The 111,133-nt window shown below is 40.4% G+C and overlaps 14 protein-coding genes, 4 long non-coding RNA genes and 2 other non-coding genes across 25 annotated transcripts; 12 read left to right on the top strand and 8 right to left on the bottom strand.

Annotated features, from left to right (window-relative positions):
- Positions 1-1,852: 1,852 nt before the first annotated feature.
- Positions 1,853-3,280, bottom strand: LOC124320365. Its single transcript, XM_046783232.1, has 3 exons — positions 2,463-3,280; positions 2,228-2,334; positions 1,853-2,138 (listed from the first exon to the last, which is right to left on the bottom strand). The coding sequence occupies exons 1-3, from the start codon at positions 3,024-3,026 to the stop codon at positions 1,946-1,948; spliced, it is 864 nt and encodes a 287-aa protein (XP_046639188.1). The 5' UTR covers positions 3,027-3,280; the 3' UTR covers positions 1,853-1,945.
- Positions 3,281-4,693: 1,413 nt separating this feature from the next.
- On the top strand, positions 4,694-5,489 carry LOC124320399 (peroxisomal membrane protein 13-like). The gene is made up of 2 exons (XM_046783282.1): positions 4,694-4,751; positions 4,843-5,489. Exons 1-2 carry the CDS (start codon positions 4,722-4,724, stop codon positions 5,467-5,469), a joined length of 657 nt encoding a protein of 218 aa, XP_046639238.1. The 5' UTR covers positions 4,694-4,721; the 3' UTR covers positions 5,470-5,489.
- A 2,330-nt stretch (positions 5,490-7,819) lies between these two features.
- LOC124320485 lies at positions 7,820-8,188 on the bottom strand. The gene is made up of 3 exons (XR_006913919.1): positions 8,164-8,188; positions 7,957-8,092; positions 7,820-7,878 (listed from the first exon to the last, which is right to left on the bottom strand). It is a non-coding gene; the product is annotated as an uncharacterized LOC124320485 (long non-coding RNA).
- A 1,080-nt stretch (positions 8,189-9,268) lies between these two features.
- Positions 9,269-10,540, bottom strand: LOC124321001. Of its 3 annotated transcripts, none has more exons than XR_006914100.1 (4): positions 10,076-10,537; positions 9,915-10,013; positions 9,597-9,858; positions 9,269-9,532 (listed from the first exon to the last, which is right to left on the bottom strand). It is a non-coding gene; the product is annotated as an uncharacterized LOC124321001 (long non-coding RNA). The 3 variants fall into 3 exon arrangements; XR_006914101.1 differs by having other exon boundaries at positions 9,597-9,836; positions 10,076-10,536; XR_006914099.1 differs by having other exon boundaries at positions 9,597-10,013; positions 10,076-10,540.
- Positions 10,541-13,157: 2,617 nt separating this feature from the next.
- On the top strand, positions 13,158-15,271 carry LOC124321110 (chymotrypsin-like elastase family member 2A). Its single transcript, XM_046784019.1, has 8 exons — positions 13,158-13,193; positions 13,366-13,508; positions 13,616-14,035; positions 14,139-14,236; positions 14,317-14,446; positions 14,529-14,655; positions 15,068-15,132; positions 15,248-15,271. Exons 3-8 carry the CDS (start codon positions 13,757-13,759, stop codon positions 15,269-15,271), a joined length of 723 nt encoding a protein of 240 aa, XP_046639975.1. The 5' UTR covers positions 13,158-13,193; positions 13,366-13,508; positions 13,616-13,756.
- Positions 15,272-15,808: 537 nt separating this feature from the next.
- Trnal-cag lies at positions 15,809-15,892 on the bottom strand. Its single transcript has one exon. It is a non-coding gene; the product is annotated as a tRNA-Leu (tRNA).
- Positions 15,893-21,794: 5,902 nt separating this feature from the next.
- On the top strand, positions 21,795-22,625 carry LOC124320969 (40S ribosomal protein S6-like). The gene has a single exon (XM_046783882.1). It carries the CDS (start codon positions 21,822-21,824, stop codon positions 22,608-22,610), a length of 789 nt encoding a protein of 262 aa, XP_046639838.1. The 5' UTR covers positions 21,795-21,821; the 3' UTR covers positions 22,611-22,625.
- Positions 22,626-35,798: 13,173 nt separating this feature from the next.
- LOC124321118 lies at positions 35,799-37,250 on the bottom strand. The gene has a single exon (XM_046784026.1). The coding sequence runs from the start codon at positions 37,248-37,250 to the stop codon at positions 35,799-35,801; it is 1,452 nt and encodes a 483-aa protein (XP_046639982.1).
- A 2,478-nt stretch (positions 37,251-39,728) lies between these two features.
- On the bottom strand, positions 39,729-58,654 carry LOC124313038. The gene is made up of 4 exons (XR_006910667.1): positions 58,644-58,654; positions 46,121-46,126; positions 41,264-41,269; positions 39,729-39,832 (listed from the first exon to the last, which is right to left on the bottom strand). It is a non-coding gene; the product is annotated as an uncharacterized LOC124313038 (long non-coding RNA).
- Positions 41,471-45,166, top strand: LOC124312956. Its single transcript, XM_046777567.1, has 4 exons — positions 41,471-41,718; positions 41,782-42,052; positions 42,129-43,532; positions 43,602-45,166. The coding sequence occupies exons 1-4, from the start codon at positions 41,500-41,502 to the stop codon at positions 44,897-44,899; spliced, it is 3,192 nt and encodes a 1,063-aa protein (XP_046633523.1). The 5' UTR covers positions 41,471-41,499; the 3' UTR covers positions 44,900-45,166.
- Trnak-cuu lies at positions 46,113-46,185 on the bottom strand. Its single transcript has one exon. It is a non-coding gene; the product is annotated as a tRNA-Lys (tRNA).
- On the top strand, positions 47,676-48,357 carry LOC124313024 (glycine-rich cell wall structural protein-like). Its single transcript, XM_046777692.1, has 4 exons — positions 47,676-47,786; positions 47,869-47,989; positions 48,095-48,170; positions 48,264-48,357. Exons 1-4 carry the CDS (start codon positions 47,769-47,771, stop codon positions 48,295-48,297), a joined length of 249 nt encoding a protein of 82 aa, XP_046633648.1. The 5' UTR covers positions 47,676-47,768; the 3' UTR covers positions 48,298-48,357.
- LOC124313000 (CUB and sushi domain-containing protein 1-like) lies at positions 48,390-51,016 on the bottom strand. 3 transcript variants are annotated; one of them, XM_046777669.1, is made up of 5 exons: positions 50,549-51,016; positions 49,480-50,465; positions 49,138-49,386; positions 48,896-49,074; positions 48,390-48,839 (listed from the first exon to the last, which is right to left on the bottom strand). In XM_046777669.1, the coding sequence occupies exons 3-5, from the start codon at positions 49,373-49,375 to the stop codon at positions 48,642-48,644; spliced, it is 615 nt and encodes a 204-aa protein (XP_046633625.1). In that variant the 5' UTR covers positions 49,376-49,386; positions 49,480-50,465; positions 50,549-51,016; the 3' UTR covers positions 48,390-48,641. The 3 variants fall into 3 exon arrangements, with proteins under 3 accessions (XP_046633625.1, XP_046633608.1, XP_046633616.1); XM_046777652.1 differs by having other exon boundaries at positions 49,138-49,390; XM_046777660.1 differs by lacking the exon at positions 50,549-51,016 and having other exon boundaries at positions 49,138-49,390; positions 49,480-50,469.
- Positions 51,056-51,817, top strand: LOC124313016 (luciferin sulfotransferase-like). The gene is made up of 4 exons (XM_046777682.1): positions 51,056-51,175; positions 51,235-51,329; positions 51,433-51,613; positions 51,686-51,817. Exons 1-4 carry the CDS (start codon positions 51,163-51,165, stop codon positions 51,793-51,795), a joined length of 399 nt encoding a protein of 132 aa, XP_046633638.1. The 5' UTR covers positions 51,056-51,162; the 3' UTR covers positions 51,796-51,817.
- On the top strand, positions 52,826-54,972 carry LOC124312984 (sulfotransferase 1E1-like). The gene is made up of 7 exons (XM_046777619.1): positions 52,826-53,247; positions 53,328-53,427; positions 53,518-53,671; positions 53,819-53,945; positions 54,126-54,220; positions 54,349-54,529; positions 54,619-54,972. The coding sequence occupies exons 1-7, from the start codon at positions 52,989-52,991 to the stop codon at positions 54,741-54,743; spliced, it is 1,041 nt and encodes a 346-aa protein (XP_046633575.1). The 5' UTR covers positions 52,826-52,988; the 3' UTR covers positions 54,744-54,972.
- LOC124312970 lies at positions 55,402-57,616 on the top strand. Its single transcript, XM_046777593.1, has 7 exons — positions 55,402-55,573; positions 55,664-55,717; positions 55,796-56,130; positions 56,195-56,410; positions 56,563-56,841; positions 56,933-57,112; positions 57,197-57,616. The coding sequence occupies exons 1-7, from the start codon at positions 55,513-55,515 to the stop codon at positions 57,470-57,472; spliced, it is 1,401 nt and encodes a 466-aa protein (XP_046633549.1). The 5' UTR covers positions 55,402-55,512; the 3' UTR covers positions 57,473-57,616.
- An 11,959-nt stretch (positions 58,655-70,613) lies between the features above and the next one.
- LOC124313033 lies at positions 70,614-71,588 on the top strand. The gene is made up of 2 exons (XR_006910666.1): positions 70,614-71,136; positions 71,197-71,588. It is a non-coding gene; the product is annotated as an uncharacterized LOC124313033 (long non-coding RNA).
- Positions 71,589-72,982: 1,394 nt separating this feature from the next.
- On the top strand, positions 72,983-74,410 carry LOC124312991 (luciferin sulfotransferase-like). 2 transcript variants are annotated; one of them, XM_046777640.1, is made up of 6 exons: positions 72,983-73,173; positions 73,308-73,461; positions 73,571-73,697; positions 73,755-73,849; positions 73,953-74,133; positions 74,202-74,410. In XM_046777640.1, the coding sequence occupies exons 1-6, from the start codon at positions 72,992-72,994 to the stop codon at positions 74,309-74,311; spliced, it is 849 nt and encodes a 282-aa protein (XP_046633596.1). In that variant the 5' UTR covers positions 72,983-72,991; the 3' UTR covers positions 74,312-74,410. The 2 variants fall into 2 exon arrangements, with proteins under 2 accessions (XP_046633596.1, XP_046633588.1); XM_046777632.1 differs by having other exon boundaries at positions 73,571-73,849.
- Positions 74,411-75,456: 1,046 nt separating this feature from the next.
- Positions 75,457-78,307, top strand: LOC124312977 (sulfotransferase 1E1-like). The gene is made up of 7 exons (XM_046777606.1): positions 75,457-75,813; positions 75,877-75,976; positions 76,063-76,216; positions 76,358-76,484; positions 77,591-77,685; positions 77,814-77,994; positions 78,086-78,307. The coding sequence occupies exons 1-7, from the start codon at positions 75,555-75,557 to the stop codon at positions 78,208-78,210; spliced, it is 1,041 nt and encodes a 346-aa protein (XP_046633562.1). The 5' UTR covers positions 75,457-75,554; the 3' UTR covers positions 78,211-78,307.
- Positions 78,308-78,843: 536 nt separating this feature from the next.
- Positions 78,844-81,131, top strand: LOC124312963. Its single transcript, XM_046777581.1, has 7 exons — positions 78,844-79,005; positions 79,096-79,152; positions 79,231-79,565; positions 79,632-79,847; positions 79,994-80,272; positions 80,367-80,546; positions 80,631-81,131. Exons 1-7 carry the CDS (start codon positions 78,945-78,947, stop codon positions 80,904-80,906), a joined length of 1,404 nt encoding a protein of 467 aa, XP_046633537.1. The 5' UTR covers positions 78,844-78,944; the 3' UTR covers positions 80,907-81,131.
- The last annotated feature ends 30,002 nt before the right edge of the window (positions 81,132-111,133 follow it).

Below are 111,133 nucleotides of genomic sequence, written 5' to 3' on the forward strand. Positions count from 1 at the left end.
TTTCTACCTTTCATCGTAGGGCTAGTTGGCTTATGGAAAATTGCCATTGCTGAGAATAACTTAATTTTTGAATTAGCTCAAATTACATATGGATATTAAAAACTAACCAAGGGAATTATATAAAAACAACCCTGAAAAAATAAATCGTTGTTATTATGATTTATTCTATCAAAATCGAGGTTAATCAACCCCCGTATCGGCTGTTATCCCATAAGAATTACAGGGAAAGCCAAAGGGCCCCGTCGTAGGCGTTCCAATATATAGACCTGAGAAAGGCGGCTCTATATAGCCTATGCTCTTCTCTCACAAGACGTCACGTGAGACTATATATAGATTAAAGTTCAGCACGCAAAGAGAAATACCGAGAAATACAACAAAAGCCATTGTTATACTATAGGCCTACCAAGTGCAAGCCATGAGCCCCGAGTGCTGTTCGTTTTCTTTTGTGGTGTTTGACCTCTCGGGACAGCAGCAAGAAAGTCTTTAAAAAACAATTGTTAAAGAGGAAAACTCCCATGCGTGCAGAACACCCTTCGCTACGTGCACTACTTTTTGTAGGCTACTTCTATCCGGCTGGGGCAAACGAATCAAGGAAGCCAGACTTTTGGGCTTGCTGCATAGGCTTGGGCTAGAAGGGGAAAGAAGCGGCGACGAAGAAAAAAAAACTTCTTACTGGTTGGCAAAGAGCCAAGATCTTTCAGATTTTCCTGTGGGGAAAAGTAAATCATTTCAAATATTAATATTATGAACTCAAATTCATGCTGATGCTTACATTTAGGCTACTTCTGAAGTGGGAGGAAATCAGGAGTAAATAGGCTACTTAGTCGTGTTTTTATTAAGATATTTTTTTGTTCTATATACATCATAGTGGAATATATGAAAAGAACATATGTACAATATTAAATATAGCCTATTACGATAAGGATCATTTGACTGGTGATACTAACTTTCACACGGCTTGTTAGCTCAGTTGGTTAGAGCGCCGTGCTAATAACGCGGAGGTCATGAGTTCGATCCTCTTACGAGCGATATCTTTTCTTTAATAATTATTTAACCGAACACCAACACCACAGAATTCTTGTTTCCCTGTGGTAAACTTTCGTGTTCACTTTACATTTACAAAATTAACTATTTTGAAACTAGTTAATATTAGTACGATATTTTAATTAATTGTATCGACCACTAATAAGTAATAACCAAATGGTCTGTATATAATATAATATTAGCAACGCGAAACGCTGTAACAATAGAAATGAAAATATTATAAGGGTTGATTACAATACATAATTGTAATCTGAAACTATACTATGATGATGGAAGGGATATAGATTTATGTAAAAAGATTTATGGTGTTAAATTAATATATCCGTTGACTTAGAATTTATTTACAAGTGTGCGAAATTTTTCCAACACAAACTTCGCACGGCCAAGGTCGCTTCCACCAAAAGACGAAATTGAGTCAAGCCACATCCGTTTATTGTGTTGCCCTAGAGCCCCAGCGTTTACCTGCGGTGAATTCGACTGTTGTATTAAATAAATTCGTCGTCAGTAAATGCAGCCAGTTTTCGCAATCTCTATAACACGGAGGTCCGACCGCGTCTATTATAACTAATGGAAACCGCTTGGCTAATAAAAACTTTTGACCTGTCCGATATGGCCTATTGGTTGCCGGTACAAGGCTAATAAATTCCCATCATGCAACCGCATGCAACTTGCCTTGCCATCGGCACATCATGTCACGATGCATGCTGTATATTCTGTGTATATGCAACCGTGCGGCTTTGAACCTTGCAACGAAATATATTATAACTAGAAATATTTTCAATCGATTTTGAATTGACATGGAGACGATGCATCAACTGTTTATTGCGCTTTTCAAAACATTTTGATTTTGTGGGTTTAGGTGGGTTTGAAATTAAAGGGGGAAATTCTTTGTAGAAGGCAACTATCCATCGTGTTTTGCATGAGAACGGGGTGGATCGAGGAAACGTTTCCCACTTGTTCGGTTATTTGGTCCATTTTGTAGTTTCGCTTTGGATTTCGTGTGAAACTGGAAACACTCCTCGGAAAGCTCTGCATTCCGGGCCGCCACTTTGCCATTGCGTTGCTGGAAAGCTGCCTTCCTACGATTCATTTCCCTGTTTAAAGTCAATATAGAATAAAAATTACACTACACGTTTAAATTATGAAATTTTTCACAAATATTTCGAATAGCAAATAATCTTACACGATTGGCATCTGTCCAAGTATGGCGAAGTAATTGAAGGCCATCAGCCCGGTCTTGATCAGATTGCCGTATCGGTTCATTTTTTCAGAAATCTGTGTGACATTGCACTGTATAGGAAAAAAAATATATGTGAGTATCAAAAGTAGCTCTCCCAGAGCAAAAAGATGTAGCATAATAAAACATAGCCTATGAATAAAAAAAAAATAAAACATATGGAAATTTATCTGCCATTTACTTTAAGATTTTCTTTGATATTATCCATTAAATCAGCGCCAGCCACTGATTCGCCGAGCAAGCCTTCCATTAGTAGAATAATCTCGCCGTTTAAATGTCGCGCCCGTTCAAGCCACATCAATTTTTGAAACTCTGAATCACCGCCGTTTGTCCGGCCGCCTGACATCTCCACATCGAACAGGGCCCGGGAAATGATATCCTCTACTCTCTTGTACTGACTTTCGTCGTTGGGACGGATGAGCTTTTCCAACAGTCGCTTGACGATTTCCAAAATGTCTTCCTCTGTCTTCGGTTGAGGTAAGACACGATCTTCAATCAGTTCCTGGATGGTGAATAGTGCGTCCACCATTGCCAGCCCAATTTCAGCATTATGGATTATTTTTAGCCTAGAGTCGGAGTCCTCAGAACCGTTTGAAACCTCTTCTGATTCTTCCGGCTGTTGTTTCGTTTGATCCACTACTTCACTGGTGATTTGTTGTCGAAGAGGCACTTCACTGAATGTAAAATTTTGACATAGACACGCGAAGAGCACAAGTGAACACAGAGTCGCAATCGTTCCCTTCATTTCATATTATGTGGATGATGACTATAATCCATCATTTACTTCACTTTATTCCACTCAACAAAACTTTAATTTAAGGCACATGCAAAATAAATTGAAAAATTCGAGGCCGAATATCAATAGAATAAATTATTTGACGTCAAATTTCAAGAGCGTCCAGCCCTGCTCTGAGGTTGCCAACCATCAGAAGCAGATGGGCTAGCAGTCATAAAATTCCTTTTCGCTCTTTTCATCTACATTTCTTGGCGCGGCAATAACCTGTGACCATCTGTGACCTTTAGAGTTCAGCGACTTTTGTTTTGTAAATGGTCTATAGGGGCAATCTATTTTGGTCAAGATATTGTGGTTTCTTCCTATAGGAACCAACTTCTTTGTATTTAAATATGCGTACTACATGTCTTGTGTTCTTGGAGAGAGACAAGATTAAGGCTACATCATATGTCACACGCCTAACACATGTGCAGCACGAGTTCTAGAATAGCTGCATTTTAGGCCTAAATATAGTGCCACCATTGGTATTAATATGTCAATCTTTATTGTCTTTATCTAAAATTGACTTTATTCTCCAGAGATGAAAGTCATGAAACACAATTGTATAAATTTGTGAAAGTGTTTTCAACGTTCGGATTTCAGCGCGACGCATAGACGACGATGTCCAATAGCTTTTTAAACATCGAAGAGAAGAAAGAAAAAGAAAGTGATTTGGATTTCTCAATCTTCCTCCAATGGCAAGTCTAACTATTCGACACGGTATAGGCTATTACACGGCGCTCAGTATTTCGTCAAAATATGTTTTTAATTATCATCACTTCTTTTTCAAGGTATGATTGGGTTGTTGCTGTTTACATTTGTTATTTCTGTTGCACTTGGTGGACCGGTGGAACCCGACCAACATCAGAACCTGGAGATGAGCCAGCCCCGTAATATTAATCTTTCAAGGTCGCCTCAAAGTGAGATGGATTTCAAATGAAATTCATTCGATGCATCAGTACGAACGCATAATTAGACGATCAGGATGCTGCTGGATTAGTCTATGTATCGGAAATCACTCATTCCACCGTAAAAATTCTTCGGGCGCCAAAAATATGTGGAAGCGGTTCGTTGAACGAGTTTCAATCACCAAGAAAAATGCCAAAAGCAACATCAGCCCATCAGCCCGTCTCTGTGAAATGAATAAGAAGTGTTGCTACATCCGTATTGTAGTCAAATGTCCCATCCGGAAAATTCTAACCCGAATAACTCGCGGAAAATGTAGCTCGCACACAAAGCGTGATAACATACATATGGTGATTATGCTGCTTTTTTGACGATAATGAGCGTATTACGGATGGGTTTATGTTGGTTTTTTATTGAATTTATTTGATGGGGTGTTCTTAATCGAAAGACATAAAGAAATGAATTAAATTGAACCACTTAGCACTCGTCGTAAGTGATTCGTCAGTTTAGCGACAAATAAGTTCGTAATGAAAAATTCAAAAAACTTCAAAAATTTTGTGAAATGTGAAAGTGCTGGCAACTGCCGTCGGCCGTCGCCCCCCACCCCCTTGATGCTATTCTCTAGAGCTCAAAATATATATTCCTATGATTATTTTCCATGGTACTAAACGCTCAACGTTTCGAACTGGTTTTCCCCAACGAAAAAACGACGAATTTAACCAGGTATAAATACCTGGTTAAAAAATAAAAAGACCATTCAAAATGTTCTTTTCGCTCAGTTCTTCAAAAATGGTGAGTTTCACTGCATGCCAGTAAACAGATTGACAAGAAAAAAAGAAAAAAACATGTTAAAAGCAACTTAAATTTTTTTATTTATTAGCAGATAATTCGTGTGTATATGGTGGCACTTTTTTGCGCTGTCGTGTTAGGCCGGTCGACCGAAAAGGACCAACAGAATCCGGAAGACTTGGCGATCAATCAAGACACTCCACTGGTTTCACCTCAGAGCAGAAAAACGGATCCAAAACTTGACGTGAAAATAGCTCATCAGCCTGGACAACCCGACGAACCTAACACAGAAATTTTTTCTAGTCCCGAAAATGTCGGAAAAGATGCGACGGAGAAGTCTGAATTAATCGGAGAAGCTAAATCTGAATTGCTGCAGTCGCCGCCTGTTCCAGTTCCACCCAACCCTGCACTATCCAGTCGAAGTCGAAGATTTTTTCTTCCTTACCTTTCGTCGTCTTACCGCCGACCCTACTACCGCCGACCGTACGTGAGAGGTGCTTATTATCCTTATTACTTCGGAGGCATCTTCGGATATCCGTATTATGGCGGATACGGATCATATGGTTACGGTGACTACGGCGGAGGAAACTACGGCGGCTACGGCGATTACGGTGGGGGCTATGGTGATTATGGTGGGGGCTACGGTGACTATGGAGGTGGCTATGGTGATTATGGAGGTGGCTTTGGTGACATCGATATTGGAATCGATTCAGATTATTAACTAATTTCTTCCAAATAAATCGTTCATAACTGTAAAAATAAATTTCAAATTTTTCCGCCAACACATTGTATTCTTTGTTCAGGGAAAAGTCACGATTAAAGTTTACATTCTTGATTAAAAAACAAAATAAGGTGAGAAACGTATATACAGTCGTGGCTGAAAGTTTGTATACCTTGTGCTCAAATATACGCCTTTTTACTCTGTATTGGCGGGTAGTGTGAGCCTATCACAAGAGAAAGGGGTTGTTATTTGTGCGCATTTTTCCTTGTTTACCCAAACCCCTCTACCCCCTCTTTTCTTAACTCTACCCTTTAACATCTTTCACTATTTTACCGCGAAACGGGAAACGGTTAAGCAACCCTTTTACGGAACGCAAAATGAAATTTACGAACGCTTGATTAGCAAGAGTTCTAGAATTAAACCGTGGCGTGACAGAATAGTGGAAATTCATAGAATCTGTCTATCAGCCTTATTCTGTATTCATTTAACGTCAGGTAAAAGGGTTGCTTAACCATCTGCCGCATCGCGGTAAAATAGTTAGTGATGTTAAGAGGTAGAGTTAAGTAAAGAGGGGGTAGAGGGGTTTGGGTTAACAAAGAAAACTTTGAACAAATAACACCCTCTTTTCTTTGCGATAGGCTAAGACTATCCGCCAATACAGAGTAAAAAGGCGTGTATTTGAGCACAAGGTATACAAACTTTCAGCCACGACTGTATATTCTGATCGAAAGAGTCAATAAAATCAACGGCTTATTTTGGACCAACGACACGGGCCAACTTTAACAGGTTGAAAAATGTGAATCCACAAAGACACTGATAAACTACGATTATTAAAACGTTCTTGCACTTCAGCTTCTTCCCAATGCGACACGTACTCCGGAAACGACTTGGGAAAACCCTGCGATCGGGCGTAAGTGGCGTGATCCGTCAGAACAGCACGTAACCCGTTTCGTCACTTATTCCGTCGCTCTTCTTGTCAGCACTGCCGACGGCTTCGCGAAGTCTCCAACAAGGGCGGAGATCGAGCTGCTCAATTTCCTCTTCTTCTTGGCCGTTTTCTGGGTCAGCTGGACGACCGAGTAATGCTCCAAATAGGCTAGTTTTTTAACTGTTTTCGTCTTGCTTCGGGTATCGAGCTGAAACAGCATCCGGTCGTGTTTCTCCTACCAGTTGGCTGGCAGGGGTTGGTTTATGGCCTGTGGGCATCGCATTACAACGTACAGTTAAACTTTTATTTTAAAAGAGAGGAGCCTTCAAATATGTTTATACCACGATATCTTCAAGAATCCAAGGGTATTTGATGAAAAAAGTCTCTCGGCTGAGCGGAAAATTGGAAATGGACGAATAGTCGTTGTGGATGACTTGCTCGTCCAATTGCGGATTGAAATTATGTTCCTAATAAAAGCAAAATTCCTTTAGCTTTACGTTTGAAATTATTTTTCTAATTTTATCAAATACGGACACCAGACGATGTTTGGTGCAGCCTTGGGCATCCTTCATATCAAATGTGATCGGTTCCATCTGGAGAAATCTGAAAAAAAAGAAAATGTATTAGCTCTCTCAGCAGATTCCAATATAGAATTTCAACCTCGAAATGTTTATGTGGTAACTGGCGACATTCTCTATACGGCCCACAAGAGTGGCGTTTCCTCATTGTTACGTTCGATGCAATTCTTGACGTGAAAAAAATCGAAAAAAAAACCTCTCCATACTCTGCAAAAAAATGAGAAACTCAGTTTCATTGTAAATGATAACACATATTTCAGCGGTTCAATATACTGACCCAAATCAAGTCTCAGTGAATTAACGGCGTATAGTTGACGGCTCCGAGATTGTCGGTGGAGTACTACGACTCGAAGAGCAGGTTGCCCTTTCTTGGACAGATGTCGATGGGTATAAATCTTGGTGGAGGAAGCTTTTCAGCTGTCGGAGAATAAAGTGTTAAAGAATATTTTGTAAAATGGCTAGTGAAAAAGGTAAAATACTTTTAAGGCCCAGTCGGAGCGGGGCTGAAGGAGGCCGTGGGATTATTCTAATGGTGAAACTTGCGCAGGGGAAGCAAAAGAACGGCGTCTTTTGCATGATAACGGACATCGATCCCTCGCCAACTAGCAGCTCCACGTAATACAAAATACTCTATTAATTAATAAATTAACAATAAATCAATTTGTGTTGTCTTTTGAAGGAAAAAGTTTTTAGAAAATTAAGCTAAGTTGTAATATATACCTGGAAAACGAACCATTTTTCGCAGACCAGACAGTCTCCTTAGGAACCACAGATGGCACAACTCACCTGTTAAAAATAAATAAAGAAATTATTCTAAGCATTTCAATTTAACTCCAAATTAAATAAAGCGCTTACGTAAATATCGTCCTCGCCAATGCTGTAACTTGTTGCTAGAAGTTCATTCTGCATAAATAACATAAGAAAAAAAAAACAATTATTCAGCGCTCATAATTAATTGGGGAAAAGAGAATAGACTATCACCTTGCATTCGTGATTGCATAAACTTCCAAAGGAAAGCGGATGTTCCATACACGGACCCATAATTTCCACGTGACAGCCGAGACAGAAGTAATCCATATCCAAAGTTCCTGCCTTGATATCCTGTCCAGCACCACGGCTGTTGTAACAAGATGTTGGCGTGCTGAATTAACAATTAAAGATGCAATTTGATAGACGAAGATTTATTACCAATGTCGCAATCCCGCGGGCCGTATAAGAGAGATTCTTATACTCTTATATTATTCTTCGGAATTGTTTTTCTTCTTTTCATTCTTGTTGTTGCTGCCCTGAAACACTGACAGGATCGTTTTTCTCGATGGCGATCGTCTTCAACTTGGTGTTGGTGTCTTTGATCCGATCGATGGAACGTTGCAGCAATTCCGGAAAACTCGTCTAAGACCACTGGAATTGTTTTACAGGAATAATTTGTTGATAATAAAGGTTGACGTATTCATAGAAAAATAATTACCATCTCGACTGTTGTTGCTCTTTGACGACGCCAAGGCCCAAGAGTTTGATAGCCCACGTCTTTAATTTGTCAGCCGTGACGCAATAAAAATGTGTAGTTGTATTTAACCCGCGGGCTTCCAAGACTCGTCTTTCATAGAGGCTGTTGCAAGCTTGATTTAACAGGCCAGCCAATATCGGTCACATCTACAAAACCACCCAGTTTTTCCGATGACATCTGTTGACAAGTATGGCCATTAAAAAAAAAACGTTCAACTGAAGCATAGATAAAGAAGACTGGTTTCGCATGTCCTATCCTTTTAGCCCTATCCCTACTGACCCCGGGTGATAGGAATGCCTGTACTGCCTCTAGCGGATAAGGTAGTGTACTACACCAATGCTACGAAGGGCTGTTGCAGACGAATGGTGTTTTCTCTTTTATTTTTTTTTGCTAAATTATTTGTTGTCATTTTGATTAGACTTAGAGGTGAAAATCCTAAGCAAAGTTATCGTCAACATATTTATTGAAGTTGTCATTAATTTTATATACACTGTTTTAGAGTTGATAACTATCTTAAACATTCATAGTTCTTTTAGCTAGTGGAATGAATTCTGAATGCTGGTGCCCCCCAGTCTACCTGGCTGAACTGAAGTTTTGGAGTTAGCAAGAAAGATAACCTTGTTTCTATTTATTGTTTGAAAATGTCTTTTGGTTAAATGTGTTTCTAACCCCCAGGTGATTTTACATTTGATTGCTTTCAGTTGTAATACTTTTCGAACAAATTTCTCTGTAAGTTCCTTGTCAACCAGAATAAATTTAAGTCACTCATTGTGCTACATATAAAGCTTTGTAATGCAACAAAATTTATATTTTAAAAAACAATAGTACACTCAAAAGATTCGAAGAGTGCTATGTAGAAGTGGCAAATTGGAAATGGCCTGGTGCAGAACATAATGTATCTGCCAATTTAGGTTTAGAAGTTTAAGAATATGTTTTTTGAAGGCATTTTCATAGCCTCTCGACAACCGAAAAATTGAGTGATACCATCATCTGCATATCACGCACCTTTGCTTCGAGTTGCATTTTTCGTCAACCTTGCAAGAAGGTTTCCTGTGAACGTGAAAAGAACGTTTAGCAAACTAAAATGTTTCCTGAGAATTTTAAATTTTCATACCACGCCATTGATGTGCATTTCTCAATTGTAGAAGTGGTCATCTGTTGGCTCATTTGTTGAATTGCTTCTTCAGAGCTTACTTTGGAAAATATTAGTTGTTCTCTTAACAAGTCTTTTGAGGAATGAGCTCATGCTTGAAGTTTTGTGTTCAGTTGAGAGTTAAGTAGGATAAATGAGCAGGTTGAGAGAAGCTAATCCTTATGCCGAGATGAGAATCATCCATCACAGTATTCACAAGGACTAGTTGAATTTATGGGTATGTCTGCAGAAAATTAGTATCAATTAATGCTTTGATTATAAAACATCCAATACAAGTACCTTTCTTTGAAGCATGAGAACGATGATTTCCATTGTAGCAATTGGCAAACAGGTTACATTTACTGGGCCAGTAAATGGCTATGATCATTTCTTGCCTAACTGTAAAGTGTAATAACATAAGTTATATTATGTGTGGCATTTTGAATTGTTATAAGAAATACCTCTCTTAGCTTAGGAGCAATTAAGAGATTCGAAAGAAGATCATCCTGAGGTTTGATGCCAAAATTACGACCACAGATATGAGAGCCAATTTGCAAGTAGAAACCCAGACATGGGAATCAATTTTTCCCAATCCTCATGACCGACATAGTTTTCGTCATATTCAACACATCCATAAATAAAACAGTTTGTATCGTGCCTCTTCTTCTTTTCTTTCATCAACGACATTTTTTACGGAAAATTTCCCAAACATTACGAACAATTACGACGTCGAGAAGACACAAACATTCCACGAACATTGGCGGACGGTTGGTCGGACGCAGTACTTGATAGGGAACATGATAGGAATGCTTCTCCTGCCCTCTGTTGTACGTTTTGTCCACTACATACCTAAAATCGGAGGAAGGGTAGCAAGAATTCTGGCGACAGTTGGCCATGTTAATTTTCTTATGGACAGCATCAACCAGTGGTCTTTGTCTATGACTGAAGTTTCATTTTCTTTAATTTGTGAACCTCGGACACGGTTTGATGGCCGCCGAACCAAAATATCCAGAAACTGGTCGGTTTTCTCGGAGGAGGCAGCCCACGTCAGTCATTGTGAGCAACGACGATCCTTTTGACGTATATCAAAAAGTGAATAAATTAAATAACACGGATAACAATGGCATCAAACACGATCAGAATTTCTAAAATTCAAAAATGACTTACCATGCTGCCACCAAGGCCAGCCATCTAGTTTAGCCCAGACCATTGTCCTCAGTCGAATAAATTTACGAGAGGCTAATCGCCAATGTCATTCCCAGCCGATTGTTTGTCCGTCATTCTTGCTGCCACTGTTGTTACCGATTTTGTGATTAGCCATCTTTGGCGTTTTTGAATTGAATCCAAATAAAAACTCGTTCCGTATTCATAATGACTTCACTGCCGGATAACCGATAAGGAACCGTGAATTGCACCGGACTCCTTTAACACAGAAAATGCGGAATGTCAGCATCTTTGATGAAGTTGCGCAGTTAACTTCTCTCCTTCCCTAACTTCCTGTTAGAAAAGAAGTCACATGAGCTGGGGACGATGTGTATAGAGGGTGAGTGGGAGGGGGGAGGAGGCTATGCTATACAAGATGAGTCTGGGAAACTTTTTTTTTTCCAACGATGATGACTATTTCGCTATCGGATATCAGTGGAGGGAAAATTAGTCGGAACAAGAGAACACGATACAGAAATAAATAAGGTCACTGCACCATTTGATTCACATATAGTTTCAAATCAAAGAAAAATCAAAGCGACTGAAAACGGACTGGATGCTGACAGATATATTCTGGTCATTTTACTAAACTCATTACAAGAATTGGCCTATATACCAGCAATTTAAGTTAACTAGCGTTTCATTGTTCTCCAGTTTTACGTAGAGTTGTTGCACGCATGAATAAACTAATGAGCATGAATCCGTGTCGTACCAAGCTCCTTTCGAATTTGATTTTGCAGTGTTGCGGAACAGGAAATCTAATTTCAATGCCGCGGAATGGTAGAGAAAACATCATCCGTGATAAACTCATTGAAAGATACATAAGCTCTTATGTTACTTTTTGTGATCGTGATTCTTCTAGGTCAATGGGGAAATGAAGAGTTGATTAATTCATTTGAATTGATTGAAGTCTGCGTCACCAAATGTTACGACTATGGCAGACCATACACTACTGATCCCCCTATTAAAGAAGCAAAGAAAATCTGTTTCTAACTCTATAATGGTACATCTATCGTGTAGTTCGTAACTAATAGGGAAAATAATATGTGATGGATTTCATTAATTACTCATGTATCTTACCAACTTAACTTGATTAAGTAGACTACCTAATATGTATATGGTTTTAAACAAGTCTTAATACCGCCTAATACAGATATGGTTGATCTTTGTATTTTGATCTTGAAGACGCTAAATTCACGTATATCTTCCCGTATTTTCCTCATGTATTGTCCCCGCATGTCCCCTTTCAGTGCTTTCACTTTCAGCTGGAGGATTGAATACTATAGGCAAATTTTGAAAAAAAAACGTTATAGCCAATATAAGAACATCATTTCCGTGTTGAATTTGAATACATGTGTTTCTCACCGTTTCCTATTACTATATGCACGGTAGGCTGCAAAAAAAATGTGCAATTATAATCTCCACCGGTCCCTATATACAAGCAACAGCAAACAAGAGGTTGTTTCCAGTTTCTTTACCTACTGTACCAGTATAGTTGAAGGCTTCACCCATTTTTAATCGAATTCCGACAAAAATCTTCAATCACCCAGCTAATATAATAGTACGGATTCAGTCCCCTTATTCATTTCGTCCATCTCGTCTCCACACGTTCGTTTTTTAATTAATTCACGTTCTCGTCACGTCAAAAGATCACCCAGTATACACGTCAACATGTTAAAAAACAATTTCTAACTAAAACATGAAGTGCGAGTTGCGAAACTCGAACCACCATGCAGTCCGCCACACCCACATATATTTTACAATGTGGAGAGCCAAGAGGAGAGGATTTGTCTGCTGGAAAACTTGTTTCTTTTGATTTTGATTATGACCCGCGACACTTTGGAACAAGGTGCGGTATTCTAACAAAAGACAAATATTCACGACAGCCAATATAGAGGGGTCCAAATAATGAGATCCCTTAAAAAGAAATAATGAAATCTCTTAATCTTAATAATAATGAGTCTACAACAAGTTTATTAGCATTCCGCTCACGATGAAGGTCAAAAGATGAGTGCAAGCAGGCGTAACAGTAACATTACAAAAATACTAGGAATTTGGGAGTTGATTGTAATACCGCGACGTTAAGAGTAATCACACCTGCTGAAGGTTTCGCTTCTCCTTGTCGTTTGTGCGACAATGATTATATTCATTTTTGACATCTATAGTTCTCGTCCTTGCTGCCTCATCACCTCTTCGTTATTTCAAAGGGTGGTGGCTCAAATCAAACCCAGTTGAACAACATAATGGGCGCGGTCTCACAGCAGTGTTTTCATTAGCGTCCGCAATCCCGTATAATATAAAAAGAAGCATACTTTTCGAAAGTAAATTACTAGTTTCCTCCAAGTGGACACAACAAAACTCTCTGCAAAAATAAAGGTAATTGTATCAAACTTAAGGTTAAATTTAGGATTTAGCATGTCAACTGAATTTCAGTAAGCCTATAGATGAAAACCTAATTTACGAACAAGCTGTTTTCATTTTGAAATGTTTAATTGGCTTTTGCCGGATTTTGCTATAATTATTTAATAACACAGTGCGTGATATTTAGGAAAATTATGGGCGACCAAAAAGGTTTTTCAACAAACATCAAAGTCTATGCTGCTGTCGTGACTCTACTAAGCTGTTGCAGCCCAGCGTCAAGTTTCCTCTTTCCTCGTGTCACTCGTACAAGTGATGCCACCATCATCGATTGTAGGCTATTTATAAAGAATCGTGTTTCTTATTATTCATAATTTGTATACGTAGTAATATTATATTGGCTTAATCGTTGATGGATGTATTATGTTGTTTTAATTTAGATACTGGCGTGGGATATGCTCCCTTGCTGCACCAAGGCAAGAACTATGATGGAGACATTGCTAATTCCAAAGGATTCATTCCGGTGTCGTCATTCAATCCTTACGCAATGACGTATCGCCAGCCGCAGCCAATAATGTTCAATGGATGGCCTTATTCATACGGACAGCAAAGTCTCATCACTCAATGCAGCAGGTGTCGTGCCTCATAGGCAGCTTGCCGACGTTGGTGAACAGCAAGGGGTAAACCAAATAGACATAGGCCTAAAACAAGGTCTCACGACAGCAACGACGACGATACCACTAACAACTCCAGCGATTCAGTGCGGCCTTGGACCAGCCACCATGCCCGCAGCACGGTCATCGATCAGTGAAAGACTCGCAGGCGGAGTAAATGCCAAAAAGAACGCTTGGCCTTTCACGGTGCATTAATTACTTATTTCATATTGAATCGTGTTAGCCTATATTGAACCTTGTGTTAATTGCAACTCTTAAATTATACATTTATTCATTTTTAATGATATAGGTATTAGTTGCCATTAGTATTGGACTTGGCCAGCAACCGTGTTCTGGAGTTTTGATTAGTGACACTAAAGTGCTATTAGCAGCTCAGTGCCTGGAACGGTAAAATTCATGTACTTATAAAATTATTAGTTAACATTTTGCTAAATTAAAGAATTTCTCCTTTTTATTCGCATTTAAAGATTGCCTTTATTTTACACGATGCTCATGACCGTTTCGGTTGGGATGCATTCAATAAACCCGTTCGACGCCCCAATGACGAGGAGAGTCAGTAATATTGTTCTTCACGGCCAATTCAATGCTGCCACCTTTGTGAGTTTCAAAATCAGAGAAGATTTCTTGACATTTGATTTACTCCTATTATATATATATTTGATTTTGATAATATATCTAGGCCAATGACATAGCCATCATTACTTTGGACGCGCCTGTGGTTTTATCCAGGACAGTTGCACCTGTTTGTTTGCCACCTGCCAGTGCAGACCCCGACCAATACGTCGACCAAGATGCGATTGTTTTGGGTAGGTACGGGTGTTGGGTTCTCGTCCAATATATAGGCCTAGGCCGCATGCATTCACAATATCAGCGGTTTTAATTCACATTGCATCATACAAAACGTTAAAAATTCTTTAAAAATAATGGCTATGCATTTCCACGCCGTAAAAGGAACGGTGGGAACCATGCTGGAAACTTTGTTCAAGACAACCTTTTTTTTCTTCAAAAAATCAATGAAATACCTAATTCGAGAGTCTCGGACACTGCTGCTGGATGGCCACCGAACCAGTAACACGCAAAATAGAGAATCGGCTTTCAGAAAAAAAAAGAACCCCAGCAGACCCAAGTGCGTAGAACACATGGCATAGGCCCTACTGGAAATGTGATATACTATATACACAGTATCATAAATTTGAATAGCTGCTATAGAAAGGAGAGGGAGGGATGCAGAAAACTGGGGCCAAGTTGTGGCTGCATTTATTTCCATAGCTAGCAACAGCGCTGTATTATATATACAGAGAACAACGTGACATTTGTACTGTACATCTTGAAAAAATTAGCCAGAAATCTCATTTATAACGAAATATGCATTGCATTATAATCGAATTGGTACATTAGGCTGTTCTTTATACTGTTCTATAGGTCTACCTGCATGATGCCCACGATCGATCACAAACCAAAATATCTAAATTATTTACAAAGTTTTCTTTGCCGTGAACTTTCTATTTTTTTTTCATCTTTACCGTTTCAAATGGGAGCTTCATATGTACAGTTGTCGAGATGAATCTGCGTTCTGCTTTAGTGCTGTATGACTATATCCTACTCAATACCAGCACGATTCATCGTGCAGGCCTGCTGAAGTGAAGACCGGAAACATCATCCAATATAGGCTTTTAGCACTAGTTATAACTATATAAATGTAGGCCTATATTAGATAGGGTTTTCTAGGCCTATACATAGTTTCTTCACATGAGAGTATGGTTTACTATAACGTAATTTTAAAAGTGCAGAAATGACTCAAACAAAAAAAGAAAAATCCATAAATAATTTCTATGTTCTTTGCGGGTACTTTGTCAGAATTTAAGACTTAGAGAACACTTATCTCAATTAATCTATACATTGCATTGTCTTTGTAGGGCCTATATTACTCTTTTGTTCAATTCAAAAATTAAAATAGATTGTCAGAAGTGGGATTCGAACCCACGCCCAGAGAACTGGACTGCGACCTGAACGCAGCGCCTTAGACCGCTCGGCCATCCTGACATATTTCTTGGTCAAGTTTAATACATAATAAACCGCCTTGTTATCAAGCAACAAAAAATAAATTCTAAACAAACTTACTTGATACTTCATGCTGGTTTGTTTTAAACTCCTTACACGCATAAATACTATGTAATAAAGACAACAAATAATATAATATTATATATTATAATAGGATTGAAGACACATGACCTCATCTGCGTTGTTGACACGGCGCTCTAACCAACACAAGCTAACACACCGTGCTGCGATGGACATGCCCATCTATTGTTTGTTTGTTTTTTACTGTATAAAATTGTTATACAGTATATCGGTGCAGTCTATTGTTTATATAAAGCAATTCAGCCTCGTGTATAGCCTAAATTCTTTTAATCTTTGTGTTTAATCAGGATCTAATAGCATCCATAAGGAATATTGTAACTTTCCCAGCTAGCAGCATGTAGGCATGTAGCCTACCTATACTGAGTCAACCAGCGCATAGCTATATTAGGCCTAATAGGCTATAAGATATGGCGCGCCTATAGCCTATACGCGCCCTTCACCGATGTAGCCCGATACATCAAATATGCGTGTCGCACTATAGCAGCTTCGGTTGCTGCTGTATACATTAACTACAGTAAGCTATATATACGCTATAGCCTATTTCTTCCGCCAATAGCATGTTGAGATTATTTCGTGTCAGCAGCTGCACTGCTGACTCCCCCTCTGACTCCCCCTCACATTTCATTCTGACTAGTAACTGCAGTTAGTCGTGTTCTAGTGGGCTCCGGGCTCGGTTGTTTCAACAGTTTTGGTCGAATTTTTGTCGAGAATCCATAGAGGAGATAACTTTATTGTTGTTATCATCGGAATTGTTTCTTTCCTTTTACTTATTGTTGTATATTACAGTTTCTCCACTGTATCTTGTCTATTCAGTTACATGAATTGATTCTGGTGTTGAAAATTATCTAAATTGGAAGTCAGCACTTGCTTTCACGTACAATTTCAATTACGAAATTATACGAGAAAGCAAACTTGAATCTTCCAACTCAGTTAATTTTTTCTAAAATATAAAGACTTAAATGCAACGACGTGTAGTTTCATTTCATTCATTCATTTAATTTGGAAGTATGATGTTTCCAAGGCGATTTTTTCTGGCACGAGCACTTTTTGACCGAAAAGCTTGTATATTTATTTAGTTATATGTTTTATTTGTTTCCATCTTACACAAATATAGCTAGTGAATTTAATTTCTTCCCGTTTTTCGGTATATACTGAATAGCTGACTGCATTCGTGCGTTTTTCATCTTTTTCGGGCTGACAGTCTTAATTGGAAAATTGTAAAATTCCCTTTTGAGAAGCTTGCTCGCAATCACATACGGTGACTTCGAGAGCGTTTAGGCCTAGAGCGTATTCATAGGCCTAGCAGCAGTAGTATACGGAGAACAAACATTCCCGTGCTACTGGTGACAAAACATTAAAAGTAATACAAAATTGACAAATAATATAACAATACAGTGTGTGATGGCTTATCACAATAAAGCGAGTCGACAAGAGAGGTACGGCTACAAGGTGTATTTAGAGTCAGCTGACACAAGGTGGTAATATGACAGGGACAGTCAGGGACAACCAAGACAACAACTGTAACACTACTACAAGCGTCTCATAGGTGACCGTACAAGCGACTCTCAATATAGATGGAACGCCCGGTTTATATACGGGGCTCCGGAAGATGGCTTGTCTGATAGCCATGCATGCTAAAGTAATAAGGAATGCACATATGGTGAACGCATCAACAAGTGTAAGAACTTGTTAATGGCTTTGCCATATGTTGTTAGTTAACATTACACTCCTCTCCCGCTTGGTGATGTTCCAAACTGGGAAGGGGCGTGATCTTCAAACAGAGACATAGCACAAAATTACTAAATATAAGACCAATATTAAATCACTATATGAAAGATAAAAAGGCAAGAATGGCAAAAGTATGAATAAAGCAAATTGCAATAATGGTCAAAGATATTGATAATAAACTTTACTGCAAGTAGCTAAGGTTAATACATTCTTTTTCTGGCTTGCTTCAGTTGCTGGGCCTGGGAGTAGAAACGTCAGTATAGTTCACGGCTGTCTCGGTTGTATTGGTTAATGAGGTCCTTCCTGTTTTGCTGGTACTCCTCCTCGCTTCGGAGAAAAATTGGGGGAGCGTATACGTCTGTTCGATTTCCCCGCTGCATTCGTTGTTGGAGAGTCCTGGTGGAAGGGGGAGGCTGCTTTTTCGTCCGAGGGGAAGTTGAGCTGCAATACTTGTAGATCAGGGTTCGGCTCCGTCGATCCGCTATCAATCGAGCTTACGTCATCGTAGTAAAGGTCGTCGATGTGTATTGGATCTTCATCTTCTGAATTTACTTTGTGAAGTGTTACTAGTGAATCTGCTTCAAATTCCATAAATTCCATTTGTTCCTTGTTGTTAATGAATATCCTTTCTGTTTGAAACACTACTGCTTCGCTGCTGCTGCTGATCACTTCCGCTGGAATTTTTCTTACACTTGCTTCTACGTCCAGGAGCACAACGGCGTTTTATTTTCTATCAGCTACTAACGCGAACGTTCTCTTTAGCACTGTTGCGTTGTCATCCATTTTAACTGCTTGGGGGTTGAATATACCTAACCGAACGACTTGAAGGGAGCGAAATATTTTTCGACGCTTGATTTCATCAGTGGATACTGGCAAATACCAATAAAGAAGGAGGATAGGCACAAGACAGCCTTCACAACGCAAAATGGTCACTACCAATTCAAAAGAAAAAAAAATATATAAATATAGTCAGTTGTCCAAACGCGAGCGTAGGAATTTATTCAAAAAAAAAAGAGGGGAGAATACAAGCAAAACGAATAGTATCAGATAGAAAATTTTGTATTATTCGACGGCAGACAGAGTACATAAAAAGTTCAGCCAACGAAAATAACAAAAAAAAAGAAAAGAAAAAATAGACGGAGTATCAAAGGTCCCGATGAGGTGGAAGAAGCCGGTACTGGTCGTCCTGGCTCAGAGTAGATAAATGCGCGTCCATTTCACGCCGAAAAGTATAATACCCGGCTATACGCTCATGCGTAGTATAGCCTGAAGTATAAAAAAAAAGAGTAGTAATGCATTACATACAATCAATAGTAAAGAAAATGGCGATAAAAATGGAGAAAGGGTATAGTCATCCTCATCCAAAGTGTCCAAATGGGCATCCATGTCCCTCCGAAAAGCATAGTACGCAGCTATACGCTCCTGCGTAGTATAGCCTGAAGTCAACAAAAAAAAAAAAAAAAGAAGAAGATTTTTATTAATGGAATATATATACAATATATAATGAAGAAAAAGTATACTTACTCGTTAGCAAAGTGGCCAAATAATTCGCCTCGAGCGAATTCTGGGTTTCAAAGTCGTACGGCTCGAAAGGGCTCGAGGAACCCTCCGACGACACCAGTGGCGGCGGGAAACCATCATCTGAAGAATGGCCAGCAACAAAAGTCGGCGGCATGATAGGAACGAGCGCCGGCATACTGCCTACGCTTTGTCCCCTTTCTGACGGCGACGCGGGCGGGGGCTGGGGCACCGTGGTAGGGACAAATGGGCGAAATGCAGAGCGCACCGGGCTGGAGGGCCGCACGAACGACTCCACAACAAATGGGCCGGAACGGCCAGCCGCCGGAGGCATGCACTACGGAGCCAGCTTGGCTTCTGGACGGCGGCCGAACGGGGCCGGAACGGCCAGCCGCCGGAGGCACCACGGAGCCAGCTTGGCTTCGGGACGGTGGCCGAACGGGGCCGGAACAAAACGCGACAATTCGGGACGCACCCGAATTACGATAGGCGACACTACCGGAGGCACCGGGGGATTCGTGGTTGAACTCGATGAGGACTCAGCATAGATCACACGCTTGAAAACGCGTTTAGGGCGAGGCATTTTTTTTTGGTTCAAAACAGAGAGGGGCAATTAACTTGCAAAAAGGAAAGGGCGAAACGTACGCACTAGGGCGAGGCGAAATAGGCAATGAACAAATATAGCGAAATGCCCGACGAAAATAAAAGACCACCCGTTAAACCATCGTCAGCATGTAAGGACACCCACCAAATTCTCGTTTCAAATAGCTAATAGATCGTATAAAAGAAAAAAAAAAGAAAGGTAAACATATACACGTATGTTCCCCATATATATTCATGAACAGAGCACATACCAATATCATGTAACGCAACCAAAAAAAAACTAACAATGTGTTTTGTCCTACTACAAGAGCTTAAGCAAGTAGAATTATTAACCAAAAGAGGATGACAATCTAGAGCCCATTGTATTTCAAATTAATTTACGCTACACACATATTACACTAAATTTTAGCTGCAATACTGATTACTTACAATTTATTACCATTGTTCAAGCTACATACATATTACACTACATTTTAGCTTCAATAATTGACCTATTCCCCATCATGACCATGTTATGACCCATGATGCCATTTTATGAAGTCGAACCTAAAGCCATCAAAGGTGAAGGAATGAAAAAGGCAATGTCATGTTATCAAACAGGCAAAATATTGAAACCAAATTCGGGACGTATCGCGCCCCAACGCGCTGGCTCCATAAAAAAAAAAAAAAGAGCCAACGCCGAGCCAGTGTAACAAAAGCGTACCAGTCGCGCATATGTAGCCGGCGGGCAGAAGAAATTCCGATGAAAGTTTCAAGGCCACCCTGTGCATGTGTATTGTACAGCGCCGTAAAAGCTGTGAAATTATCGAATATTACTTGTTTAAATGTTTTGCAATGCATTAAAAAAAAGGGGGAGAATAAACCCCACTTATTGAACCGATCCTTGCTTAACATGTGCAAATTTAAAGGGGGGGGGGGTGTAAGGATCGGGTTAGTTCACCGCTTTGGCAGAGAGTAGTACCCGAACCCAGCAACGGGAGGGCACCCGTATTCAGCAATCAAGCGGCAGATCTATAGCACCAACAGCCATAAGCGCGCAATTCAAAAGGCGTATGCGCGAACGAGTCCGTCGAGCAAATAGGATCCGCTCACGGACACCGTGATGTCGACACACGGGAAGTATCCAGTCCCGACACCGTGATGCCGACACACGGGATGTATCCATTGCCGACACCCTGATGCCGACACAAGGGATGTATCCAGTCCCAACACCGTGATGTCGACACCAGCAAGCTATCAATCCCAACACTGCGATATCGGCAATAAAGAGATCAATCTCCGACGCCAACTTCCGCCTTGACCAGTATAAAAGCCCCCTTGTTTCCCTTGTATAATGTAACATACAAGGATAAGGAGTGTATTGCTAATACTACATTCTAGTACAGTCACTGTTAGACAGCCAAGGACAGCCAGGGAACAGCCCCGACCAGTCCGATGCTCTACGCTTATATACCCGGCTAGGCCGGCACAGTCATACAGTACGTCCGGTTGGACTACATACCAGACGTATCACATAGCGTGGTCATTGACCACGCGACAATAACCAGTCTTTCACGAGCAGGTCCTCACGCTGGTAAACTCTCTCTTATTATTTCATTCTTGAATATTTGTATTCGTGTACCTTATTTACAATCTTGTGTATTAAATACAAAGCGTGATCCTCTTACGAGTTGTCGTGTCACTATTTCATACAAGTAAAGTAAGGCTGGAACGAGCCTTACACACCGTGGGCGTCTCGTTTGTGCTGTTGATTTCTGTTCCTTCTCCTGTTACCTCGGTGCTGAAACCTGGTACCGTTTTCTTGTGGATGTATACCGGCCTGTGTTCGAGGTTTGTTACCAGGATCCATGTTGATGGTCTATCGCCTGGCATGAGGGCTCTTCCTTGTGTTGGTCCTCGTCTCTTTGTTGGCTCGATCATCCAAGGGCGACCGTCTTCTGTTGGTCTTGTCGCTTCTGTTTGCTCGATCTCCACGGCTACTATGGATCTTGCAGGGATTCTTGTTCCTGTTTTTGCTATGATTTTCAGCAATGAGCAATCAGCACAGCAATCAGTAATGGTAATTGAGGCGAAGATGAAGATATCATTTCCTTACGTCTCTCCTAAAGCGACAGTTGTTTTTACGTCTAATAAAACACTACCAGGTGGTCTAGTAATAAGAGATTTCGTTAGCACCGTTTCGAACGATGGAAAATATAGTTTATTAGTAGAAAATCATTCAATGCATTCTGTTTGTTTACCAAGAACAGGGATTTTTGAAAATGAAAGTAAAGTTCGAATCTTGTACGAGAAGCGTATGGGTGCCGAAGTTGAGGCTGATGGTCTTGGAGATGAGTGGAAGGGATATGTATTCAGAGTTGCTGGTGGCAACGACAAACAAGGATTCGCCATGAAGCAGGGTATCCTCACCATAGGTCGTGTGCGACTTTTGTTCTCCAAAGAGCATTCCTGCTTCCGTGAGAGACGTACTGGTGAAAGGAGGCGTAAGTCAGTCAGGGGATGCATCGTTGATGCTAACTTGTCTGTCTTGGCAGTTGTTGTTTTCAAGAAGGGTGAACAGGAAATCCCCGGCTTGACCGATGTTACTGTGCCTAAGCGATTGGGTCCCAAGCGTGCTTCTAAGATCCGCAAACTCTTCAACCTTGCCAAGGAAGATGACGTTAGGCATTACGTTATCAAGCGGCCATTGCCCAAGAAAAAAGGAAAAATAGACGGAGTATCAATTGTCCCGATGAGGAGGAAGAATTCGATACTGGTCGTCCTGGCATAGAGTAGATAAATGGGCGTCCATTTGACGCCGAAAAGTGTAATATCCGGCTATACGTTCCTGCGTAGTATAGCCTGAAGTAAAAAAAAAAGTAGTAAGGCAATATATACAAATAATAATAAAAAAAATGGCGATAAAAATTGAGATTGGGGTACTTACTGGTCACCAGAGTGGCCAAATAATTCGCCTCGAGCGAATACTGCGTCTCGCATCAATAGAGAAAAACCAAAACCCCGAATTGCAACAGATTATGCCAGCCATAGCTAACATACAGTTGTCTGCTGACTCCGCAGGTGTAGCAGCAGGAACGGTTGCACATATATCCAAACAGAAGCAAGAGGGAGAGAAAGAAGTCCGTTTTTCCTGAAGGAGCAGAAGTTACAGCCCAAGATATAGAGAAAGGCAAAATCTGGAGGACGCGGACGGACGCACGTGGTATTACCGCTGGGACAAAGATCGCAAAGTGATTACAACTGGAGACAGAATCGCCGTCAAGGAGCACAAGAAACACAACCACAAAGAAGTAATTCGCTAAATCGTACTCCGGACAATTAGGATAACCAAAGAAACGGAGGGTTCCCGGGAGGACTAGAGGACAGAACCTGTTTCTTTTGCAAAAATAAAGGACACATAAAAAGAGCGTGTCGCAAATACCAAAGATGGCGCGCAGAAAATGTGAGAGGAACTCAAGCTCCCAGAGACCCAACCAGGAGAACGTTCAACAACTACAAGAACGTACGGAAATAATCGCATTCGGACATGTATCAACAAAACAATGCGACCCATCCCAGTGTAAAATACAATATAAACCATTTACAATATTAGTGACAGTAGGCAGCAAACGAGTAGCAGCTTTAATAGACACGGGCTCCACGACGAGTGTAATCTCTTCCGATTTCGAAAAACAGATACCACAAACAGCAAAGAAGGAAAGATCAATAGAAAATCTCAATCTCATAACAGCATGTGGGGATCCAATGCCGAAAGTTAAAACAGTAGAACTACAAGTGAAATTACATTCGGTGGATAGCGACCCGATTAAAAACAACTTCCACGTAGTACCAAATTTAGCGGTTAGTTGCATCTTAGGAATGGATTTTATAATAAATCTTTAGTTTCGAATAAACACCGCCAGCTGGCGAATATCATATAAAAATAACGGCAAACAGTACCACATCGTGGCCAAAGTATCAGAAATACAACCATGTCAAGTATGCGTCATCATACATAAGAAACTCGAAGAAGAAATAAAAGAATTGATCGGAAAAACAGAAATCAGGAAAGAAGACCTTCGAAAAGAACTGGAAAGAAATAAACATATATTCGCCACTTCAGACTCGGACTTCGGCGAAGCCATTGGAGAAGAACATAGCATTCCGACAGTGGGCCCTCCAGTATATATACCACCAAGACGCCAGCCACGAGTGATGTTGTTAGTTATAGAAAAACATGTGGAAATGATGTCAGCAAACGATGTGATTGAAGAAAGTAAAAGTCCGTATAGTTCACCAATCCTATTAGTTAAGGAGAAGGATGGAACAATACGGTTCTGTGTCGATTTCAGATTCGTAAATGATGTAACAATAAAGGACAAGTTCTCAATCCCTAGTATTGAAGCAATAAAAGACGACTTGAAAGGAGCGAAATATTTTTCGACGTTTGATTTCATCAGTGGATACTGGCAAATACCAATAAAGAAGGAGGATAGGCACAAGACAGCCTTCGCAACGCAAAATGGTCACTACAGATTCAAAAGAATGCCATTTGGTTTGACCAATGCACCTCCATGCTTCCAAAGAATTATGACTGGAATTCTAAGAAAAGCTATTGGGAAATTTGCATTAGTATACTTGGATGATGTGATTATTTTCTCAAAAACAGAAGAGGAACACATCAAACATATCGAAGAAATATTTGCCCTCATTGCCAAGTCAGGAATGAAACTAAAACTCTCCAAGTGTTGTTTCTTCGAATTAAGTGTATTATACCTAGGGCACATAATCTCAGAAGAGGGTTCCGCAACAGACCCAAAGAAAATTGAGGCGGTAAAAAATTACCCTATACCAGAAAATAAACAGCATGTAAAAAGCTTTCTAGGATTTGTTGGATTTTACAGAAAGTACATAAGAAATTTCGGCAAAATCGCCCACCCACTCACAGAACTTACTAAAAACGACGTGGATTTTGTGTGGGGCACCGAACAAGAAAACGCGTTCCAAAAACTTAAGCTCAGATTAACTACGGCACCCATCTTAGCACACCCGGATTCCACGGAAGAATATATAGTGCAGACCGACGCGTCAGGGTACGGCGTTGGAGTAGTATTGGGACACACCCAATGGGTGGAAGGCAAAAGGAGAGACGTAGTAATTGCATACGGATCCAAACATCTGACAGACACTCAGTCAAGATGGAGCACACTCGACAAAGAACTATACGCAATAATTTACGCGCTAGAAAAATTCCACACATACCTTTACGGTCCAAAGTTTACAGTATATACCGATTGTCAGGCATTGGTAAAGATATTTAAAAACTCATTATCGCATACAGTACCCACCAAACTATTAGGTACACCCCCCTTTTTTCAGTGCATTCTTATGGCACTACGTGTCTTAGAAAAAGTGCAAATACTACCCAAACGGCTTGGGCTAGATTTTTTTCCTTTTATTTCTGAGTAGATCTAATGATGATCTACATTTTTTACACACACAAAATTGTTGTAGAATTAACCCCCATGGCGCTACGGTATCGTTCACTTTATTAGGTACACCCGTTTTCCCCCCCATATGCGCCGTGTTAAATACGGCGTTTTCAAAAATATACAAAAAATACTAAAAATCAAGCTAAAATCTTTTTCTTGGTGCAAAAAGATGCAGAATTCTTTCCTCTTTACGAATATAAAGAATGATTTACAATAAAATCAACTCAGAGAACCCTTCCCTATACCCTAAAGTTTTCCACTTCAAAATTTGTACTTTTTACAACAAACTTGCACTTTCGCCAGCAGAGGGCGCCAAATTTCGCTAAATTTTGAAGTGGAAAACTTTGAGGTATAGGGAAGGGTTCTCTGAGTTGATTTTATTGTAAATCATTCTGTATATTCGTAAAGAGTGAAGAATTCTGCATCTTTTGGCACAAAGAAAAAGATTTTAGCTTGATTTTTAGTATTTTTTGTAAATTTTTGAAAACGCCGTATTTAACACGGCGCATATGGGGGGGAAAACGGGTGTACCTAATAAACTGAACGATACCATAGCGCCATGGGGGTTAATCCTACAACAATTTTGTGTGTGTAAAAAATGTAGATCATCATTAGATCTACTCAGGAAAAAAAGAAAAAAAATCTAGCCCAAGCCGTTCGGGTAGTATTTGCACTTTTTCTAAGACACGTAGTGCCATAAGAATGCACTGAAAAAAGGGGGGTGTACCTAATAGTTTGGTGGGTACTGTACATGTAAAATATAAAGATATAGTTCTTAAGTTATTGGCTGACTTGAAAAAAGCTGGGATTATAGAGGAATAAATTTCAGCTCCAGCACCAGTAGTTATACAGTCCCCTCCATAAGTATGGGATCACCCCACGCCGTTCCATAAGGTGGCGTGTATTTTTCTTGTTTTTCGGGTGGCAAAAAATTGAAAAAATGACATAAATTCACAAAACTTGGAATTTATGTCATTTAATCTCTTTTGTTTTGTCTGAATTTTTTCAGATCTTTTCTTTCATGGGTTAGGCCTCTAAAAGTGGCTCCAAAAGTATCGGATCACTCCGACGCCCACCGTGTTATCTTATGGCCCAAACTGGTTTTTCATATTGATTTTTATATATTTAATTTTCTAGAAGGAATTTTTATTTTCCAACCGTGTATACAATACCCTTTTATAAATTAACTGTGAGTTTTTCATGATGATCTGAATTATTTTCGAATTTTCCCAGATTTATTCGTTTCCCGAGTTTCTGAAATCAGAGACTGCAGAAGACTTCATTTACGGTTTACAACCCCTATCAGCTGGCGTTTGCCGGAAAATTAGTGTCGTTTCTATACGCCCCTTAAGTAAAAAAGGAAGCAGAGCGCCAGTGGTACCGACGGGAAATTTTAACAAAAAAGAGCAAGAGAAACAAAATTAAAAGAGCTTCATGACGGACCAATAGGAGGTCATTTAGCATTTCTTCGTACATACTTGAAAGTTAAAAATAACTATTATTGGCCAAAAATGAGAAAGGAAATCGAAGAATATTGTAAAGCTTGTATAGTTGGCAGGTGGGGTAAGTTGGCAGTTTGCTAGTTAGGCCCCTTACAGACCAAAACAAATCGAGCATTTTATACCAAATATGAAAGACCACCCCTAGATGGCTCATTCCAAATTTCAAAAGGATACGACGCCTCAAACAGAAGTTATAGCAGAAAGAAAAAAAATTTGGTCAAAAGTTTTTTTTTGGGCCTCTCACAAATTTTTGTTTGTCTTATAGTATAGAACTCTAAAGTTTCAGAACACCTACTGTCAAACATAGAATAAGTGTCCATCTTTCTTTTAACAAGAGAATCGCCACTCAAAGAGACCGTTTTGGGGGTTTTTGATTTAGCGGAAATCGGCGCTGGGTGTTCTAAAAATTTAGAAGTAGATGGGTTTTGTGCAAAATTTTCGCTAAGTCGAATGGTGAAAACCGCAATCGCCTAGCTTTTGCAGTTTGGGAGATATTAAAAAAAAACTGAGAGGGGGTAGCCGAAATTTGAACTTTTTTTTCGGTTTTTGTGCAGCAGTTTTCTCGTCAACTGCTGCACCTAGAAATATTCTAATTGTTTGAAAATGATGGGATAGCCCACCTCTTCAAACTGTTTTGATGTTTTTTGGATGCTCGGCTCAGAAGCCGAGATATTAACGATTGAAATTTTGGAAAAAATTCCTAAAAATTTCTTCGTTTTTCGGCCATGCCGGGCTTCATCCTATAAGCCACCTAGCGCTCGCGAAAACAACATTCCCCCCTCTTTGCCTTTAGGGTCTGTTGAGGTGACCACCCCCTCTAGATAGGTGTAGGCTGACGTTATGAGGGAAACCACCCCGACAGACCGACAGACGAGAGAAAAGGTTGGTACCAAGGCCAGGCACGTAAAGGACATCTGTGATGATTGTGGTGGATGATTGGTTGTTCACTTGGACAGTGACTGTGATGTGGCCTTTTCCCAGTACTTGAAGGTGCGTGTCTCCAATGCCTGCGATTGACCAGATTCCAGTTTGAATTTTCGTGAAGTCTTCGAATAGGATTTTCTGGTCCGACATATGCTGGGTGGCCCCTGAGTCGGCGAAGAAAGCAAATGCACTGTTTGGGTTGGAAGATGAAGATGATAGTAGTGCTTGATCTTTGTTTGCCTTCTCTTCTGCCTCATCTCTTTTTTTCTTTCGGCAGTCTTGAGTTTTGTGTCCATAGTGTGGGCAGTAACCGCAGCGAACGTCGTCACGTGATGAATGTTGGTTTACAAAACCATTGCTGACTCCATGGGAAATTCTGCTATCTCGTCTATTTCCACGACCTCTTCCTCGTGTATGACCTCGTGCTGAAAAGGCTTGGCTGGAGTCATCTGGTCTTTCATAGGACTTGAGTACATTCTCTTCTGACCGAAGACGTTGCAAGAGATTGTCCATAGTTCGCTCATCAAGTGGAACGTTGGCCCATACAGATCTAACGATCCTGAATTTTTCAGGGAGAGTGGCCAGGGCTTTAGTCACGAGCTGCATCTCTTGGAGAGTTTGTCCAAGCTCTCTCAGTTTGTCGGCAATGTATGAAAAGCTTTCGAATGTGAGTTGTCATGTCATCCTCTATAAGTGGGTGAATGAGAATAAGTTTCTTTTGTTCTTTAGTGATGCACTATGAATTTGAGCATACCAGGTTGATGACTAAAGTCATAGAATTCTTGCCAAAGGAGATGTAAGTTCTCTGCGGCTCTAAGTCGATACTGTGAATCCAACTTCGTCCACATGGCTGCTGCCGTATCACAAGAGTAGAGACCTTCTTTCATTGGTTTCGTGAGAGTGGCCAAAATATAATTCCTGCACGTGACATCTCTTAGAATCCATGCATCAATTTGGGCAGCATTCGTGATTAGTTCTGGATTATCAGGATCGTCTCTTATCTGTAAGAGAGATAGATGTTTAGGCATGTGTGTATAAATAACATGCGAGGAATGAAATTTGATTCATGTGGGCATGTGTATGAGGACATGCGTTGGATTCATACATGTGAGCATGTGTGTGAATCGTACAGTTAGATTCTTACATGTGAGAATGTGTGTGAATCGTACATGAAAGATTGTACATGTGTGTCACAAGTCATAACGGAATACATAAATATGACTGTGATTTAAACATGTAGTGATATGAGAATTATGTTACCTCATCGGGCAGAGTGTGTCCAACTCTTGCTTCAACGAGTCCAAGTAGACCCAACTGTTGGAGTATAAGTCTCAGTTCATAACTCCATTCACGAAAGTTTGTGCCATCAAACTTGGGTACGTGATTAACATCTTTCAGGTGATTTTCAATCATTTGGTTGGCCATTTCGTGTCGTTACAGAACACGTGAATCTGGCCCATAACCTGTTGAATGTAATTTGCAAAGTAAATACAACATGAAATGGAGTGATGCTTTAACCAGAACAACTGTATTACCTTTAGATGAAATCTCATCTAATAGAACGAGTAACAGAGTTAATACCTTACAATATTGAGAGGAAGATGTCCAGAACCATACTTGTCAGTTACCCAGAATCAAGTCACAGCAGACAACATTTCTGTCTGACAAGAAGACAAGGGGTAGGGTTGGTCTAGGTTTCGGCAACCACATGAGACTTTTTTAACAACCTTGACATTGTATTAGCTAAATACAAATTAACTCCACTGGAAATTTGGAACGTAGATGAAACTGGAATCACAACTGTTCAAATTCCAGATAGAATTGTTGGCAGGCGAGGCAAAAAACAAATTGGATCCCTTACATCGCAGGAACGAGGCGTAACTTTATGCATGGCCGTCAGTGCTGTTGGGAATAGTGTTCCGCGAAGAAGAGTTGTATTGCTGCGATGACTGTATTTAAAGAGTATAGGTAATTGATCCTTTAATGTAACATGTATAATACTTATTAAGTTTATTTAAATTTGTTGGTTTTCTCTTTTAACAGATCAATCATCGATTAAGGCCAGTTCAACAACAGTGGAATCGTCTGCGGTGTAGCTATTACACGATCCATCCAAACAAAGAATCGTCTGCTGCCAACTTACCCCACCCCGTTCGGCAACTTACCCCGTAGTTGGGGCAGGTTGGCAGGAATTTTTTTTTTTGCATGTTTTTCTTATTTTCTGAATTGTGTGTCAATGTATTTCAAAAAGCAAGACGACCAATACAAGGAGAATTGAAATCTGAATCTGATTCATTCATTCAATTTCCAGAACAAGTGGTCAAAAAATTCAAATAAATTCACAAAAAGTGACCCTGCCAACTAGCCCCCCTCTCCCCCTAAAGAATATGTACAGAAAATTCCAAGTGTACATTAAAGGCCTATTTACATCCACATGACCTTGCACAAGCACCTTTTCAAGTCATAGGAATTGATTTCCTGGGGCCAATAACACCAGCATCAACAAACGGAAATAAATTTATCTTGGTAGTCACGGATTATTTTTCCCGTTGGCCAGAAGCATTCGCGCTAAAAAATCAGAAAGCTTTAACAACGGCCAAATGTCTATTTGACACAGTAGCGACCCGGCACGGCATGCCTAATGCTATCGCTTCAGACAGAGGAACAAATTTCACTTCAAAATTATTTAAATATTTTTGCGAAAAATTAAAAATAAAACATAGATTGACAACTTCTTATCACCCGGCTAGTAATGGAGAGACAGAAAGATTTAATAGAACAATAACGACCATGTTAAGAAAACAATTGAAAGACGGTAATCATAAAGATTGGGAAGAATTGACCCTTTACTCTTTGCCTATAGAAATTCAATTCATTCTTCTTCAAACGAGACCCCGTATTATATCATCCACGGTAGAGATGCCAACATTCCTATAAATGAATTTCTGGGAGCAATCCCTAAAAGAAATATTTCACCCTCCGATTATGTAGGAAATCTGGTCAATCGTTTACGCTACACTTTTCAACGAGTACGGGAAGAAAGTGAAAAAGCGAGGGAGCGGCAACGAGAACAATATTGTAACGAGGCTGGAAGTGTGTATCAGAGTGTATTCAACGAGACGTACAAGTGTATGCGCGAAAGACAATGATTCACTGGCCCCGACTGCTAAGTGGGGGCTCCCTTTTATCCTAGAATGGTCGGAACTATATGAGCTGCGGCCGGAACTATATGAGCCGCTACTTGGGGCCGGATGGCTACAGGAGACGTCCGGTAGACCGGTCAAACTCCGCGTCGTCCGGTTGGCTACTTGAGGCTGGCTGCAACTACAGCGTTACAACCCTCCTTTTACTTCGGATCGTCCCGATCCGGCTACATGTTTACTACATTCCCTGGAGGTGTGTCGGACACCTCATCTTCATGCTGCTGGATGCGCTCTTCCAAGGTGGACATCTGGACTGCTAAGACGTGGTGTTGACTGGTATACTGGCGGTGGGTCAATTTCACCAGAAACCCGGCGACGCCGATGAAAAGGATGACTCCCACTATCCACTCCCAGGGATAACGGGACCTGTTGGTCGTGTCTTGATCCTGAATGCGGGTGTGTTCCAGATCGCTCAGCCCTTGCATCTGGTGGAACATGTTAGTCGCTTGAACGTGGATGGTGTGCTGGGAGGACGCGGCGTTCCTGGCAGGTTGGCTGACCAGTTGTCGGTGAGCACCGAGGTCGTCGTGTGGATCACCGCGGACTGGTGGCTGTAGGGGTTCTAGTGCCGATAGGAGCGGTGCGTTCCTCGTGATCCATCCGCTGTGTATGTCTTTTTTGAAACTGGCCTGGAATATCCAGTCATCTGACTGGGCTGTGCACGACATTGGGACTTGAAAAACTTATATGGCGGGGGTGTCCACAATGTATGATTTTGGTCCAGCAGCGGATTTTGGGCAGGTGAACGTCAGGCGGGTCGTGTTGATGGCGGACAGTCCCCATCGTCGGTGGCCCAGGTAAACTGCGTCCTGGCCGCTCCATGGCGTTACGATGATGTCACAGCTGTCCTGGACTCGGCGATCATCGGCTAGAAAGATGGCGACACTGCACATCCCTTTCCTGCTCTTTCGGCTGACAGCTCTGCTGATGGGGCAGATCATGCTCTTGGGAGAGCGGCACGGCTCGATCATCTCGGGGGTCAGCTCGATGAACATCTGTTGGTCAGGGGAGGCTGCTATATAGGCGGGTAGGTCGACGTACTGTAGCCCTGTGGTGCCGTTCGGAGTGGCTCGGGTCATGCTGACGATGCGATATAGGGTCAGTGTTCGCGCATACTCGAACACTGGAATATGTATGAATAGACGGACTCCGTTGGTGGTGCTGGCAGCCGTCACCTTCGCCTCTTGGTATGATCTCCACATGTCCCCCGCTTGTATCGCTGGTGTTAGTGTCCATCCCGATGGCATGTTGTTCTTGATGTCTGCAATGACGGTCTGGAGCTGAGTGGGCTGAAAAAGTGCAGGTGATAATTTATCCATGGCAGCGTATGTAAGCCCGTTGCTGAGTCGGCTCACTAGTTGCTGGAGCCACTCGATTGCAAGGTCAACTGAGCGGAAGGCTTTGTCGATTTTGTCTCTTGTTTTCCAGTCCCACTCCATCTCGCGGGCGAGGTTGTCAACGGTGCTCCGGGTGTTCGCGAGATCTTTGTCTAGTGTCAGACACGAGCGCTGGAGGGCGTCTGTTGTCTCTTTGCTGGCTTGTAACTCCCATATCGTTTCATTTATCAGCGTGGTGTGCGTCTCGATGGCGTGTACAATTGCTGTTGTTTCTGTTGAGAGTTTTTCTACCTGGTTGTTAACTTTGTCCAGTTCCTCCGTTGTTGAGACGCCGAATAACCAGTTCAGTATTCTACCACCTCCGTCGACCATACCTCTTTTCTGTCTGTTCTTTTGTAGTGACGTTTTTAGGCTAAGGTAATCCTTCTCGATTGTTTCTAGTCTTGTCAGCTCGTATATTGCTCTCTCACGGACGAGAGCAGCGATCATGTACTGGATTTTCTCTGTGTTTGGCATGACACCACTGTTGCTTTTGAATGGTTTGCCACCTTCGCTTACTGATGGCCTCTCTACGATGTTGTAGCCCGAGGGTACGGCTGGTGGTGTAGGTAATATACTTTTCTCTGTGAGCCATCTTTTTAATTCTTCTGTCATTTTGTCTCCATGGTCAAATGAAATATCGGTGATGACTGTCCATTCACAGTCGGAAAAGAACCGTTCACCCAGGGATTGGAAGATGACGCCGTAGTTTGACAGCTTCACCTCGCGTGTGCCCTCTACCGGTTGTGGTCTGAATGTCGCAAGTCGTGGTCGCATCTGGTGTTGTCGACCACCAGATGGTGTAGTGTGCCATGGTTGTGGCCGTCGCGACTCCCAATATTGGTCGTAGGTGTAGAGTTGCCAGTAATATTGCTGGGTACCGCCAGGTGGGGTGGTGTGCCATTCCGTTGCTCGTTGCCTGGGTGAGTTCTGGCTTCATGGTCAGCGTCGTCAGCAATCCGCATAGTAGGGTTGAAGCTAATGCGAATCTATTCCGTCTGATTCTCAGTGGGTATCGTCGGGTTTGTTCGTCTGGTTGTGCGTCTGGCTGTTGTCTTGGGGTCTCCTCGGTCTGTTGTCCGGTTTCCGGGGTGGTGCCTTTTCCATCAGTCTCCAGTTCTGTCTGGGTGATGTCGTGCGTTGGTGGCACGTCTGTGACTGGGTCTTTGGGGTTCCCGTTTCTCTCTGTGTTGGATGTTGTGGTCGGTTCCTCTTGGTCTGTGTTGTCGTCTTCAGTGGCGTGGTGCTCGAAACGAACGCTCTTCTTCGCTGGTTCTGTGCTTAGACTGGGCGTATCCTTGGTGTTGGTGTCGGCTTTCTCTAGTCCTTGGTCCATTCGTATGGGATCTGTGAACTTCTTCAGTCTCTCTACGTGGACGATTTCGGTCTTTTTCCCGGGGATGAATCGGATCTCATAGTTGAGCGGCGTTATCTGTTGTTGGACCACGTACGGTCCGTGCCAGCGGTGTAATAGCTTCTCCGCCAATCCAATTTTCCGTGTGGGTCGGTAGACCAAGACTTTCTGTCCAGGGTTATACGTCTCTCCTTCTTGTCTTGTTTCATCGTAGTGGCGTTTGTATCGTCTTTGGGCCTTCTGGTTCCGGGCGTCCACTTCTGCAAACGCTCTTTGTAAATTGCCCAGCATCCATGTTTCGAAGTTCCCCGGTCCTCTGCTCTCTACTCGTACAAGTTGTTTTGTGTCAGGATCTGCTCCACAGATTGCGTCAATCGGTAGGACTGGGTGGCGTCCGTGCATCAGGTAAAAAGGTGACTTCCCGGATCTTTCCTGTTTACTGGTGTTGTACGCGAACCGTACAAACGGTAATGTCACATCCCAGTCGGTGTGGTCTCGGCTGACGTACATGGATAGCATGTCTGCAAGTGTGTGGTTTAACCGCTCCACCAAGCCGTTGGCCTGTGGGTGGTATGCTGTGGTGGTCTGATGATTGGTCTCCATTGCTCTGACTACTTTTTGCATCATCTTCGCAGTGAAACATTTGCCTTGGTCAGGCGTTAGTTTCCGCGGTGCGCCGTGGCGGAGGAGTACCTCGTTTAGGAAGAAATCTGCCACCTGTTGTCTGCCACCTGTTGTGCACCTGCGAGTGGTAGGGCTGCGGCTTCGGCCCATTTTGTCACGTAGTCGACTGCTACTATGATATAGCGGTTGCCCGCTTGGGATGTCGGAAAAGGTCCGAGAATGTCCATGCCGACCCTGGACCATGGTTTTTCGACTTGTGATACTTCAAGGAACCCTGGTGGTTTTTGGTATCGTCCTTTCTTCCTTGACTGGCAGTCGGGGCAGGCCTTGACGTATCGTTCGACATCCCGGAAGATTCCATTCCAGAAATAGCGTTGTGCCACTTTGTCGTAGGTCCGGTTCTCGCCGAGGTGCCCGGCTGTGGTGTCGTCGTGGCAGGCCTGCAGTATCGCGGTCCTGAAATTCCGTGGTATGCAGAGCCGTAGCTCTATCTCTCCTTCGCCTTCGCCTGTGATCTGCATCCTGTATAGTAGTCCGTTTTCGATTATGTACTTTGTCGTCTCTCTCCCGGCCTCCTGATTCTCGAATACGTATGCCCATTCTCTCTGTTGGCCTTCTTGTAGTTCATTACGGTTGTCCTGGGTCAGCAGGCATATGGGAGCGTCGGAATGGGTGTCTGTTGTGGTTTGCGGGCGGTCGTTTTCGTCGTTTGTTGGGTACCTGGACAGGGCGTCCGCGTCTTGGTGTAGTTTCCCGTTCTTGTGTGTGATCGTATATTTGTGTTCTGATAGGGTCATCGCCCACCTGGCCAGTCGTCCAGCCAGGTCTGACTTTGATTGGAGCCAGCAGAGGGCGTGGTGGTCAGTTATGATCTTGATTGGGCATCCCCAAATGAATGGTCGAAATTTTTTTACCGCCCAGACGAGGGCGAGGCATTCCTTTTCGGTGATTGAGAAGTTCCGTTCGCTCGGTGTCATCAGCCGGTTGGCAAATGCCAGGGGTCGTTCGATACCTGCCTGCTTCTGTAATAGCACGGCTCCTACTCCGTATCCGCAGGCGTCTGGGTGGATCTCGAACTCGGCGCTTGGGTCTGGGTAGGCTAGTGTGGCCGCCTTTGACAGGAGTTCCTTCAACTTGTCGAAACTTGTTTGGTGGGCTGTGGTCCAGATGAACAGTGTTTTTTCCTTGGTTAGATCAAACAGCGGTTTGGCGATTTCTGCGAATCCTGGCATGTGTCGCCTGTAGTATGAGCACAGGCCTAAGTAGCTCTTGATGAGCTTTACTTTCTCCGCTCTCTTGGCTGTAGGTGATGGTGGGGGAATCGAGCCACTGCGTCTATCTTTTCTGGGTCTGGGCTTATTCCGTCCGCGTTGATGCGGTGTCCCAGGGCGGTGATCGCTGACTCCCCGAAACGGCACTTTGGTAGCTTCAGTTTGAGTTTGGCTTTCTGGAGGGCCTCTAGGACGAGTCGTAATCTCTTGGTGTGCTCTTCGGTGTTACTGGCTTATACGATGATGTCGTCCAGGTAGACGAGGCACGCTGTCCACCGCAGTCCGCCTAGTACCATGTCCATGGTCCGTTGGAATGTTGCTTGTGCTGTGCAGAGGCCGAAGGGCATGACTAGGAAGTGGAAAGTGCCGTCAGCTGTGACGAACGCGGTTTTCTCTCTGTCCTCTTTCCTCATCGGTATCTGCCAATATCCACTTTCTAAGTCCATTACTGAGAATATTTTTGCTCCATGTAGTCTTGACAGTGTCCTGTCGATGTTGGGCATGGGATAGACGCTAAAAATGGTGATTCCGTTCAGGGGGCGGAAGTCGAGGCAGAATCTCCATGTGCCGTCCTTCTTTTGCAAGAGCAGTACCCTTGCGCCCCAAGGCCCGCTCGCTCTCGCGATCACTTTCTTCCTTAGCATCTCTGTCGTCAGGTCTCTTTGTATCTCCTCTTCTTTCCGCGACGTTTGTCGTGGTGCTTGGTAGATGGGCCCGGCGTTCTCGATCAGATGGATTTCGTGTTCTGCTACGTTGCAACGGCCTAGCTGGTCCCCATCTCTGGCAAAACAGTCTCCGTTGTCTCGTAGTGCTCGCTCGATGTCGTCTATCTCCTCTTCTGTGAGGTCTTGGTTTATGCTGGCTCTGAAGTCAAGGTCTTTAGGTGTTTGTTCTGTGGTGGTCATGCACGCTCTTGGGGTTGGTGGCCTGTCGTCTTCGCTGATCTCCGTGCCTTCGGTCCTAATTTCCGTGCGATGTCCTAAGACCATGCCTTTGTGTACGAAGACTGGTCTGTTTTCTAGGTTCATCATTGGGATCAGTGTTGTCAGTCGGTCGCCTGGTAGTAGGGCTCTTCCTGGTGTTGGTCCTGGGTTGGTCCTCCTCGTCGGTTCGATCAGCCACGGTCTTCCGTCTGGTGACTCACGTACTGCTTCATTTTGTACTACCTCTACTGCTGCCATCGATCTCGCTGGGATTCTGATTCCTTTGCTTGCTATGATCTTGTTCGTCGGTCCGGTGTGAGGGTCCTCCAGGACTAGGCTGACTGGCAGTTCTCCGAATCTCATCTTGGGCTTGCCCGTCCCGTACTCGATTTCTAGTGTCTTGAATCGGCGGAGTACGTCGTTGCCTAGTAAGACGTCGATCCCTTTCATCTCCAGTACGAGCAGGTCTGCTTTGATTGATTTCGTTCCGATCGTTAGTGATAGTTCGACTCTTCCTAGTGGGGGTGTCCGTTGTCTGTTGACCATGACGATGGACGGTCCTCCCCACGTCTTCAGTTCTAGTGCTAAATCCGCTGCTATTCTGGGTGATACGATTGATACGGCCGCTCCGGTGTCGATCACTGCTTCTATCTCCCTCTCGGCCCCGTCCTTCCCGATGGTTACGTTCTCTACTAATAGCTGTGCGACATCGATCTTCAGTAGTGGTATTTCTTTGTCGCATTCGTCGTCGGAGGTGCTCATTAGGGCTACTGTTGTGTTCCGTTGTGTGTTGTTCTGCGTCTCGTCGTCTATCTTCTTTTTGGGGCAGTACCTTTTTATGTGGCCGTCCTCCTTGCAGCAAAAGCAGATTGGTCTCCCGTCGGCTGTCCTCTGTGGGGTTGTTGTTTGGTTGCTCTGTGTGTTGTATTGTGGGCCCTTGTTGTCCGGTCTGTCTCGTTGTGGGTGGTCGTTTTTTCATCGCTATTATTTCCCCTTGTAGTTGTTGGACTACTTCGAGGAGTTGTTTTAGCGACGGTTCTTCCTCCGTTTTGTTTGATTGTTGTTCTCTGCCGATGGCTGCTACTCGAGCTTCCTCCTTGTCCGTCGCTAGGGTTTGTACGGCCCACCCTTGGTTTTGGGCTATGTCTGTGGCTTCTGTGTGGCGCCTTATGTTGGCCAGGAACTCTGCACAGGTCTTCGGTTGGAGGACCCATATCTTTTCTACGAGTGTGCGCTCCAGCCCTTGGTACAGATGATGTATTTTGGCTGCTTCTGTCATGTTTGGGTCCATGAGTCGGCAAAGGTTCATCACCTCGTAGTAGTATTCTGCTGCTGGTTCGTTTGCTCCTTGTTTCCTGTTCCGGAGTTTGTTTTCTTGGTATCCTGCGTAGCTGTCCTGTAGGAACTCCTTGGTGAACACCGATCGCATCCCGACGACCGCGGGAGTTCGGGTTCCTGTTTTGTTGTGTTGGGACTTGGGGTGATGTTTGGTCTGTTTGTTGTTGGTTGGTTCGTCTGTGGTATTTGGCTCCTGTTCGTCTGGGTCGTGGGGGTGGTTGATCTGATGGGCCGTGTTGGTGTTGGGTGGGTTGGGTTTTGCTGGGTTGTTGTCGTGTTTGGTGGTGTGGTGCTGTTGAAACTGGCTAGTAGTCTGGCTGTGGGGTCTTCGTTCTCGATCTCTGATTCTGATGTTACTTCTGTCAGTTGATTGTAGCTAATGTTTGTCTCTGTTCTTTCTGGGTTGAGTTGGTCTGAACGTTGATTCCAGAGTCGCACTGGTGTAAAAAGGTCTCCTTCGTCCTCTTCTATCGGGTTTTCGTCGTTTCTCGCTGGTGATAAAAGTTCTTCTTGTTCGAATACGTCGTCGTCGTCTTCTGCTGGTGGGACTGTCTCCTCGCGTCTGCTGTGGGTTCCTCCCAGCTCTCCTGTTCGGTTTGCGGTTCCGTCTTCCTCTTCGTCCGTGGACTGGCTGTTGCGCGTGTCTTGTGATCTCGTTCTTCCTTGTGTTCGTCTTTGGAGGTCGTAGTTGTCCCACGCTAGAGATTGTGTCGAGCCCTGGGTAGAGCTGTTGTCTTCTTCGATCGTTGGTGCCCTGTTTGCTCGCGCCTGTTGTGTGTTCGTTGGTTGTGCTGGTTCCTGCGCTGAGTTTTCGAGCTGGCTCCTGTCCACGAACCCACTATCGCAGCCTGTGTGGGTGGTCCCGTCTCTCTCCGGTTCCTCGTCTGGTCGGCTTCTCTTCGGTTGTAGCCGCAATTCCTCCTGGGGTTGGTCTGTGTTGAGCTTGTTCCTGCTTGTGGAGGGCTCCCGGCTACCTCTGCACCTTCTCTTGGTCGTTCGGCTGTTCCCTGTTCTTCGGTTGGGGCTTGTTCTGCGGCCTGCTTGTCTTTTCTCTTGTTGTCGCGGGTTTTCTTGCTCGGCTCTAAAGGGGGAGATGCTGCGATACCTTGCACGCGTTTGCTCGTCCTCTTCGTCTGCTCGCTCATTCACCTTCTGGCCTCTCGTCTCCTTTGCTGTTCTGTCGTTGTAAATTCTTACTGTTTACTTTTTGCTTGATCGTACCTTAAATCTCCACCATGTAACGAGGCTGGAAGTGTGTATCAGAGTGTATTCAACGAGACGTACAAGTGTATGCGCGAAAGACAATGATTCACTGGCCCCGACTGCTAAGTGGGGGCTCCCTTTTATCCTAGAATGGTCAGAACTATATGAGCTGCGGCCGGAACTATATGAGCCGCTACTCGGGGCCGGATGGCTACAAGAGACGTCCGGTAGACCGGTCAAACTCCGCGTCGTCCGGTTGGCTACTTGAGGCTGGCTGCAACTACACCGTTACAATATAACAAAAGAGCAAAGGAAAATAAATATGTAGTAGGGGATAAAGTTCTATTAGATATAGTAGTAGTACTAGTACAAACCGGAGACAGTAAGAAATTTACTTCAAAGTATAAAGGACCCTTTCGAGTAATTAAAACATATAATAACAAGACAGTAGACATCGCCGACAATTCATATAATATCCAACGCGTACATGTGAATAGGTTTAAACTGCTATTTGAAACGATGCTGTGGAAAGACGAAGCGTGCCCAGAAATAGAAAAAAACAGCCGAAATAAAAGACCCGCGCTTTAAGTCAATAAGTACGCAAGTAACAGAAGGAGCAGATGAAGATGAAGAAATAAAATGAATGATGACAGTACATGGCCTTACAAGGATGTTATGACCGGATCAAGCAAAGTCTGCAGCAAGTTTCGGCTATCCCCGCCATGGTGCGCACTAGTCGACTAGCCGCACGACTTTTCCCTCTACTTACACGAACCAAATGGAAAAAGCTCTATAGTGGGAAACTTACATGCTACGGATTACCTGAATGATGTAGTATTTTTCCATATTTTTCTTTGGTCGAAGTTGTTATCCAGTTAAGAGAAAAACACTTTGAAAAATACTTCCATAAGAGCCCATGTAAAAAAAGGGTGTGGTTTTATTAATATGGCGGATTGCAGCGTTGTCGGACTACAAGAATCCTGCTATCCGCACGGTGCAAGAGGTCTATTTAACCTAAAAATATTTTCAAACTTAAAACATGGAAAAACTGGATTTTTCAAAAAAAGAACGGGAAATCACATGGAATTTCGGAAAAAATCGTGATGTGGAAAAATGTGGATTTTTTTGGGCGTTTGTTTGGGCATAGACAAAGACCACTGGTTGATGCTGTGCTATCCTTTTAGCCCTATCCCTACTGACCCCGAGCTCCCGTATCGATTGTAGTGCCTCTAGCGGATAAACTGCTGTACTGCACCGTGGCTACGAAGGGTGTTGCAGACGAGTATTGTTTTTAATTTTTCCTTCCGTCTTTGTAAAATTCTATGCAAGTCGTCCTGAATCTTAAGTAATTTTTGTCGTAATAGTGTTATTGAAAAGTTTTCGTAATTTTTTTCAATTGCTTTCTGTCTGTTTTTTTATTGTTTTATTATTAACTGAATGTTGCTATTAATAAAAAAAGTTAAGAAAATTGTCGATTTTTTTATTTATGATTTCTTTCTCTCTTCATCAATCGCCGAGTCTTTTTCATTTGGATCAAATGGGATGTGATGGAATGGGACACAAAGGTTTAAACAGGAGAAGTCGTAATTTATTGTTCATTTGGACGATATAGAATGTTATAACGGACCAAAAAGGTTTAAACAATAGAAGTAGGACTTCATGTAGTCTTCATTTGGATAATTGTCGATTTGAAGGGTCTTGGGAGCACCTGAAAGGGACTCTTGACTAATACATGCATAAGTTGTTTCAGAATCAGTTGAAGCTAGTCTCTTAGAGGAACGGGAAATTTTTGACTCCAAGGTCATGAAGTGTCACACTGACCTCACCTTGGATAAATGAATAAGACTAATTAAATTACAATCTATATTTTAAAACTTCCACAATGATTTACCTTGAGCTGCTCTTAACAAATTATTGATAACAGTCACATTTTGGTCCATTTGATTTTTAAAATGAAATGATGGAATGCCTAGATTCTGTAAAAAATGCGAGTTTTTTCTCATTTTTTAAACAAAATCTGAATTTGTTTTTTTTTTCTAAGTCCTTGCCAAAGAAAAGTCCTTGGTTAAAATGAAAAAAAAACTCGCATTTTTTACAGAATCTAGGCATTCCATCATTTCATTTTAAAAATATAGGAAAAACAAGGAAAAATGATTATAAATGTATAGAGACCGGCACAGGTTTGAACCTAATACTACTCTAATGGGAACCCACTGCTATACCAACTAGGCTACTAATTACTTACTTAAATTGTAAAAATTGCTAAGGTATGAATTCGAATCTTTCCTTGGCTATCCCCTTTCAAAACTGGCAATGCTGTGTCAGAGGTATAGCATGCCTTCTGGCTAGGTTGGGTGGGTGGGTGGAATCTTCCCCAACTTTTGCAGGGGCAAATGTACATTGACTGGCCTTATCTTACGTAGGCTATGACCATTATGATTGCCAGTTAGCCAGTGACTAAAGAGTAAAGATGGCTTCCTATTCTGTGACTTCTGATGGTTGTGAAGAGGAAACTAATGGGTTTTTTGTTGATAAAAAACTCCTTGCAAAAGCTGTTCAACTGAAAGTTCAAAAGAAAGAAAAAAAATTATGTTTTTCATTTGGCAAGCAAATTCTTACAAAAGATTTTACACTGAGAGCTCTGAAATTAGATGAACTTGTGGACATTTCAATACCGGTGTCTATTCAGGTAAACTTGCTTTCACATAAAATGCATTGGAATTAAGCTAATAGTTTTGAATTTAAAAATTAGGACATTGAAAGACTAAAAGCCATATTTGAACAAGCACCATGTGGTAAAGGATCTAAACACTTTAATTATCCTTCCAAAAGTCAGCAATTGCAAATTGATTCTTTGAGTCAACTTTCGACAGCTCTTGAGAAGCTCAATTTGTCATCATTGATTGTCCAACACCTGAGGTTACCAGCTGCATCGATGAATGTTCAAGCAAAGTTAGATAAGTTGATATTGTACGAAACTGAAGGCTACTACAAACATGATTTTAACTTTGAGAAAGAACCAGGTAATCCTAGCAAGTCAAAAGTGTATTCCTTTGTTGAATTTTATCAGTTTTCATATTTGGTATTTGGTGTATGCAGGTACATTCGGCACAGCCACCCTTCAATTACCAGTAGAAGATGGCCATGAGGGAGGATGTGCTACAATCACATTTAGAGGAGTAACAAAAATGTTGGACAGTCATCAAAATAGCGACAAGAGTTTCTATTTGTCAGCGTTTTATGGTAACTGCGATTACTCCATAGAACCAATTACACGAGGCTGGAAACTGTCCCTCGTCTTCAACCTTGTCTCGAAGAATAGCAAGATACCTGTTGATTCAAAAGATTTCCCGTATTTCATCGTCGCCTGGAAGGATATTGAAGAGGCACTCGCTCATTGGATCCCTCATCAAACGATCAACTTCCCAATTGAAACTGGTCAAGACTGCACCGTGTCCATAACTGAAACCGAAAGCAAGACAGTTTCTGAGTCCGGAAAAGCACACAAGCCAGCGACGAAGAACTATAGGATTTCTTACGAATCTGATGGAGAAAATGAATTTGACAACTTGGAAATGGACTTCGACGATTTTCGTGATGGCGAAGAGCCGGGCGAAAATGATGTCCTGTACTTCGTTCTAAACGAAAACTATCACGTCGAGAAATTCAAGTTTGATTGTCTACGGGGAGCCGACCTAGAGTTAGCCAACATTCTTCAGAATTGCTGTTTTCTCGAAGTTCATCTTGCAGTTGTCAAGGATAAAGGCGAAAATCATGACTATTTAGGACGTCAGCGTTATGAATCGCATACTGTCGAAATTACTCGCTGGATAGATTCGAATGACGTATCTCGGAAATTGAGCCTCGGAGTTTCATGGCGGGACCAACTTGTAGGACCTCTTCGAAAATTTCTGACGTTTGACAGTAAAAGAGCTCAAATAGTAGAGAAGTTGGGGCGAGATAATGGATTTGGAGACTCGGATTATGAAGACTCATTCGAAGAAGGTTCAGACGAAGATTCAGACGAAGAAAATGATACAGACGATGACAGATCGTTGTACAGCACACAAAACAACTTTATTTTGGTGATTTGGCCGAAGCATCAATCGTTCCAAATGTATTGCCGTTATGATCTTCATTTGCTCCTCGACGGCGTGGAAAATTTGTTGAGTTTGGCTTCAGCTAAAAAAGGTTCTCAAGAGGCCGAAGAAAATTGGAAAACCGCCGTTGAAGATTTCAAGAAAATAATGTCCGTCTGCTGCGAGGAACCTGAAAAAATTTGGGGCGATTGGGTCGAAAAGGCTGAACAGAAAGGCGAATTGACTTCGAGACTGCTTCGTCTCTGTATCGCGTTGCGTGCACGTGAAGAAGGTCTCGAAATCTTGAAGATCCTCGGCCGTGATTTTAAACGCGAATCTAAATTCCACAAGTATAAACCCTTCGAAGGAATCAAAAGCGAAAAAGTGGCTAAAGCAATGAGCGATTTCATCTCTCAAGTCACTGGCAAGTTTCGTCTTTTTATTTCTTTGAAACATTTGACTTAATTTACTAACATTCTCCTCTTTTTTACAGGTTTGGAAGACTGTATGGGTCTGATTAAAAAGATGACATCTCCTCATCGTGTCATCAAGCAGCTAGCACCGATATGTCAACTGGCCCAATGCTTTCTGGATGTCAATTGCGTGGAAGGAGCTAATATGGTTGGGAACCAAATTTCTACTTCATTGGCAAACATCGAAGCTGAGCAAGCAGCTAAGTTGAAACGGGTCGGTGTCGAATCCTTTTTGAACTTGATCCTGTCACTTGAGACTAACCCGCAAACCTCCAATCGTGAAAGAATGATTTCTTTCGTGTCCCTGTTTCCCAAACTGAATCACTTGCTTCAGTGTCGTCTGCTACTCGATTTAGAAGGCCAGCTAGCTTCTCGCTTCAAGGATATCGAATCCTGTCGCTTTCTCTTTGACCAACTGTGCAAGGCTTTGCTTCAGTGTGAAATTTTCAAAGGTCAATCGGAAAATTCGTACTACGACGACGACGACCAAACAACCGTCATTGGTTTCATCAAAGATATGGTGGTCGACTTGTTGAAATTGTACGTTCTGCGTGGAAATGATGAATGGCTTCAGATATTTATCTCCAACATTTGCCGTGAGCCAGAGACCTCGAAGACTTGTCTGCTGAGAATCATCCTTTCGTCGCCGGTCATTTGGGAATTGGGAGCATCGTCCGAGTGCTATCGCCTTACCTGCAAATTCTTTTTGGACCAAGATTTCGTCTCGCTAGTTAACAATGCCGAAGGCGTCAAATCGAAAATTATCCACTGTTATTTGCGACTGAACGACGGCCAGTTCTGGGCAACCTTTGCGACTAAAATTTGCGCCTCGTTTGTTTCCGAAAAAAGTCATGAATTTGTGCGCGTTTTCTTGAAAAATGTCGACGTCCAGCAAGCTATCGTCAAGTCGTCTGCTGTATTTACTCCGTGTATTCTAATCCTTGATTACTGGCTGGAGCATTCGAAATCTCTCAAGATGCCTGTGTTCAATTGGTGCCAATGTGAAGCATCGCTTTCCTCTTATCCTGAAATTGAATGTTTTCTGCGCTCACCTGAGAAACGTATGATCTACCACGAAATCCGTAAACTTGCTGATTGTCGTGTTTTCGCTGCCGAGTTAAAGAGCAAAGGACCTTCGAATGGGTTCAGCGTTGAAGTGAAGTCGATTCGCAAGGTATTTGATGTCCGTTGCAAGATTACTAAGACTCGAGATGTATTCGAACAGTCGAAGAAAAATTTTGTTGCGAGAAAATCCGAATTGCCACAACTGGACCAACTTCGCCGTAGTCTTGTGCAGGGACGTTCAACAGGAAATTGAAATTGTATTGATTGCAATAGCCGACGCAACGTACCGTTAATGCGAACCCGCCGAACCGTTACACTTCTCGATCCTTCTTCATGCTTCTAATTCAACTGTGTAATTTAATGCTTCTGGAAGTATTTACGTTCAGTTGATTAACTTTGATGTTGAGCCAATAACCCGGAATTGATTACCGTTAACGTATGTTTTTTTATTCAGTATAAATGCTTGTTTTAATTTGTCTCGTGAAGTCATGAGTAATACACAGAAAGTTGGATACTTGGATCGGATTATTTTGTATTGTTTTTATTTATGTAAAATGAACTTCAGTATTTAGTCTAGAATTTCGTGAATAAGCCAGTTTTGACTTGATCTTATAACGTTTGACCGTTATGTCGACTTGATAGTTATTTGAAACAACAATAGGGCTTTAGCGTCGTCAAGTTAAGTTATATTTTAAAAGCTCTACTATTCTGTGGCCATACCGTCAAGCTAAATGAAAAAATAATCAATGATTTTCATATGTAATCTTGACATCGATAAAAACAATTCTGAATTAATAGTTTTTGGCAGTAACCGTGTTGTTAATATGCCTTGTCCTGAAAATTTCAACAGGAATTAAAAAGGAATGGCTCGTAAGAGGATCGAACTCATGACCTCCGCGTTATTAGCACGGCGCTCTAACCAACTGAGCTAACAAGCCTATATGCAAGCCAACTAAATAAAGGTATAAATATTTATTGATCATGTCGAAATAATTTTCTAGAATAACTTTCATTTCAGCAATAAAGAAATTCCTTTCTTTAAACACATTTTTTAGTCTCTTGGGATTGCAATTGCCTTATTGTCGTTTTCTTATGTCGCTGCTAAATAAAACGGACTAAAGCTGTGGCTAGCTTTGCGACACCTTCAGTTAAATATACACTATGGCTCGCTATGGCTTGAATGAATATAAAAAAAGGTTGAAACATGTTGAAACTTTATGTAATTAAAAAAGACTTTTCGATTCAAAAATTATTGATATTCGAAAAGAGACTATACTAATGTTAAAGACTAAAAGAAAACCGATAAAACAAAAGTGTAGCCGATAAGAATTGCCGATAAGAATCTTTTTTGTTTGGTGCTTAATTGTTTATCACTACGCAGATAAACTTGAATTTTATAGATTTCTAAGAAATCGACATATTTTTGAAAAGGATTGTTTAAGTTGCTAGAAAAAAGAAAAAGAATTCGCCCAACGTGGGGCTCGAACCCACGACCCTGAGATTAAGAGTCTCATGCTCTACCGACTGAGCTAGCCGGGCATGTCGAAAATGTTTAATTTTAAACCATAAATACCTAAAGCTTGAAAATGTGAATTCCTTCACTGAATTGGTGAATTTTTCTTGGTAACATATGTAAAATCGCGCTTTGAAGAAATTTGCGTGAATAAACAAAGTGATCTATTCATCTATCTTTTAATCAGTGCGACATTATAAAAAAATGAATCACCAAATTTCAATTCCCTTACTGCTTTGGGTCGTAGCAAGTTAACTTGATTCAGAAGATTGCATCGCTATTGAAGCCCGAGCTACGTGTTTATCCCGGTTGCTATTACCATTTATTTTTCTCGATTTTTCTAAGGTGCAGCCTTAAAAGGTATAAGGCATCAAGATCTTTTTTTCCGATTAGGCTGCTATCTCAATTCTTTAAATGGGAAACATAAGAAGCTCGAAGAAACGTTTGCATACGATAATAGCTCGTATATATAATGCAGTCAGCATTTTACCGTAAAACGTTTGTTACATTCTAAAGCGTATTGCATTTATGTGCGCATAAATCTTCAAGGTCTAATATATTTCAATATTCACGTTATGCTTTGAAGATGCTCTCTAAACATTCAAGGGCGACCGTGGATCCAGGATTAACGAGCGCAAACTGAAGTTTTAATTATGACGTCATCTTTCATTCTCGAAACAAAAATAAATGTTCGGCTTTTCCAGCTAGAGACAAACTACGTACATACACACAACAGATGGGCCTGGTAATAAGTCGGTTTTTGGCTGAGCTGGTTCAACCGGTCGTCGACACATGATGGAATACCAAAATTTTCCCCTCGCCAGCAGCGGCCATCAGTTCCATATTTTTTTCAAATAACCAAAGAACCGCTTGTTGATTTCTGGCATTAGACAAGTGCTGGTTTTACACATTTGATTGACCCGAACACCATTATAACAACGGAAAACTACGTTCAGTATTCTCAAAAATATACACATCAAATAATATTAAATGCATTCTTGGTTATGGCGGTGGGCACGCTTATCCACCAAGCGGAAATCGAAAAATGCAGTGGCAGCTAATAATGATGGTCATTCCTCGAATAAACAAGTTGAAGCGTGACGGAAGAATATTGTTATTGTGTTGCACTATACGTATGATGCAAAAGTGGGGAAAATCCATCACTTGATGCGCTTATAAGAAATTGCGTAAAATATAATCCGACCGAGCGGACGGTCAGCCAAAAACGTGAGGCAGCTGTCGTCACATGATGCTGCGAATGTCTCTAACTTGGTTAAATACTTATTGTATATTGAAGAAAAAAACCTGCAACTTCGTGCCGGATGGGAGTATGTATATAAAGACCTTGAATTTTTAAAATCCTTGGTATACTTTTTGTATTTTTGTAAAAGGGGAAGAACCTGCATTCTTCGTGCATAGCCGGTTTAAACCACCAGTTCTTTTGTGTGTGTGTGTGTGTGAATGACCCTCTATTCGCTCCTGGTGCGTATGAGACACGTTGGCCGCTATGCCACCTGACGTATGTCTGTGTTGTGTATAAAAGGACGTAACAGCTCGGCAGCAAACGCCACATCTGCTCCGACCTTTACAAACGTTATATCCAATCAAGATGAGTCGTCGAAGTTTGGTGAGTGTTGAATTCATTTTCATCAATTCAGCTCTTTTGGGACGGTTTTTGAATTTTTTTGGATTTCATTATTATTCTGAAGGTGTTTTTCGGTTTGCTGTTTGTGCTGGTGGTTGTCGCACTGGTAGCAGAGGCTGATGAACGTCAGAAACGCTCTCCCATTTTGGGTCTCCTGCTAGCTAAAAAGCTTTTACACGGCGGAGGTAAAAAAATATTAGATTGAAATGTCGTTTTATACCTTTTGAATCTCTTTACTATTTTTTGGGTGTTGAATAATAATGAATTAATTATAACTTGTTTTTTTACAGGTCATCACCACCATCATTACGGCGGTCATGGCCATCACGGAGGCTACGGCCGATATGGTGGACACGGATACGGCGGGTAATTTTAAACTTTCGTACCCTCAAAATTTTTAATAGATAAATTTAAATAATTAATGTAATTTTTTTTTTTTGTTTCATCAACATGACGAAGACATTACGGAGGAGGTCACCATTATTACGGATAAGCGGATGAGCAGTCTCGACTGCAAATTATTCACGGACACTAAGGCATGGAAAACTCCTGGGAAAAAATTTTTTTTATGTTTTAGCTTGACGGATACTACATCCAGTTTGGCCGTTGTTGATTTTATTTCTCTGGTTTCAAGTTCAAAATTGTTTCTTCTGTTAACGGTATTTTTTTTCATACACTAGATGCAGCCCATGCATACTCCTTATATCGCCTTATATGGTATTTATTGGAAATCCAATTGACAATTGACGCAGGTTTTTTTAATTAATCTAAAAAAATGTAGTCATAGTAAATTAGAAATTTGTTCAATTGCCTTGTCAATTTTTCACACAAATTGGTTCAGATCGCCGTGTATTTCGCTTGCCATCGAGCAATTTCCCCGATTGGAAGCTCGGAATTATCGTGATCCGATACAAAGTGAATCGTCATCACGTTCAAAGTAGAATTCCTCTCTATCGGTAATAAGTCGTATCCGGTTAAAGAGAAACCCAGCGTAATGTTCGGTGAAATCTGAGACGGTGTTATTCCATCATAAATCTAAAAAAAACAAATCTTTTATCAGATGACCTTATAAGCAAATAGCAGTAACTTACGTCAATCCAGTCGTAATGCAATTCGACGTGGAACACAGTAAAAGACAGTTGAATTTTCTGATCGCTTGCCACTCGAATGGTGTAAACGCAAGCGCGGTCGTTGCCATAGTCTTCTGGATAATCGGGAGAAGAAATAATTCCACCTTCACTCGTTTGATTTTCACAAGTCCCACAGCCATCTAAAATAAGTTAAATTCTCAGTAAAATTATTCTTCATCACAAGTAAATAGATTCATAGTTACTTGTGCTGCAAATTGTCAATGGGCGAAGCATAATTGCGGTTGGAATAATTCCGCTTATCAACACCTCTTCGTCAGCTTGAATTTCAGCTGCAGCTATTTCGATCGATTCCGCCATGATTGGATGAGTTCCAACCGGAGCAACGCTTGCACTGGTAGTCAATTTTGACGCAATCAGATTGACAATTTCCATCTTGATATTGGCCAGTCGCACCGGGAAGTAGAGAAGAGCGCCAAACATCAAATAGAGCGCTAGCTTCAATGGCATATAGGAGGAAAACACATTTTGACTTTAAAGAATTGCCAGAAATTTAGATTATAACATGCAAATTCAATTAAACTAACCTGTAGACAAGTGACGAATTTAAAGAATAGCATTTCTCAAATTGATTCACCACACCACACGTCACACCTCCCGGGTTCAAATGAACAAAAGGAGTCGAGTCCCATTGACTACAACCCTTGGATATTGTCCGTCGACCGTTTCTGAACATTATTGCTGTCAAACAGAGTCGTTCTCTTCCTTCCAGACGTGAAATGAATGAGCAGTAAATCACCGATACACGTCGACAAATACTGCAAACGTCTTAACATATGCGCACTCATGCGCAAGATGAAGTAAAAAGATAGACCATTGAAATTTCTAAAGCTATTAGAAGATTGAATTCATTTCGGTGCTGGCCCATTTAGTTTTTCCCTTTTGAAATCGAAATTTGGCTATATGCTTGTACCGTTATATAGCTAGACTCACTCTTAATCTATCGAGTGTCCCACTACACCTGTGAAAGGTACATATACACTATCTGAAAATCCAATGACTTTTTTTTTTCAAATATCAAAGATAACCACAACTGACACTAATGAGCACAGGGTACGGCCTGTCGCCGCTCTTATATTGATGCGCACTCTCGTTGTGCGATAGAATGGGCGCACGTTTTTATCTCGTTCCCGCCGTCGTCCTCGAAAACCTGTTGGGACTTTGAACTGCGCGTAGATGAGAAAACAAATAGGCAATTTTATATTTGACTCGTACGCCAGCGGTTGAGCCCGCGCTGTGAATCGTCCATGTTGTCCACCACTTGGTGAGATGGCGGACGTGGGAGTAGAAGGTCACAAGCGACGGCATTCGAAATCGGCGCACCGAGTGAAATTCAATTTGATCACGCAATCAAAGCTCGCTGGCCCGTTCACCGACCATTTCCCTCACTACGCAGGAGGCGTTGCCCGCAGCGAACCGGGAGGATTCGTCATTTCTCAAGAGTTCGGCCATCACGCTCACGAATTCTTCTACTTCCAACCGCGCAAAGATGACGTCTGGATGCTGACATTTCCTAAATGTGGTATGCATGGTCGATTTGGCATTTTATTATTTTTTAAAAGAAATGCAAGCGGGAATTTTGTTGTTTTGTTTTACCAAAATTAAAGGGACGACATGGACTCAAGAACTAGTTTGGATGGTGGCCAACAATTGCAACGTAGAAGTCGCCCGGAGAAATCCATTGTTTATCCGTTCTCCATACCTCGAGTCAGTTTGATTATTATTTAAAAAAACCGCCAAAATTTCAAACGATTTGAATCGATTATAGGAAACTATTTTTATTTTACGCGCGCAAATTAAATTAAACCATTCAAATTTTTTTTTACATGAAAGGGCGTCTCGCATAGCCTCATTGCAGAGTGCTCCGCCGGAAGTGCATGTGATGGTGCCCAAAGTGAACGTCATCGAGAGAATTCCGTCGCCTCGGGTCATCAAGAGCCACTTGCCATTTAGCCTTCTACATCCTCAACTTCTTGACATCTCAAAAGTATAATTGATATAAGCTTGTAAAAATATTTCTTAAGATTGAGTATTGGTTAATATGCCGAGTTATACACAAACTGAAAAGATTCTGATTTGATTGATTTCTTTTTTAGATCATTTACGTCGTGCGGCACCCTAAGGATGTGATTGTTTCCTACTTTCATCACCACAAACTGTTCAATAGGCATGGCTTCCTCGGAGATGTGGAACTTTTCGCCCAATACTTCATGAACGATGAAGGTATAGCGTAATACTAAACTTATAACTAGCTCAGCTATTATTTTATTTACACTTGACAGTTTATTACTCGCCGTACTTCCCTCACGTTCTGGACGCTTGGTCTAAACGCAATCATCCCAATATGTTGTTCCTGTTCTACGAAGATCTAAGAAAGGTAGAAGACTATATTTAAAACAATAGCATTATCGGCATTATTTAATATTTAATAGGCCCAAACAGTCTGTTTCTAAGAACCATTTCTGGATATTTATTGATAGGATTTGCGCGAGGGAGTGATACAAATAGCCAAATTTCTCAAGAAAAAACTAACGGAGAAACAGCTAGCGGATGTATGTGAGCATCTGAACTTGGAAACTTTCGCCAACAACGAATGCATCAACTACGAAAAAATGGCTAAAAGTATCGGCCTATTGGAGAAACCTGACCAACGTTCTCTGCGTAACGACATAACTCAACAAATTTAAATAATAGCGTATGTTTAAAATAAAAATTGGTTTTAATTAATGGCAGATTGTAACAAACCGGAAGATTTGGAGAACGTCTTTAGTCCGGAAATGAATCGTCGCATTGAAGAATGGATCGACAAAAACCTGGAGGGCACCGATTTCCACTTTGCATAATCAGTGAATAACTGGAGTCACCCATTCCAAGTAACTGACAGATTTATCACGTCCAAAGTGTACGTCTGTAAAAATATAAGTCTTTACTCAAAATGTCTAAAATACAAACGACTGTTATTTAATAGCTAATCCCTGGCTAAATTTTACAGTGCGCATAAAACTAGAGTCTGATTGTGGTCTGGGCGGTCTGACAGAAAAACAACTGATTGTATGAACAGAATAAAAACTGTTAAAATAATTACCTTGACTAGAATGCATTGGCAGATTCACGTTGAGATAAATAAGGGAAAAAGTCTTTTCCGACCACTGATTGATAAAATCAAGCTCGCTGAAATACGCACTTGTTACTATCAAGTATCAAGACAGAAACTTGACGACTTGATTAGATTTGACTTTCACCAATATGCCCTCAAGCCAAAAACCACGCCCTTTCGTTGTAAAATGTTCATTCTAGATTTTTTCTTTGAACGTCTCAGCTGGGTCTCAATGTCAAATGAGTAAAGGCAAACGTATCCTATTTTTTCTCCAAACACCTGGATCGGCAAGGTCATCACCTGGTTCACCTCTGGGCCCTTTTGCGGTCCCTTTCCAAATTTTGCGGCAATTTTGATCTTTTTTTCTTGCCTTTCTCTCCTTTTCTTTTACCCACCTCTTTCTCAATATCTTATTGGCGTTAAGCTTTTTCCATTTTATTGGATTGTTCGTTTTGGCGCCGTTTTTCTTCCTCGTTTAGTCCCTTTTTTTCAAGTTGCGTAACCTTGTCGTCCCTTGCCACATCTGCCACATCTGTCAAGTTGTCAAATATGCAAGCGAAGCAAGCCATAATGGTGAAAAGCTTAACACTTACTGTGTTTCAGTTCGTTGGCCGCCACAACTAGTGCAACAAGAAAAAATTCCGGATCGCTGACGTGCAGCTCTGCAGCGTACTTTTCCATTTTTAAAAAAGCATTAAAAAAAAAATTTTTTATGAAAGGCTATAGAGTTTATTTGCTGTTCGACGTTGAATTTAACAGTCACCGATAACTAATCTCATCATCCCAAAAGATAAAACCTTATCAGATAAATTGTATTTTCATGCGACCAAAATCGTAATAACGAGCCTCCCCAAGCCTATAAAATCGCAGTGCAGTTTGTAACATAACACCGGACACATAACCGCTAATTTTTATTCGATAAAATATTCAATTACCACCATGACTGAAGAAGTGCAGAAAATATCTGAAGCGATTGTCGATCAAGAGAAAGAAAAATCGGTCCCCAAATTTCAGTTCCATTCCATACCTGAATCCAACACTGCTCCGTTTACCGACAATATCATCCTCTCTGAAGGTTTAGCGCGGAGCGAACCCGGCGGATTCGTCCTCACTCCGGAATTCGGTCGACATTACGACGAATTTCTTGATTTCCAGATCAGAAAAGACGATGCCTGGGTGGTTACCTTCCCAAAATGTGGTAAAAATCATCCAACTTATTGTCAATTGATTGAAGTTTTAAATGTTACCTATCAATAATTTTTTTTTTCATCAATAAAGGAACCACTTGGACTCAGGAAATGGTTTGGATGTTGATCAACGATTGCGACGCCGAACTGGCGAAACAATCACCGCTGACCGTTCGAGCTCCGTTTCTCGAGTATAATACAATTTTCTTTAATGTATAATAATCCCAATAGGCCTAGTGCTTGAGTGATCAGTCGTTATTTTTTGAACGATATGTATACAGAGTGTCTCGCGTCGAAAGTATGGAGTCCTCTCCGCCGGAGATGTTTGAATTTATGCCTCCTGTAAGCGCTATTGATCAAATGACTTCGCCGAGAGTCATCAAGAGTCACCTTCCATTCTTTTTACTTCCGCCCAAATTGCTCGACACATGCAAGGTATGGAAATGTTACGTTTATAGGAAATATAATTAACAGGGATAATTGTCTTACGTCAAATAATTGTTCCTCTTGGTGTTGTGCCACTAGTGTAATATTTAGAAATGATTAAAAAATGTCATTAAAATTTTACGTTGAATTTAATAGGTGGTGTACGTAGCTCGGAATCCCAAAGACGTCATTGTTTCGTTCTACCACCATCACAAGCTCATGAAGATGCAAGGTTGTGACGGAAACCTTGAAAATTTCGCCGACTATTTCATGAAGGATCAAGGTGCTATAACTTGATGGCTTCTAATAATAACTCGGTTGTCGCATATTTCTCTTCATTCTAAATAACTAACGGCCTGCAGGCCTTTGTGTTTGATTTGATGAAAGCTTGAATAAGTATTTTGTTTTTAAATTTCTTTCTTTTTGGTTATAAACCTTATTTTTGTTGCTCATTTAAATACAGTAATATTCTGCCCGTATTTTCCGCACATTTTGGACGCTTGGACTAAGCGCAGTCACCCCAATATGCTTTTCATATTCTATGAAGACATGAAAAAGGTACAAAATAGAACTGTTTGCAATCGTTGACTGATGACGGTAAATATAGTGCAGTTTAATAGAATAAATCAATGAGAATGCAGAATAGCCCAATATATTTTATTTAAAAAAAATTATTTTCTATACAGGATCTGCGTGGTGAAGTCGAAAAGGTGGCCAAATTTCTGGGGAAACCACTAACCGAGGAGAAAATGATTAAACTTTTGGAGCATCTGAAATTCGACAACATTTCCAAAAATGAATCAGTCAACTTTGAAATCGGAAAGAAAATCGGATTCATGAACCAAGACGGAGCCTTCATTCGGAAAGGTATACAACAAATATCACGACGGAAAATTCTATCGTAGACTTTATCATTTACAAATCTAATTATGAATCGTGAAAAAAAAAATTTAAAGGTAAAACAGGTGACTGGAAAAATCACTTTAGCCCCGAATTAAACCGTCGCATCGATGGCTGGGTTGAAGCGAACTTGGCAGAAACTGATTTGAGATTCGAAATGGAGTTAGAAAAGCAAGATTAAAAACGGAAAATATTATTTGTTTCTATTTTGTTTTTCACTTCTACGAAATACACTAAAGTCTGAAAGATGACGTTGAAGCTTCATCTCTCACTAATATGAAGACAAATAGCAGCTGTATCCTATTATATGGCTTAAAAAGTAATTATTTGACACTTGACTATGTACAAACTCGAGAAAAATTAATGATTACCGCTGCGAAGCGATATACTTTTCAGTTTCATCACAGTACGAAAATGCTTAAAAATATTCGGAATAACAGCAAATTATTACACATATGCGGACTATAAAAAAAATTTGTTTTTTCACCTTTAATAGGCCTAATTCAGATGCATCAAAATTACGAGATTAGTTGTCTAGTTTTCATTTATGAATATTTAGAATAATAATTCTTTCCCATATAAATAAACTAAATAATGTTGCAGCAGCACATATATTTTTCATCACACATAGCCTACTGACAACATATGTATATGGCAATAAGTGTGGCTGATGTGGAAATGGTGATCGTCACGATTTCCGTCAGTTAGGTTTTTGTTTGTCACTCCACATTTTCCCAGCACAGATGTGTGATTCACTTCAGCTTTTGTTGGCTTTCGTGCAACGAACTTATTACGACAGATGCGCTGTGTAAAGCTAATAATATACTGCGTTATATATATATTCATTGAACACTGAACTGAGTAGAGCCACTCACGTCTACACAGTTGGATCCAAAGGAAATCACCCTGCACAGGTCTAATCTTCGAAATTGAATTCAGCGTAAGGTGAAATGGTAACAATGGGCCATTCAATTAGTTGGATGAATATTGTTGTACTTTCTCTTCTAGCTGGTAAGTGTTTAATCTAGGATAATTGTATAAATAATTCAGACTGTTTCTATAATAAATGGTATAAACCACAGACAAAATAATTTATTGCAGGTAAAGCTGCTTGTGCCTGCGTGGGAACGTCTAAAACGTTCACATCTATGAAAGGTAATTATTTGATATGAAGTTTGTCAGGCCAATGTGATAGAACAATATTTTATTTTGTGTTACATCATCCGTTTTAAGATACTTTTGTCTTGGCCAATCCGGAGAAGGGATTCTACCACGGATACGAGATATTTTTTTCGAACTATCAGGCGATAAGCCTGTCTACTTTGCAGCAATGGAGAACTAGCGAGAATGTCACCCTCGTTCACATCAATTACGTCCTAGACAATTTTGTCACTAGCAACATCAGTTCAACGATTTTGAGCAAACTGACGGTCGATTTCCAGACGCTACGTTCTGCTGGCATGAAAGCTATCGTTCGCTTCAGCTACACTCTGACGGAGGGAAACATGAACGATGCGGCCCTTACGCAACTTATCAAGCACATCGACCAGTTAAAACCATATCTGCAGGTAAAAATGAGACCTCTGGATTATGACGACTATTAAATAATTTAATGTGTATGCAATATTTTAGGCCAATAGCGATGTCATCGCTACCGTTCAAGCAGGATTCATTGGCACCTGGGGTGAATGGTATTACTCAAATAATTACGCTACACCGATGAGTGGCGGAGCATGGTACGAGCCAACTGCTACCCAACAGACGAGCCGAAACACGATATTGTCCGCACTAATGAAAGCTGTTCCAACCAGCCGGATGGTCCAACTTCGGACTCCAACTTATAAGCAGGTATAGGCCTATATAAGGTATAAGCCTTTTTATTCTTTATGTCATGACATAAAAGAAGCATTATAACTGTGCTGATTATTAATTATTATATGCACCAATTTATGCAAGCGGAAGGAATAATAAGAAGCCAAAATGTTTTTGTATATTTTAAGAAATTCTGTGGTACAGCCAATCTGTCACCGTCTCAAGCATTTAACGCATCCAACATGTGCGCGAGGATCGGCATACATAACGATTGCTTCATGGCGTCTTCTCAAGACCAAGGGACATTTGAAAGCGATGCTCAGAGGACTTGGCTAACCAACGAGGGTCGTTACGTCATCGTTGGAGGAGAATCCTGTGAATCGAACAGTCTAACGGGGTGCACCGGTGGCGTGAATCAAATCAACAAACAACGATTTAGTTATCTTAACGTCGAATACCACCCCACGGTAATCAAGGCTTTTTATATTGAAATGACGAGCATTTAAATTAATCAGCAGATGCATTTAACTCGTATAACCCATTGAAATTGTTCAAAAGGTAATTAACGGATGGAAGACTGCCGGCTGTTATAACCAGATTGCCAATTTAATGGGTTATCGTTTTGAATTAATCAACGGAACTTTTCCATCTTTGGTGACGAGAGGCCAGACCTATTGCGCCACAGTCAGCATTAAAAACACGGGCGTGGCACCGATTTACAATCCTCGTCCTGTTCAAGTTAGCCGACGCAGCCTTTTTATTTTTAATTCAAGAAAATTTGTTCAAATGAATTGAATTAATTATCTTCTTTTATTTTATTAGGTTATTTTAAGAAACAAAGTGAACTTGGCGTTGACAACCTTCGCCCAGACTGCCAACCCTCGCAGTTGGTCTCCAGGTCTGTTGGTATCCGTCGGCTTATCATTTACTGTTCCATCTGCGCAATCCGTGGGCTCGTATGACGTCATTTTGAATCTCCTTGACGCTTCTTCTTCAATATCGAGTAACCCTAACTACCGCATACTGTTCGCTAACGCAAACGGCATTCAAGAAACGTCAACTCGTTTTAATATTCTTGGTCAGTTGACCGTGCAGTAGGCTAATTTTATTAAATGACACTATTTTATTAAATATGATGCTGCTGCTTTTGCAGTCTTGAAAGTTTATAGTATAGATCCATAGCTAAAATAACGCAATTCTTACGCAAGTGTCCAACCGTCAATGTGGGAAATTAAACTGCGTAATATACAGTTGCGGCTGAAAGTTTCTATACGTGTAGCTCAAAAATACGCCTTTTTACTGTGTATTGGCGGATGGTGTTAGCCTATGGTAGAGGTTGAGCTACCTTATTTGCTCGTTTCTTTATTTTTTACCGCCCTTCTTTACTTAACTCTTCCTCTTAACATCGATTACTAATTTACCCGCGATAACGCAAACTTAACGCAATCCTATTGCCTAATGCTAAAATGACACCAATCGATGCAGAAATTGTCACAGCAACAACCTGATCAATCCCCTGTCATATCACCCTTTAATTTAAGAGCTATTGCTCGAATATTGGGCATTGATGCAACTGTCTGATTATCGGCCACGGTTACCCATAGTTTAGAAAGCCGCGCCAACAAATCATTGTCGGAGGTGTAAGGGGGTAGGGGGTAAAACTAGAGAAAATCGAGCAAATAAGGTAACTCAACCTCTATCATAGGCTGACACCATCCGCCAATACACAGTAAAAAGGCGTATTTTTGAGCTACACGTATAGAAACTTTCAGCCGCGACTGTATATAGAGGTATTTTTACTTTCTTGTTATCTAATCGTCAGCAACAAACCATTGGCAGTCAAAATAGATATAAACCCCACGGCCTAGATTGCATGCATGTTTGGCGTGTGATTTGGTTAAAAATCTCTGTTGTACATGCCCATAACCCCGAACAATAACGTATATAAACCTTGTAAATACTAAATAGACATATTTGGATCGAAATCAACACCACAAAGCAGGAAAAAATTCGCAATAATTTTAAAGGCCAGCTAGGCCGGAGTGCTGCATGGTCAAGAAACACATACACTCGAATTGATTTCTTCAATTTAGAGAGACAATCGAGCACAATATCCTGTCTACTGAACGCTGCTGAAAAAAATGCGAAGCAAACTAGGCTGGAGTAGCCCAAGGTCTAGTAATCAAAAGTGTGGATAGGCCTACCAGCATACAATAATATTAGTAAAGAAAATTCGAGATTTTCTTCAGAATAGTGATTGAAGAGCTACTCAGAATTCTTACAGGTGTGAAACCGTAATAATAGCTACAAAGCTGCAAAATATCACACGGATATAGGCCTAAAGGTGACATTTTCTTAAAGAAAACAACTTTTCCCAATGGAGAACCAATGATTTCCTGGAACGAAATCGTTTTCTTTTTTGTATAGATACGAAAGAGACGCACCATATATAAGTCAGCATACCAACTGTAGGGCTATATAAGGCGCCCTCTTGACTATTTTGCATTCAGTCGCTTGGCTCACTGCAGCGCAAACAGTTCTACATATAAAATTTGCACCAAAAATTTCTTTGTTTAATTATTCGACGTTATCAACAATTAATCTTGCTGCAACGTTTTTACAAAACAATTTCAATACAAGATTTAATCAGTTCGTCTTTTATTTGACGGGCTAATTGAATTTTGTGGTGTGATATTGTTTTGTAAAACGTTTGACTGGTTGGCAGATTCTGTTTTGTTCGAAATCTACGGCGAATGCTAATAGCAGTTTAAAGTTAGCTACAATGTAGCTATATTTAAGCAATGCGCATTATAAGCATGTAAATAAAAAATCACACAAGCAAGTAAAAAATAATGAGAGGAAGGCAAGAAGAGAGAGGCGGCGAAAGGCGAAAAAAAGAAACACATTTTATCATAAGGAAAGTGTTAATTATAACACTATATATTGGGGACACCCGATGATTACCTTTCCCCAAAAAATGTTTTTCCTAAATACGGAGAAGAAAAACAGCAGCGAGGATGAAGGAGATTGTAGATGTCTGGGGAGTTAGACATATTTTTGCGAATTTATCGGTGGATGAGAGCGCGAAGGAAATAAACAGAGTGGTGCGATGGAAAATATCGGATTCAGTAGCTTTTCAGCTTTCGACGAGCGGGAGGAGTGTGTCGAGAGAAGTGGAAAATTAAGGACAAATTTTTGACAAATTAAAAAGATTTATAAGTTCATCGACGGCTGATATTCGTTGAAGCAATGTCAGCTGCTCCAGTGCAAGGGCCGGGCAGTCTAACGCCGATGGGCGCAGACGGTTTTGGTTTACCGTCGGACAGACAGGATGGGAAGTCAATTGTTCCGAAGGTGCCTGGATGATGGTTGGAGCGATTCTTGATGGTATCCGCTGTCGTACGGATTGGGTTACCGCCATCACTCTGCCGTTGAGTTGAATAACAGAGGTGGGTGAAGGCCGCCGGAACCGGCGGAGTTTCCGTGTTGTCTGATGGGTAAACGTAATTTTGCGGCCGAAAGAGAGGCCACCGGACGGTACGGCCAACCACGGGTGGTAAATTTGGGTTGGTCTCGCTATAAGCGAAATCAGGTGTCGGAAGATAGCAAGCTCGTCCATCCATGATGAAAAAATGGAATGAGTTTGTTTTGATTGGAAAATGATTTAACAACAGTATTTATAGTTTAGCTGAAGTCGATCGACATATATTGCGACATATATTAAAAGAAAAGGTTTGGTGTTGATGACAGCTGATCACGAAGAAAATAGTCGAGCGGGGAGGCGTGAAAAATAATAAGAAGATCACAAAAAGAAAAGAAATACGGGGAAAAATAAACGTAGGTGATCCGTATAGCCATCTCCCATATTGAGGTGCGAAAAATCAGCAGATTGTCAGATGTTGAAGGGAAAAGAAGTGGAAATTCCATTATAGACAAAATTTACGAGTTGTTACAGTAACAATTAAGAGAAATCTTTCTTTTTTTTGTGTTCTATCGTTCTTTCTTTCTTTTTTTTCCTTCCTTCCTTCCTACATTCTTTCCTTCATTCATTCTTACATTCTTTCTTTCATTTTACTTTTTTGTTGACATGAAGGTATTTAATTTTTTTGTGGAAGGATATATTGAGTAACACTAGAAGGTGAATACAAGAATACAATAATGTGACAGAATTACAAGTTCGCAATTATTTGTCGTCTCCATAACGACGGTTTAGGCTGCGAACATCAGAAAAATATCGCTGTTTGAGTTCCTCCTGGTCGATGATGTATTGCTTTAGTAAGTTGAGATGGTCTAGTGCAAGGGCCATATTGTTTTCTGGCGTCGGACGTGTGTTTTGCTGGGGAGCTGCTGGGCCGGCAGGGGCGGCAGGCTGTTGCTCCGGCGTCTGGACGGTGGTGGAAACGGGTCGTGGAGCCCGCGGTCTCACGGAGGGGACCACAGCCATGACCGGTCGAGTCCTATTTTTCGAGATCGGAACCGGGGAAGGTTCATCGTCGTCGTCCGATGAATAAGGGAGAGGCGAGAATACAACACGGTTGTATTTAACTTTAGAAAAGCGCGCTGTAGACGGTCGCTTGACGCCCCGTGTTGTCTGGTCGTCAGGAGAAGTGGACGAAGTCGATGTCCCAGGTTCCGGCTCCGGATCGTTCGATGGAGACGGTGAAGATTGTAAGTCATCCGACGGATAACTTCGGTATTCGGTCCTAGGAAGAGGCCATTCAATTACTCCGCCAACTGCTGGTGGCGTAGTGAGTTCCACTTCGTCGTGGACGAAGTCAGGTCCAAGAAGAAGTCGACCACGTCCGGCCATGATGAATAGGGTAAAATAGGTGGTAGCGAAGTGAAGAAAGAAAAGATTTTACAACGATATTTATAGTAGATAGTCGAAGAAGATCACAAGAGAGAATTTGGGGCGGTAGCCAACTTAAAGAAGGTGTAGACAAGGTGATTCTTTTTTTTTTATTACATTAAAACAAATTTTTTGTTTTTTACTACTGGCTACAAGGAAAGGTGACAAAAAGAGGAGGAGTAAAAATATGGAGGAGACAAAAAAATGAAAGTTGGAGTAGTTTAAACCAACCTAAAATTAACGAAAAAGTCGGCGAAAAACACATTTGAAAAACAGAAACAAACCAAGAAAAATGATATGTTCGCATATCGTAGAATTAAAAGTTAATTCGATATTAACAATAAATCTAATTATTTGGAGGAATGCTTCCAATAGACGACTCAATGTAATACGCGGAGCGGGAATTGGAATGGGATCCGTGGTCGCCACCGGTTGGAGCGGGCGATACGTGCGACCGTTCAAACCTTCTGGCCGTTGAATGTCCCGAATGTAGTTGGAAACGGCGAACAAGTTTGGCCAATGTAGCTACTTCATCGTAGAAATCGTGAGTCAACGTGTGATGGCTGGCCGGATTGGCGATGTATTCGTCGACGTCGCCGTCTGACATCAGCAAGTCCAGTTCAGCGGGTGTTACAGTGGAAGAACGCGAACGAAGTGACTTCTTTTCTGATCAGCTTGCTGAAATCCATTCTGAGGATAGGTTGCTCCTTTATCTCGTCTTGTTTCGATGAATCTACCGTCGTCTCGGCTAATAGCTGGGACACGATGTTGATTGGCGCGGGAGGACCCAACGCCCCCCTTTGTGGGCTATAGGAGGACCTGAGTAGTGTTCGTAAGTCTAGCCACTTCATCGGAAATGTGGAGCACAAGAACCATTTCCTTGCCAATCCATCCAGATACATGCTTAAATTTGCCCGTAGCTCCGTATCGCTCCATTGATTGTACGCTCCAGTTGACTCGTAACGCTCAAGCCAGTCGAAAGCGTTATCTTCCGGCGTTCCTTTAAAGACCTTGGGACTCAAAAACTTTATCTGAGGATGCCAGTACCTGAATCACTATCGGTATCTACAAATAACTGCTCCTCGTCAGTGTTGTCAACGTTTTCCTCTTCTTCATTTTCTTCACTACTTTGGTGGGCGTCGTCAATACTCTATTCTACGTCAGATTGATCAATATCGTTCGTTGTAATTTCCAACCCGTCTCCTTCGCTTTTTTCGCTACTTTTTTGTGCCGCCTCAATACTTTTGTCTACGTAAGATTCTTCAAGATCTTTCACAGTACTCTCCAATTACTTTTCAGCCTGGATCACCCGCTGCCCACTTCCCACTACGTCTTCTATCTGTCTGTGGCTCAACATTCTTTACTTCTATCTGCTGTTCCGGTACCCGGCGCGTAGATGGAGCTGTAAGGCGCTTTTCAGGGGCTTGGAAAGGCGCGCTTACTTCGAAGAATAACTCGGATCATTAGGCCGAACTAGTTTATTGTTTAACACTGCACAGAATACAAGAGGAGTATAATAGAGATCGACTTACAACTGGAGCCACAAGCAGTCGAAGGAGTGAGATGACTAGTCTAACTCTTGGAGGGTGCGACGGGAGTTTATATAGGTCTTCCCGCGCGGCCATATTGGAATGGTGTAATTCCAAAATGGCGGGACAAAACGATCATGATTCATATGGGGTTATGCAAGCGGGTGTGAGAAACGATTATGGCTATTAATAGAAGAAGCACATGAAGGGGGCGGGGTTAAAGATGATACATACAGTAAACGATATGCACTCTTCTGGCCAGTCTCGGCCGCGCATTACATACCTCCTTCCTTTGAAAAGACACGCCCTCGTGTCTAATCAATAGAGGTTATTACAAAGGCACGGGAATGCAGGTATGGATTAAGGGATTACATTTTTATTCATACGAATTCAGATTGGTTTGATAACTAATACCAAATACAAAATGCAAAATACAAAATATAAAGAATATTTTTACCGTCGGCCCGGCGGTATTTAAGTTTTATATATTTTTTTTTTATTGCCTACCGCTTTCTATGATTTGACTACGAAAATGTATCTGAGTATAATATTTTAGTAAAAACGCCGGAGGATGCGCTGGCGGTCTTGCTGGTATACGGCCATTAGCCGCGCTTGCGTTTCTAAGAATTTTTCACTTAATTCCATCAATTCGCGTTGCACCTGCTGATGCTCTTGCAGAAAGTCGGGCAGGCGGCGTGTCGTAGGCGGTCCGTACAATGAATCGTACGATGGAGGTAAATGACGTCCGTGATGGTCAGGCGGGGGGGGGGGACTTCCGGGGGCCATCGAAATGATTCTTGGTGGCTGCACGTAATTCTCCTGTTCTTCCATGGACACGGGCGACGGGCTTCTTGGAGTGTCCGGGATATTTATTTGATGGCGACGAGCATTCCTTTGCTCTTCCATCTCTTCTTCCATTCGTCGGAAACTCATTTCCGTGAGGCGCTGCACGTCCTCTGAAACAGGCCGTGCTGGCGAGAGCTCACGTCGCCAAGTCATTGATGGAATTGTCACAATTTCACTAAGTGTTGCACTTGTTGTCGCTCCTTCATTTCGTAATGTATTGTTTACTTCACCATTTGTTGCGCTGTTTAACAATTGGTGTCCGCGTCCTCGACCGTACATTTTTGGTTTTTGTAAAGAAGAGGGTTGACGCAAGACTGAACTGTATTACTTTTCTTTTCTTTTACTCACTTTTATTTTCTTTATTTTTATTCTTTTGACCATTTGATATTTGATCTTAAAGAAACATTAGGTCAGTTTCTAGGTCACTTTGTCCTTCATCTGGAAATGATTGCTGAGTTTCCAATTCTGGTGCATTCCACGGCATCTCCTGCTGGGGTTCATATACTTCTGTGTATATGGGGCAATTATATCCAGATGGCAGTTTAGCTAGAAGGGTCACTGGGGAGTCTTGTTCGTTGTTCAGTACCGTTATTCTTGCGCCTTTGTGGATGAGAAAACTGGCCAGTTCTTTATTTCCAAAAAGGGAACAGTAGTGCAAGGCCGTGTTTCCACTTTCGTCTGTGGCGTCTAGTAGAATACACGTTTTTATGTTGACAGGTTTGCCATTTACGATGATTACATCAGTCGAATTGATGTCATCATTTAAAAAAATAGGTTCGACTGGCGTGTTTGTGTCGTTGAACAGTTCCTTTGCTGCTTCTGTGTAGTTAAAACTTGCCGGTTTGATTAACGGCGTTTTTCCTCTCACATCTAGGGCATTTCTGTCCAAGTATTTTTCTTTTAGAATTTTAATTGCCGCTAGATTGTTGACAGAGCATGCAATGTGAAGAGGTGTTTCGTCATACATATTTCTTGCGTTGAAGTCTGTTGTGCGAGAGGAAATTATTTTTAGAAGTGCTAAGTTTTCGTGGCGGCAGGCCATGTGAATTAGCGTATTTTGTTGATTGTCTTTTGTTGATGCATCAAAGTGAACACTATGCCACAGCATGTCCACTGCTCTTTCGTTGTTGTACTTAATGGCAATTGTCAAGGGTATGTCCCCGTAAACGTCTTTGATTGATCCTTGGGTTTTTTCTAGAAGTTTGTGCAGAATGCAAGGGCTACTACTCATGCATGCGTAATGCAATGGCGTTTTTCCTTCTTTGTCTTGTTCATTGTAGTATTCCGGTGATATCAAAAGGACATGTAACATTTTTATTTTACTTTGTTTGACTGCTGATATCAGTGCATTATCTCCTTCATTGTTTAATAATTTCGGATTGTAATATCGAATTTTCCTTACTGCTCTTCCAATGTCTATGTTGTTTAGTTGCACCGCAATATGCATGGGGGTGCTTCCTTCTTTTGTACGTGTATTTACGTCTGCACCATTTTTTAATAATTCAAGCACTAGTTTTAGCGCATTTGCTTCGATTGCGTAATGGAGTGCTGAATAGCCTTTTTCGTCTTGTATATTAATTGAAGCCTTCTGTGTAAGTATTAAACTTGCGAAGCTATAGGCTCCCAGTTGGCTTGCAATTATCAGCGGTGTCTCGTTTCGATGGTTGAAGATGTTGACGTTTTTCTCGGCTTTGACTCGTTCAATGAGGCGGTTAACCGATTTTCCTCTGGTTCCAAACCAGCTTGCTGTGCTTGCAATTCGACTAAAGGTCAAATTTATTTTATTGATTCTCACCGGAGCTTGTTTGTTAGATATTGCTTCTTTTACTGCTTTGTCCATTTCTTTCGTTGAATTCTTTGCTTTATTTTGGATGAGGACTTCCATATTTTTGCCGTGTGACGAGTTTGCTTGCATGATGGGGACTGATAATTTCCCGTTATTTTTCGTATCCTTATATAGAGATGTTTGTTGCCTGGGTGTTAGCCCTCTTCTTTTTTTTTTTGGTGTTCGCGAGGGGTTAAGGGTTAAATCTTTGGGTTATGGGGGGGGGGAACGGCCGGTGCGCTGGGGGTCGGTAAAAATTGGGTTTGCGTGTCCGTTTTTGTTATCTTCTTCTTCTTTTTTTTTTTTTTTTTTACACAAGACTTTCGTCGTTGTTGGTCTCTGCGCGTTTCCGCTCCAGGCTTTCTGCATGTTTCAGTTTTCTGTTCTCTTGCAGTTGTTCTGCGTAATGTTCGAAACGTTGTTTTGATCTTAGGGTTCAAACTTTTATAAAATTAATTGCTGTTAGCATGCAGAGAGTAATAAAGAACAGAATCGAAATGACTGCTATCAGTCCTTTTCGGATACGGTGCCATAATTCAAATTTCCCGAATTTAGTTTCTGCCTCTTGGTTCATTGTTACGGATGGACTGGCATCAGTAACTTGAAGTCGAGTGATCAAATCGTTGATTGAATTAATTTTTTCGTATTCTTGTTTCTGGTAAAATTCGTGATGATTTAACTGATAATTTGCTTCATTGTCGTTCAATTCGGTGAACTTTACTGTTAATCGGAGAGTTGATTGGTGAATATTTGGGTGCACATAGCACATACGCCCAGTCATTTAATTCTTTCTTCCACATAAATGTTTTTCCATTAAAGTTTACAATTCCATCTTCCCAAAAACATTCGGAGAATGGGTGTAGTGAGAATCCGTCTCTTCCGATTGTTTGATTGTCGTAAAATGGTTCATATCCACAAGCTGTTTGCTTTACTCCGATGGTGATATTTATTGCACTGCACTTTTGCACGAGAAAAGATTCGCCCATGGGTTTTAAACGATGGCACATCGGTAGGTTATTAGCTCTTGCTGCTAGTAATCCACTTGATTCTTATATAAGAGATGTTGCTTGACGTGCCATTTGTAGGTTATTACAGTAGATGCGTTTTAATTCGTTTTCGATAATATTCTCGTTTTTCACTGATTGTTCTTCTACGTATTGGTGGTGCTGCAGCAGAAGGGATTCTTTTATGTCTACATTTTCTGTTATATTCATTTCCGGCATCCCGAATATCCATTTCTGGTGATTTTCTCCGGAGCAAATGTTCATAAACACACTTGAATTATATATCGTTCATCTGTAGGCATCTTGTGTTTCCAGTGATTTCTAATGAGTCTGGGTCCCATTTTAGCGAGTACAAATTACTACATTCATCCATATGATGAAAGAATGGTGACATTGCGATGCATATCTTTTTATCTGAGTTGTTTTTGGGTACTGTATTTAATTTGTTATCTACAATTTTAAATTCTCCTCCGGGCAATTCAATGCAATGCAATTTGATGGTGTTCTAATTTGGGGGTTCAAGCAATATTTTGTTTCTACGTTATCAATGTGGGACCAATTTTTGTTTTGTACTTGTAGATATGCACCATCAACGGTTTTTAGTTTGTGGAGAGTGAAGTCACAGATGTTTTGCGTTTCAGCTGTGTAAATATAGTCTAATTGTCCTGGGACATCTATTAATTTGTATGTGTTGTCGTCTATTTTTGTGATCGTGCCTGTGCTTTTTCTTTTTCTTTTAATCTTACATTGTTTTTCTAGATTTCTTTTTGGTTGTATCCATACAATGACTGAGTCTTGATGGTACACAAAAGTTTCTCTAGGTTTTTCTTTCAAAATTCCAAATGAAGAGGTGGTGGGGCAAGTTGCACAATCTTTTTTCAATGATATCTTTTGTACCATACAATTTTTGGTTGTGAAAGATACTTTTTGCATCCAAACGCCTTCTCCATTTGGGGTTGACGTGAATGAAAATTGATTTTCGTCTCCAACCATTTAATTTTCTCCGCATCGTTTCGTTTGTTTCATTCGCCAACAGTCGTTTTCGGAGAGATGCTGTATTTCCGAGGAAAATACAATATCAAAACCTCCGAAAAAGAATCCGTCGATCGTTTTCCTTTTTAAACATGCTTTACAGACGTACCCTTCCCATGTCATGTGTGGTTCTTCTTTTACGAAGAATTGATAATCTGCTAGGATTGAGTCGTCTTCCCATCTCATGTTGAATTTTCCTGGCGTATTGGCCATTTCTTTTAACAGGATTTTGTCTCCTATTTTAAATTCTACTCTTTTCGTATTTCTGTCGTAGTAGGCCTTTCGTTTTTCTTTAGCTTCCTCTAGCTTATCTTTAGTGATTTCTTGTGCATCGTACCACATTTGTGAGAAGATCATATTTACATCAGTCATGTTCCGGTTTCTGACTGGTTTAATCATATCTTGGGGCTCGGTTGCTTCTCTGCCATACATGAGATAGAAGGGTGTGTATCCTGTACTTGAGTGGGCTGCTGTGTTATATGCAAATGTTGCTGATGGTAAAAAATCGGACCATTTAGTTGGTTCCTTCGATACGTAACTGGCTATTATATCCGCTAATGTTCTGTTCACTCTTTCAACCATCCATCGCATTGGGGTCTATACGCGGTTGTTTTTAGTCGAGTGATTCCATATTGTTTATACATAATATTCATTAGCTCTGATTGGAAATTTTTACCTTGATCTGTCAATACCGTTTCTGGCACTCCGTTGATTAATACTACATTATTTACAAATGTTCTTGCTACTGTTTCAGCTGTTTGATCTGGCATCGGTGCTGTGATAAGGTACCGTGTCAGATATTCTCCGATTACTAGAATATATTGGTTTCTTTCTCTTCCTGATTCTACTAACGGTCCCATGATGTCCATGGCCATTGTTTGCCATACATCTTTTGGGGGGGAGGAATCGGGTTTAGTGGTGCCTTATTTGCTCCTACTGCTTTCGTTTAGCTTAAATTTCGCATCCTTTAACATATTCTTTGATATCCTTTCCCATTTTGTGCCATTAAAATCTTCGTTGAATCCTTGCTGTCGTCTTCTTTATTCCAAGGTGTCCTGCGTATGGACTGTCATGGAATCTTTTAAAAATTTTCTCTTTTAAGGATTCCGGGACCAGGATTCTTCCTGCAGATGTACCCAGTAGGCCATTTTCTAGCTCTACTACTTCTTCTTCATCGTTGTATACGTTGTCTTCATCTGTAAGATATCCTTGATCACTGTCTTGGGGGCTGTCGTCAATTGCATTATCCCTAATCGACATACTATCATCTCCTTCATACATACTATCATTTTTTCATTTTCAACATTTTCTTATATTTTTCGCGCGCGCGCCTGCAGTATGTCTTAATAGATTCATTGATTTTAAAGACTTTAAATAGTGTATTGGACATCGAATTAACATATCGTGTAACAAGAAATTTGTTTAAACTTGTAAAACAATTTACATCGTCATTTCTAAGTAATTGAAGTTGTGCTTTCATTTCCTGGAAGATTTTCTAACAAATCTTATTTCTATTTCTTTTCCTTCATGAATGTCTTAATAGATTCATTGATTTTAAAGACTTTAAATAGTGTATTGGACATCGAATTAACATATCGTGTAACAAGAAATTTGTTTAAACTTGTAAAACAATTTACATCGTCATTTCTAAGTAATTGAAGTTGTGCTTTCATTTCCTGGAAGATTTTCTAACAAATCTTATTTCTATTTCTTTTCCTTCATGAATGTCTTAATAGATTCATTGATTTTAAAGACTTTAAATAGTGTATTGGACATCGAATTAACCCAGCTAGCAGAGTATATTTCCCAAATATTGCTAAAATATTATATTCCTACAATTGAGATGTTGGTAAAATAATGTTTTAAAATATTTATCCAATATATTTTTGCACCTAAATTTGGTGGCTCACAATATTTTTTCAACTTATTATACTTATTTTACTTTTATTGGTGAAATAACAGTTTTACTACTTTTAAAATGTTGACGAAAATCTGGTTGTTGTGTTTATGGTTATATAGTCCAGAGTGTAATATCATGGACTACTTAAGCTAGAGGACGGGACACTCGTCCTATCCCGCCGTGTTATAGCTTGTCGGGTGGATTTTTAATCATATTTTTTTAAGAAGGGTCAATCGATAGAGATTTAAAAAGCTATTCTAAGTCTCCAAAGCACCTTTCTTGTGAAGCTATTAAATTAAAAGATATTTGCGGTTAAATTTTGAGGGGACGGGAGAGGTGTTCGTTGGTTGTCTCCACCTAGCGCTAAGAATTCTAAACTATGGTTTTTAGAAACAAACAGAATCCAGAGAATCACCAGAGAATCACAGATAGCAGACGCACCTAATCAAATCAAACCAAAGCAAAACCAGAGAATCATAGAGTGGTAAACCAACAATCACCGCTAGGCGGCGACAACTAACGAACACCTACGTCAATTTCTAATTAAAATATCACCGAAATTAAATATTTGCCGCATAGGGATAATTTAGTAGACTATAGCTCATTTCTAAAGCTCTATTGATTACTGCAACAAAAAAAAAATGGTAGCCGACATAGGAATTAACGAAGTGTCCCGTCCTCTAGCTTTTGTAGTCCATGGTAATATTTATTCATTTTCAATTTGTTATTAGAATGGATTCTATTTTCAGTTCTGTTTGGTTTTGGTCTAGAGTGGATTTAAACCATCACACATTGAGTCACCAATCCAATGCTATAACCACTACACCAATAGCGGTATTACAACTGTTTTTCGACTTGAGGTAATTAAAGTTTTGAACTTCTAGAAGCCACGTAAACAAGGGTTAAGAGTATCTCGCCACGGATGTCCCTACGGCCAAAAAAGGGATAAGTCAAGTCCCGTAATGGTAAAATATTGTTTTCCGAGAATATTCTTCGGTCGATAACCCACATATTGGTATAATATTAGATTAGTACTTTGCTGCGTCAAGGTGGCTGTTAAATTGTTTTGTTATTTTCCCAATAAATGACTATTATCAAAGATGAATAAATCAATATTATGTTTTGTTATTTTCCCAATAACGGACCATTAAAAAAGTAATAAATCCTTTTTTTATGAAAAAGCTATAGTTTTTTACATTTAACGTGCGTTCAAAATCCTAAATGTTTTATATCGTATTCAATTCGTTAGTTCTGCCACGATGTATCAGGAGAGGTGGGCAAACGCAGTAGGGCGCCCCCTCTGAAAACTGTGCCAACTTTCTGAAATTGTTTACACTTCTGCCGCTAGGTTCTCTAGTGTTAGTGGCCCTGGAATTTGGCGCGAATTCTCTGACGTGAAGCGTCTGCCATTGTTGATAGTAGATCTTTAGATTCCATTTCGTTGTTTCATTTTATAATTTCAATCTTTAAGTTGTGGTGATGTGTTTTTGATAAATCGTGTGGTGAAATGGTGAAGTGTTTCGTGGTTGGATGTTCTACGGGATACAAATCAGCAAAAGAAAATGATGCCAAGGTATTTAAACCACCCAAAGAAGAAAGGCAATTCATTTTATGGGGGAAAAAAATTGAAAGAAGTGACAGAAAATTTTCTATAAAAGATCATGTGTGTTCTAGACATTTTAAAGAAGAATTCATCATCAAGAACTCTGTAAATGGTGGGGCCTCCCTGAGTTGCTGGGTAATGAGAGATATGATGCCATACCAACCCATTTTCTTGGTAAGTTACGCTTTATAAATAATTCCTATATTATTCATGAACTTATTTTAAATTATGCAGGTTACAAAGATGGGGTAGCCCCAAACAAAAAGTATCGTAAACAAACAACCTCTCCATTATCAAACAATGGATGCCATAAACAACCAGAAGAGAAACTTGATGATCGAACAACATCTGATGTAAACAGTGCTGAAGTCACTCTTCCTGGAGAGAATAGTCTTGAACACAAAACCCCAGAAACAGGAGTTGAAAATTTTGTCGAAACCCAACATGAAGAAATTATCACTTCTGACACTTCTGTGGAAACCCAACGTGAAGAAAACATCACTCCTGACACTTCTATAGAAACCCAACATGAAGAAAACATCACTTCTGACACTTCTGACGGGAAACATACTGCAGACACTGCTGAAGTTATCACAGCCATGGATTGTGATGATTCAACAATTATTGAAACAATTGAAAACATCATTTGTGATCCTAGTGACGCTAAACTTCCTCCTTCTTGGCGTTGGCTTCCTGATTGCGATGTTTACAACGAAGATGCAACACAAGTCAAGAAATTTGTCCAAATTGTGAAAAATCGTATTTTGTTGAAAATTGAATTTTGTTTCTTGTTACATTTCATAAGCGAAAAAAAAACAATCAAGAATAAACAATTATTCTTTAAAAAAAATAAATTGTAAATTATTTTACGTTATTACAGACTAGCATGGTGTTAATTTTATTTTTACTGAACTGAAACACCCTTAAAGGCTTAAACTACGATGCGTTTATCCTCAATGGTTAAACTTCGCGCCAAATTCCAGGGCCACTAACACTAGAGAACCTAGCGGCAGAAGTGAGAATGATTACCGAAAGTTGGCACAATTTCTTCCTCTCGCGTTTGCCCACCTCTCCTGATACATTGTGGTTCTGCATACAATTGCCTTAAAATATTTATTGTCAATTAAAATTGTCATAACAATGAAAAAAAATTTTTTCCTAGAGTGATTTTGAAAAATAATGACGCGTTCGTCTGGCGCAAACGTTTGAATTTTTAAAGAGTCCGCTTAACCGTATAATCATTAAAATGTTTTTAAGCCCATTGAAATGCGTTAGTTGGTAAGTTTATCTATCAGAACATGTTACCATAAGGACAAACTATTTTTTAAGACCAATGGCGACAAAATCAAAGGTTGCACCACCTGGTGGCGCGAGATTTAAAAAGTTTAAAAATGACAAAATTTGATTTGATATAAAGTTAAGTTAAAATTGACGCAGATTCATAAAAATGGGTGTAGAGATCAAAGAGACTATTAATAATGTGTGTTCGGTATATATAGCTACACTATCTGAAAATCCATGACTTATTTTGTTTCATATCAAAGATAACCACGCCTGACACTGTGCACAGGACACGCTCTTGTATATTGCGCACTCTCGTTGTATGATATAGAATGGTCTAAATGGGCGCACATTTTTATCTCGTTCCTGCCGTCGTCCTCGAAAACTCAAAACCTGTTAGAACTTTGAACTGCGCAGCGAGAAACCAAATAGGCAATTTTATATTTGACTCGTACGCCAGCGGTTGTGAATCGTCCATATGTCCACGACTTGGTGATATGGCGGACGTGGGAGTAGAGGGCCAGCACAAGCGACGGCATTCGAAATCGGCGCACCGAGTCAGATTCAATTTGATCACGCAATCGAAGCTCGCTGGCCCGTTCACCGACCATTTCCCTCACTACGCAGGAGGCGTTGCCCGCAGCGAACCGGGAGGATTCGTCATTTCTCAAGAGTTCGGCCATCACGCTCACGAATTCTTCTACTTCCAACCGCGCAAAGATGACGTCTGGATGCTGACATTTCCCAAATGTGGTATGCATGGTCGACTTGGCAATTAATTATTCATAAGAAATGCAGCGGGAATTTTGTTTGTTTTACCAAAATTAAAGGGACGACATGGACTCAAGAACTAGTTTGGATGGTGGCCAACAATTGCAACGTAGAAGTCGCCCGGAGAAATCCATTGTTTATCCGTTCTCCATATCTCGAGTCAGTTTGATTATTATTTTAAAAAACCGCCAAAATTTCAAACGATTTGAATCGATTATAGGAAACAATTTTTATTTTACGCGCGCTAATTAAATTCAACAATTATTTTATTATTTTTTTTTTTTTCATGAAAGAGCGTCTCGCATAGCCTCATTGCAGAGTGCTCCGCCGGAAGTGCATGTGATGGTGCCCAAAGTGAACGTCATCGAGCGGATTCCGTCGCCTCGGGTCATCAAGAGCCACTTGCCATTTAGCCTTCTACATCCCCAACTTCTTGACATCTCAAAAGTATAATTGATATAAGCTTGTAAAAATATCTCTTAAGATTTGGTATTGGTTAATATGCCGAGCTATGCACAAATTGAAAAGATTCTGATTTGATTGATTTTCTTTTTAGGTCATTTACGTCGTGCGGAACCCTAAGGACGTGATTGTTTCCTACTTTCATCACCACAAACTGTTCAATAGGCATGGCTTCCTTGGAGATGTGGAACTTTTCGCCCAGTATTTCATGAACGATGAAGGTACTAAAACTAAACTTATAACTAAAACTCAGCTATTATTTTATATACACTTGACAGTTTATTACTCGCCGTACTTCCCTCACGTTCTGGACGCTTGGTCTAAACGCAATCATCCCAATATGCTTTTCCTGTTCTACGAAGATCTAAGAAAGGTAGAAGACTATATTTAAAACAAAATCATTATCGGCATTATTAAAAATAGGCCCATCAAACAGTCTGTTTGTAAGAACCATTTCTGGATATTTATTGATATAGGATTTGCGCGAGCGAGTGATACAAATAGCCAAATTTCTCAAGAAACAACTGACGGAGAAACAGCTAGTGGATGTATGTCAACATCTGGACCTGGAAACTTTCGCCAACAACGAATGTATCAACTACGAAAAAATGGCTAAAATTATCGGCCTATTGGAGAAACCTGAGCAACGATCTCTGCGTAAAGACACAACTCAACACATTTAAATAATTTCGTATGTTTAAAATAAAAATTGGTTTTAATGGCAGATTGTAACAAACCGGAAGATTTGGAGAACGTCTTTAGTCCGGAAATGAATCGTCGCATTGAAGAATGGATCGACAAAAACCTGGAGGGCACCGATTTCCACTTTGCATAATCAGTGAATTATTCAAGGAATTATTGTAACTGGAGCCACCCATTCCAAGTAACTGACAGATTTATCACGTCCAAAGTGTACGTCTGTAAAAATATAAGCCTTGACTCAAAATGTCTAGAATACAAACGTCTGTTATTTAATAGCTAATCCCTGATTAAAAAATTACAGTGTGCATTAAACTAAATAGAGTCTGATTGTGGTCTGGGCGGTCTGACTGAAAAATAGCTGATTGTATGAACAGAATAAGAATTGTTTAAATTATTACCTTGGATAACTAGAATTAACCATAGTGAATTGGGAGATTCACATTGAGATGAACAAGGAAAAGTCATTTCCTCGCACCGATTGATAAAATCAAGCTCGCTGAAATACGCACTTGTTACTATATCAAGTATCAAGACAGAAACTTGACGACTTGATTAGATTTGACTTTCACCAATATGCCCCCAAGCCAAAAACCACGCCCTTTCGTTGTAATGTTCATTCTAGATTTTTCTTTGAACGTCTCAGCTGGGTCTCAATGTCAAAAGAGGCAACGTATTTTTTTTAACTCCAAACACCTGGATCGGCAAGGTCATCACATCTGTCATCTGGGCCCTTTTGCGGTCCCTTTCCAAATTTTGCGGCAATTTTGATATTTTTTCCCCCTTGCCTTTCTCTTTTTTCACCTTTTCTTTTATTTACCCACCTCTTTCTCAATTTTTTTTTGGCGTTAAGCTTGTTCAATTTGATTGGATTGTTCGTTTTGGCGCTGTTTTACTTTCTCGTTTAGTCCCCTTTTTCAAGTTGCGCAACCTTCCCTAGCCACATAAATATCTGTCAAGTTGTCAAAAATGCAAGCCATAATGGTGAAGCTTAACAATGGCTGTGTTTCAGTTCGTTGGCCGCCCAGCACCCGGCACTAACAACCAGTGCAAAAAGCAAAATTCCGGATCGCTGATGACGCACATCTCTGCAACGCACTTCTCCATTTTTTTAAAAAAAGCATTTTTAGAAAAAAATTTCATGAAAGGCTATAGAGCAACTATAGAGTTTATTTGCTGTTTGACGTTGAATTTAACAGTCACCGATAACTAATCTCATCATCCCAAAAGATAAAACCTTATCAGATAAATTGTATTTTCATGCGACCAAAACCGTAATAACGAGCCTCCCCAAGCCTATAAAATCGCAGTGCAGTTTGTAACATAACACCGGACACATAACCGCTAGTTTTTATTCGATCAAATATTCAATTACCACCATGACTGAAGAAGTGCAGAAAATATCTGAGGCGATTGTCGACCAAGAGAAAGAAAAATCGGTCCCCAAATTTCAGTTCCATTCCATACCTGAATCCAAGACTGCCCCATTTACCGACAATTTCACCCTCTCTGAAGGTTTAGCGATGAGCCAACCAGGTGGATTCGTCCTCACTCCGGAATTTGGTCGACACTACGACGAATTTCTTGATTTCCAGATCAGAAAAGACGATGCCTGGGTGGTTACCTTCCCAAAATGTGGTAAAAATCATCCAACTTGTTGTCAATTGATTGAAGTTTTAAATATGTTACTTATCAATAAAGGAACAACTTGGACTCAGGAAATGGTTTGGATGTTGATCAACGATTGCGACGCCGAACTGTCGAAACAATCGCCGCTGACTGTTCGAGCTCCGTTTCTCGAGTAATACAATTTTCTTTAATATAATAATCTCAATATAGTGCCTGAGTGATTAGTTAGGTTAATTTTTTTAACGATATATAAAACAGAGTGTCTCGCGTCGAAAGTATGGAGTCCTCTGCGCCGGAGATGTTTGAATTTATGCCTCCAGTAAAGACTATAGATAAAATGACTTCGCCGAGAGTCATCAAGAGTCATCTTCCATTCTTTTTACTTCCGCCCAAATTGCTCGACACATGCAAGGTATGAAAATGTTGCGTTTATAGGAAATATAATTGACAGGGATCTAACATCAAATAATTGTTCCTCTTGGTGTTGTGCCAATAGTGTAGTATTTATAAATGATTAAAAAATGTTATTAAAATATTACGTTGAATTGAATAGGTGGTGTACGTAGCTCGGAATCCTAAAGACGTCATTGTTTCGTTCTACCACCATCACAAGCTCATGAAAATCTATGGTTTTGACGGAAACCTTGAACATTTCGCCGACTATTTCATGAAGGATCAAGGTGCTATCACTTCACAGCGGCGGTAGAGTACTTAATTCGGGTGTTTTAAGTACTCTTTTTGCACTGAACATTATTAGTACGTGTTTTAGGGTACTGAAAAGGAGAATTTTTGCACTTAATGTAAAAATTTTACACTTAATATGGAGAACATACTTAAATAATCTTAAAATAAGTGTCTTTTAAAACAATTAAGTACTTTAAAAAATTTAAGTACTCTTTGGCAATGTACTTAATTTAATTTGCATACTTAATAAGTTTTTTAAAAAAGTGCCCAATGGATTTAAGTACCTTTTCCTCCTTAACGTACTAGGTAAGGTACTTAAATCCATTGAAAAAACTTATTAAGTATGTAAAGACTTATTAAGTATACTGCCAAAGAGTACTTAAATTTTTTTAAGTACTTAATTGTTTTAAAGGACACTTATTTTAAGATTATTGAAGTATGTTCTCCATATAAAGTGTCAAACTTTTACATCAGGCTAAGTGCAAAAATTCTCCTTTTCAGTACCCTAAAACACGTACTAAAAATGTTCAGTGCAAAAAGAGGGTGGTAGTAGCTGGTAGGAAGCGAATTGGAAGAGAACTTTGAACATTTGGAAAAATTTCTAAGTCCCAAGGCCCGTCGTGTAAAACCATTCAATTGTGAAGTACTATTTAAACATATAGAATGGCACAGCGGATGAGCATCCGACTGTGACCCGGGAGTCCCGTGTTCAATACCCAAAAATGTCTTAGCTGTTATTTTGAAAATAAGTATTTTAAGTAGGAAAAAATGTAAGTATAAATTTTAGTTTAAGTACGCTGATACTATTCAGTATGCAAATATTACTCACAAAACAACATACTTAAATTATCTGAAATTTCAAAATTTAAGTACCCAAAAAATTAAGTACTTCCTGGCCCCCGTTTTAGTACCCCAATTAAGTACTTTACCGCCGCTGTGTTGATGGCTTCTAATAATAACTCGATATTTCCCCTTCATCCTAAATAATTAACGGCTGCAGGCCTTCGTGTTTAATTTTGATTAAAGCTTGAATAAGCATCTTTATCAATATATTTTCTTTCATTTTGGTTATTAACCTTTTATTTGTTGCTCATTTTTACAGTAATATTCTGCCCGTATTTTCCGCACATTTTGGACGCTTGGACTAAGCGCAGTCACCCCAATTTGCTTTTCATATTTTATGAAGACATGAAAAAGGTATAAAATTATTAAAATAGAACTGTTTGCAATCGTTGACTGATGACGGTAAATATAAATAGATTAATCCATAAGAATGCAAAATAGCCCAATATATTTTATTTAAAAAAACTGCTGATTTTCTACAGAATCTGCGCGGTGAAGTCGAAAAGGTGGCTAATTTTCTGGGGAAACCACTAACCGAGGAGAAAATGATTAAACTTTTGGAGCATCTGAAATTCGACAACATTTCCAAAAATGAATCAGTCAACTTTGAAATCGGAAAGAAAATCGGATTCATGAACCAAGACGGAGCCTTCATTCGGAAAGGTATACAACAAATATCACGACGGAAAATACTATCGTAGACTTTTATAAATTTCCAAATCTAATTATGAATCGTAAAAAAAAAATTTTAAAGGTAAAACAGGTGATTGGAAAAATCACTTTAGCCCCGAGTTAAACCATCGCATCGATGCCTGGGTTGAAGCGAACTTGGCAGAGACTGATTTGAGATTCGAAATGGAGCTAGAAAAGCAAGATTAAAAACGGAAAATATTATTCGTTTCTATTTTGTTTTCCACTTCTGCAAAATACATAAAATCTGAAAGATGACTTTGAAGCTTCATCTCTCACTATGAAGACAAATAGCAGCTGTATCCTATTATATGGCTTAAAAAGTAACTATTTGTCACTTGACTATGTACAAACTCGAGAAAAATTTATGATTACTGCTGCGAAGCGATATACTTTTCAGTTTCATCACAGTACGAAAATGCTTAAAAATATTCGGAATAACAGCACATTATTACACATATACGGACTATAAAAAAATTACTTTTTTTCCCCTTCTATAATGCTTATGCATCACAATTAGGAGATTATAGTAGCCTAAGAATTAATTATTTCCCATAAACACTGAATAATGTTGCAGCTGCACATATATCTTTATCACACACTGACAACATACGTACATGGCAATGTAAGTGTGGCTGATGTGGAAATGGTGATCGTCACGATTTCCGTCAGTTAGGTTTTTGTTTGTCACTCCACATTTTCCCAGCACAGATGTGTGATTCACTTCAGCTTTTGTTGGCTTTCGTGCAACGAACTTATTACGACAGATGCGCTGTGTAAAGCTAATAATATATTGCGTTATATATATATTCATTGAACACTGAACTGAGCAGAGCCACTTACGTCTAAACAGTTGAATCCAAAGGCAATCACTCTGCTGTGCACAGGTCTAAACTTCGAAATTGAATTCAGCGTAAGGTGAAATGGTAAAAATGGGCCATTCAATTAGTTGGATGAATATTGTTGTACTTTCTCTTCTAGCTGGTAAGTGTTTAATCTAGGATAATTGTATAAATAATTCAGACTGTTTCTATAATAAATGGTATAAACCACAGACAAAATAATTTATTGCAGGTAAAGCTGCTTGTGCCTGCGTGGGAACGTCTATTAAAACGTTCACATCTATGAAAGGTAATTATTTGATATGAAGTTTGTCAGGCCAATGTGATTGAAAAATATTTTATTTTGTGTTACATCATCCGATGTAAGATACATTTGTCTTGGCCAATCCGGAGAAGGGATTCTACCACGGATACGAGATATTTTTTTCGAATTATCAGGCGATAAGCCTGTCTACTTTGCAGCAATGGAGAACTAGCGAGAATGTGACCCTCGTTCACATCAATTACGTCCTAGATAATTTTGTCACTAGCAACATCAGTTCAACGATTTTGAGCAAACTGACGGTCGATTTCCAGACTCTACGTTCTGCTGGCATGAAAGCTATCGTTCGCTTCAGCTACACTCTGACGGAGGGCAACATGAACGATGCGGCCCTTACGCAACTTCTCAAACACATCGACCAGTTAAAACCATATTTGCAGGTGAAAATGAGACCCCTGGTATATGACGACTATTAGATAATTTAATGTGTATGCAATATTTATTAGGCCAATAGCGATGTCATCGCAACCGTTCAAGCAGGATTCATTGGCACCTGGGGTGAATGGTATTACTCGAATAATTACGCTACCCCGATGAGTGGCGGAGCATGGTACCAGCCAACTGCTGCTCAACAGACGAGCCGAAACACGATATTGACCGCTCTAATGAAAGCTGTTCCAACCAGCCGGATGGTCCAACTTCGGACTCCAACTTATAAGCAGGTATTAGGCCTATAAGTTATTGGTCTCATATTATTCTATAAAAGAAGGATTTCTCACCTGATCATTAATTACTATATGCACCAATTTTTACAAGCGGATGGAATAATAAAAAACTAAAATATTTTTGTACATTTGTATATTTTAAGAAATTCTGTGGTACAGCCAATTTGCCACCGTCTCAAGCATTTAACTCATCCAACATGTGCGCGAGGATCGGCATACATAACGATTGCTTCATGGCGTCTTCTCAAGACCAAGGGACATTTGAAAGCGATGCTCAGAGGACTTGGCTAACCAACGAGGGTCGTTACGTCATTGTCGGAGGAGAATCCTGTGAATCGAACAGTCTAACGGGGTGCACCGGTGGCGTGAATCAAATCAACAAACAACGATTTAGTTATCTTAACGTCGAATACCACCCCACGGTAATCAAGGCTTTTTATTGAAATGACGAGCATTTACATTAATCAGCAGATGCATTTAACTCGTACAGTACAACCCATTTAAATTGTTCAAGAGGTAATTAACGGATGGAAGACTGCCGGCTGTTATAACAAGATTGCCAATTTGATGGGTTATCGTTTTGAATTAATCAACGGAACTTTTCCATCTTTGGTGACGAAAGGCCAGACCTATTGCGCCACAGTCAGCATTAAAAACACGGGCGTGGCACCGATTTACAATCCTCGTCCTGTTCAAGTTAGCCGACGCAGCATTTTTATTTTTAATTCAAGAAAATTTGTTCAAATGAATTTAATTAATTATCTTCTTTTATTTTATTAGGTTATTTTAAGAAACAAAGTTAACTTGGCGTTGACAACCTTCGCTCAGACTGCCAACCCTCGCAGTTGGTCTCCAGGTCTGTTGGTATCCGTCGGCTTATCATTTACTGTTCCATCTGCGCAAGCCGTGGGCTCGTATGACGTCATTTTGAATCTCCCTGACGCGTCTTCTTCAATATCGAGTAACCCTAACTACCGCATACTGTTCGCTAACGCAAACGGCGTTCAGGAAACGTCAACTCGTTTCAATATTCTTGGTCAGGTGACCGTGCAGTAAGCTAATTTTATTAAATGACACTAGGCTATATCTTATTAAATATGCTGCTGCTGCTTTTGCAGTCTTGAAAGTAAATAGTATAGAACCATAGCTAAAATAACGCAATTCTTACACAAGCGTCCAAGCGCGTCCATGTGGGAAATTAAACTGCGTAATATATGGAATGGGTGATTGATATGGATGAAAATATACATGGTTGCAGAGAATGCCTATATTTAGTATTTACAATGTTTATATACGTTATTGTTCGGGGTTATGGGCATGTACAACAGAGATTTTTAACCAAATCACATACATATTTGGATCGATATTAACACCACAAAGCAGGAAAAAATTCGCAATAATTTTAAAGGCCAGCTAGGCCGGAGTGCTGCATGGTCAAGAAACACATAGGCCTACACTCCAATTGATTTCTTCAATTTATAGAGAGACAATCGAGCACCATATCCTGTCTACTGAACGCTGCTGAAAAAAAATGCGAAGCAAACTAGGCTGGAGTAGCCCAAGGTCCTAGTAATCTAAAGTGCGCTAGGCCTACCAGCATACAATAATATTAGTAAAGAAAATTCACAGATTTTCTTCAGAATAGTGATTGAAGACCTACTCAGAATTCTAACAGGTGTGAAACCGTAATAATAGCTACAAAGCTGCAAAATATCACACCGATAAAGGTGACATTTTCTTATGAAGAAAACAACTTTTCCCAATGGAGAACCAATGATTTCCTGGAATGAAATCGTTTTCTTTTTTGTATAGATACGAAAGAGACGCACCATATATAAGTCAGCATACCAACTGTAGGGCTATATAAGGCGCCCTCTTGACTATTTTGCATTCAGTCGCTTGGCTCACTGCAGCGCAAACAGTTCTACATATAAAATTTGCACCAAAAATTTCTTTGTTTAATTATTCGACGTTATCAACAATTAATCTTGCTGCAACGTTTTTACAAAACAATTTCAATACAAGATTTAATCAGTTCGTCTTTTATTTGACGGGCTAATTGAATTTTGTGGTGTGATATTGTTTTGTAAAACGTTTGACTGGTTGGCAGATTCTGTTTTGTTCGAAATCTACGGCGAATGCTAATAGCAGTTTAAAGTTAGCTACAATGTAGCTATATTTAAGCAATGTGCATTATAAGCATGTAAATAAAAAATCACACAAGCAAGTAAAAAATAATGAGAGGAAGGCAAGAAGAGAGAGGCGGCGAAAGGCGAAAAAAAGAAACACATTTTATCATAAGGAAAGTGTTAATTATAACACTATATATTGGGGACACCCGATGATTACCTTTCCCCAAAAAATGTTTTTCCTAAATACGGAGAAGAAAAACAGCAGCGAGGATGAAGGAGATTGTAGATGTCTGGGGAGTTAGACATATTTTTGCGAATTTATCGGTGGATGAGAGCGCGAAGGAAATAAACAGAGTGGTGCGATGGAAAATATCGGATTCAGTAGCTTTTCAGCTTTCGACGAGCGGGAGGAGTGTGTCGAGAGAAGTGGAAAATTAAGGACAAATTTTTGACAAATTAAAAAGATTTATAAGTTCATCGACGGCTGATATTCGTTGAAGCAATGTCAGCTGCTCCAGTGCAAGGGCCGGGCAGTCTAACGCCGATGGGCGCAGACGGTTTTGGTTTACCGTCGGACAGACAGGATGGGAAGTCAATTGTTCCGAAGGTGCCTGGATGATGGTTGGAGCGATTCTTGATGGTATCCGCTGTCGTACGGATTGGGTTACCGCCATCACTCTGCCGTTGAGTTGAATAACAGAGGTGGGTGAAGGCCGCCGGAACCGGCGGAGTTTCCGTGTTGTCTGATGGGTAAACGTAATTTTGCGGCCGAAAGAGAGGCCACCGGACGGTACGGCCAACCACGGGTGGTAAATTTGGGTTGGTCTCGCTATAAGCGAAATCAGGTGTCGGAAGATAGCAAGCTCGTCCATCCATGATGAAAAAATGGAATGAGTTTGTTTTGATTGGAAAATGATTTAACAACAGTATTTATAGTTTAGCTGAAGTCGATCGACATATATTGCGACATATATTAAAAGAAAAGGTTTGGTGTTGATGACAGCTGATCACGAAGAAAATAGTCGAGCGGGGAGGCGTGAAAAATAATAAGAAGATCACAAAAAGAAAAGAAATACGGGGAAAAATAAACGTAGGTGATCCGTATAGCCATCTCCCATATTGAGGTGCGAAAAATCAGCAGATTGTCAGATGTTGAAGGGAAAAGAAGTGGAAATTCCATTATAGACAAAATTTACGAGTTGTTACAGTAACAATTAAGAGAAATCTTTCTTTTTTTTGTGTTCTATCGTTCTTTCTTTCTTTTTTTTCCTTCCTTCCTTCCTACATTCTTTCCTTCATTCATTCTTACATTCTTTCTTTCATTTTACTTTTTTGTTGACATGAAGGTATTTAATTTTTTTGTGGAAGGATATATTGAGTAACACTAGAAGGTGAATACAAGAATACAATAATGTGACAGAATTACAAGTTCGCAATTATTTGTCGTCTCCATAACGACGGTTTAGGCTGCGAACATCAGAAAAATATCGCTGTTTGAGTTCCTCCTGGTCGATGATGTATTGCTTTAGTAAGTTGAGATGGTCTAGTGCAAGGGCCATATTGTTTTCTGGCGTCGGACGTGTGTTTTGCTGGGGAGCTGCGGGGCGGCAGGGGCGGCAGGCTGTTGCTCCGGCGTCTGGACGGTGGTGGAAACGGGTCGTGGAGCCCGCGGTCTCACGGAGGGGACCACAGCCATGACCGGTCGAGTCCTATTTTTCGAGATCGGAACCGGGGAAGGTTCATCGTCGTCGTCCGATGAATAGGGGAGAGGCGAGAATACAACACGGTTGTATTTAACTTTAGAAAAGCGCGCTGTAGACGGTCGCTTGACGCCCCGTGTTGTCTGGTCGTCAGGAGAAGTGGACGAAGTCGATGTCCCAGGTTCCGGCTCCGGATCGTTCGATGGAGACGGTGAAGATTGTAAGTCATCCGACGGATAACTTCGGTATTCGGTCCTAGGAAGAGGCCATTCAATTACTCCGCCAACTGCTGGTGGCGTAGTGAGTTCCACTTCGTCGTGGACGAAGTCAGGTCCAAGAAGAAGTCGACCACGTCCGGCCATGATGAATAGGGTAAAATAGGTGGTAGCGAAGTGAAGAAAGAAAAGATTTTACAACGATATTTATAGTAGATAGTCGAAGAAGATCACAAGAGAGAATTTGGGGCGGTAGCCAACTTAAAGAAGGTGTAGACAAGGTGATTCTTTTTTTTTATTACATTAAAACAAATTTTTTGTTTTTTACTACTGGCTACAAGGAAAGGTGACAAAAAGAGGAGGAGTAAAAATATGGAGGAGACAAAAAAATGAAAGTTTGAGTAGTTTAAACCAAACTAAAATCAACGGAAAAGTTTGCGAAAAACACATTTGAAAAACAGAAATAAACCAAGAAAAATGATATGTTCGCATATAGTAGAATTAAAAGTTAATTCGATATTAACAATAAATCCAATTATTTGGAGGAATTCTTCCAACTGACGACTCAATGTAATACGCGGAGCGGGAATAGGAATGGGATCCGTGGTCGCCACCGGTTGGAGCGGGCGATACGTGCGACCGTTCAAACCTTCTGGCCGTTGACTGTCCCGAATGTAGTTGGAAACGGCGAACAAGTTTGGCCAATGTAGCTACTTCATCGTAGAAATCGTGAGTCAACGTGTGATGGCTGGCCGGATTGGCGATGTATTCGTCGACGTCGCCGTCTGACATCAGCAAGTCCGGTTCAGCGGGTGTTACAGTGGAAGAACGCAAACGAAGTGAATTCTTTTCTGATCAGCTTGCTGAAATCCATTCTGAGGATAGGTTGCTCCTTTATCTCGTCTTGTGTCGGTGAATCTGCCGTCGTCTGGGCTAATAGCTGGGACACGATGTTGATTGGCGCGGGAGGACCCAACGCCCCCTTTTGTGGGCTATAGGAGGACCTGAGTAGTGTTTTTAAGTCTCGCTACTTCGTTGGAAGTGTGGAGCACAAGAACAATTTCCTTGCCAATCCATCCAGATACATGCTTAAATTTGCCCGTAGCTCCGTATCGCCCCATTGATTGTACGCTCCAGTTGACTCGTAACGCTCAAGCCAGTCGAAAGCGTCATCTTCGGGCGCTCCTTTAAAGACCTTGGGACTCAAAAACTTTATCTAAGGATGCCAGTACCTGAATCACTATCGGTATCTACAAATAACTGCTCCTCGTCAGTGTTGTCAACGTTTTCCTCTTCTTCATTTTCTTCACTACTTTGGTGGGCGTCGTCAATACTCTATTCTGCGTCAGATTGATCAATATCGTTCGTTGTAATTTCCAACTCGTCTCCTTCGCTTTTTTCGCTACTTTTTTGTGCCGCCTCAATACTCTTGTCTACGTAAGATTCTTCAAGATCTTTTGCAATACTCTCCAACTTGTCTTCTTCGCTTTTTTTGCTACCTTCTTTCACTGCCTCAATACTCTTGTCTACGTAAGATTATTCAAGATCTTTCACAGTACTCTCCAATTACTTTTCAGCCTGGAGCACCCGCTGCCCACTTCCCACTACGTCCTCTATCTGTCTGGCTCAACATTCTTTACTTCTATCTGCTGTTCCGGTACCCGGCGCGTAGATGGAGCAAAGGGTGTAAACGTCTGCTTGGATCCCTTGGACACATAGGCCAACCCACATAGTCCAACCCATTGGCCACTTTTTTTTTGCTGATTCCCCTCTAGTATTCTCTATCCCGCTATCTGGATTACTATTCATGATTATAAAAATTTAAAAAAATGATAACACTAGTTCTAAAGGAAAAGAATTGGTCCGTTCGAACTATCGGCCCAATAGTCCTCGTTAACCAATCTGTTTTAAATTGCTCTGAGAGCGATCTCTATCAGGCGGCTGAACGTGAGAGTTCTACTCCAATCATGTTCAACAAAATCTCTATGAAGAAAGTTTTTTTTTATTACACGTTGTCAACGAGGCAACGGGGACTTCAGTAGCAAAAGGCCTCGGAAACCCACCTCGGTTACGTCAGTACAGCCTTTTGCGACAAATAAAAAGTTGTTTTGGGGGTTAATTGAGGCCTGAAACAAACGGGAAGGAACTCAGTTTGATTGGACTAGTTACTTGCATTCATTTCTAGCAACATCGCTACCAATCATTCGTCGTTCCTTAGGATGGGCAAGTCAATTTAATGACTATGGGTCATCGGTCTGTGAAAGACGTTATCTTACCCTTCTTATCAAATACTGACCCTGGCTGGCAATCTCCAATTCTCACGATCGAGAAATGAAACTACAAACGTGAAGAACCGGACACTTCTGGTTCTCTAGTTTTCAGTTCATTCCAAAAACAGTGCATTAGAAAGCTGACCGCTAATCAGTACTCAAAAGAAAGGCTTGAAGAGGGACGTATCTACTAACGCGGTCCAAAAGGCTGGGAGATCTTTATTTGAAGCCCGTGATTTGGGATCACGGACCACCCATCGATCTCTTTAACGCTAACTTTGGGTGTCCCTCGCGCTCCCAATACGTTAGCCACAGCTGAAAATAACCACCTAGTTCAATACTTGGGGCGAATTTCCAACAGGCTGTGGTAAGTGATAGGAAGTAAGAGATTCTAAAAGAATTCCTCTTACTCTTCGGTGCAAATTAAAAACCGAGACAGTTGGGCCCATTAGGACTTGTCTCGATTTCGAAAACCCGGACGGAATATGTCAGCGGAGAGGGGGGAAGGCGAAGATAAAAGTTACGGGGTTCAAATCCGACTTCTTGATACCAAATGTAAGAACCTTACTTACTTCTCCATAGTAAATAATTTTACAACTTCGACTGGATATCTTGAATGTGCCGTGTATTCAGCTCAACGGCTGTAAAAGGATTCGCATCGATTGACAGACAGTGCGGCCTTTTATACCGAAAATGGCACGGAAGAAAACGAGAGAAACATTCTAGAAGAAAAGAAGTTACTACCTAGAATTACAGAGGGCAATGTAAGAAAGACAAAGGGAAGGGGCGGAAAGAGATTTCATGAGAAGTATCGGGTGAAGAAGAGTCAAACTGAGGAAAAGAACATTCTAGAGAAAAGGTCCAATACCAAAAAAAAAGGAAAAGATAAAAAGGTTAAAGAACTTTTAAAATAACGTCGTCTCTTCGACGCCGCGGTTGACGGATCCTTACAATATTCACCCCTCATGGAACGAAGAGCTTGCTGCCCAGATGACGGAGCACCGCCAGCAAGGAAAAATTGCATTCGACGGGGAGTTAAAATACCCCGACGGATCGATCAAAATCACTCTTCTTAACAAAGTACAAGACATTTGGAATTCTGTCCGACGAGTTCAGCAGAACTACGGGTACTATACCTATATCTCCCGCTGGAACTATATCCTACGCGGAGTGCCTGGACGCCGATGTCCAAAATTTCTACTTGACGCACACTGGAGCCGCCAACATCGTCTATAACCCCGGGGACAACATCAAGATCGTTCTTTAAAAACAGCCGGAGGCGTTCAAACGATCACGTACGTTCACACTTAAGAACGAGCTGGTCAGGGCGGTCAACTACGACGATTGAAAGACGGCCAGAGAACTGATGATGCTGGATGTGGGCCCACTCAACCGTCGGACACCATCCCCACCACCAGAAGATTGGGATTTCTCGCCATCAGACCCCTGGGAAAATATGGAGCCGCTGAAAAATAACAAGATTGGAAGAACAAGCGGGTCCATTTTCTTTTATGCTACCCCTTTTCACGTTGTCTTTGCCATTACCGTATCCCAATGTTTTCCTATTTCTATTTGCAACATACCACAGCATCATGCTGCTGGTCCAAATCCTTTTCTTTCTAGGCCTATGCAAGCCCTCACTTTTGGCCCTGAATGCAACCGTTTGCGACTGCAAAACTCTTAATAGATTCATTGATTTTAAAGACTTTAAATAGTGTATTGGACATCGAATTCACATATCGTGTAACAAGAAATTTGTTTAAACTTGTAAAACAATTTATATCGTCATTACAAATTCATTGAAGTTGTGTTTTCACTTCCTGGAAGATTTTCTATCAACTCTTATTTCTATTTCTTTTCCTTCATGAATGTCTTAATAGATTCATTGATTTCAAAGACTTTAAAAAGTGTATTGGACATCGAATTAACATATCGTGTAACAAGAAATTTGTTTAAACTTGTAAAAGAATTTATATCGTCATTTCAAATTCATTGAAGTTGTGTTTTCACTTCCTGGAAGATTTTCTATCAACTCTTATTTCTATTTCTTTTCCTTCATGAATGTCTTAATAGATTCATTGATTTTAAAGACTTTAGATAGTGTATTGGACATCGAATTAACATATCGTGTAACAAAAAATTTGTTTAAACTTTTAAAACAATTTATATCGTCATTTCAAATTCATTGAAGTTTTGTTTTCACTTCCTGGAAGATTTTCTATCAACTCTTATTTCTATTTCTTTTCCTTCATGAATGTCTTAATAGATTCATTAATTTTAAAGACTTTAAATAGTGTATTGGACATCGAATTAACATATCGTGTAACAAGAAATTTGTTTTACTTGTAAAACAATTTATAACGTCATTTCAAATTAATTGAAGTTGTGTTTTCACTTCCTGGAAGATTTTCTATCAATTCTTATTTCTATTTATTTTTCTTCATGAATGTCTTAATAGATTCATTGATTTTGAAAACTTGAAATAGTGTATAGGACATTGAATTAACATATCGTTTAACAAGAAATTTGTTTAAACTTTTAAAATAATTTATGAGTTTCTTAATAGATTTATTGATTTTAAAGAATTTAAATAGTGTATTGGACATTGAATTAACATATCGTGTAACAATAAATTTTTTGAAACTTGTAAAATAATTTATATCATTATTTCAAATTCATTAAAGTTGTTTTTTTCTCTTCCTGGAAGATTTTCTATCAACTCTTATTTCTATTTCTTTTTCTTCGTGAATGTCTTAATAGATTCATTGATTTTTAACACTTTAAATAGTGTATTGGTTATCGAATCAACCGACAAAAGCAAAAACACCACACAAAATAAACCAACAACAGCAAAAAAAGAAGAAATTAGGGCAGTGGCCTAGAGTGGCACGGAATCTCCAATCAAAGTTGGTAGTACATGTTGAGCAAGCATGTTCCGAGTTCGAGTCCAGTGACGGGCAAAAATTTTTCGAAAAAAAGGCTCTCAGGTACTGCGAAATTAAATAGGGGTGATCCCTCAATGGACGAGGGGTGGGCTCAGGGGTGCGCAAAGGGGCGGCCAAGGACGCTACGGAAGCCCGGTAAACCAAAAACTTTAAAGTCGATTTACTCAGGGATGCGTTCATTTGCACAAACTTTCCCATATACCATTCGAATCGGCTTAACAAGCTCTATCGAATGGCGTTAAGTTTGATTAGATTGGAGATTCCGTGCCACTCTAGGCCACTGCCGAAATTAGCAATATCATCAAGCCCATCATCCAATCCTTCCACGAGCAATATAAGCAGAACATCGAGATTCAACACGAAAATGAGCGCGCAAGAGAGATACGACAAATATACTGCCAGGTGTCTGTGTTAAGAAGATTGCAAGCCATGACACTTTCTCAAACAAATGGAATTCTATTCGCAGCAGCATTGGAACTACCAACTTGCTCACGACTTCAAGGACTTGGACAATCTCTACTTCTACAGGAATGCGAAAAAAAACAAGTTACAGTCGGAGCAATAGAAACGAAATGTGGATTCCAGCCATATACGGTTTACAAAAATAACAACTATACAATTGGAACAGATGGATGGTCAATCCACCCATTTTCCAATTGTTTTTGGAAAACAAACCTTGTCAATCTTAACGGAAAAAAATTTCACTGGGAACACAATACAACCCACGCCGATTGGACAGATCAAACGCCGAATACACACACACCAAATTTAAATCTTGTGTCGCAGTTTGAAGAGCTCTCGCTCAACGATTTTAACTACGCTTTAAAAGGACACCCAGCTTATTCAGTAACAGACTTATAACGACTCAACGTCTTAAACGAATTAATAGGTAGGATAGAGGAAACGCTCGACAATTTGCTAGCTGGAATGATAATGTCAGAGAAACAGGATACGAAAATTTGAGACATTACTCTTGGACAGATTATCTAAAAATTATCGTTTTTACTACGATAGGATTTATAATGTTTATCCTAATTACGTATATTTTTTCACGAGTCAACCCTATACCAGCCATGATAGATTCGTTTCAACAACGCCGAAATCGCCGTGCAGCAGTAGAAATACCAATAGAGCCGAAGCATCACATGGCATATGCCACAAACCATCCAGTTATAATGCCAGGAAATATGTATCCATATGTTATGCCACCGAGTGCGCCTGTCGAATCAATAAGTCGAGCAAATAGTTTTCTTAATCAAATTCATCTGTAACTACTAACAATCGACAACATACTTATCGCCACATGGAGTAGAGTAGAAATGCTTTGAATAACTATTGTAGTGCGCAGCCGAGTGCTGACCAAAAGAGTATATATCGTTTACTGTATGCATCGTCTGTAACCCCGCCCCCTTTAGGCTCTTCTCCTATTAATAGCCATAATCGTTTGTCTCACACGCTTGAATAACCCCTCATGAATCATAATCGTTTTGTCTCGCCATTTTGGAATTACACCATTCCAAAATGGCCGTGCGGGAATACATGTATAAACTCCCGTCGCACCCTCCAAGAGTCAGACTAGTCATCTCACTCTTCGGCTGCTTGTAACTCCAGTTGTAAGCTCGATCTCGTTTATACTCCTCTTGTATTATGTGCAGTGTAACCAATAAACTAGTTCGGCCTAATAACCCGCGAGTTAGTCTTCAAAGTAAGCGCGCCTTTTCAAGCCCCTAAAAAGCGCCTTACATTTAGTGAACATGCCAACTCGAACAACATAAATGTAAGTAATGCACAAAATACCAAATTTTTTCCGTAAGTCTAAAACACAGGAAGGCGACTCTGTAGTTTCCCCAACTAAACAAATTTTGACCCCAGTAGAATTAGAAAAACTAAAAACTAAAATTAAAACAGAAATATCAACAGCAGAAATCAGAATCCAATACCTATTGAACAAAACCAACCGACCAAAAGAAAGAGACCCAAAAGAGATAGAAAATCTAGAAAACGACATAAAGAACCTGAAAGCTAAATACTCAGAACTGATAGACCCAACAGTTACCATATATAAAATAAAGAAACGAGCAGTTGAAAAAGAGACCAAGCAACCTCACAAGGCCCTGACAAGCCCAATCAATCTAACGCCGCCCCGGCGAAGCCACGTACAGTAACCTTACTCGATTCAAACGACGAGGCTTAAGAAGGAGCAACGGCCCTCCCAACTCGAGTGGAAGAACGAACGACAGAGTGTGCAAAGTGTCACGCCCCTATAACACTCTTGATAACAACTGACAAAGAACAGTGTAGGCAGTGTAGTATACACAGAGACACACGTGACGCGAAAGATCAGAAACGGAACACCAACCAACCCCTAAAGGAAGACCAGCCAAAAGAAAATATAGCAAGAGTCGAACCTAAAGAAGAAGAAGTACAACCACAACCCCCCCCCCCCCCCACCCCCAGACAAGTGCACCTGCCGCCCATGCAACATCAAGCACAACAACAACAACAGATAGTGAGATACAGAGCACAACCTAGAAACATTTTTGATGACAGCGACGAGGACGACGACGACGAAATGGCTCTCAAAGATGTAGCTATAAACGCTTAGCAAGCAGCAGTAGAGAGGCAAGCTGAAATTCTCGAAAACGGACTAGTATTTATAAATGCACAGAACGTAAAGAAGGAAATACCAGCTTTCACCGGAGAAATCGAAGGAAAAATGGCAATCGAAGAATAGTTCAAACTAGCCGAACGTATGGCAACACACGCAGCATGGACGGACGAGCAAAAGCTACGTTTCTTCCAAGAAAGAATGAGCAAATCAGCTGCTAACTTTAACGACTCTCTAACAGCAGCCGAAAAAGCTACTTATGCACTATGGAAACAAGCAATACTAGACGGCCTAGCGGACAATACAAAAAAAGCAAGAAAGAAGGAACAACTAAAGACCCTCAAACAAGAAGAGACAGAACGAGTCAGAGATTTTAAAACCAGAATAGATGACACCTACAGAATTGCATACGGCGTTAACGCAGCAACAAGTCGTCATGCAGACGTGGTAGTACTTCGCGATGAAACAAAGAAAGACGTTTTGCTTAACGGACTAAAAACACAGATAGCAGACCTTGTCTGGAATAGGCCCTATATAAACGATACAACATACATAGAAACTGTAGAACTGACCGAAGAATGCGAAAAAGTTGTAGAAATCAAGAAAATAGCAAAAAATAAAGATTTGTCTTCTGCAGTTACAGTAATGTCAGAAGAAGCCGAAAAAACCAAAGAAGAAATAAACAACCAAAAAGGACTGATCCAAAAACTGATGACAACACCGATTTCTCAACCAGCCGTTCAGCTAGAAGAGAAAACTATAAACGCACTAAATAGATTGGCAATCTCAAAAACAGACGGCAAATGGCCCAGTCAAAACCGTGAAAGAAGAACAGTACGCTTCGCAAGTGAATCACCCAACAAAAGCCGAAGTCAGACACCTGAAAATAGACGAAGGTACAACACACCAACTCCGTACAGAGAAGATCAAATTGGGGAGATCAAAAGCAATACGAATCTAGAAGATGTTACGTATGCGACAAGAAAGGTCACCTGGCAAGACAGTGCTGGAGGGCAAAACAAAGCCCATTCGCACAACAAAATGCCCGTCAAAACGGACAACAAACGTACCGACGAAATCAACCTGGCATGAGATCAAATCAGCCAAGGAACAGAAATTTCAACAATTTCCGCAACGGAACTGGGCGGAACGGCAGCAACTAAAAAAGCTAAGAAAAAAACACCCAAATAGCCTTACTTATAAACATTTTCATGTAGAAATCAGCATAGATAATGTAGTAACCCAAGCTATAGTAGACACTGGCGCATCAGTGAGTTTAATTTCAGAATACTTTTTTTTAAGATTAGCCAAAGATTTAACAGAGAATAAAATTGAATCGGAGGACGAAAAACTCCATATTATCTGTGGGAAAAGTATGACCATAGCAGGAATATATGACCTACGGATAAAGCTAGACGCGAATAAGGATGAGATTTAACAACTATTTAACAACTATGTTATACCCAACCTACAGAAACTTGCGCGTTAGGAATGGATTTTGTAACACGAAATGCTGTCACGTATGATGGAAAAACAAGAAAGTTATTTTACACAATTAACAACAAAACGTTTACAATAGATGATGAAGTAAAAAGATTAACACACTATAAAGTAACATTAGCCGGAGTAAAAGTTGCAGTAAAAGAACCGACAGAAACAATTAATATAGAAGACCCAAACTTAGAAATCCATAGGGAGAAAATAACAAAGCTAATAAATAAATATAAAGATATGACAGCAGAAAATTTATACGAACTAGGAAAAGCAGAAGGAATTAAACATTCAATCCAAACAACAGGACAAATCGTTTACCAAAGACCTAGACGGCAAGCAAGAGCTTTACAAAGCTTTATTCAAAAAGAAGTAAAAGAAATGCTTGACTGCGGGATTATCAGCCCAAGTACAAGTCCACACAATGCACCTATCCACCTAGCTAAAAAGAAAGGAGGAGGATACCGTTTTTGTATGGATTTCCGTCAGTTAAATTCAACAACAACTAAAGACAAATTCCCCCTTCCAAGAATCGATGAAACAATCGACTACCTTTACGGATAAAAATTTTTCTCGACACTCATCAGCGGGTATTGGCAAATTGAGATAGACGAAAAGGATAGGCCGAAAACCGCTTTCTCGACGGAAGACGGACACTACGAATGCAAAAGAATGCCCTTTGGTCTGACGAATGCCCCTTCTACATTCCAGCGCTTGATGAATCAAATTTTACAACCAGTAATAAAAAAATCACACTAGTTTACTTGGACGACGTTATCATATACTCCACTTCTATAGAGCAGCATATAAAGCACATAGATATTGTCTTAGATTTACTAAAGAAAGCAGGACTAAAAATTAAATAGTCAAAATGTACGTTCTTGCAAACGTCAGTTAAATACCTGGGACATGTAATCTCAGAAAAGATAATCACTCCTGATCCCATGAAGATAAAAGCAATCGAAAATTACCCAACTCCAAAAACAGTTAGCCAATTAAAAAGTGTTCTTGGTCTACCCGGATATTATAGGAAATTTATTAAAAATTTTGCTGATAGAGCCCATGCACTAACAATTTTAACAAAGAAAAATAACCCCTGGAAATGGAAAGAAGAAGAAGAAAAAGCTTTCCAATTTTTAAAGAAGTGTCTGATCCACCCACCAATCCTACGCTATCCGAACTTTTCGCGAGAGTTTCTTATTCATACAGATGCGTCCGGATATGGTGTAGGATCAGTTTTAAGCCAAAAACATATAGAAGATGGCGAAGAGAAGGAAGTCGTTATCGCTTACGCTTCCCGACATCTGAATGCTGTTGAGAAAAACTGGAGTACTATTGAAAAAGAAGCTTACACAATAGTGCATGCGGTGAAACAATTTTACCCTTACCTATACGGAGGGAAATTTCAAGTATTAAGTGATCACAAACCATTGAGAGAATTATTAAGGAAGAAAGATACTTCAGCAAAACTAGCTAGATGGGCTTTATGCCTGCAAGATTATGATATTGATATCGAATATCGATCTGTAAAAACAAACCAAAATGCAGACTGCCTCAGTAGAATTCCAGAACCAGATAACAATACTAAGGCGCAACCTGAGCAAACGCCAGTGATAAATGCGCTGACAACCTTAAACTTCGCAGAAGAACAAGAAAAAGATAAATACTGCAGGCGCGCGCGCGAAAAATATAAGAAAATGTTGAAAATGAAAGAAGAATTAATTAATGAATCAGAAGCAGAAGACGATAGTATGTCGATTAGGGACAATGAAATCGACGACAGCCCCCAACACAGTGATCAAGGATATCTTACAGATGAAGACAACGTTTACAACGATGAAGAAGAAGTAGTAGAGCTAGAAAATGGCCTACTGGGTACATCTGCAGGAATAATCCTGGTCCCGGAATCCTTAAAAGAGAAAATTTTTAAAAGATTCCATGACAGTCCATACGCAGGACACCTTGGAATAAAGAAGACGACAGCAAGGATTCAACGAAGATTTAAAGTGCACAAAATGGAAAGAGATATCAAAGAATATGTTAAAGGATGCGAAATTTGCGCTAAACGGAAAGCAGTAGGAGCAAATAAGGCACCACTAAACCCGATTCCTCCCCCAAAAGATGTATGGCAGACAATGGCCATGGACATCATGGGACCGTTAGTAGAATCAGGAAGAGAAAGAAACCAATATATTCTAGTAATGGGAGAATATCTGACACGGTACATTATCACAGCACCGATGCCAGATCAAACAGCGGAGACAGTAGCAAGAACGTTTGTAAATAATGTAGTATTAATTCACGGAGTACCAGAAACAGTATTGACCGATCAAGGTACGAATTTCCAATCAGAGCTAATGAATATTATGTACAAACAATATGGAATCACTCGACTAAAAACAACAGCGTAGCGATGGGATGGTTGAAAGAGTGAACAGAACATTAGCGGATATAATAGCCAGTTACGTATCGAAGGAACCAACTAAATGGTCCGATTTTTTACCATCATCAACATTTGCATATAACACAGCAGTCCACTCAAGTACAGGATACACACCCTTCTATCTCATGTATGGCAGAGAAGCAACCGAACCCCAAGATATGATTAAACCAGTCAGAAACCGGAACATGACTGATGTAAATATGATCTTCTCACAAATGTGGTACGATGCACTAGATATCACTAAAGAAAAGCTGGAGGAAGCTTAAGAAAAACAAAAAGCCTACTACGACAGAAATACGAAGAGAAAAGAATTTCAAATAGGAGACAAAATCATGTTAAAAGAAATGGCCAATACGCCAGGAAAATTCAACATGAGATGGGAAGGTCCCTATACTGGGAAAGAAAGAAAAGGTTATGTTAACTATAAAATATACGCAGACACAGGGAAAAAGATGATGATAGTACATGCGGATAGGATGAAGCAATTTCACAAAAGAAAGTCACCAGAAGAAACAGCGGAAGAAATAAAACAAAACAAATCGATAGCAGAAAACCCAAAAGAAGTGAAACAAGACGAAAAGAAAAGAAAAACAAGTGAAATTTCCACTAAAGAGCCTACCCTGTCAGTGGAGCCCAGATACTCTTTAAGAAAAACAATCCGCATGCCAGATCGTTTAGGACTGTTGCAGACGGCCCCGTCTGTCTCCTTACTCCACCTATGAACCCCTTTCTGTATTGTATGGGTTCCCTGAGGGCCCTTGCGATTGTGACCGCCAGTGGGCGCGACTGTCATGTGACGGCCGGCACACGAAAGAGCAGTCAGATCTAGTGTAGCAGTTGAGAAGAGTGTGTGTCTCTGTAAGCCTTACTGTCGTAAGCAAGTTTGAGAGAGAGCTTTGGCTCACTCGCGTGTATCGTGTTTCCTGTAAGTAATATATTCGTGTAAGCACCCCTAGTTTATTTGTCGTGTATTTGCTTATTCGAGTAACGTAACAATCTGACTAGTCGAATCCGCTCGTCGGCTGAGCAGATTGCAACAGGACCAAACTAATCAAGAAATCATTACAGATGGCAAAATTCATTTCAATCATCATCCTCATCATCATCATCGTCTACATCATCCCATCTTCGTCTTTAAATATCACAGTATGCAACTGCAAGAAACCAAAATTCATTGGAATAATGGACACCGAAAAACCTGAATATTGTCGAAATAAGAAGAAAGACGACCCAATCCTAGCAGATTATCAATTCTCCGTAAAAGAAGAACCACATATGTCATGGGAAGGGTACGTCTGTAAAGCATGGTAAAGAGAAAAACGATCGACGGATTCTTTTTCGGAGGTTTTGATACTGTATTTTCCTCGGAAATACAGCATCTCTCCGAAAACGACTGTTGGCGAATGAAACAAACGAAACGATGCGGAGAAAATGAAATGTTTGGAGACAAAAATCAATTTTCATTCACGTCAACCCCAAACGGAGAAGGCGTTTGGATGCAAAAAGTATCTTTCACATCCAATAATTGTATGGTACAAAAGATATCATTAAAAAAAGATTGTGCAACTTGCCCCACTACCTCTCCATTTGGAATTTTGAAAGAAAAACCAAAAGAAACTTTTGTGTACCATCAAGACTCAGTCATTGTATGAATACAACAAAAAAGAGATCTAGAAAAAGAATGTAAGATTAAAAGAAAAAGAAAAAGCACAGTCACGATCTCAAAAATAGACGACAACACATACAAACTAGTAGATGCTCCAGGAACATTAGACTATATTTACACAGCTGAGATGCAAAACATCTGTGACTTTACTCTCCACAAACTAAAAAACGTTGATGGTACATATCTCCAAGTACAAAACAAAAATTAGGCCTACATTTATAACGTAGAAACAAAATATTGCTTGAACCCCCAAATTAGAACCCCATCAAATTGCATCGACTTGACCGGAGGAGAATTTAAAATAGTAGATAACAAGCTAAATTTAGTACCCAAAAATAACTCAGATAAAAATATATGCATCACAATGTCACCATTCTTTCATCATATGGATGAATGTAGTAATTTGTAGTCACTAAAATGGGACCCAGACTCATTGGAAATGAGAAATCAGAAATCACTGGAAACACAAGATGCCTACAAATGAACGATAAATCAAATGTGTCTATGAACATTTGCTCCGGAGAAAATAACCAGAAATGGATATTCGGAATGCCAGAAATGAATATAATAGAAAATGTAGACACAAAAGAATCTCTTCTGCTCCAACACCACCAATATGTAGTAGACCAATCAGTGACCAACGAGAATATTATTGAAAACGAATTAAAACGCATCTACTGTAGTAACCTACAAATGGCACGTCAAGCAACATCTCTTATATCAGAATCAAGTGGTTTACTAGCAGCAAAAGCTAATAACCTACCGATATGCCATCGTTTAAAACCTATGGGCGAATCTTTTCTCGTGCAAAAGTGCAGTGCAATAAATATCACCATCGGAGCAAAACAAACAGCTTGTGGATATGAACCATTTTACGACAATCAAACAATCGGAAGAGACGGATTCTCATTACATCCATTCTCCGAATTATTTTGGGAAGATGGAATTGTCAACTTTAATGGAAAAACATGTATGAGGAAGAAAGAATTAAATGACTGGGCGTATGTGCAACCAAATATTCATCAATCTCTCCGACTAACAGCGAAGTTCAACGAATTAAATGACAATAAAGCAAATTATCAGTTAAATCATCAGGAATTTTACCAGAAACAAGAATATGAAAAAATTAATTCAATTAACGATTTAATCACTCGAATTCAAGTTACCGATGCCAGTCCATCCGTAACGATGAGCCAAGAGGCAGAATCTAAATTCGGAAAATTTGAATTATGGTACCGTATCCGAAAAGGACTGATAGCAGTCATTTCGATTATGTTCTTTATCATCAATTTTTATCTTTATCATCTGCATGCTAACAGCAATTGTTTTTATAAGAGTACGAACCCTAAAATCAAAACAACGTTTCAAACACTACGCAGAACAATTGCAGGAGAACAGAAAACTGATACGTGCAGAAAGCCTGGAGCGGAAACGCGCAGAGACCAACAGCGACGAAAGTCTTGTTTAAAAAAAAAAGAAGATAACCAAACGGACACGCAAACCCAATTTTTATTACCGACCCCCAGCGCACCGGCCGTTCCCCCATAACCCAAAGACTTAACCTTTAACCCCCCGCAGACCACTAAAAAAAAAGGGCTAACAACCAGGCAACAAACCTCTCTATATAAGGATACGGAACAATAACGGAAAATTATCAGTCCCCCATCATGCAAGCAAGCTCGTCACTCGGCAAAGATATGGAAGTCCTCATCCAAAATAAAGTAAAGAATTCAACAGAAGAAATGGACAAAGTAGTAGAGGAAGCAATATCTAGCAAACAAGCTCCGGTGAGAATCAATAAAATAAATAAGACATATCGTCGAATTGCAAGCACAGCAAGCTGGTTTGGAACCAGAGGGAAATCTGTCAATCTGTCAAACGGCAATTAAAATGCTAAAGGAAAAGTACGTGGACAGAAACACCCTAGATGTGAGAGGACAAACGCCGTTAGTCATAACGGCAAGTTTTAACTACACGGAAGCAGCAAAGGAACTGTTCGATGACTCAAACACGTCAGTCGAACCTATTTTATTAAATGATGACATCAACTCGACAGATCTAATCATCGTTAATGGCGAACCTATCAACATAAGAACGTGTATTCTACTAGACGCCATATACGAAAGTGGAAACACGGCCTTGCACTACTTCCCTTTTTGGAAATAAAGAACTGGCAAGTTTTCTCATCCACAAAGGCGCAAGAATAACGGTACTGAACAACGAACAAGACTCCCCCGTGACCCTTCTAGCTAAACTGCCATCTGGATACAATTGCCCCATATATACAGAGGTATATGAACTCCAGCAGGAGATGCCGTGGAATGTACCAGAATTGGAGACTCAGCAATTATTTCCAGATGAAGGACAAAGTGACCTAGAAACTGACCTAATGTTTCTTTAAGATCAAATATCAAATGGTCAAAAGAGTAAGAATAAAGAAAATAAAAGTGGGTGAAAGAAAAAAGTAATACAGTTCAGTCTTGCGTCAACCCTCTTCTTTACAAAAACCAAAAATGTGCGGCCGGGGACGCGGATATCAATTGTTAAACAACGCAACAAGTGGTGAAGTGAACAATTCAATAAGAAATGAAGAAGTGATGACAAGTGAAACAGTTAGTGAAATTGTGACAATCCCATCATTAACTTGGCAACGTGAGCTCTCGCCAGCACGGCCTGTTTCAGAGACCATGCAGCACCTCACTGAAATGAGTTTCAGACGAATGGAGGAAGAGATGGAAGAGCAAAGGAATGCTCGTCGCCATCAAATTAATATTCCGGACACACCAAGAAGCCCGTCGCCCGTTTCCATGGAAGAGCAAGAAAATTACTTTCAGCCACCCAGAATCATCCCAATGGCCCCCGGAAGTCCCCCTCCACCTGACCATTACGGACGACATTTACTTCCATCGTACGATTCATTGTACGGACCGCCTACAACACGCCGCCTGCCCGACTTTCTGAAAGAGCATCAGCAGGTGCAACGCGAATTGATGGAGCTAACTGAAAAATTCTTAGAGACGCAAGCGCGGCTAATGGCAGTATACCAGCAAGACCGGCAGCGCATCCTCCGGCGTTTTTACTGAAATATTATACTTATAATAATCAACTTTTGTAGTCAAACCATAGAAAGCGGTAGTCAATTTAAAAAAAAAACCTTATATACCGCCGGGCCGACGGTAAATTGTTCTTTGTACTTTGTATTTTGTATTTGGTATTAGTTATCAAACCAATCTCAATTCGTCTAAATAAAAATGTATACTCTTAATCCATACCTGCATTCCCGAGCCTTTGGAATAACCTCTATTGATTTTGTATAGACACGAGGACGTGTCTTTTCAAAGAAAGGAGGTATGTAGTGCGCAGCCGAGTGCTGACCAAAAGAGTGTATATCGTTTACTGTATGCATCGTCTGTAACCACGCCCCCTTCAGGCTCTTCTCCTATTAATAGCCATAATCGTTTGTCCCACCCGCTTGAATAACCCCTCATGAATCATGATCGTTTTGTCCTGTCATTTTGGAATTGAACCATTCCAAAATGGCCGCGCGGGAATACATATATAAACTCCCGTGACACCCGCCAAGAGTCAGACTAGTCATCTCACTCTTCGACTGCTTGTAACTCCAGTTGTAAGCTCGATCTCGTTTATACTTCTCTTGTATTCTGTGCAGTGTAACCAATAAACTAGTTCGGCCTAATAACCCGCGAGTTAGTCTTCAAAGTAGGCGCGCCTTTTCAAGCCCCTAAAAAGCGCCTTACACTATATACAAAAATATATATAAAAAAACTACCTCCTAATATCCAAAACACCATATCATCATAGAAAAAAAAATTAACCAAGAGGATTTTGCAACGACCCCATCTGAACGTCAACGGATTTGGACCTTTAGGACTACCCACATTAGTAGAAGAAATGCTTTTCCTCCCAACCGGAAACATGGAATTGAAAAAAACCACCCCTAAGATTAACGAATTAGTTTTGATTGACAGTAACACCGAGTTGAAGTATTGGCTAACGTGACACCCAGAGGGCATTGAGAACACCTATCGACAAAAAACACCTCTTCAGGTAGCTATCAAACGTAATTCGTATAAATGTTTCAAGATCCTCCACGTTTCAGAACACGATGCAGACGTCGAATAAAGTAACTCGAAGAATGAAACAGCGCTGGTGACCGCGGTACGATTACAGCGGATTAATATTTTCGAAGACTTGATCTACAAGGGCGCCACAATCTACAGCGGAGATCGATTGGCTAGAACCATCACAGAAATACTCATCTCACGGGATGACGTAAATAGTATACGGTTCGTCCATATTTACAAGAAAAACCTGTTAGAACATGATCTGGTAAATCAGGAATTTCCTTTGACTTTGGCAATAAGCCATAAGGCTAGGAATTGTATCAATTACATCCTCAGCCAAAACCCAAAAGTCGAGTCATTTCTGAAATACAGCTGCCCCATTTCAGTAGCGATAAGGAGAAACGACATCGAAACCATACGGGAACTAGTAGAGCTAGATAGATTTCAGCACATTGTCAACACAAAAGTGCATAAATCGTTATCTTATATCCATCTGGCAGTGGAAAAAACCGACATGAAATTGCCGACATTCTACTGTACAACGGAGCACAAGTAAACCTACAGGACAATAACGGAAACACGCCCGCGCATTTCGTGAACGATATACCCACGTTAAGGGTATTGATTTCTCACGGAGCCCACCTGGAACTTGGAAATCGGAAAACCGAAACTCCAATCATGGCCGCTGAAAGAAATGGCAGGAATGCCGTCTACCGATATTTACGCCTCTACAATCATGAGAATAGGAAAAAGGTCTATAAAACACTCGACACTAGATTTTATTTTAATAATTCTGACAGAGTCGAGAAAGCGATCGCAGCCTTGAGCATAATATCGGACGAGACCTCCCAAAATGGAAACTACGATGATATGCCAGACCTAGAAAAAGGCCCACCAATTAAGCACATCCTATTCCGCCAAGAAAGGTCAACGAAAATATCTATCCTGCAAAAACCGAAATGTCACGCCTAGACGACGGTGCACCAGGTCTCAAAATACGGCATTTAAAACGCCTAATAGGCAAAGTAAAATTGAAACTACCCCCATTACCTGGATACCGACGGGACTATTCTTTGATAACAAGCGAATCAGACAGCGACATCGAGAAAAACATTATTCCCGAAAACAAAATAACGCCTTCCGAGGATGAAGACGATGACGATCTAAATGAATTAGAATAAAGAAATAAAAAAATAAAAATAAAAAGAGAAAACGTAGTAATCACCAGTAGCAGCTAGTAGTAGTTTACAAACAACAAAAAGAAAAAAATCCTAAAAAAAGAGAGCCAATACGTCGTGTAATATGTCGTTTCTATACGCCCCTTAAGTAAAAAAGGAAGCCGAGTCCGGCCGGGTCTCGAACGACCCTTACAATTGGTGAACGTGCCACAGAAAAACCTAAACTTGATAACAGCATGTGGAGATCCTATGGCAAAACTAAAAACAGTAGAGCTAAAAGTGAAATTACACTCAGTGGACGACAATCTAGTTAAAAACAATTTCCATGTAGTACCTAACTTATCAGTTAGCTGCATTTTAGGAATGGATTTTATAACAAATCTTGAATTCCGATTAAACACTGCCAGCAGGCGAATTTCTTACAAAAATGGCGGTAAACAATTCAACCAAATCCTCCGGCATACAAATCAGCATTCACCTGTATACGAGAAGTCATCGTCGACGACAAACAGACCAACCGCGCAACAGAACCGAAATTATCGACGTAGAAGTCGAGGTAATTGACGAAAAAATCATAAGTGATTGGAGACAGCTGTGTAATGCGCAGCACTGACCGGAAGAGTGCATATCGTTTACTATATGTATCGTCTGTAACCCCGCCCCCTTCATGTGCTTCTTCTATTAATAGCCATAATCGTTTCTCACACCCGCTTGAATAACCCCATATGAATCATGATCGTTTTGTCCCGCCATTTTGGAATTACACCATTCCAATATGGCCGCGCGGGAAGAACTATATAAACTCCCGTCGCACCCTCCAACAGTTAGACTAGTCCTCTCCCTCCTCAACTGCTTGTGGCTCCAGTTGTAAGTCGATCTCTATTATACTCCGCTTGTATTCTGTGCAGTGTTAAAACAATAAACTTAGTTCGGCCTAATAATCCGAGTCATTCTTCGAAGTAAGCGCGCCTTTTTCAAGCCCCTGAAAAGCGCCTTACATTTGGTGAACGTGCCAATCCAAACAACACAAATGTAAGTAATGCACAAAATACCAAAATTTTTCCGTAAGGCTAAGACACAAGAAGGCGACTCTGTAGTTTCCTCAACTAAACAAATATTGTCCCCGGAAGAATTAGAAAAACTAAAAAATAAAATTAAAACAGAAATATCAACAGCAGAAATCAGAATCCAATATATACTAAACAAAACAACCCGACCAAATGAAAGAGACCCGAAAGAGATAGAAAATCTAGAGAACGACATAAAGAATGTGAGAGCTAAATACGCAGAACTGATAGACCCAACGGTTACCATATATAAAACAAAGAAACGAGCAGTTGAACAAACAGACCAAGCAACATCACAAGGCCCTGACAAGCCTAATCAGCCTAACGCCGCCCCGGCGAGCCAACGTACAGTAACCTAACTCGATTCAAACGACGAGGCTGAAGAAGGAACAACAGCCCTACCAACTCGAGTAGAGGAAAGGAAAACAGAGTGCGCAAAGTGTCACACCCCCATCGTACTATCGATAACAAATGACAAAGAACAGTGTAGGCAGTGTAACGTACACAGAGACACAGGAGACGCGGAAGAACAAAAACCGAAAAAAAACCAACCCCTGAGGGAAGACCAGCCAAAAGAAAATATAGCAAGAGTCGAACCTAAAGAAGAAGAAGTACAACCACAACCCCCCAGGCAAGTGCACCTGCCGCCCATGCAACATCAAGCACAACAACAGCAACAGGTAGCCAGATACAGAGCACAAGCCAGAAATATTTTTGACGACAGCGACGACGACGACGAAATGACCCTCACAGATGTAGCTATAAACGCTTGGCAAGCAGCAGTTGAGAGGCAAGCTGAAATTCTCGAAACCGGACTAGTATTTATAAATAAGCAAATCGTAAAGAAGGAGATACCAACATTCACCGGAGAAATCGAAGGAAAAATGGCAATCGAAGAATGGTTCAAACTAGCCGAACGTATGGCGACACATGCGGCATGGACGGACGAGCAAAAGCTACATTTTTTCCAAGAAAGAATGAGCAAATCAGCTGCTAACTTCAACGATTCCCTAACAGTCGCCGACAGAGCTACTTATGCAGTATGGAAACAAACAATACTAGACGGCTTAGCGGACAATACGACAAAAGCAAGGAAGAAAGAACAACTACAGACCCTCAAACAAGAAGAAAAAGAACGAATCAGAGATTTTAAAACCAGAATAGACGACACCTACAGAATTGCATACGGCGTTAACGCAGCAACAAGTAATCATGCAGACGTGGTAGCACTTCGTGATGAAACAAAGAAAGACGTTTTGCTAAACGGCCTCAAAACACAAATAGCAGACCTCGTCTGGAATAGGCCCGATATAAACGATGCAACATACGTAGAAACTGTAGAACTGGCCGAAGAATGCGAAAAAGTTGTAGAAATCAAGAAAATAGCAAAGAATAAAGATTTGTCTTCTGCCGTTACAGTAATGTCAGAAGAAGCCGAAAAAACCAAAGAAGAAATAAACAACCTAAAAGGACTGATCCAAAAACTGATGACAACACCGATTTCTCAACCAGCCGTTCAACTAGAAGAGAAAACTTTAAACGCACTAAATAGATTGGCAATCTCAAATACAGACGGCAAATGGCCCAGCCAAAACCGTGTAAGAAGAACAGTACGCTTCGCAAGTGAATCACCCAACAGAAGCCGAAGCCAGACGCCCGAAAATAGACGAAGTTACAACACACCAACTCCGTACAGAGGAGACCACGAAGGATCAAATTGGGGAGATCAAAAGCAATACGAATCTAGAAGATGTTACGTATGCGACAAGAAAGGTCACCTGGCAAGACAGTGCTGGAGGGCAAAACAAACAGGCTGGTCGCACACTATCTCGTCGATGCTTAGGAACGAATCGCGCAGTCACTTTTTCTACTGAGGAAAGTCGACTCTTATCGACTGTCTATAAGAGTCGACTTCTCCATTAGAGTGTGCCTTTTTGAATGCTAGCTTGTATTTTTGTAATGATTATTGTATTTAATCCTTTGAATGTATTTGAATGTAAAACGTTTGCAGAATAAATTTATTTTAAATTCTCGTGTGTATTTTTGATGAACGGATGATTTTAAAGGTAAATTTTAAAAAGGTGATACTCTCACTGCACTTGGTGCTGGTTACTGGACTAGTGATGCTTAGGATACATTACAAAAGTGGTACATAAATATACATAACTGAAGCTTTATTTAATTAAAACGTTAACAGCATTTGTTAATATATATTTAGATCTGATTTAATCTAGATTGCGACGAATCGCACAGTCACTTTTTCTACTGAGGAAAGTCGATTCTTATCGACTAGTCTATGAGAGTCGACTAGTCCATTTGAGTGTGCCTTTTTTATAGCTAGTTTGTAATTATTATTGTATTAAATCGTTTGAATCAAGGGTTTAAATATAAAAACGTTTGCAAAATACTTTTATTCTTAATTTTTGTGTGTATACAATGTGGTACAAATTGTTATTCTGAGCGCTACATAAGTTATTGCTCGCCCCGCCCCCCTACCCGCAGTTAAATACACATGCGCGTGTTCATATTTCGCTTATTCTGACTTCAAATTTTGATTCAGCGAAAAAAGTTGACTTAGAATTGTAATTTTAATTAATTTTCGTCGTTCAGCCGCATAGTAGCGCGCGTGAAAATAAAAATTCGTTCACAGTTGAATACACATGCGTATGTTCATATTACGCTTATTCTGATTTCGAATTTCGATTCAGCGTAAAAAGTTGAATTAAAGTTGTAATTTTAATTAATTTTCATCGTTCAGCCGCATAGTAGCGTGCGTGAAAGTAAAAATTCGTTCGCAATTTATTACACATCGTGTGTTCATTTTAGGCTAATTCTGACCCGATATTTCGATTCAGCGTCAAAAGTTGAGTTAGATGTGTAATTTTCATTCATTTTGGTAGAAGCCTGCGGGATTTAGTTTTTGGCGATCAACTTTTTTCCTGAAAAAAGTCCGCCTTGTTACAATAAGCGAGTTACTGCGCTTTTTTTTCTAAGAAAAAAGTGTCATAAACCAATAACTCCCGCAGGCTACCACCAATATGAATGAAAATTACAACACTTAATCAACTTTTGACGCTGAATCGAAATATCAGGTCAGAATTTCCCTAAAATAAACACACGCATGTGTAATTAACTGCGAACGAATTTTTACTTTCACGCACGCTACTATGCGGCTGAACGACGAAAAGAAGAACCACACATGTCATGGGAAGGGTACGTCTGTAAAGCATGGTAAAGAGAAAAACGATCGACGGATTCTTTTTCGGAGGTTTTGATACTGCATTTTCCTCGGAAATACAGCATCTCTCCGAAAACGACTGTTGGCGAATGAAACAAACGAAACGATGCGGAGAAAATGAAATGATTGGAGACGAAAATCAATTTTCATTCACGTCAACCCCAAACGGGGAAGGCGTTTGGATGCAAAAAGTATCTTTCACATCCAATAATTGTATGGTACAAAAGATATCATTGAAAAAAGATTGTGCAACTTGCCCCACTACATCTCCATTCGGAATTTTGAATGAAAAGCCTATAGAAACTTTTGTGTACCATCAAGACTCAGTCATTGTATGGATACAACCAAAAAGAAATCTAGAAGAAGAATGTAAGATTAAAAGAAAAAGAAAAAGCACAGGCACGATCACGACAACACTTACAAATTAGTAGATGCCCCAGGACAATTAGACTACATTTACACGGCGGAAACGCAAAACATCTGCGACTTTACCCTCCACAAACTAAAAAACGTTGATGGCGCATATCTCCAAGTACAAAACAAAAATTGGTCCCACATTTATAACGTAGAAACCAAATATTGCTTGAACCCACAAATTAGAAAACCATCAAAGTGCAGTAACTTGACCGGAGGAGAATTTAAAATTGTAGATAACAAATTAAATATAGTACCCAAAAACAACTCAGATAAAAAGATATGCATCGCAATGTCACCATTCTTTCATCACATGGATGAATGTAGTAATTTGTACTCACTGAAATGGGACCCAGACTCATTAGAAATCACTGGAAACACAAGATGCCTACAAATGAACGATAATTCAAGTGTATTTATGAACATTTGCTCCGGAGAAAATCACCAGAAATGGATATTCGGAATGCCAGAAATGAATATAACAGAAAATGTGGACACGAAAGAATCCCTTCTGCTGCAACACCACCAATACGTAGAAGACCAATCAGTGACAAATGAGAATATTATTGAAGACGAATTAAAACGCATCTACTGCAATAACCTACAGATGGCACGTCAAGCAACATCTCTTATATCGGAATCAAGTGGATTACTAGCAGCAAGAGCTAATAACCTACCGATGTGCCATCGATTAAAACCTATGGGTAAAGCGTTTCTCGTGAAAAAGTGCAGTGCAATAAATATCACCATCGGAGTAAAGCAAACAGCTTGTGGATATGAACCATTTTACGACAATCAAACAATCGGAAAAGACGGATTCTCGTTACACCCATTCTCAGAATGTTTCTGGGAAGATGGAATCGTAAACTTTAATGGAAAAACATTTATGTGGAAGAAAGAATTAAATGACTGGGCGTATGTGCACCCAAATATTCACCAGTCGACTATCCGACTAACAGCAAAGTTCACCGAATTAAACGACAATGAAGCAAATTATCAGCTAAATAACCACGAATTTTACCAGAAACAAGAATATGAAAAAATTAATTCAATTAACGATTTAATCACTCGAATTCAAGTTACTGATGCCAGTCCATCCGTAACGATGAGCCAAGAGGCAGAATCTAAATTCGGGAAATTTGAATTATGGCACCGTATCCGTCAAGGACTGATAGCAGTCATCTCGATTCTGTTCTTTATTATTCTCTGCATGCTAACAGCAATTGTGTTTATAAAAGTTCGAACCCTAAGATCAACCGTATCCATCCGTAACGATGAGCCAAGAGGCAGAATCTAAATTCGGGAAATTTGAATTATGGCACCGTATCCGTCAAGGACTGATAGCAGTCATCTCGATTCTGTTCTTTATTATTCTCTGCATGCTAACAGCAATTGTGTTTATAAAAGTTCGAACCCTAAGATCAAAACAACGTTTCGAACATTACGCAGAACAACTGCAAGAGAACAGAAAACTGAAACATGCAGAAAGCCTGGAGCGGAAACGCGCAGAGACCAACAACGACGAAAGTCTTGTGTAAAAAAAAAAAAAAAAAGAAGAAGAAGATAACAAAAACGGACACGCAAACCCAATTTTTACCGACCCCCAGCGCACCGGCCGTTCCCCCCCCCCCATAACCCAAAGATTTAACCCTTAACCCCTCGCGGACCACCAAAAAAAAAAGAAGAGGGCTAACACCCAGGCAACAAACATCTCTATATAAGGATACGAAAAATAACGGGAAATTATCAGTCCCCATCATGCAAGCAAACTCGTCACACGGCAAAAATATGGAAGTCCTCATCCAAAATAAAGCAAAGAATTCAACGAAAGAAATGGACAAAGCAGTAAAAGAAGCAATATCTAACAAACAAGCTCCGGTGAGAATCAATAAAATAAATTTGACCTTTAGTCGAATTGCAAGCACAGCAAGCTGGTTTGGAACCAGAGGAAAATCGGTTAACCGCCTCATTGAACGAGTCAAAGCCGAGAAAAACGTCAACATCTTCAACCATCGAAACGAGACACCGCTGATAATTGCAAGCCAACTGGGAGCCTATAGCTTCGCAAGTTTAATACTTACACAGAAGGCTTCAATTAATATACAAGACGAAAAAGGCTATTCAGCACTCCATTACGCAATCGAAGCAAATGCCTTAAAACTAGTGCTTGAATTATTAAAAAATGGTGCAGACGTAAATACACGTACAAAAGAAGGAAACACCCCCATGCATATTGCAGTGCAACTAAACAACATAGACATTGGAAGAGCAGTAAGAAAAATTCGATATTACAACCCAAAACTACTAAACAACGAAGGAGATAATGCACTGATATCGGCAGTCAAACAAAATAAAATAAAAATGTTACATGTCCTATTAATATCACCGGAATACTACAATGAACAAGACAAAGAAGGAAAAACGCCATTGCATTACGCATGCATGAATGCTAGCCCTTGCATTCTGCACAAACTTCTAGATAAAACCCAAGGATCTGTAATGTTAATTCACAGCATATGGCTATTGTTTTGTTCCTGACTCTCAATACACCTTTAGCCGCGCCTCTCGTGTTTGACTCCTTTGACCCATCATCACAAATTGGTGAACGTGCCAGGGACCTTTAGATTGTTGATGTTGATCCACACTTGTTGATGCGTTTACCATACGCATCTTCTTAATTACTTTAACAGGCATGGCTACCATCATCCAATCCTTCCACGAGCAATACAAGCATAACATCGAGATTCAACACGAAAATGAGCTGGCAAGAGAAATACGACAAATATACTGCCAGGTGTCTGTGTTAAGAAGATTACAAGCCATGACACTGTTTCAGACAAATGGAATTCTAGCCGCAGCAGCATTGGAGCTACCAACTTGTTCACGACTTCAAGGACTTGGACAATCTCTACTTCTACAGGAATGCGAGAAGAAACAAGTTACAGTCGGAGCAATAGAAACGAAATGTGGATTCCAGCCATACACGGTTTACAAAAATAACAACTATACAATTGGAACAGACGGATGGTCATTCCACCCATTTTCCAATTGTTTTTGGAAAACAAACCTTGTCAATCTAAACGGAAAAACATTTCACTGGGAACACAATACAACCCACGCCGATTGGACAGAGCAAACGCCGAATATACACACACCAAATTTAAATCTTGTATCGCAGTTTGAAGAGCTCTCCCTTAACGATTTTAACTACGCTTTAAAAGGACACCAAGCTCATTCAGTAACAGACTTAGAACGACTCAACGTTTTAAACGAATTAATAGGTAGGATAGAGGAAACGCACGACAATTCGTTAGCTGGAATGATAATGTCAGAGAAACAGGATACGAAAATTGGAGACATGTACTCTTGGACAGATTATCTAAAAATTATCGTCTTTACTACGATAGGATTTATAATGTTTATCCTAATTGCGTATATTTTTGCACGAGTCAACCCTATACCAGCCATATTAGATTCGTTTCAACAACGCCGAAATCGCCGTGCAGCAGTAGAAATACCAATAGAGCAGAGTCATCACATGGCATATGCCACAAACCATCCAGTTATAATGCCAGGAAATATGTATCCATATGTTATGCCACCAAGTGCGCCTGTCGAATCAATAAGCCGAGCAAATAGTTTCCTTAATCAAATTCATCTGTAACTGCTGACAATTGACAACATACTTATCGCCGCATGGAGTAGAGTAGAAATGCTTTGAATAGCTATATACAAAAATATGTTAAATAAAAAATAAAAACACCTTCTAATATCCAAAACACCATATCATCATAGAAAAGAAAAGAAAAATGAACCAAGAGGATTTTGCAA

The sequence above is a fragment of the Daphnia pulicaria genome, chromosome 1 (genome assembly GCF_021234035.1).
Source record: "Daphnia pulicaria isolate SC F1-1A chromosome 1, SC_F0-13Bv2, whole genome shotgun sequence".
Classification (NCBI taxonomy): Eukaryota; Metazoa; Arthropoda; class Branchiopoda; order Diplostraca; family Daphniidae; genus Daphnia; species Daphnia pulicaria.

Coding starts and splice junctions, on each gene's coding strand:
- LOC124320365 (XM_046783232.1), bottom strand. CDS start 3,026: ATGAAGGGAACGATTGCGACTCTGTGTTCACTTGTGCTCTTCGCGTGT. Junction 2,335..2,462: donor ATATCAAAGAAAATCTTAAA/GTAAATGGCAGA, acceptor TTTCCTATACAG/TGCAATGTCACACAGATTTC. Junction 2,139..2,227: donor CTTGGACAGATGCCAATCGT/GTAAGATTATTT, acceptor GACTTTAAACAG/GGAAATGAATCGTAGGAAGG.
- LOC124320399 (XM_046783282.1), top strand. CDS start 4,722: ATGTTCTTTTCGCTCAGTTCTTCAAAAATG. Junction 4,752..4,842: donor CGCTCAGTTCTTCAAAAATG/GTGAGTTTCACT, acceptor ATTTATTAGCAG/ATAATTCGTGTGTATATGGT.
- LOC124321110 (XM_046784019.1), top strand. CDS start 13,757: ATGGATGGCCTTATTCATACGGACAGCAAAGTCTCATCACTCAATGCA. Junction 14,447..14,528: donor AATTCAATGCTGCCACCTTT/GTGAGTTTCAAA, acceptor TAATATATCTAG/GCCAATGACATAGCCATCAT. Junction 14,656..15,067: donor CCAAGATGCGATTGTTTTGG/GTAGGTACGGGT, acceptor TAGAAAGGAGAG/GGAGGGATGCAGAAAACTGG.
- LOC124320969 (XM_046783882.1), top strand. CDS start 21,822: ATGGATCTTGCAGGGATTCTTGTTCCTGTTTTTGCTATGATTTTCAGC.
- LOC124321118 (XM_046784026.1), bottom strand. CDS start 37,250: ATGAGCACCTCCGACGACGAATGCGACAAAGAAATACCACTACTGAAG.
- LOC124312956 (XM_046777567.1), top strand. CDS start 41,500: ATGGCTTCCTATTCTGTGACTTCTGATGGTTGTGAAGAGGAAACTAAT. Junction 41,719..41,781: donor CAATACCGGTGTCTATTCAG/GTAAACTTGCTT, acceptor TTTAAAAATTAG/GACATTGAAAGACTAAAAGC. Junction 43,533..43,601: donor TTTCATCTCTCAAGTCACTG/GCAAGTTTCGTC, acceptor TCTTTTTTACAG/GTTTGGAAGACTGTATGGGT.
- LOC124313024 (XM_046777692.1), top strand. Junction 47,990..48,094: donor AAAGCTTTTACACGGCGGAG/GTAAAAAAATAT, acceptor GTTTTTTTACAG/GTCATCACCACCATCATTAC. Junction 48,171..48,263: donor GGTGGACACGGATACGGCGG/GTAATTTTAAAC, acceptor AACATGACGAAG/ACATTACGGAGGAGGTCACC.
- LOC124313000 (XM_046777652.1), bottom strand. CDS start 49,512: ATGCTATTCTTTAAATTCGTCACTTGTCTACAG. Junction 49,391..49,479: donor AATTCGTCACTTGTCTACAG/GTTAGTTTAATT, acceptor ATGCCATTGAAG/CTAGCGCTCTATTTGATGTT. Junction 49,075..49,137: donor ATTGACAATTTGCAGCACAA/GTAACTATGAAT, acceptor AACTTATTTTAG/ATGGCTGTGGGACTTGTGAA.
- LOC124313016 (XM_046777682.1), top strand. Junction 51,330..51,432: donor TCTACGAAGATCTAAGAAAG/GTAGAAGACTAT, acceptor ATTTATTGATAG/GATTTGCGCGAGGGAGTGAT. Junction 51,614..51,685: donor ACCTGACCAACGTTCTCTGC/GTAACGACATAA, acceptor AATTAATGGCAG/ATTGTAACAAACCGGAAGAT.
- LOC124312984 (XM_046777619.1), top strand. CDS start 52,989: ATGACTGAAGAAGTGCAGAAAATATCTGAAGCGATTGTCGATCAAGAG. Junction 53,672..53,818: donor AATTGCTCGACACATGCAAG/GTATGGAAATGT, acceptor TGAATTTAATAG/GTGGTGTACGTAGCTCGGAA. Junction 53,946..54,125: donor CTATTTCATGAAGGATCAAG/GTGCTATAACTT, acceptor ATTTAAATACAG/TAATATTCTGCCCGTATTTT.
- LOC124312970 (XM_046777593.1), top strand. CDS start 55,513: ATGGTAACAATGGGCCATTCAATTAGTTGGATGAATATTGTTGTACTT. Junction 55,574..55,663: donor TGTACTTTCTCTTCTAGCTG/GTAAGTGTTTAA, acceptor AATTTATTGCAG/GTAAAGCTGCTTGTGCCTGC. Junction 56,411..56,562: donor GGACTCCAACTTATAAGCAG/GTATAGGCCTAT, acceptor GTATATTTTAAG/AAATTCTGTGGTACAGCCAA.
- LOC124312991 (XM_046777632.1), top strand. CDS start 72,992: ATGTGGTATGCATGGTCGACTTGGCAATTAATTATTCATAAGAAATGC. Junction 73,462..73,570: donor AACTTCTTGACATCTCAAAA/GTATAATTGATA, acceptor TTTTCTTTTTAG/GTCATTTACGTCGTGCGGAA. Junction 74,134..74,201: donor ACCTGAGCAACGATCTCTGC/GTAAAGACACAA, acceptor TTTTAATGGCAG/ATTGTAACAAACCGGAAGAT.
- LOC124312977 (XM_046777606.1), top strand. CDS start 75,555: ATGACTGAAGAAGTGCAGAAAATATCTGAGGCGATTGTCGACCAAGAG. Junction 75,814..75,876: donor GGTTACCTTCCCAAAATGTG/GTAAAAATCATC, acceptor TTATCAATAAAG/GAACAACTTGGACTCAGGAA. Junction 75,977..76,062: donor GTTCGAGCTCCGTTTCTCGA/GTAATACAATTT, acceptor TATATAAAACAG/AGTGTCTCGCGTCGAAAGTA.
- LOC124312963 (XM_046777581.1), top strand. CDS start 78,945: ATGGTAAAAATGGGCCATTCAATTAGTTGGATGAATATTGTTGTACTT. Junction 79,153..79,230: donor AACGTTCACATCTATGAAAG/GTAATTATTTGA, acceptor ATCCGATGTAAG/ATACATTTGTCTTGGCCAAT. Junction 79,848..79,993: donor GGACTCCAACTTATAAGCAG/GTATTAGGCCTA, acceptor GTATATTTTAAG/AAATTCTGTGGTACAGCCAA.